Source organism: Aphelocoma coerulescens, chromosome 6, assembly GCF_041296385.1.
Source record: "Aphelocoma coerulescens isolate FSJ_1873_10779 chromosome 6, UR_Acoe_1.0, whole genome shotgun sequence".
NCBI classification, from domain to species: Eukaryota; Metazoa; Chordata; class Aves; order Passeriformes; family Corvidae; genus Aphelocoma; species Aphelocoma coerulescens.
Window position 1 is genome coordinate 20,855,408 of NC_091020.1, and position 108,133 is coordinate 20,963,540.

Here is a 108,133-nt window from a genome sequence, read left to right on the forward strand (position 1 = left end):
GTGGCGGCAGGGGTGGCTGTCCCGCGGGGGTGGCTGTCCCGCGGGGGTGGCTGTCCGGCAGGGGTGGCTGTCCGGCGGGCGTGGCTGTCCCGCAGGGGTGCTGTCCCGCGGGGGTGGCTGTCCCGCAGGGGTGGCTGTCCGGCGGGGGTGGCTGTCCCGCAGGGGTGCTGTCCCGCAGGGGTGGCTGTCCCGCAGGGGTGCTGTCCCGCAGGGGTGGCTGTCCCGCAGGGGTGGCTGTCCGGCGGGGGTGGCTGTCCGGCAGGGGTGGCTGTCCGGCGGGGGTGGCTGTCCCGCAGGGGTGGCTGTCCGGCAGGGGTACTGGCCCGCAGGGGTGGCTGGCCCGCAGGGGTGGCTGGCCCGCAGGGGTGGCTGTCCGGCGGGGGTGGCTGTCCCGCAGGGGTACTGGCCCGCAGGGGTGGCTGTCCGGCAGGGGTGCTGGCCCCTCGTGTCGCCGCCTCGTGTCGCTGCCCGGGCCGTGCCGTCCCCGCCTCCGCCGCAGGGGCTCCCAGCAGCGGGGTGCGGGAGGGTGGAGCGCTGCGCCGTGGTGCTCGGGATGAGTCTGTAGGGTCTGCTCAGTGCTGTCTCTTACGTGTCTCTAGCCTCGTTCCTCTCTGAACATGTGTGTTTTTTCTTATCCAGAAATCCTCCTCATCTACCCGAAATCGAATAGTTTTAGGAATTACAAAGCAAGCTAGGATGGTTCTGATGTGACCATGTAAAAACTAGGCTGAACTGCGCTCACTTGTGACTCATTTTGCTCCATCTTGCTGGCTTCCCCTCTTCTGTCTCCTTGGGGACACGTGCGGCAGTAGCTGTGTGAACCTCTCGGGTTTTTATATCTGTTCACAGCTGAGAAAAACTAACTCTGAGCACGGGGGAGCTCAGAGCTCTTGTGCTTGTCATGTAAGTGTTACCTAGTTCATGTTACCGGAGTGTTCGTGCACGTGTTTATGTTAAGACAGAACATTCATATATGCCTCCGAACAATACAGAGTGTCTTGTCACCTTTATTTTTTGTTTTGCACGCATTTCCTTAATACTTTTTAATTTTTAGTTATGGATACATATTTCAATAATTCCTCAAGAAATCTATATCGAGGATGTTCCATGAGAAAGCTGCAGTGTTTGCTATGGAACACATCGTTGTTCCAGAATGCAACAGGAGGGGGAGGACTCACACTAGTTTTGGGGATCATCGCCAGTTTGTGACTTGGCTGGCACGGAGACAAACCAAAAGCATTTGCAAACAATGAAGTTCTAAAAATTAGGAAGAAAAATATAAGCCATCGTGAAATTTCATACCTTGGTATACCAAGAGGCAGATGGGATTTACCTCGAATTCTAGAGTCGTGCTTAATGCTCATGTTGCTTAATGCTTATTCTTGCCTTGGTTTCTGACGAGAGATTTATCACGCAGTTTAAAAATAAAAGCAGCAACAACAAATCTGAGTTTTTGCAACGTGCCCTTTCTGTCACAGGATTTCACTAGCGAGAGCTCTTTCTGTGCAGCAAGAAAAAACCTGGTGTCAGTTTACAGGACTTTTTTTTTCCCCATGGCTTTGAGTAGCTAGTCCGTCATAGATCCACCCATAGATCTCCTTTGCTGTAAACCAGCAATTCCCTGCCTCCTCTTCCTGCTAGCATTTCAGTCCACAAGTTAAGGACTGTGAAGTTGAAGGCTTAATTCCTTCGGTAGTAGTCAGCATTTAGGCAAGACGGGAAACAATGCTTCGGGTGATTGTGGAATCTGCTACCAATATCCCTAAAACCAAGTTTGGGAAACCAGATCCTATCGTTTCTGTTATTTTTAAAGGTAAGGAAAATTGTCATAAATGTAGCCAGGGAAGAAATTTTGTAAAAAGATTGTGCCCTTTGTAAGTATTTGAAAATCTGGGAAAACATGTTTTCCTGAAATTGCTTCTGATACAGTTTTAGGGAGGACTTTTTAATTAGAGACAGGAGTTACCTGGATGAAGTTTGTACTGGCTGGAGTGCATTGGTCTGTTCCGACCAGCTGTGCTTCTGTTTCAGGATCCACATTTTACAAGCTTTTGCAAAGGATTAACCTGTTGCTTTAAAAACAAATCTAACTGCATAAATGAACCCACTTTTAATTCTGATATTGAAGGTTACCTTGTTTTCCATCTGTAAAATCATTCTTGTCTTGATTACTTTGAACAAGCACTACTCACTGTCACACGCATTGTTATATGACTGATTTATTGTTGTTACAAGTAGTTTATTGAAAAACAGCAGTACTATTTCTGAAGGTGTTTGGTTTTGTTTTAGTTTGGTTTGGGGTTTTTTGTTGGTGTTTGGTTTTGGTTATTGTTTTTTTTTTTCAAAAACAGAATTGCACATCAAAATTTTGCCTGTTGGGATTATTTAAGTAAATATTTTGGAAGGAAACTGTATTTTTCACTTTCATTGCTCATCAGTTATGTATGGGAGAAGCAGAAGACTGTGATAAAATTAGCATTTATATGAAAGGTAATTATATTTTACAGTATACTTTACCTGTTGCCATCATTACCTCACTTGGCTAGACTAGAGGAACTTGATTTCTAGTATTGATTTATCTTCAAGGTGCCAAAACCTTCAAGCAATTTTGGATCATGTAATACATCAAACCAAACTGTGATAAACAGGCAACTTAACTCCTGGTGACCTGGTTTCCTAACTGTGCACTGAAATCCAAATGCTATTTTAAAGTGTGAAAAATCATTGCAGGAGTTTGTCACCTTTAGAAACCAAATGTGAAATCATGATTGCTGTCGGCTGGAAAAGGACAAGGCACTGCACATGCAGAATCTTAACTTTCAAAGTAACAAGTTTTCAGATAAGTTTACTCAGCATCAGAAAGATGTGAAATTGTTCCATTTCCTTTAGTTTCCTCCTTTTTTTCAAGGTTTGGTGTTTTTTTTTTTACCACTCTGTGTGTTAGAACAAGTGGCAGAGCCTGATTCAGTAGCTTTTGGAACTTCATAATTCTTAAAAAATGATTTTACTTGCCCTACAAAAAGTGATGATACTGTAATTTCTCTGCTTTGTTTCACATTCTGCTGCTTCTTAGGTATCCATTTTCTCATTTCAGTTCCTTGTCTTTCTTTGCTTTCCTGCCACAGTTTTGCTTTTCTGTGTTGCCTCTGTTCCTGCAGTTTCCTACTCCAGAGCTGGTTTATGCCTTCCCTTTTTTATGCTTAAGTGTCTGTTTAATCCCTCCTTGTAACCTTTTCTTCCTACTATGTGCTCTAATGCAGTTCACTTTTACCTAGTAAATGTAAGTTACAGATATTTTTTTTTCTGCATCTCTGGATGTTTTTCAGTTCTTCAGTTATCCAAACACAGGAATTGGACAACAGATATTAAAGAAATGAATTTATATTTATCCTTTATGTACTATAATTGGCATTTTTAGTGTTCCCAAACATGCTTAACCAGTGTCAGCTTCATAATTGTGACAGGTTTTTACTAGGATATTTAATTTCTCATTATCCTGCCACTTCTATTTATGTGATTTTACTACATACCAACAGTCTGATTTCTTGCTTCCCATCCAGAGTGATTCAAGTGGGACAGAAAATACCAGGCTTTTACCAGCTATTAAGCAGCTCTGATTTAATTTGTACATGGAGTGCGTGGTTGCCAAGTGCAAGAGCATAGGGTCATATCTGAAATATGTTCAACTTCTGGCTGGTTATGTTTATAGATTTTTTTATATATACACTGCTGGTTCCCCCCTCACCCTGTTAATGTGTAGAGATAGGAAACCAGTCTTATTTTGGGAAGATTTATGTCAAAGGGCATAAATCTTTTACTTTAGTCCCTACCCAGTGTAAATCCTGGGGGACATAAAAAACACACTTGGGAGTACGTGTTCTAGGCTGGGAAAAACTCAGGCATTTGCAGGACTTTGGCCATGGCGCTGCAGCACATTTTCATGTTTTTGTTTGACTCTGGAGTGTTCTTGGTGAAGTCTTAGTGAACAGCACTCATTTGACAGAAAATTGCTGTGGAAGTTGGCATTTCATTAGAACAGTATTTTGTTCAAATTTTAATTTACAGGGCCTTTGCTGATGTCCGGTTCAGTAAATTTAAGACTCCCACGGAAACACAGTCTTTCAGTCTCAGACCTTTACAGCCATGCTGTGAAGAAAAAGCTCATGACCCTGCAACTGTTAGTATGAAAGTGACTGCAAATGTTTTATATGTTAAGACACATAAGTTAATATGGTTTAGTCTATGAATAGGATAGATTTCATCCAATTTGTTTAACTAAACTGGTTACAGACTGGGCAGCCAATTAGTTATTACAGTGATATATATTGGCTGCATATTAGGAGGAAATAGGCAGCTGTTTCTGTTCTGATATAGCAGAGGAGTTTTGTGCAAGCATTTCACTTTTTTTTTTACACGTTTATGTCCAGTCCAATGGGATGGAACTTTTATTTATTTTAAGAACAGCTCACAGTTCAAAGAGAACAACACTCTTGAGAGTAAATTAATATCACTATCTGGAACTGGGTGCTGTTCTTGCAGGATTCTGAGTTTGTCACTCAATGAGAGACAAATCATTGGTCAAATTAATATGAAAAAATGTTGCCATTTGCTAAACTGACTCTAAGTGATAACAAATCCGTATAATTGCTTTGGTTTGTTAGATTCTTGTCTCAGGGTGTAAAAACTGATTCAATTGCTTGTATGTGCAGTCAATAATAGGATATTTAGTGCTTTGATCATTCCCTTTGACTGCCTCATTCCATTTTATGCAGTAAAAACTAAGGTGAAATGGCATTTATTTTGATTGGGCCAACTTGAATAAAACTGCTTTTTCTATTTGTGGTTAATCTAAGAGCTTTTCAGCAGGCCTGCAGTAGTTCATAGCTATTTTAGTTTATATTTCAGTGTATGAAAGAAAACAGTTTTAGAGTGTAATTATTCATTAAATTTATATTTTCTGTTCTGCAGAGAGTTAAATTATCTAAATTTAATTTCCAGGGTTTTGGAGGTCTGCCCATTTGATCCTGCAATTGCTGCCACCATGCTATCTTAATTCTACTTTGACAAAAGTTTTATGGGATACCTTGTTAACTGAAATGTGATTCTCTCTTAAACCTTAGACTTAGGACTATTGTAGAAGATAATGTTTGTTTCTGCTATTCCCCACCTGCTGATGTTGATTAAAATGCTAATTACAATAGAAAAAAAAAAGATGGAAACATTGATTGGTTTGCTATACTATAATTATCTTTTTAATGATGGAACAGTTATTATGCAAACAGCTCATCTTAATTTTTTTGGACACTGAGTCAACTCATTGGCCATTAAATTCTTATAACAATCGTTTCCACTTGGGAATATTAACTAGCAAGTTATAATATAAGGTAATATAACGCCTCCATCAAGATAAATCAAACAGTGATTTCTTCTACAGTACCACAGTTACTGTAGTTGGTTTTTAAAAAAACAAGTCTATAGAGTGTCCTACCTGTATCCACTATAATTTCTTATTTCATGGTAGGGCCACACTAAAAATGGTGTCTGGCCCTGTTGTACAGCTTATCCTGATGTGGTTTAGTCTTGGTTGCTATAGCTGCAATCATTACCAGAAAAGGAAAACAGCCTGAGGACCTGAAACTTACGTGAGCTCCTGGAATAACTGAGCAATCCACCTGCTTGGCAATGGGGATTTTTGACTGGAAGAAGAAAGAGCTTTGGCAGCAGCTTAAAAACAAATACCACCACCACCCAGTACATTAAAATACAGATAAGAGTGTAATAAAAAGAAAGTCAGTAAAGAGAAGAGAATATATGCAAAATATATCCTTGAGGAATGTGAATGTCACACTCTGACTGACTAAAATTACAACTAAAACCCAGTGTAAGCTATGCTTCCCAGTGTTTTTTCATCCAACTTTCGCACAAATGCGTAACAGAAAAAGTTTTTTTTCTCAGTGTAATCTAGAATATGCATATTAGTGGAAACAAATCTTGCTTTTGTGAAAATGGATAATTCAGAGTGGAAAATTCAGCACCTTGTCAAGAATTGTTCTGACTGTTGTTCAAGCCAGGACTCTGCTTACCTTAGAGAGTTACATTTCAGCTTAGGCAGGGATCATAGGACTTCTATCCATTAGTCCCATCAGAATCAGGTCTGTAATTCACTATCTCCTTTACAAACAGCTGTAAGTGTTCTTTTTTTTCACTGGCAGTGAAAACATCTTTTCATCTCCCAGCTTCTAGGGACACTTGGGATATCAGTGCCCAACCCCAGATATTCTGGGATACTCAGTTTGAAAATGCTTTGTCTCCTATTAGATAGCATGAAGTTGATTTTCTCTCACTAGCTTGTTAATTAGTGCTTTGTTCTGAAAAATGTCAGTCCACAGTATGGTATGTTATGAAAGCTCTTTCCTTTGTCCTATAACATGAGTCAATATCCTGTATAACTTGTAGACAATTCCTGTTACATAAATGGGAGTCAGTTTTTGCAATTTGTAGCGTGGGCTGACTTTTTCAGTACATCCCACTCTCATGCGATAATAAGAGTCATCATAGTCTGCTGCCTGACTAGTAGGTACATGAACTTGCCCATTTGGCCTATCTTTACTCTGTTCCCCAGGCCTTTGCAACATTTTCCAGGCTAAGTATAGTCATAATTTCAAATAACAAAAATGCAATTATCTTTACTGGAGTCCTTAAAGATGTGGAGTGTGTCTGAAGCTTGGCCTTCTTGTGGTGGCTGAGCATTCTGGAGATCAGCAGCTGCTTTAGTGACTGTACTTAAATATGCTTGTTTGTTATGTCTAATATATGCAATCTCTGTTTAAAGAGCTGTGTGTTTGCCTGTGCTCTTTTGTGCTTCTGAGTGTCAAAAGACTCGTCCTCAATCAGAGCTATATACATATATCATAACCGAGCAGGATAAATAATGCCAGGCTATGCATAATTTGCACCACAACCCACATTCCCGTGATTTTTAGCTTGCCCAAATGCAAATTTTACCATGAAGTATGGAAGATTTTAATTTTTGTAATTTTTAGGCCACAGTAAGTTTGGTGAAGTCATATCTGCATAACCTCTGGAAACCATCTTTTCAGGAAGGATTGCATTTCCTCTTACATGCATGTGTATTTCTTCTAATATTTGCTCCTTTAAACCAGACAGTGCTGACACTGTAAGCATATCTTCTTAAGATTTCTTTCCATGTGATTTTATTCCAGAGCTAAACATTCAAAAATATTTTGTAACTCATATATGGTAAATATGTAACACATTTTGTTTACTACTTTCAAAAGTAGTACTTTACTGCTATCACTTAGAGGTTGCCATTTGGTTTGACGTCTCCAAGTCTTTTAGTCTGTCTTTTTTTCATCATTATTGAAGCTGAAGCTAAGGGTCATAAAAGGTTGAGAAACCTAAATATTTATTTTGCTTTTTGGAAATACATCTAGCTATGTTTAAACAAAACAGAATAAAGAGCCTCAACTACTAAAATTCCCCAGGGGACTTTTTCATTGTAAAACGTGCAACTTCTGGAAGAGGTAAAAAGAATTGGAACATTTGGTTTAAAGCTCAAACCTTCTTTAGAAAAGTGAAAGGAAAAAATATTACATTTTTGTAGTGCTTTAGCAAAAACAAATAATCACACTTTGTTTGTATTTGCAGATGAAAAAAAGAAAACAAAGAAAATTGAAAATGAACTCAATCCAGTTTGGAATGAGGTAATTTTTTAAAAAATAAATCCTTGGTCATTTTAAGACAGAATGCTTGTAAAGTCATTAAGTCAGTTTCAACAGTTGAGTATGTTGTTGGAAAGAGGATCTAATGCCACATGTTCTTTCAAGGTGTTAGTAAAGGCAGGTGAATGGATTCGTCTTGCACCGTGTATTACAATTCATTAAGTAATGTGCTGATGTGAAATTAGATGGATAACTGATGAGTTTGTGGCCTGGTTTTGTTCCCACTTTCTTTTGATGACAATGATACTGAGCCATTGTTTAGGCACATGTATGGGAACAAAATGGGATAATTTATTATATACCAGGAAAAATCATACAGATTTAGAAGGACTTATGTGTTGAAAATCCTCATGGCTTATTTGTAGACCTAGTCCTATTTTGCATCCTCAGTAATATTTTTCGTGGGGAAAATGTTTTCTTGGCAGTGTTTTTTTACAAAGATAAATGAAAGTTAAATATTTTTCTTATATTTTGTAATTAGAATTACAAAGAAAGGGACCCTACAACTATTTGTTTAAATTCAATAGCAACTGAGTTCAGCCAATATTGGAGGGGATTATCAGATATTATGAATAATAAGACAATAGTGTGAGGAACTGCAAAAGAAATTATGGCTCACTATTAAACAATTTAATTGTGCTCTTGTTGCTAGTAATTAGCAAATCAAATACATTTGCTATGAGCAAATGCTATGATCAATTTTTACTTTGCTTTTGCAAATGTAAGCTGGATTTGGTCTCTCGCTAAATGCAAAATTTATTTCTGAATAATTTTGTTGTATTTGCTACTCTGCTGGTAATTTTTACATAACTTGTAATTATAATTTGTGTTTGGTCCATTTTTTTTTGTTCAGATTGTTGAGTTTGACTTGAAAGGAATTCCTCTGGATAATTCATCTTCCCTAACAATTATTGTGAAGGATTTTGAAACAATTGGACAAAACAAGTATGTTCCTTCTTCCTTCTCCCTACCTCCTTCCCCCCCAATACTAAACATGACTTCCAACACAGCAGTACAGGGGGAAATGGAACTGATAGCTGCTGTTTGCTGTGCTCTCTCTTTTCTGTCAATTCCAAGTAGTGTTCGCTGTTGCTGTTTTGGAAGAGAGTATGAACACGTCATCTCCGTTCTTTTTATTCATGACAGATTTCATACGTGTTAGGCAAACATTCATGTTTACTCATAGTAGCCCAATTCCATTGTTAGCTTTTCTTTACTACTCTCTGCCTCCTCCCAGCATGTGGATTCAGGTTTTTACAATACTCCAACAGCTCTGTCGTAAAATCACTGTGAATCAAGCCAGTGCCCTCAGGTCTCTCATTCTTGAGATTCCTGCAGGTCAGTTAGGCAGGAACATATTGCATGCCTCTGACTTTATGGAAATCTCAAAACTTGAGATATGAAAGCTTGCCAGTAATCAGAATTTTGCAGTGGACTTTATAATGTATCAGAAAATAAAGGAAAGTGATTATCTGAAGCACCTAAAATGTTTCACTCTGTACATGGGTTCAAAGTTTAGCAGTCATGTGGTTGGTTTTCTTCAAATTGTATTTGTAAATATCATCTAGACTCATATTTGTAACTCTTAGCCCCCAGCTTGTGCAAATGCCTGTTTGTTTTGCTTGGGTTCATGCACAGAAAGTTGTTCATATCAAAGCCAGAGTAACACCTTCAAAGTAAAGCTCTTTGAAAACAGATCCTCAGTAACAGCCAAATATTTGCAGTGTGCGGTGTCTTTGGAAGGGATATTGGCAGGGAAACAGGATAAGGGAGTGAGAAGTGAGAAACACACGAGCAGGCATCCTGATTGTTACATGGTAATAGGAAATAGCATCTTGTAGTTTTTTTTAAGACACAAAGCATTGTAACAACTGAAGAGATTTGATACTAATGTACATTCACATTTAGATGAAAGAGTACATGAAAGGAGGGAATGTGGAATAAGTTTTTCACCTACCAATTGCATGTAGACATAACCTGTATTTCTGTGGAGTTACTGATTCTGTTTACTGAGTTGGAGAGAGATTTAGGTCTACCATATCATAGATTGGCTATTTTTTTGCAGTATCCTCTTTTAATATTTAAGAAAAAGTCTATAGTTAGATACATGTCTGAAGTGCTGCAGCATTTCAAAGCAGTGCTCAGTGGAAGAGTGTGCAAATAACACTCCCATGGTTTGTTCAGGATTGGAAAGGTGGAGCACAGTGCCTACTTGAGGTCCTTACAACTGAGGGCTATTCTATTGACAGTTTAAGAAATTCACTGTTTGCTGTGTGCTTTTGACATCCGCAATTAGACCCATTAACTTGGGAGGTGTATTAGGTGTCTAAGCTAAGTGCGATTTGAGTTGAAGTCAACAATCTTCCCTTTAGAGATTTGTGCTTTTATATATTTCATTTTTAAAACTAGATTGAATTTGGATTTAGTTTTTGAGGGTAAAGAGTATCTCTAGGAGCCTCTGTTGCCTGAGAACGAGCAATGAAAAGAACCTACACCATGTCTTTGGCTTTATTTTCTTTCTTCTGGAGGAAAATAATCAGTGAGGATTCCTTTTGTTACTTTCAAAGTAGTGCCAACTTTTGTTCAAATGTTCTGCTGCTGTCTGTGCTGCAGTGTAGGCCAGAAACAGAGCACCATGTTTGTCAGCCCAGCCTCCCTCTCTGGCTCCTCACTCACAAGGCTCCTGGCCAATACACACTCTGCTGTTCCATGCCCTTTTAGTCCTGACTGGTTCCAGGCACCTGGTCTGTTGCTATGCCCAGGAGGTGACTACAAAACCTGTACTTCCTTCTGGAACAACAGAGCAGAAGATTGCAATAAAAGATGTGATTTGTTCCAGCTCCTAGAAGCTGAAACAGCTGTTAATCCAGTCCATTCTTAAACTGATACAGGAGGAGGAGTACAGTGGATGTTTTTCTGCTTTTACACTGTGCCAAGGCACTGAACTCATTACTTTGGCATGTTTCTGTAAATTAAGCCTGAAAGAACATTTGGATATTTTTCCATTTCTTTGTTTTCCTGGAGAGAGAATTTACTGCTTCATTTACAGGATCACTACACTTTAGCAGATGGGTTAATGAGTGCTCTTCATGGTGAAAAGTCACAATACTTGGAAAAGATAAATAAAGCAAACCACTGTACGCAGACAGACCATCATAGGAATAAACCAGAGGACTTGTATGATTCATGCTTAGTTAGATTTTCCGACATAAAGATGTTTGAAAAGAGAACACATCTGTTTTTTATTACTTCTAATACTGTTAGTAGAAAGATTTCAAGTTCTCAGAACACAAATCTATGCAGTTAAAAACATCCCAAAAACCCCACAGCAATGTCAGTTGTCCCTGTGAAGTTAGGAGAAAGAGTTGGGATTATGTTTTTCCCCGTGTCCTTTGTGTAGTTAGTAACCTAGTGAGGTAGGAAAAACAGATTGGGCACACCCTTTGCTCTAACAGAAAAATGCAGCTACAAATGAGCAGTGCAGCAAACTATTTAATCATTGCTAAGTATTTGTCATAGTTAAATAATTTCCAGATTGTTTAAATCCTCCTACAGCTGTACCCTTTTGTGTGGATTCTTTTCCACATCAGTGTGACTGTACATAGTTGCAGACTTTCCTTGCATCCACTGTATGAAAGATCTAGACAGTTCAAGATTCAGCTTTGGACTTTCCTTCCTTGTTCAAAACAGTATCCATGTTTTGTTTCTTTTTGAAAGTTTGTTCTTGCAAAGAGTATTTATCAAATAAGTAAAGATAAAATAGAGGTTTTTCTTAATAAAAATAGTTAAACATAGCAGGAATAACAGAAGGTAGGTGTTGGGTCTTGTAGCATAGTCTATAATGAAATATACGCACTGAGAAAGAAAGGTTGAGTATAGTAATTGTAACTGCAGTGTGGAATCAAGTTTGCTGATGAGAATCATAAATATAAACCTCTGCCAAAATAAACCCTCAAAAATAGATGAAAATAATTTAAATATTTGACTCTTGAGTAATTTAAACCTTGAGGCTTCCAGTATAAATAGCATGTAAGCAGCTAGAGGACATGATAGGGTAAAGAATTTAATATAGATTGCTACCTTCAAAAGAAGAGGAATAATAAAATGGGTGGTACTGTGAGTTAGCACTTCCTGATCCAGACATGGGTGTGAAGTTTCACTTCACTTGGTTATTTAGGCAGCTAACAGGAAGTGCTAACCACAGCACTAACGGATTAATTAGCTTTGGCACAAATGCAACTCCATGTTTAGTAGTTGGTCATCAGTAGTTCATTGATTTCATGCTTATAAACTAAGTACTTTCCTTTGATCGCTGCAGGGAAACTGTCATAGGCCTGGTAAGGTTCAAAGTCAGCTTCTGAGTAGGAACTTTGCATTTATTTTTGGTGTCTTCTCCAGTGGTAGACCAGAATGTTTAAACTGCTTGTGGCAGGACAGGTTTTTTACTTTACTCCTGCAAAGCTGGAAAAGTTTAAGAGACCAGACTGATTGTTCATTATACCTATAGAAGTCTTAGGGATGGCCAAAAAGGTACTTAAACATTTACTCATTTGCTTTGGTCTTCTGTTAAAGCAGCTGATGAACAAAAGGTCAGAGGATGTATTAAGCTATTTCGGTAGCAGAAAGTGTCCCAATTGATGGTGTCAAGGGGCTAGTGTGATCTGGAATTAAATGGGCAAATGTCGATCTGCTCAGGCAAGAGGAAGAAAGCTGAAATAGGTCCAGCAAAGAACAGTGTCCTTTGACAACGAACAGGTAGCAGAAAGTCTTTTCAGCTGTGCTGGAAGGGAAGGATTCCTTGTCATCTTGTAAGTCATGACTTCAGATGGAGATAACATACAATCCTGCCTGAAGGTAAAGAGTCTTCAGAGTTTGGAGGAACCCAGTAATTTCACAGTAGCCATACAGCGGGTCTAGTTACCTATCGGAGGGAAGTACAGGAGCAGACCTTGCAGAAAAGCACTAAACATCAATGAGCTGGTGATGGATATGATCTCACAACAGCTCCTGAGATCTGACTTAGCTGACTTAGCCCAAAGGTTAGAGACCTGACAGAAGCATGTCAGAAAAAAGGCTTTCTCTAAGACTTGTGTATGAGTGACAAAGATGAGACCTAAGGATGACTTTGAGGCATTCCTTGTTACTTTGGAATGTATTACTTCAGTCGTTGAGTAGCTGTATGATCAAAACCAGACTGGACGTAGTCATGGGTAACCTATTCTAGCTGACTAAGCTTGAGCAGAGGCACTGGACTAGATGATCACGAGTGATTCCTTCCAGCCTCATTAGTTCTGTGGTTCTGCTAAGGGAGGGGTGAAACATCCCTCCCCAATCCAGTGAACAGGATGACTTCGGGAAAGGCAGAATAGTGCCCAAAGCTTAGAATTTGGCTAAAGCTTAGAAGCAGACTAAGTTTGTAGACTGAATATTAAATTTCTCAGTCTGGCTAGAGTGGAAAAAGACTGGAGACTATTGTGGCCAAACATGCTAAAGAAGGGGGAAATAAAGGCATATATATAGAGGCAGCTGGTTGCAAGCAAGAAGTCTCTGTAACGGATTCCCTCTTCAGTCTTCTGAACATCAGTGATCACTATTTTAAAAATGGTTACTATGCATTCAAATGCGTGCAGTTATCATTTGTACAGGACAGATGAGGATGTAGAAATGGAATGTACAGTGGAAAATTTCAAAAGCACTACAGGTGAACAGCAATTCTTGAGTTAATGTCACTAGATAGGAGGGTGTGGTTGCTGAAACATTCACCCTGATGATTTGAGATTATTTTGGGTGGCTTGTGAATTGATAATGTTTTTGAAGTTGTCACTACAGCTCATATCAAATCAAAATGTCAAGTCTATATAATTTTTCTACAAATGTGTATAGGAAAATATTTTCTTTCTCTAGAATCAGATTTGGCCTAGCTGCTTATGGGTAGTCTTGTTGGGTTTTTCCGTTCTATGGCACCTCAAAATATGTAAGTTTCTGCAGCTAAACAGAAGTTGTGATGTGTAATGCCTGGAAGGTATATTTGCAGGAAATTGATGTTTTATGCTTAGGTATCCTAATGTACTTTTCAAAAAATTTATTTATGTTCTCATGACACAGTAGGCAAGAGTAGCTATAACAGTGCTCTTGCTGCACATCAAAAAATACCCTTGCATCCTTAGCTGCTCCATGAAAAAGCTCTGTAACTTCAGGGGACCTCAGTTAGATTCTCTGTGTACAGATCTTTTTTCTGCTTTGGTAACAAAGCTGGTATTTTATTTGTAACACATGTTCTTTGAAATATTTACAGGGTTAAATTATCTTGGCTTTTTTTTTTTTTTTCATTGAAAAAAATCTCAGTTATTCCAGTAATCCACTTCAGTAGGGGAGTAAACTCTTACTACATACCATGGGAATGAAATACAGTGCCAGGTATCATGAGACCAGTACCACACTGAGCAATTATGCCTCAAAGTAGTCTCTGAGGTTAAAAGTACATGCGATTTTCATCTTTCTGGGAGATGGTGGGAGTGACAAATGCAGTCCCAAAGTAGGCAGAAGTAGTTCAGAAGAGTCTACCACATGTCAGATCCCTTTGAAACCTTCCTTTGGTAGACCCCTCTAGAACCATAAGAAATGTTCTGAGAATTTAGAAGCAAGAAGATGAACCTATTCCAAAATGCAGAGTATGAGCAAGCAGATTAACGTTGTAATTTTCTAGTAAGAACATTGGTGTTCATTTGTTTTGTTTCACTGTTTTCATTACAAAGACGTGGATGTCTCTGGCTTTGTATCTCTTTCTGTGTAGTACAACAGCTGTCATACCTCGTTTTTATTCACTACTTCTCGCCTGAGCATTTGCAAATCTGTGTAGGGAAAGAAAGTATTATATCCTTTAGTTTACCAATGAGAATTCAGTGGTGGAAATAAGTGATATGGCTGTTGAAAGTTATGCAGAAGATTATTTTCAAAAATACGCTAAAAATAATTCGGTTTTTAACCTCTTTAAAAGGTACTGTGTTTGGTTAAAGCTGTGGCTGCCATAAAGAACACCAACACATTTAAGTGTAATGAAACAGAAATTACAGATTACCGGTACGCAATCATTACATGACATTGGCAATGGTCTTTTGTTGTGCTTAGAGTTTTCAAGTAATGGCTGGAGTTACTTGGTTGACTAACAGATGCTAGCAAAAGAAAAATGGGAGCATCTGTTTGATTTATACTTGCATTCTAATAATGATTTTTATTTAATTTCAGATTAATTGGCAGTGCATCTGTAGCACTTAAGGATCTCGTAGGTAACCAAAGCAGATCTTTTCCCTTCAAACTCATACCTCTACTAAATGAAAGGGGACAAGAAACTGGAGTGAGTGACTTACATTTTCTTATTTTACGGTATTCTTCATCAAAATGCTCCAGCAACAAGGCTAATACCAATTTAATGCTTGGAAATTTCTAGCAAAAACTCCAGACAGAAGAAATTTATAACCAGAGATAATTATGTCTATTCAATTTTGTTTCCTCTGTCTATATCATGTATTTGTCTATATGTGTTACAAGTAATGTGGGCCATGCATTAGAGAATGCATGGAAATCACCCTGACGTTGAAAAAGTCCATTTTCCAAATACCAGACGGAGTTCCCATATGCACCTTTTTTGCCATATGCTTTGTAACAGCTACCTGTGTTATAGCACTGGTTCTAGAAAGCACATGATCATGTATATGTTCACTGCCAGCTCCATTCAGAAAGTTACACAAGAACTTGCTTTACTTGATTTAGCACGTTTAAATTTAAATGGTTATTAGCTTAGTTATCTATTAATTGGAACCTGGGACTTTACTGTGTTTGTGCAGTGTAGCTGTTAAGGCATTTCATACTGCATTCTAGTACACTTCAATAATGAGAGGCTCTAAGCATAATTTCAGTATCTCATCAGCTGCAGTTTAATATCATGATTAGTTGGTCACAGGGTTGGGCTTTTTTTGCTGACTCCTCATGTTACTCTGGCAACTAGGAATAATAATGGTTTGTTCAGTCATCCAAAACCACAGTCAAGCAAAAAAAAGACAATTCTATAATTCGAATGGAAAATAATGTAGTGATTTTCTTCCAGGATGGAGATGCAAACAAGCAATTGGAAAAGCCAGATAGGAAATTTTACTGACAGTTCAGACTTGTTAAGTTGTTGATGAGATAGTGTTATTTCTCTACTGCCTTTGTTTTTCTCTCTGCAAATTTAGGATGTCACCTTTCTGCCATGAATATTGTGGAACTAAAATTAACATCTGTAGAACATCTTACATGCTTGTATTGTGACAGATTTTTCTAAATATAAACATAGCAAACTCCATTTGTTAGATATCATTTTAGAACCTAGTCCATTAGCTGCAAATTGTGCAATCTTTATTGTTTGTATGTACATATAGCTTAATAATAATTCATTAATTTACTAGCTGAAACTTTTTAAAACTGTTGTGGCCGTGAATAGTTAACTATTCACGTACAGTGTTAGAACAACTTACTGCTTAAATCAACTGTTATGAATACTGTGGGCCACATAAAAAAGTGTATTTCTCTTTAGGCAACAATTGATTTGGTAGTAGGATATGAGCCACCAGCTGGACCTGCAAATCCAACTGATCCAGGAGGGACCAGTGCACAGGAAGGTATTTCAATCTTTTCTTAGAACATTATTGTTAAATCTCTTGGAGCTGTTTAAGGTAAGGCAAGAAAGTGATTCAGCAGCACTGTTCACCAGAAGCAAGCATGTCAAGACTGCCAGATAGTGATTTTTAAAGAAATTAAGGATGAGTCAGAAGCTAAGAAAAAAATTGGCATTTCCTGGCATAAAGTGGATTTTAGCATAATTTTCTCTATTTGCTTAAAAACTTTCAAAATGGCTTTTGTTTAGGAAAGAAAGGTTTTTGAATGCTCAAGGAAACTGCAGTTGTCTGCTGCAATTTTAGGGCTGACCAAAAAGCAGAGAAGTCCCATTTATTACTTTCAATGCCAGGGAGCTTTGTGAAAAAAATTCTCTTGATTAATTAAACCTCTTTTCCCTTATAGAATGATTACGTTTTGGAAGACACTGTTTTATATTAGGTTGATATTTGACTAGCCAATGAAATACTGTGATCAGTAGGGAATATTCATTGGTCTCTCTATATATCATATTTACCAGGCTTTTGCTGAGAGTGTTTTTGAGATCTTCTAGTTTTCCAGACTCTTAAAAGAACTGTGAAGTAACAAGCTTTTGCAGTTGATAGGCAAATAATAAGCCTAATATCAAGGCTGTGTTCGTTCAGAAAGAAGGAAGTTTAATAAATATTATGTGTTTGAAGAGAACTAAACCAGTTTGACCATTATTTGGTGATAGATAATAACATAAGAAGGAAAAAATTGAAATCAGGAGTCTACAGGAGAGAAATTTTGGTTCCACTGTCTTCACTTAGGTGTTCTTGGAGAGTGGAAGGATAAGTAATGTAAACACAAAAGCTGCACATTTTAGAGAAATGTGGACTTGAAGGCTAAAAATGCAAATTCACTTTTATGAGATTATTTTGATAGCTTTTTAAATGTTTTTGAACTCTAAGATAGAGATAAAAAATGACAGGTTTTTTAGCTAGTATGCAGCAACTGCATGAAAATTATTTCAGCATGAAATCAAACACACCTTAGTTAATTATTGTAAATACCTATTTCCCATGAAATGAAATCACTATCCCAACTGTGATAGCTACAGCTTCATTTCAGGAATTAAAAATTAAGTGCTAGGTTATGTAATCAGTTAGCTGCATGGATCCATCCAGGCAAGTGCATTTTGAGAGATGTTAGTGAGGGGGGGGTGGGGTCTTCTGCTTATAAAATGCGTAGTATGTCAGTCTCTCTGGTTTTACACATCTCTTACGAGGACCATGAAGGATGATCATTAGCCTGTAATTCATGAAGCTAGTATACATTCTGTTAATGCCAACCACCAGAGACACAGCTCGTTCTTCCTCTAAATTTTACCATAGTCACTGTGCAGTTAAGAAAAGCTGGAAACACAAGGGAGTGACCACTTTTGTGGTCTAGATATTTATGGATCCTATTTTGCAATACTAGACTCTCAGAGTATGATTCAGTATTGTAGTGTCATGTGGTTGTAGAACTGTCTTCCACAGAGGGATCCTGATTTCAGAACTGTCAAAGAGGCTTACTAAAAAACTTACTCTGCACTTACATGTTGTGGAGAAGGATTCAGAATTTTGTTTTGGATGGCAGACCTTAAATGTATTCATGTATTCAAGATTCTGAACTAAAAATTGATGCTGTGCTATAGCCTAGTCTTGCTGATGGGAAACAGCAAGATTCATTCAACAGCAGTATTTATTCAGCTGGAATAAAATGAATCCCTTGTGGTGTATTGTGAACTAGTCAGGGGATGATTACAGCTGAACTTTGCTTCAATCAGTTGCCTAAAAAAGTGTATGGGAATTGTATTAGACATCCTGCATTCAGAAGAAAGACTGATCTAGAGGTAGTTTGGTTAGGATATAAACTTGTTCTTAAGCAGGCTAAAACAACTAGCTTTCAGAAGGACTTGGAAGCATGTAGTTGGCAAAAAAATTGTTGATGTGAGCTAATAATAGAATTTTAGTGGAACTCTTGGATATCAGACTCCTGTAACTTTAACAGCAAGCTCTGCTATTTTTTTATTAATTGCACTTTTTTTTTGCTGTATGAGATGGAGAAGATGATGCAGGTTACGAGGAAGGGTTGGATGGTCAAGTTGGTGGTATCACACCAACAGTTCCAAGTGGCACAAAGGAAGCCCAGCTAGCTAAACGCATCACCAAGGGAAAGAAAACACGGAGAATCCTTCCTAACAAACCACAAGATTTTCAGGTAATAGATTTATTAAATATTAGACGTTCCCTTTTTCTGCTGCACATGACACTGCTCCTTTTACATAGTCTGAACCTAATTTAGTGTCAGCTTATCTAATGCACGATAATTAGCCTCTTCTTTTGAAAGCCAGTATTTCAAAGGTATTCTTCAAATGTTCCTGTTACTGAGGTGTCCAATTTTGTACAGTTCTGTCTGAAATAAGGATGAACCTTATTTACTGTATAGTTGTATAGATTTCAAACTACTACAGCAGCTTTAAAAATAAATGGTAAAGGCAAGTGGAAAAACTAGTGAAATAATTAACCCTAACTTGTCTTGTAAAATTCAAGTAAAATTACAGTTACTGTCATAATTAAGCTTGAAAAGTCTGTCTGGTTCATATCTGTCAGCTACTTCAGGTGTTGGCTAATATTTTTGGTGGTATAATAAGGAATTGTTGTCACCAGGATTATAGATAATACAGAGAATGAATTAATATAAGTATTTGATTTTTTTTTTTCAGATTCGTGTTAGAATCATTGAAGGTCGTCAGCTGCCTGGAAATAACATAAAACCAGTAGTCAAAGTTCACATTTGTGGTCAGACACACCGGACAAGGATCAAAAGAGGAAATAACCCATTTTTTGATGAAGTAAGTCGTGTAAGAACACTGTAGCTGAAATGCTGAGACTAATGTAGAAAAATAGTTAATACAGCTTCCATTATGATCAATTAATAAGAATTTACTAATATTTATGGGTAATTATGGCTAGCATGCATTTTGCCATTCCCAGTCCCTTTCTTTATGTATTCACATCACTAAACACAACTCTATCACGGACAGTCTTAGCAGATAAAACTATCTAGAGGGAAGTCATACTTCATATAAGACATATGGAACACGTTCTTTGGTACAGTTGTCATCTGGCAGAATCACTTTGAACAGTTGTGTGCAGGTCATAAAAATCACAGAAAAATTAATTAGAAATCATTGTAGACCTCCGTAGCACATTCAGATGAGTGCTCTGTGCAATGCTTTGGGTCAGTAGGACTGCCACAAAATCTGGAAATATCATTGCCTTGCTACCCATGATTTGTAAAAGCACAACTAGATTTCTCTGTCCAGACAGGGGGTCTGTACATCAAACACACTGAAATACAGGAGAGAATTCAAAACCACATAGGGGACACAAGAATGATCCCATAGCTGGCAGACTAATGTTGCAAAACTTAAATGTAATAGAGAAAATGATAATTCTCATTATCTGGGAATGTGTGGAAAATTCAGAAGATTTTGGAACTGTGTGACAAGCGTGTTTAACAAACACAGGCAAGACCAAGGAAATTTTGAAACTTTGAAACGTGAACTGAGCTGTAGGGAACAGTCAAGATTTATGAAGCTATGGAAAAAATAGGGAGGGCAGAAAGCTGGTTGCATCTTATATTGAAACAATTCCTTGGCAGTCTCAGTATCCATTGTAGTCTTAAACTGGAATAGGAGGGACAATGTTTACGTACCCTTCCATTTTGTTGTATAAAATATTGACTGGAGTATAGCTGGGATCAAAGACCAAACTTAGTGAGGCATGATCTGTTATGAAAACAAGCTAATAAATGTTATATATATATCTTCATGCTATCAAACTATCAGATTTATTACTATGGTCTTGAATTTAAAAACTTCAAATCATTGGAATCACTATCACCACTAACCCTAAACAAGGCCTCTTTGACAGCTACAACAGAGATGGTTAGACCAGGATTTACTGTCCTGGCAAATGAACTTTATAGTTTCTGAAGTTGTTCCTGTGAGAAAAGTATGAAGTGCAGAGCAAGGAGCAAAGGGCAGTGCTGGAAGTTTGCAGCACAGTTATGCTGACCTTGTTTGTTCAAATGGAAATTGTGACTATCTTGTCTGTTTTGTACTGAGGCAATTTACTAAATTCAGTTTTTCATTGTGCGCCAAATTACCACATAGCATGTCTAGCAAGGACTTTTACCCCTTGTCCAGCAAGGAGGCGGGGTAAAAGTACTGTATCTGGCATGCTTTACATGCCTCTTAAAATAATGTTTTTGCATTTTATGTTCAGGTGTTTGTTGTTTTAAGACAGGGGTTTTTTGTTTGTTTTTACCTTGACAGATATTTTTCTACAATGTCCACATGACTCCTTTAGAGTTGCTTGATGAAACAGTTAGCATTCGGGTAAGAAAAATCAGTGCATGTTCACAAGGCTGCTGGATGCCTGTAGCATCCTCTGGCCATTTCACCAGGTTGTTTAGGAACATTCCTGTTCATGCTCCTCTGTATTTTTAGGTGTATGATTCTCACTCTCTACGAGCAGACTGTTTAATGGGTGAATTTAAGGTGGGTATGAAGAAAACTCCGTATCTTGACTAAATTAAATAAAATGGGAGAAAAATTATAAGTACTAGTTTTAAATGTCTAAATTTATACTTCTTTGTCATGGAGCCAAAGAATTACCTGATGATGTCTTGCTTCTCAAGGAGAGACCATTTGCTCAAAGCACTAGTAAGCAGGTTTTTTATTTGAGTAGAAGGTTATTGTTAAAGAAATGTGTGTGGTTTATATACCAAGTTCTCTAATTTGCATCCAGGTAACTTCTTCTTCTTTTGTAGGTCAGAGGATTATTTGGCATGAGATGAGTTTGAAGAGATAATTGTATTAGGTAGTTAATAGGCAGAATAGTGATATGTATGGTGGCTTAAGGATACACATTCTCAAATGATGTGGAGAGGTGTTCCTTTGGTCAGAAGTTAAGTAAAAGAGATGTTGGAAAATTCTCTTAGTTAAAGTAGTTTCTGTGCTTCTGATGGTACTAGTGAGATGGTCTTTATTTGGATTTGTTATGATCAACACTGGAAAGTAGACATCTGCCTGTCAAGAATTCCCATGGCAATTGTAATGGCTGCTGGGATCCACTGTTACAACACTTCCAGTATCAGTGCTGGCTGTCTTTTCTGCTTGCTTATTTGGTACTGCATAAATTCACTAGGTCTCTAGACCAGCTTTTTACAAAAATATGCAAAGGGAGAAGAGTGCTCTTTTCTAAACAAAAGACTTTTTGCCACAAAGCTGGTTGCTTTTTGCTTCTCCCTGCTTATTTTCTTTGTGGTTTCTAGTGATTCAGTCAGTGGTATACTGCTCTGTGAAAGATTGATTATTCACTAAGCAGGTGACAGCATGTCACTCACCTGCTTTCTGTTCCTGCAGGCACACATTTCAAGAGGAAACCACAAGGGTAATTCTGTCTAGAAAATCGCCCTTTCAGACTTTACCTGCAAGTAATACTAGCCCCAACTGCCATGAGCAAACATACTTACATTCCTGAACATGTTTGACATCTGATACAATGAATGATGCAATCTTGTCCAGATCTGACACAGTGAGGGCAAGAAATTGCCATATTCTTATTAAAGGAAATGATTCATTTAAAAATAAACAAGTTTCACTTCTGGAACTGAAAGATGAGATGTTGAGCAGGAAGTAGGAACAAAAGTATTCTGAAAAAACTGTCTGAACATAAAATAATGGGTGAGCGTAGGGCATTCAAAAAGCAGTAAGCCATCCCCATCTTGTGTCTCTGGTAAATGAAAAAGCTGGGGATCCAAGAAAAGAAGGAAATAACTACATGTGTTAGTTCTAATACATCTTTTCTTGCATTTTCTTCTTGGCTGCTCTATCCATTAGAAATCCCTCATTTTTCAATGTAAGGCATTTTCTCTTTCTTCTCCTAGTAGAATTCTATGTAAACTGTCTTCTGTTTGTGACAAGGGAACAATGTAGTACTGCTCATGAAAAACATGGGGGGTGTTGCCCAACCATTTTTCTGTTTAGGTATTTCTTCAGAGGTAATGCCTTTGATCTTTATTTCAGATTGACATTGGTTATGTTTATGATGAACCTGGTAAGTAATAGTTACTTCAGAACTTCTTTCCTTGAAACTACAAGTTGAAACATTTCATTAAGTTTCTAAAGTAAAAGAGGAAACCTAATATGAAGTTATTTAGGTTTGTTGCTTTAAGTATTAACTTCAAAAAATCCAACAATATATAACTCTTTTCAGTGAATTCACAATGAAGTACAAGCCCCTTTTTTATCAAAGACCTAAAATTTGAAAAATAATGCAAAAATATTTGGTAACTATGTCCATGAATTATTATGCCAAAATAGTTTAACATCAGATTTCTTGTTTTGGATGGCACTATTGAGACCTGTCTAGGACAGAATAATTTTGTTAAATAATTAGGGTAATTTAGGATAAAGGATGCTTTTAAAATAGCTGACTGCTTATATGATGTCTGCCATTTTATAATGGATATTACTGGGGCCAGTGGTGATGTTTGTTTTATTTCAGGCCATGCCGTCATGAGAAAATGGCTTTTGCTGAGTGATCCTGAAGATACAAATTCAGGAGCCAAAGGCTATATGAAAGTCAGCATGTTTGTCCTGGGAACTGGAGATGAACCACCAGTAAGTTTAATTTAAATGTTTTTCTTCCCCTCTCCACCTCACAGATATTTATTTATGTCTCCCCAACATTTTTTTAATCCTGTATAATTTGCCCTGTGAGCAGTATTTATAAGAGATTTTACAAGTGGTTTCAAGGGCATCCTGTACTAAGTGGCTAACTCAAAGCCACTGTTATTCTCCTCAGTTAAGCAACCTCTAGCATTTGTGGATACTCCTTCACATACTAGAAGTAGGGGTGTGTTAGCCTGGTTTTGCATGCAAGCTAACAGGTAATTCTCCTTAGCGTAGCTAAGCAGGCAGAGTAACGCTGGTACCAGTTCCAGGACTAAGTCTGGCATGTCTCCACTACTACAAAACACAGACAAGCCAATAGAGAAACCTGAGTACCAGAAAGCTCCAGATTTTTCTTGGTGAAAATTAGACTCCTCAATAGTTACAAGTCAGGCACAAGTAATCTGATGCATATGAAAGCAGTAGGTAGTTTTAACAATCCAGGCCTTCACTGTCTGCTGTTCTGTCAAGGTGAAAACAGGCAGTTTTTTCTTGTAATGCTTTTCTTTCCTGACCATTGCCCATAGATGAAGTTCTTCCTTTCTTCCTGTCTGATGTTTTTGCATACTGGTACTCCTTAGTTAAATGTAATGTGGTCCCCAGAACCATGGCAGATTTCCTTTTAGTTCTGTATTAACTCTTTCTCTCTGCTGTCCTCATGACTCTTGAAATAACAAGGATATGTCTAGTTATTTATGTGTTTATTTATAAATGAGGAAGCAGTAAGTTCTGGTAAGTTATATCAGTCTTGTAAGCCTTTTCTAATTGTAGTAAGATGCCTTGTCTTGAGATGAGTATGATATTTGCATAAAGCTGGTATTGTACATGTGCCAAAATCATCATTGTCTGATGATGACGATTTTGAAAGTGTGATTGTAATAGACTCCTGCAACTGAGTACTTTAGAGATAAAACTGAAAGTAAAATAGTTTAGCTAGAATTAAATTTTTGTGACTGGATAATTTGATGCAGTTTCATTCTTCATAATGAAGCTGACAACAGTCTTCTACATAAAGAATGTTGTGGGCAGCAGTTTAACTAATCACCTTAATTCTGATTCTGTACATTGCCCTGTTTTGTCTACAACTGTATCCCCCAACAGGTTGAAAAAAGGGAGAGAGATAATGAAAGTGATGATGTGGAGAGCAATCTTTTATTACCTGCTGGGATTGCACTTAGATGGGTCACTTTCCTTCTCAAAATCTACAGAGCTGAGGACATTCCACAAAGTATGTAGCTTTTCCCTACTATCCCCATTGGTGTTTGGTTACCATTAGAAACAGTTATTTGTGTTAGCTGTTCAGAATAGAATATAGGTGACATTTTATCCATTACTAGCGTATTTTCTCTCCTATATCTGTGTCAAAATAAGCAATGTCTTCAAGTATCTGTGTAATGTTTTTCAAATACAGTGATGCCTTTAAATTCAGGCATCAGCACTTCTTATTATGTTTGAAAAATCTGTATCCTTAAAATTGCTCCTAAGCCAAAATTCTCAATTTTTACCTGCAACACTTCAGAATTTTGTTTTTCAGGTTAGACTTTGCCCTTCCTAGATCTGTAAGCTGGTTGATTTTGGTAAGATTGCAATGGGCAATTTATTATTTAGGATTACTACTAATAATAATAACAAGCACCTTAATTTAATCTTTGACACCTCTCCAGTGGATGATGCTTTTGCACAAACTGTCAAGGAAATATTTGGAGGAGAAGCAGACAAGAAAAACCTGGTAGATCCATTTGTAGAAGTTTCTTTTGCTGGGAAAAAGGTAATTTAGTGAATATCTGAACCTTTGTATTCTAACTGTAGTCCTGAGAACAGATTTCATATGCCAATATGATTTTTTAAGTTTACCAGAACTATGGAAATTTAAAAAAATGAAAAAATAAAGTTCACCTTGTAGAATTACAAGCTTCAAGGTACAATAGAAAGGGTGTAAAACTGATGACTAATGAAAGGAATGTGTGACTAAAGGCTAGAACTGACATGCCAGATTGCTTGCCTACCAGTTCTTCCTGATTGCTTTTAGTAATTATCAGATACAGATCTTTCTGGACAGATTAACAGCGTTTGTACATTTAAATAGTAATGTGTTCCTTAGAATGATGAATTTGATCTGGATCACAATTGCACAACTTATATTCATTACTAGTCATTTTTTTTGTAATTCATTCAATATGCTATATAGTCAGGTTGCCACACCCAGTAGTACAGAAGATCCTTAGAAGACATGACTAGCAAATAATGCAGCCTCTCCCATACGATATATTCTTCATCTACCCTAAAATCTGCATAAGAAAGCTGGAATCAAGTCATTCCTTCATCTCATTTTGCTGCTGTGATAAAAGCACGTTAAATTGTGGCTTGTGGAAATAACAAGCTTTAATAACTTCATTTAATTGTAGCTAGTGAAAATAAAAAGTAGGGTAACTCCAATCTCATGTTTAAATGCTGTTTCAATCTTTTCTTTTCCTCCTAAAGTCATTAATGCTGCATATGGAAATAATTACTCTAACAGTAATTATCAATGGAAAACTCATTGAGCATCAATGGCTCATTGCAGCATTAATCCAGGCTTCAGTGATTGCTACCCCTAATTTTTCCAAGCAGATGGTGTTATGTCCTAAATCATAGCTAGTAAATACTTTTTTGGTCTGTTTTATCTTTCATGTGTTGTATATTTGATTTCTATTTTGGCAGGTTTGTACAAATATAATTGAGAAAAATGCTAATCCAGAATGGAATCAAATTATTTATCTTCAAATCAAGGTCAGTTTTTTACCTTTGTTTCTGTAGTAAACAGCCATTCTTTTGGAACTCAGGGCATTAGCATTACAGAGGTTAAAAAAAGGAATGAGTTATTTTATTTCCATTGCTTTTTTTTATTTCAGTTTCCCTCGATGTGTGAGAAAATAAAACTTTCAGTTGTTGACTGGTGAGTTACGACTTTTAATCAAATTACTTAAGAAGCTAAATGATAATAAGTGAAGAAAAGTCTGGTTCTATAGATGCCAGGTATTTTTACAGTGCATTAGAGTATTTAAGCAACTGTTTAAGTACCTTTATGGTTTCTTTACAAGAGATCTGATTACTGTAACATGAGATTATTTTCAATTGTGTGGAGTGAGAACTGAGCACTGTCACTGTTTAATGATAGTGTAAAAGTCAGGTAACTTATTAATGGTCTACAGCCCACTTTTGTACCTAGTCTTTACTGTCTCTGTTAGTAAGCATTGAAGCATGTTAGTAAGCATATTGAAGCATTTCAAGTGATAGAAAATGTGTGTACTAGTAGCTTGTTTCTGTGTGTGATGACCAGCATTATATTTAAATAAAATATTTGTTTTTCTTTTTTGTAGGGATCGACTTACAAAAAATGATGTAGTCGGAACAACATATTTAAGTCTCTCAAAAATTGCTTCTTCTGGAGGAGAGATTGAAGGTAATTGGTTGAGCAGTGTGTAACACACTCTTCTCTTGTCTTACAAAGAATGGCAAAGATCAGTGTTCTAAGAAAGTATATTTATCTATAGTTCCTCAATTCTCTGGCAGCAGGATTATCTGTTTCTGGAGTTTTCAAAACAATGCTCCTAGAAAAAATTCTATGGGACTTTTCAAAGTAAAGTATTAAAATTTTAATGGCTAAACCACATCATCATGGAAATAGCAGTAATTCAAGATTTGGTGTTCTGTTTTATATATATAGACATATATAGATATATACACATGTATGTAACTTAGTGAACTAATTAAATTCGTGTGTACTTTCCCAAATTCAGAAAACCATGTGACATCACAATCTGCAAGGTGTAATATATGCAAATTTACTTTGATGCTTAATAAGACATTTAATTTCAAGACAGTCTGGAGTCACTGCTTCAGATCCACTTCTTTGGACAGTGGTAAACAAGAGTCCTTTTGCTACCTTTTGAGTATCTGTTCTACCTCTGAGAAAAGAGCCTAAAAGCTGTGGAATGTTCCTGAGTAGTTAGCCTAAAGGAGCTATCTAGAACCACATATTCATTTCCTGGACATTACTATGCTGCTTTCAGATGCTGAGGGAACTTGGGTCAGTCTCTGCTCTGATCAGTAGCTTACTAGAAGCAGGCACTGCATCTCATCGCATGGGTGCTCCATATTCCTGCTTTGTGAACCCTGATTTTGATTGCACTGCTATGATTGCAGACAACTGGTTTATGTGATTCAATAAGTAGAGATGGCTGGATATGTAATTTCATACAGCTAAAACCCAAAACTGAATAACTGCAAGAAAACAACAAGTTAGGCAAGATACGAGATGCCTAACATATTGTTCTCATTGGAAAATAGCTTTGTAATAAAACTCTTCTTTACAATATTATAAGAAATACTTTTTGTGCCAATATTTTGGATAATATTAGAAAAATCCTGCTACATTTATATTTAATAATTTTATAATATAATTTTGTGACTATTGATTATTTCTTTGTAAGCTATATCTATAATCCCCTCTTTTTTTAGCAAGACCTTTCATACAATTGAGCCAGCTCCCAGACTAGGAGTCTGTGTTAACTTGCCAGAAAAATTGTTTTGTCTTTTAAGGAACATAGTTTGGCATATTAGTTGTCTGTAGAGAATTGTAAAGCTCAAGGTTGAACAGGCTTAACATGTATTTATCTGACTATCCACACTAGTTTTAAGGACACTGTCTCAAAATCATTTTCACCATTATCGCAATAAGAATCTAAATTACTAATTTTTTCTGTTGTATTTATAAAATCCATATGATAGGTACTTGTCTGAGACAGACCAATTTGTCCTTAAATTGGTGGCTATATCAGATGTTTAAAAACAAAGTTAGTGGCTCCAATCTTTACTGACTTGAGGCAAGAATTGGATGGAACACATAAAAGCTCATAATGTAGTCCTCTTAGAAGGACTGCTGTTGAAGTAAGACTTCATGCAAACATTCTTTTTATGTGTCCCATGCGCAGACAGAAGCAAAAGAAAAAGGCAATGGAAAAGCCAAGACAGAAGGGTGGTTGGGCTGTTGGGGAAAATTCAGCTCTGGAGAGATCACTTGTACTCCCCATATGAGTGTGTATCTTGAACTGCAGCTGAGTCACAGTGCATTTACACTTCAAACCCTTAAATGGGGAGGTTAATTTGATTTCTCTCTCTGCTGATATACTGACATTGGAATTTCTATTATCTTCTCTTTAGTGCTGTGCCTGAAGCTGGTTCTGGCTTCTAAAGGATTGTGAAACTGAACTAGTCTATAGTCCTCAGTAAATGTAAATGTAGATACTCTAAGGGGCCCTGAAATGTAGTGGGTTTTCTAAATGTTTGTAAGATTTAAAAAGTAGTTTTAAAAATAAATCTATATTTTGTATGGAGAAGAATTGTACAAAGCTGAAAAAGAAGCATCAAAACAAGATATTTTGGCAGGTATATGCTGGATTTTTTCCTTTAGAATTTGCACAGGAAGAGTAATACCTTCATATATTAAGCATGAAGCAAAATTCTAGCACACATGAACGTAACTTTTTCCCAAGCCTTCAACTTTATTTTAAAAGGAGATTGCTTTGTGATGTGTGTTTTTTTAAAATGCTATTCTCACTTGCTAGTTATGTAACTCATGTAACTATTTCTCTTTTCATAATATAGATTTTTCATCTTCGGGAACAGGGGCTTCATCTTATGAAGGTTTATATCTTCACCTGTTACTGATTTTGTGTTCCATTGCCCAAACTGAAGAATATTGCCTAAGATACTCCATCAGCTTAAAAATATTTCTTAATAATTGTTTGTCTAAAAGATTTCACCATTGTGATTAAAGAGTATCAAACATAACTAACTATAAACCAGTTTTGGCACTGGAATTGGTTTGAAAATATTTCTGTTTGGCTGGTGCTTCAAGCTGTGTGTTAGAGATGAGCATGTAGTTGCTTTAATTACAAAGTGCTTAGTCTAACAATGCCTTGTAATTTTTAACTTAGCTATGAGATCACTGGTAAATTTGCACCTGCAGAGCCTTGCGGAAATAAATAACTGCCTAAAAAAATTAGTGGCTGTTTTGCTTATGCTTAGCAAGCTATATAAACAAAATTTGGAAAATAAAATCTGATTCTGTTACTGCCTGGAGAGGTGACTTTTTCCATAACTGTCTAGGTTGACATCCAGTTTTGAAAGACTTTATGGTAAATATTTAAATAGTGAGAAATAACAAGTGGAGTGCAGTTGGAAGGTAACCAACATTCATCCGCACAATACTTCATTTACTATCTTCCTTTCTTAATAAAGTAATATTAAGTTAAAAGCTGAAATAATTTCTCTGAGTCAGTTTCTGTTATACATGATCATTAGCCTTCTAAAAGTAAGCAATTGAATTTTCTATTTTAAAAAGTAGAAAAGAAATTATTTTTATTCCAGTTTTGGGAGGGTTTTCTTGTTGCCTATATGTTTTTAAATTTATATTCTGTTTAATTTATTATCATCAGTAAGTAGTGAATGTAGTAATTTAACACTTATCAGTACCTTAAATCTAGTCATACTGAGGTCTGATGTGAGCAGTTCAGTGTTAGAACTTTTTAAAAATAGGACATTATTCCACCAATTTCTTTTTAATTCAAAATTTGAACTGTTTCTGATTCAGATGTAAGGATGTGCAAGTATTCAAATGCAAAATAGAGAACTGGAAATCTTTGTTTTATATTGTGCAGATTATACATAATTACATTCATAAATACATAAATCATATAATTACATTCTAAGGTAATTACATCAAGACATCACATTCACTTTTACTATCCACTCAGTAGTGGCATAGTCACACAAGGCATAACCCTTTACTGTCACTGTCTTACCTCAGCCTTCTTTTCCTGTGAGAAGTAAGTGCATCCCTCTCTGTGCTTCAGATCACTCCAGGCAATTTCAGTTGCAAGGTTAAGGACCTGTTTCTCATCTCTTTTTTTTCTGCTAGAGTGTGCATCTTTTTGTGTGGCTGTTTAGTTTGATCACTGGTCTGTGCATTTAAGTGATTGCAAATGTTGTTTTACTCAGTTTCATTTTTTTTTCAGAAAATGTATTTTCTGTTAGCATAAGAGCATATGACCCTTGCACATAAACTAAAGCTATATATTTGGAGTGGGACATAAATTCTTTTTATTCTGTGGGATTTTTGCTGCATGAGGTAGTATTTAGTATAAGTGTTGTACAATGAAGAAGGAAGTTAGGTACAAGTACAGTCAGTGGTATAATTACTTTAAATTAATATGGTATATCCAGAGAATAAAGTGTTCTTATATTACTAATACCTAACTAATATCTAACATTTCTTCTAATGGATTTGATAGTAATGTTAATTGTTTTTTTCTGGCTCAGTATGGTAATTAACAAAGATACAATGGTAATATCTTCTGTTAGTAAACTCTGGAGAAAGTGAAGTTGGCTTTTTACCAACCTTTGGGCCTTGCTACCTAAACTTTTATGGAAGTCCAAGAGAATATACTGGATTCCCAGACCCCTATGATGAATTAAACTTTGGAAAGGTAAGTTTCTTTATTAATTGTTTTTCACTGAAGAATTAACCCAATTCTTTTTAATCAATGAATTAATTAATTTTAATGGTTTTTGTTTCACATTATGCTCCCCTTGCTCTTTCTTTTTGAATATTGAAGATTAGTAAGGAATTATGATAGTATTTTCCATTCCTATCTGTTTTCATTTTGAAGGTATTTTTGAAGGAGCAGCAGTGGGTTTAATGATTTTCACTAACTGCACATTTGCATGCATTTGTATTTCTTCTTTCCTTGTTTGCATAAATATGTTTTTCACTTCTAGCATTAAGTAAAGCCAACTGCTTTATTTCACTTGTTCCAATATGTACATCCACCTCTGCAGGATTTTTGAGAACACTTCAATGAAGCCAGAATCATGGACAGCTGAAGAAAAAATATGCTACTTTAGGGCAAATATATAAAACTGGATTAACTGGATTTGATATGTGTTTATGTTACAGGGAGAAGGAGTTGCTTATAGAGGGAGAATTCTGGTTGAACTATCTACAATATCTGAAAGCAAACCTCTTAATAAAAAATTAGAAATGATTCCTAATGATGACTTACTAGTTGTTGAGGTAAATCCTTGTTTTATTGTCACTGTTGGTAGTGGAGATGTGGCTCGGCTGGTTGGTTTTAAGAGAGTGATCTAACTCACTGAATCAGTACAATAAGGTTGAATCTTCAAACTAAGAGAAGTGCTTATTGGTGGCTGAGGAGTCGTGGCTACAAAAATGTTATGCCCTTGTAGCAAGAAGTGTTAATTTGAACCATTTTGTAATATCAAATACAGTAATTAATTATATATGTTATATTTTTTGCTTTCTTCTCAGAAAACAGTAAAAATATCAAAGTTATTATTTCCATTAAGAGATTGCTGTTGTTTTCTATAATTGTGGATCCTGTTTTGAAATGCAACTAAAAAGGTTGCTTTTGTAGAAATACCAGCGCCGACGGAAGTTCTGCTTGGCTGCCGTGTTTCACTCTGCCACAATGCTGCAAGACACGGGAGAGCCCATCCAGTTCGAAGTGAGCATTGGCAACTACGGCAACAAGTTCGACACCACCTGTAAACCTTTGGCATCAACAACTCAGTACAGTCGTGCTGTTTTTGATGGTAAGGAGGCTCTGGTTTAGGGATTAGATACTCTAAAATTGTCTTTTTGAGGTGCTGTTTATGGCTTTGGAATGTCAGGCCAAACTGCACTGAACGGTTCCTGAAAATGTGACAGAAAAGAGCGTGTGGCTCTTCACAGCTCTTGAGATGAAGTTGCATTTATGGAATACATGCTGCAAGGCCTACTGAGGTTATTAATGAAATTTTGAGAGAATTCAGTGAAATCTTTTGATCATGTACTAGATGTGCACAAAATTTTCAAGGAAAAGAAATCACATTATTTTAGAGGTATCAAGAATTATGTAGGAAGAACACGCTTTGAATATTCTGATTTAGAATAAAATAATAACTTGTTTTTAAACCATACATCTCACAGCCTAGGAAAAACCAAACTATGTAGATCATAGGAAAATATATTTTGGCTATAATTTTTCTAATTAACTGCAAAGAGTAGTTCTTTTTTCCTTGTGTGTTAAATGGAATTGTCAGACTTACTCTCGTAAATAATTATTTGAATATTTTATTTCAAAGAAAGACTTATATTAATGTGCCATCAGCATCAGTAAGTTATGGGAAAAAATAATCAACATTTTAACAGCTAATTTATTTTTTAAAATCTGTTGGATTTTGAAACAATTTGAAGTGAAAGTTTGCCATTCGACAGATGCTACAGTGGCTTGAAAATACAAATTCTTAGATGAATTTGGAGTAGCTTATATGTTCTTAATGATTTGTAGTACATAAGTAAAATAAATATAGCAACAGTGTACAGTATGTATTCCTGCCATGAATTCTAAATCTTACATACAAATGTTTCACACCAGGTAATTATTATTACTACTTGCCATGGGCAAACACAAAGCCAGTTGTAACGCTGACTTCTTTTTGGGAGGACATAAGTCATAGATTAGACCCTGTGAATGTAATCCTAAACATGGCTGAAAGACTGGTAAGACATTTAAAATCTCTCTTTTGCTGATAGGCTTCTCATTTTTACTCTTTTTGATTTAGAGGTGTAATCAAACAGCGATATTTTGAGCAAATTATGGAAATTTTGTGACACTTTCTCTCCTTTTTTCTTACTCAAAATTAAAAGTAGCTTAGTGTAGCAAATGGCACTGTTAATCATAGGCCTGTATTTTAGCAAGCCTCAATACAGTCCTGCTTGAATCCACAGGGAATTCCCACAGGAAAGAAGAGTCCTTGCTGTTGGTTAGGGGCATGTTAAGTCTGTGGAAATGTTATTTGCATGTTTTGTTAAATACAGTGGGGGAGAACATCAGAATAGTCCTGTTAAATATGAGTGAAGTTTAAACACCTGAGTCTTTGGACAAATAAATAAGATCAAAATCTTGAAACTCCTACTGACCATAAACTGCAATGGAAGTTTATGAGTGCAAATTCTTTTCTTTTAAATTCCTCAGCAATCCAACTTAGCCACCTTAAAATCAGGAATGCAAGCTAAAATGTCTGAAAACCAATTAGCTGAGATGTGGTTGAAGCTGATTGATGAACTTACAGAAGGTATAAGGTAAAAGAATCTTTTTTTATCTCTTACATTATCATTCTAGGCCTGCTCAGAATCTTCGCTATTGCCTCTGCTAAGTCAGAAAACAAATTCTGGGGACTATAAAACTGACTAACCCCTGAATTGACCTAAGAACTGAAATTCCAAAAGTCTCTGGAAGTAGTAAAACATCATGGATATTGCCAATGAAATAATCCAGCTAGTTGTGTAATTCTCCTTTATCTCAGGATAGTTTTATTACTGACAGTGATAAAACAAAACAGTATCTCTTGAAAAAATCTAAGGGAGGGCTGTTCTGAAAATAGATATTAGGTCTCTCTTCTGCCTTTCTTCCAACCTCCCTTCTTTAGAATTCCTCATGTACCTTTGGTTTACCCATGTTTCAATGTTATTCCTGAAACTGAAGAGAGAAGAAAGTCTAGTAATTTACTGGTAAGCCCAAAATAAACAAGTCAAAAGGTATGCAGAGATTAAGGACCATAAAGATCATACTTTTGAGTAAGCCTCTAGTCAACATGTCTGTATGTATGGGAGTGTTCAGAGAAGGCAACAGGAGTCAGCATTTAGAGTTTTGAAAGAGAAAAAAATTCTAAATAGAGAGGAAGGATTTGTACGAGAAAGAGACATTAAAAAAGGAGGTATTGAGATGGGGAGAGTAAACAAGTGGGTGATAAAACAGCACAGGAAAAGGAAAGGGAAAATGACAGAACAGCTATTATCCATAAGAGGAAATAAAGAACATGAAATGAGAGAACAAATTCATCAAGTTGTAGAGCCAATATAAAAGTAAGCAGAGGGAAAAACGAACAGTGGAGGTCAGTATATACTAGCAAAGAATTACATTATAGACAGCTTATGTAAAAATATAAACTAGTAACTCCATGGGACGCTGTGATCTGAAAGAAAGGAGAGAGAAAGAACTCACAAACTTCAGGAAAGTAAAAGGTGAAGGGCACATGGAGCCATCTAGTGAGTGTGGAAACTTCAGGTCAGTTCATCATCCTGACACATATTTGCACTGTTATTAATTCAGGCCATTATTTTATAAAATATCACTCAGCAATTATCGAGCAATAGCACTTAGACATATCCACCAAATGAACTTCCTGTTGCTCTTGGGATACAATTCTCTTTTTGATTTTTTTTTCAGCAAACTCAAAAAACCTCTGTCAAAGACCTAGTTCCCTGCATTGAATTCATAGATTGTTCCTTGCTGTGCTAAAGTTTCAATGACTTAGGAGTGTGAGAGAGTTTTCAGTGCACTGAAATGCCTTAAACCTAAAATGATGTGACTTTCTGGAGGTTCTGATCCGGTGCATTTGATTCATGTCTAAGTAGCTCCCAGGGCAGACAGCCCTTGCACTCAGATTAGTAGAACTAACTGTAGTGGAAGGCACAATAGTCAGTATCAAGGTTTTACAGAATCAAACCCCTTAGAAGTGCATCACATGTCATCAAGCATAGGTCAAAGATGAGTCAGTCTTTTCAAACTAGGCAGGGTCTTTGAAAGTTTTTTAACTTTTTCTAAAGTATCATATTAAAGATGTTTTAATGAACTCTGTTAAAGGGATACAGTCATTGGTCTTTGAAAAGCAGCCTTTTCCTCAAACCTCCTCTAACTCAAAAAAGCTCATTTTTCCTCCAGAATTGGACAGCACTGTCAGGCACATGGTGTGATTTTTTTGGGGTTGTCCTGTGCTTAGCCAGGACTCAGTGATCCTTGAGAGTCGCTTCTAACTCAGGATGTTCTATGATTTCCTGGTTGCACGGAATAGTTACTCTGCCCTCTGGTGACTCAGAAGTTCTGTGTCATGGATTTCTTTTAGACTTCTTTGATGTTTTCCTGCCAGAGGGTTAGATAAGTCTAGTCATAGACACAAGCCATATTTGTCTGTTGAGTTTCTGAGAATATACTGTTTCAGTGAAGGAAAGGAACCTAATCTTGGTCTGAAGGCACTGATTTCATTTTTGAGATTTACATGTTGAGACAATAATTTTTTACTGCGAACATATAGAGAAATGGATTTTCCTTGGTTTGATTGGCAGCAATTGCATTAAAACAAACACATCAAGGTGTTCTACCTTGATGCTTGTTGTGTAAGTCCAGCCTTTCCCTTGCTTACTATAAACACCTTGTCAGGTGGACATCTCTGCAGAAATAGATACAATAGCAGTGTTCCAGTGGTTTTCAATCACAGGAAATGATGGCACTCAATCCTTTGCCACTGTTTGCATGTCTGCATTTAGAGTGTAGCTAAATAAAATCCACTTAGATTATTAACCATTACAAATATTCTCTTTTCAGTAAACCATTTCCTCTCATAGAAGGCAAATCTAATATTACAGTCCTTGACACTCAGATAGAAAAATTGCGCCTCAAGTCTCTCAAACAGATTGGAGAAGCAGCAGCAAGGATGAGAAGTGAAGCTACTGATGTGAAAGCCACTCTGACAGAAATTGAGGATTGGTTGGATAGATTGCTGCAACTGAGTGAAGAGGTTAGTGCTGCACAGTGATTGGTTTAGCAATACTGGTTAGTTTAGCAATACCTGTCTAACACAAATGGGTGTAAAGTTCACTGCTAATCAATATCCACTCTCCATAGAATAGTAATTTTAGGTGCTGTGAAAGTAAGCATGTTCCCGTCTGTAATTGCAATTTACTTAAACAAAACTCGTGTGTTAGCTGTTCTCACTGAGAATGTGTGTTGGGTAATGGTCACGCTGGGATTGGTAGAATAGACTCTGTTCTGTTTAAGTGACTGTATTTTGTTCTTTCCTTTCTTACTTGCTTTCCAAAAATCTTAATGGTATTTTTTATGATTCTTTCAGACCTGTGTATTGTTTACTTGCAAAATAAAACTATTCCCTCTATTTATCATAAGTTTGTGGTGATTCTTGATCCTAAATGATAAATCCTTTGGCATAATCCCTTATTTATGTTTCTCTTTTCTAAGATCTAGATTAGTTTATTGTTCTATTAATTACTCTTCTTAACCCTCCTTTCCCACAAATAATCTGCAGCCACAAAACAGTATGCCTGATATAATCATATGGATGATCCGAGGGGAGAAAAGACTGGCCTATGCTCGTGTTCCTGCACACCAAGTGTTATACTCCACAACAAACCCTGAATCATCTGGTAAATATTGTGGAAAGACCCAAACAATCTTCTTAAAGGTACTTTATTTCTCCTTAAGAAATAATTAACTGCCTAAATTGAGATGCCTTCTGACATGAGTGTGAAACACGCAAACAAACTATGAACAATGAGGTGTCAAACTCAGGACAGATTAAAAGCCAACTGCTTATTGCTTCCTCAAAGTATCAGAGTTTTAAGTCCATCATAAGCCAATTAGAACCAGTATTGGCCCCTATCTTTGAGACTTTTCTAAAAGAGCTCAAAATTTTGATAGAACTTTAAAGTGTTACTTGAGTTGGTATTTTGGGGTTCTACATGAATGGATGCTTTCATAGGGAATAAAAAGTGTGAGTCAGAGAAGTTCCAAAAACCTATTCAAAGTTTTGGATGGTTTTCTGCAAGCAATAGAGCATGTCTACACCCAGAAGTTGTCTCTCTGAATTGGGTCTTACTCTTGAATGGGAATGGCTTTCTCCATTTAAGTTGATACTGTATTCAGTTGAAATAAACGTAACCAGAAAATAGCAACCTGACTGTGAAACAATAGCACTTACAGAGTTTGTCATTTTACTAGTAGTTACAGTGATGAATGCTTCAGTGCAGACAAGCCTGTATCTTCATGGTTTTATGCAAACCCCCATTGATTCTGCATTTACTGAACCATCCCTGCTAACCTCTGCATTTCCAGAGTCTCCCAACAAGAAACTCAAATATCAACACTGAAGTTTTAAGTTCTTGTCAAAACTAAAAACTCATTGCTGAATGAAACTTGGGAGAGAATATACTGGAACAGGGCTGATATTACTGCTAGTGTACTTGGGTTTTTACATGCCCTAGACAGGTATCATTTAAAGAATGTTTTCCTCCTGAACTGCTTATTACTGACTTTTGAGAAAAAGCACTACAGGAAGAGATAAATAAATATGTATTGTTACTCATATCTCTTTGTTATTGTATCTATTTTACTGAAGGCTACAATACCTGCATAACATAACAAAGAATAACATTTTTGGTTTTGTGCCAGTACCCACAGGACAGGACGAAAGATGTCAAAATGCCTGCAGAGTTGCGAATTAACATTTGGCTGGGGCTCAGTGCAGTTGAAAAGAAGTTTAATAGCTTTGCAGAGGGAACATTCAGTGTTTTTGCAGAAATGGTACGTCCATCATTGCTTTCTTACTTTAAACTTGGATGTGAGTGTTGGGAATTCAATGCAGTTGGAGCTCTTTTGAACTTCTTTGTGTGACGGACAGAAAGAGAGAGTAGTGTTTATTATAAGGAAACAAGTAGACCCCATTCAAGGCAATTAATGATCGAGTCCATTGTAGCTACCAGATGAACTTCAGCAGACCAGATTCTGACCTGGTTAGTCAGGTACAAATCTGGTTAATTCCAGTGATTTCAAATAAGTTTATTTTAGATTTTTATCAGTGTAATTAAGATTGAGATCTACACCATTATGATTTGGCATGTGAATAACCCTTTTTTTTTTTTAATTGCTTCTTCGCTTCTACAAATTATGCTTGGATACAATTGATTTTGCTTAATAATGGTTCTTCTGTAGCAGTGGAAAATTTATTGTTGCTGACAAAAGGCTATAATACAAGGACATTTCAATGAGAAGAGTTAAAAAAGTCAGAACATAAATGCTTGAGATAGTCCCACAGCATATAATAGAGGTTTTGAATGGAAATGGTAAGTAGCAGGTGTGTTTTATATGCCACATCACCTAATGGTGCATACAACCCAGTAGCAGTAAAATAGGTAATAAAAAGACATTTTTCCAGTGGTGTCAACATTGCACCTGTGCTTAAATATTTAGTAAGTCACTTAAAGCAATGGGTGTTCAAAGCCATTATTTAAGTATACAGTTTAAGAGGCTGTTGAATATCTCATCTTCAGCAATCCAACAATTTTACACGAATAAGAGCAGAAAACTCAAGACCACCATAAACTACAAATAATGCCAGGAGGGGAAATAGACTATTTAAACTGGACTGACATCAGAATCATGCCCCTGGTAGCTACTGTGATAAGATTTTAATTCAGTTATACATATTAAAAAATAAAAGATTTTAAATAGGAGCAGATTTGAGATAGAAAAGAATGACAATCATGCATTTAGGGAACAGAATGAACTTCTTTGAATAATGGAACAGAATTTTATTTAACAGAGCTGTAATTTTGAGAAAATTGTACTGTAGTTGTAGGGAGGCATTACACTGAGAAGATTGTTTACCAGGCAGCACAGAAGAAAATGAAAGAAAGAAGTTAATAATGACATTGCAGAGTAATGTGGAAAGGGAATACTTAATTTCAGAGGAAGTAAAATGTAAAATTATAGTAAAATGCTTCAGTTGTAATAGTTACATAAATATATATTCATTTTCCCCCTAAAAGCTGTTTCTTATTCCTAAGTAATAATTGTATTTTTGCTTTCTTCCTACACAGTATGAAAATCAGGCTCTGCTTTTTGGAAAGTGGGGTACCTCAGGACTTGTTGGTCGCCACAAGTTTTCTGATGTTACAGGAAAAATCAAACTGAAAAGAGAGTACTTTCTACCCCCAAAGGGCTGGGACTGGGAAGGAGAATGGATGGTTGATCCTGAAAGAAGGTCAGATTTTTTAAATTTTATGCAGGTAGGAATAAAGGCGTTTGTGGTGTTGAGTAAAAGCTCTTCTCTGTTTTGCTGGATGAGAAAGAGATTTTAAGCAGAATGTTCCAGGACAGCAAGAACCAGCCAATAGTCAAAGCTAGTTAATAGTGCTAAAATTAGCATTACCTTTTTAAAAAGTAAAACAAAACAGGCAACAGAAAGAAAGCATCCATTTCTAAGAACTAGCTTATGGTTTTGCAGTCCCCGTGTTATGATGGCTCTATTGCTTATATTTTCTGGGTCTCAGTGCTTCATCTTTTAAAAAGGGATAATAGTAGTATTTCATGCCTAGGAAGTTGCTACAAGGTTTACATGTGTCTATGTGAGATTCACAGATCCTGCTGGGATGCTTCCAGAGAAGACCCTTGGATTGGTGGATCTTCCCTAGAGAGAAACTTAACCCTGGCATCCAGTATAAATCTGCAGTTCATGCTGTAGTGACACCATTACAGCATCTGCATGGGCATTCACAAACACTGGATGGGTTTTTTGTTTATTTCATTAAATATTGAAAAGTTCCATTGCCATTGCTAAACACCTGACACAGGTTATTTCTCAAATGGACTCAAGGCAGGCATTGTTTTCAGTAGAAGGTTGTGGTGCCATGTGACAGCTCCTCCCCAGGCAGACCAAATTTGTGAAGTGTCAGTCCTTCCTGAGCTCTAACAGGTTCAGTCTTGCTCTGCCAGAGGTTTTCAGCTCTGGAGTTGTGCCAGTCTGACTGTGTTGCCACACTTTAAACCAGACTGGGTACATTTTTTGTTTCATAAACAAAAGCCAGCATGAAAAAGAGGCTCTTTTCTTTTTTCCTAAAAGAAAATATTTGGCCCATTTTAAATTCTTGTGTTCTGATGGTGAAAAAGATACAGAACTGCTGCTATAGAAAAACTGTGCAGGGAAAAATATGTGCTATTATTTGATCCATTTTAAAATTTTATCAGTTGTAGGTATGAATGGATGGTGTTTTGTTTCTATGAAATTGGTCATTTTTATGAATAATATGACATGAAGAAAATCAGTAACATGGAGATATTTTCTCAAATAATGGCAAATCCCTTCCTGTTGAAATGCCTATTTTTGCCATGCAGCTGCTTCCACTGGGAGATGATCTGTGGCTCTATTTGGCCAGCAAATGGCAGTGTGGAACACACTTTGGTGCCTTCTGAACTAGAATGAACCACCAAGGCAAAGCAAAAGGCTTTTATCTGATTTAATGTTCTTCTATTCCTTTACTTGCAAATTAGAAAAATATTAGCCAACTGATTGCTTCCCTTGTCAACAGCATAAATGGAAACAAAATTAAGTACATTGCCAAATTTTAATGCATACATAGATGCACGTGCTTTAGAGATGCATATAATTCATACACAGTGCAGGTCTCCTACACTTAAATATATGATGTTTTTTTCTTTTTCCAAGAGGACATATTGGAAGCAGACCCTGAATTAAAGAGCAGTTAAACATTCCTGCTAGTCACTCATATTTATGAGTAATGTTCCTCCTAATGCTTAATGCTTCTGGAGTTTCTTCAGTGTTTTTTTTCTGTTTCCTTCATATAGATGGACAGTCCAGAATACCACCATGTGTGCACATTCTGTACTATGTTTCTATATGTCCTCTGTAGTGAACTAATGTGGGTTTTATTTATAATTGTATTTTTTTGGATGTGCAGTTTGTTGACTGAAGCTGATGCTGGTCATACTGAGTTTACTGATGAAGTATATGAAAATGAGAGTCGCTATCCTGGAGGGGAATGGAAAGCATCTGAAGAGAGTTTCACAGATGTGGTGAGACTTAAATTTTTCACTGGATAAGTAAAGGTTTAAGGGAAGGAGTACTATGTTTTGCTACATGGTGTATTTACTCTACTAATGCACAAAACTTATATTTTCCTTATATAAAAGAATGGAGAAAAAGCCCCGCCCCCACGTGAATTCACATGTCCTTTTGGATGGGTGTGGGAAGATGATGCTTGGAAATCTGATTTAAATCGAGCAGTGGATGAACATGGTAAGATTTACTGTTTATCTGCTGATTATTAGGACAATCTGCTGTAGTTCATAATGAAGGAGGAGGACACATGTCAAAACTAGCAATATTCTGGGCATGATAGTGGTTGCCCTATGGAAAAATACCAAAGTATTTAGATAAAGGTGCTTAAGGAATCGGATAATATGACATTGAGAAAGTGTTCACTGTCTGCATCTGTTTCTACTTCCATTTTAGTGGATTAATAGCAGCAGTTGAGGGGTTTTTAGAGAAGTCAGAAGCTTGAGACCTGAAACCTCTGTAATTGCATCAAGAATATGTGGCAAAGGCAGGTTTGGATCTGTCTGGTAATTTACCTGTGAACTTTTAGCCACGGGATGAGTCACCAAATAATGCCACAGTGAATCAGGAGGTCTGGGGGACTAAAGGATGTGGGAAATCTTCTTGTGTTGGTCACACACACCACAAGTCTGGGAAGGATTCTTTTATTTCTGAGAGCAGAATAGTGGCACTGAATTTGTGGCAAGGGAGCCACGCAGGACTGATCAGGATGAAGCATTGGTTATTAGGCAATTCTGAAATGAAAAAGACTTCAAAATCTTTCTATGAAGAGTCAGGTGCTGCTAGACAGAGATTTTCAAACTATATGTACTAGTAACATGATCAGGGTAGAAAATCCTAATATGCTTATTACTGTTGTCAGCTTAGAAAGTTGGGGTATGAACAACCTCTCAAGATCATAATTTGGATTCTACAGCAATAGGAAAAAGTAATCAGTGCCTCATAACAAAGTATTTGCAGGAGATTGAGTCGATGGTTTGAAAACAAAATAAATCATTTTTTTAAAAAAGGAAGATCATGGGAGAGAATGGAAAAGCCAGAATTTTGCAAAACTATAAGGAATTTTTGTTTTGTTCTAAATCAGATGAAAACTCTCAAATAGTTACTGCTTTTAAATAAAAAAATAGCTGGCTATTAGAGTAGAAAAAGAAATATTTATCTTAGAGTACTGATATCTGTCTTAATTGGAACTTCTGGTAGAAGTCTGTGGTAAGTTTTTAATGACATGAATTAAAATTAAGTTCTGAGTCTTAGATACTTGGCGACTGAATTATACATAGACCAAAAATACAGTAACAGGTTTACCAGTTCTTTAAGTTCTGTGATCAGAGTTCATGTAGTTGGTGTTCTTTTAAATGAAAAGCTGTTGGACTCAGAAGAGTGCACAGGATTTGTAACTCTTATTTAAAATTAAGGATTACTTTTTCCTGCAGTGAAGTATGAAAATGTGATATCAACATCTGAAAAAACAAGAATACAAAGAAAAGAACTTGAAATTTATTGTATCTGTTTTAATGTTGAGATTTTTATTGTCACATATATTACAACACAGCATCACTATAAAATGTCATCAGTGGCTCCCTGGCTATTGGGCTGTAAGGGCCATGCTGAACATTCTTGTGTGATAAATCTTCATCCTCTGTAGGTACAGTCACTCTATTCCCCATGCTTTTTTACTTTATATCTTGCTTGTATTTCTGAAAATATACCAACCCATCAATTCTGTTTTAGGATGGGAATATGGAATTACTATTCCTCCAGACACTAAACCCAAGTCATGGGTTGCTGCAGAGAAAATGTACCACACGCATCGACGACGAAGACTGGTGCGGAAACGCAGGAGGGAACTGTCTGAAGGAGTTACAGCAGGAAGGGTAAGAAAAGAGAGATCCAGTCAGGACTTGCACATTGTAACAGTTTGAGGTTTGGGGTTTTTTTAAAAGAACTGCATGAGATTACTCATTACCTGAGTAAAGAAAAAATGTAATACCAACCAAAATAAATCTTGAACAACCATTTATGTTTTCATTATATTCCCTTTCTTTATCTTTTTCTATGTTGATGTTTCTAGCTTTGGTTTATGAGGGGGTTTTAGGCCTGCCAGAGCAAATGCTGCTTTTTTTCACTACAGTTGCACAACACTGTGGATAACAAGAATTTGTATCTTCTAGGGAAGGTCATCCTATGAAGATCAGGAAGGATGGGAATATGCTTCCCTGATTGGCTGGAAATTTCACTGGGAACAACGCAGTTCTGATACTTTCCGTCGAAGACGATGGAGACGAAAAATGGCTCCCTCAGAGACACATGGTGCTGCAGCTATCTTTAAACTTGAAGGTGCTTTGGTAAGGGATAGAGTGTCAAAAAGGTCTTTCAAAGGTCAATCTGTTAATTTGCAGTAAATAAACAAATATATCAACCATTTTAGCCCCTGAATTGTTAAACTAATATATAACTGAGAAGCTAATACAGTGTACATTGTTTAAATTATTTAGTCTGAAAGGGACCACTGAAGTTGGGGTAGAGATTTTTGTATTATTACTATTTTTTAATATTTTTATTACATATACAATATTGTATATCACATTATATATAATTTATGTTTTATGTTTTTTAAATCTTACTTATTGCTTTATTTTTCAAATTATTTTTGTTAGTGCATTATGTGAGATTTAGCTCAAAAGGCCAAATTACTAGATGAGCCTCCTGTAAATAAAGTGAAAAGGTAGCTCAAGCTTTTCATGTAATTTAGATGTTTTAACATCAGCACAAGAAACACCAGGTATGGAAAAAGCTGCCCCTGATGAGTATTTGCTTGTGTAAACAACCAAACACATGAAAAGATAAGAAAGTGGAGAAGCCAGAATTTCACATGACACAGATAGATGAGCAGAATGCAGTTATTCCTCTAGTTTTCAGGTTAACACAGCTTCACAAATAACCTCGATTTACCAAAATACAAACTGTAGCACATAATGTGAGAAGGCTCCTTTGTTTTTGTAAAATATATAATGATTCTGAGTGTATAGCATTAACAAAACTTTGCACTTTTTTCTTGGTTTGTTTCTCTTTTTTTCATCAAATGTTGACCAACGATTCACTGATGGAATTTTCTTTCTTCACTTAATTTGGTTGCTCTGAGTTTAATAATTCCCCTTTCAGTTTCACTTACAGCTGTAGTTCCTGCACTAGTGCTGGGATGAAGCCTTAAAGCAGTTCTCTGCTGCAGCACTGTGCAGAAGACCTGTGACCTTTCCTCCACTATGAACTGATAGGCAGCTAGTACATCTCCAGAAATAAGAAATTCTGGAAGCAAGATTAAATGATTGCATATGATTTCTGCACAGCTTCAACTGGCAACAGGAAATGACCTCTGGACATGAGTAAACATCCTGTAAAGTACTTTTGCCACAGAAGTAAATTACCCTTTGTTGTGGAGAAGAGATGGAAACCCATAAATTCCCACACATAGTCCATTTCTATCAAGTTCCTTCTATGTCTGTAAATAGTCAATAACTTTGTTCTCTATCTAACTTCAGGGAGCAGACAATAGTGTCGATGATGGAGAAGGGAAGAGTTCAGACAAAACCAAGGAGTCAGCTACAAAGGTGTTTGGTGCCAATACACCAATGGTTTCCTGCTATTTCGACAGTAGGTTCTTTAAAAATACCTTTCTCAAAAATCTTGTCTGTTTCATTTTGGTCTCAAACAGAATCATAATTCTTTGTGGTTTACATCTGGCTTTATATGCCTTCTGGAGTAATTACTATCTGACCCTTGATTGGACCCTATTTAAATTATTAAGGAAAAAATCCAGTTAGTCATTTCAGTATTTTAGTCCACTGTCACACAGATATTTTTAAAGCCTGTATGGGACAGGAATTTTTAGGGTAAATTTGATTTTTCTATTGGTTTAGGTCACTTAACCAGCTCAGTGCAGGATCAGACAATGCCTTGGCCAGAGGAAGCAGTACCATGTAGTTGAGTTGGTAAAGTGAACAAAACTGTAGCTTTGCCAACCTGGATTGGTTTTGAATACTTTGTAATCACTGTAATGTGAATCACAAAAGCAGGGATGTTGAGATGGGAGCCACCAGTGCTAGTTAACAGGAATAGAGGCCAATCCTGTGACTTAACATCCTTTTTGAGGAGCTCTGATTGGAACACTTGTCGTTCTTTGATCTCTGCAGAACTTGATCAACCTGCTGGGAATGGATGTCTGTATCTTAAAGGTTTCAGAACCCAGGGAATATTGTTGAAGTTTCTTTTTAATAATGACCACAGTTGGAGGAAAATGGCACTTTTTCTTGCCAGAGGTCAGAGGTTTCAGCTCAGTGAGGTTCTGTAGTGGCTCAGATTTTTTCATGGGCTGAAAGGGTTAGACCTGACATCTTTTCAAGCAAAGTTGTAGTAACTTAGCTAAGAGCTAAAAATGTGAAACACCCAGGACCTTGGAAGTGCTGTAGTGAATACTTAAGCACAGGAGTGCCCACAGGAGTGAATCAAGACATCCAAGTTCTTGATTGTCTTTGGATGAGCTAGATTATCACATTGTTTCAAACAAATTTTTGAATAGAAAGATTTTTAGATGATCATATGGTGAAAAAAGCCCAAATAACATTAGTGATATTTTTTTTTCATTTCTGTGTTTTGTTGGAAGAAATGTTCTCAGGTGCTAGCTGATTGGTATTAATACTCAGCACATGAAAAGGAAAAAATGTTGCTACAGTGCTTGTGTTATAATGTGTAAGGCATTAAAATATCTTCATTACAGAAAAGAAGCCTGCATAATGCAGCTGAACTGGTTTTATTTATTTGATACAGGAGTATATACTTACCACCTTCGCTGTTACATCTACCAGGCAAGAAACCTCATGGCTTTAGACAAAGACAGTTTTTCAGGTATGGAAAAATCCTGCTAAAGGTGCAGAAAACCCACTTTTGCCATGAACTAGTAGCTTGATTTATTTGGATGCAGAATATCTTGACTCTTTAAGGTCTGTGCATAGGTCCCAGATACTGAAACTACACTGTAAAGAAAGTCTCAGCTTTATTAGTATGATCTGAATTTGCTACTACTGCCTCAGAGGCTGCTGCAAACAAAGTGCTCTGTTATGTCCTGTAGCAGCTGCTGCCAGTGAATTCTCAGTGAGGGAATGGGATTTCAGATAAGGTCTGAATTTCCCATGACCAGGCCCTTCCTTTTGCCTTGGATTCTCCTTCTAACCAAAGTCTACATGCAGTTTTTTCCTGCAGGAAGCTTGCACAAAAGCAAGGATGAAGAAAGCTGGATGATTTCTTCGTTACTTATGTCACCAACTGCCTCTCAGTGTTCAGTGTGTCTTATTAACTGATTATGGCCATGAACATGTAGAAAACTACACTGTGCCTTACTGATAAGCATGTCTTTTATTTGTTTATACATGTGTGCTTCTTGCCCATGTATTTCCAGCTCTTAGTTATTCCAACAGCATTGTGTCCATCTGACATCTTTGTAGTCAGACTAATACCCGGCTTTCAAGTTTTGTTAATTCAAATCAAAATTTCACTGGAAAGTCACAGAGCAAATTGAATTTAGGTTCTGTAAGAGTATGACTTTACACTTCCTTTAAGGAAGTTCAGCAGAAGACAAAGCTGAAATGAATTTTCTTTCTCCATTATCCTCCATTTGCATTCTTTCTTTTTCTCCCTTTAATTGAGTAGGTGTAATGCCTTTGTTACAGAGGATGCAATGTTTTACAAATTTTAGTGCTATTTTCTGAAATGAGGAGGGTTTTGTAGGGCTGCCTGCATGTATTTTGTTTTATTTCAATATGCAGCACTTAAAAGCAATGCAAAGAAACAATTAAAAATGCCTCTAAATTGCATATGTATAATTCAGGACAGGCATCTCCGATGCAGTCATACATAAACTAGCTCATCTACATTTTATTTTCCTCTAAAATTTGTTTGAAGAATTAGCCAAATTTTGTAAAACTCTGATCATATACCTTGTCAGAATCTATTGAAACTGACCTAAAGATAACCTTTGAAATTGCCTTTAGTCCTTAGCAATTGCAATTTGTACAGGAAACATTAATGACCATCATCAGATACCTTCTACAGAGCTCTTGATGATTTAAAGGCCTGCCAAATACTGGGTCTAGACCACTTTAATCATTCAGCTGTTTCACAAGAAGAGGTTGCTGTAAACAAGCATGTTTGAAACCTAACCATGATCTGAGCAATATAGCCTGGGAGAATTTGTTGTTTGGCAGCTAGTCAGAACTAGAATTATTTCTTTGTATTATTTATGAGGCTGTACAGTTGTATATCAATGGAGACAACAAAAAAGTTTCTATGGACAAGATTTAAAGCAAGATTAGTATAAACAGTGTTTCATTTTAGTTTTCTGGTTATCTTTCTGCTTTGAAAGATATTTTATCATTTTCATTTATTACTCTGTTAATCAAGCCTTGTATAAAGGAAGTGATTTAGTAATTGAATGGAAATTGCTCTGTTAAATGTTAATTATGTATATGTGTTCATTTTTGTTTTACATAGAATGGTTTATAGAATTGGTAGCAACAGTAGAAAAATAACATATTACATTTGATAAAAATTGTGATTGTATACCTTATGGCTTGATGTGGTTTTGTCTGTAACTCTGTGCTTTCAATCTTTGTATGATATTTCAGATCCATATGCTCATGTTTCTTTCCTCCATCAAAGCAAAACAACTGAGGTCATTCATTCAACTCTAAATCCTACATGGGACCAAACTCTCATATTTAATGAAATTGAGATCTATGGGGACCCACAGTCAATAGCCCAAAACCCACCTAATGTTGTTATTGAACTTTTTGACAGTGACCAAGTGGTAGGTGAAATCTTTTTACCCTGATTGCTTTTTTATTTATTTATGTTAGTTGACAACACATCAATGGCTGTTACTGCTATTTTTTATTGCAGGGTAAAGATGAATTCCTTGGTAGAAGTGTTTGTTCCCCCATTGTCAAGTTAATCCCAGAAGAGGACATCACACCAAAACTACTTTGGTATCCTGTAACAAATAATGGGAAAGCTAGTGGAGACATTCTTTTTGCTGCAGAACTTATTTTGAGAGACAAGGTATTTCTCTTTTTTCTGTGTGTGTGTAATATAATAAGATACAGTGTATATTCTTCCATGATGAGACATTATGTGAAGAACTATCTTAACACTTGCAAGGTATTTCATCTAAGGAAGATGGGAGAAACTAATACTCATGTTTGTGTCTTAATAGGCTGGTACCAACCTTCCAATTCTTCCATCACAAAGGGCACCGAAGCTTTACATGGTCCCTCAAGGAATCAGACCAGTAGTTCAACTCACTGCTGTTGAGGTATGGTTACTCTTAAACTAACTGAATACAAGTACAGTCTTCTCATCCTCTGGACAGGAGGCTTGTATAAGTACTTCAAGTAAACAAAAAAATTCATGGTGAGAAATACTCTGTTCTTTAAGTGGTTTTGAATTTCACTGTTTCCAATAATTTTCCTAGAACTAGAACCTTGAAAGATTTTGCCAGACACATTTTATTATTGAATATCTTCATTTCTTCTTTCCTACTTTTTGAGTATTATATTAAGCATATTGATATCCCTTCCCACTTTTGCTTATATTGGATTTTATTTTACAGATTTTGGCCTGGGGGCTGCGAAACATGAAAAACTACCAACTGGCACCTGTTATGTCTCCAAGTCTCATTGTGGAGTGTGGGGGTGAAATGGTGGAATCTGTGGTGATCAAAAACCTCAAAAAGACACCGAATTTTCCATCTTCTGTTCTCTTCATGAAAGTTGTACGTTACAAAAACCTATATACCACCTATCTATAGCAAAATAAGTTGCTCCATAGTTTTAAAGTTCAAGGGTTTGTTCTGAGTAGAAAAGCTCACACATCCTTTTTTGATTTGCCATAAGCAATTTGTGAGCCTGAAAACTGTAATAAAGATCATGTAAACATGTTTGTACAGTCACTGGTAAGTTGCACGATTTTATATGCACAATCCAGTGCAGTATGTAATTTTTTTTTAATTTGAAAAGGCATCAATTTACCTGTAGATGTTTGGCTACTTTCTTATTGCTAGGATGGGAGCTGTGCAAGAGTAAAGAAAATTCAAGATTTGGGGCAATTAAAATTACTCTTACTGACTTTTATTGACTCATAAAATTAGAAGTTTTCATTCACTATGCAGCCATAAAACATGGTAGTTCAATATTAGGTAAATGACGTAACAGATCTGATTTAGGGAAGAAATCTTTATTCTTTTTCTTCTGTTTGCATTGTAAAAAACCTCTAACCTTGTATTTTTAGCTTTTGCCAAAAGAGGAGTTATACAGTCCATCCCTTGTTATTAAAGTAATAGACCACAGACCATTTGGACGGAAGCCCATTGTGGGACAATGTACTATTGATTTATTGGAAAGCTTTCGCTGTGACCCCTACACTACTAAACAGGACATTGCACCACAGCTGAAAGGTAGGAAACTGGAAAATGATACATTCTGCTTTCTTGTGAGATACCAGAATTACCTTCCTTCAGTGTTTACTCTGCATGTTGTACTGATGAATAGACATCTTGTGTTGTGTACTTAGTTGGAGATAACGTTATCTGAAAGGAAAAACACCTAAAAGAGAGTATTAATTAGTGTAACATTCTGTGAAACATAAGAGGGCATAATGCAAAGGCAAGTCCACTCTTGGACTTGATGTACTCATTCCCTGAAGTTCCTCTTTAGTACCAACTTGGAAGTTAACTACCTGGAGATCACCTCTGCACCAAAGTAATGATCCAGTATTCTAGCCAATATGGTCTGAATACAAGGCTGACATTTCCTCTGTATTTTTTTCAGGTTTGACTTTTAATTTGAATACTGTGTATTTGAGAAATGTTTGTATATCCTGCACAAAAATATTTTGTCTGTTTTTAGCAAAAAGTGGCAACGAATTGCTTTCTTTAGATAAACATATAGCCAATGAATTATTTTCCATCTTCTGTAACTGTCTGGATTTAAATTTGATGAAACTGTTTAGTAAGATATTTTTCCTACACCATATTGCCTTAATAAAATCTTTGGCTTACAGTTAGTCTGCTCTCTGCTGCACTTCGCCAGGATACAGTAATTGATATGGAAGACACACAGCCACTGCTAACAGCTCAGGTAATCTTTGAAATTTGATGCTTGACTTTGTTCTTAAGATCTCTGATTTCTGAGGAACAATCTAGACAGCAAAATTGTCAGAAACATATGCAACCCTGTGGAAAGCCAGATTGAAGAAAGGTACTTGGTGACAGGGAAGCGAAGGAAATATGTTAATCATTTTAATCTTTGTTTTCATATAGTAAACATCAAACTGTAGCATTTTGTGCTGGTAAAATTCACCAGTAGCTTAAGAATTAATTCACTTGTTCAATAGCTATTGAAAGCACATGATAGGACACTACCCAGTTCCCACTGATGGTGGCTAGAGCAGCTTGATTTTGCACAGACTGACCAGTTCTAGATAGAGGAGTTAGAAGTAGGTGTATGCTCTGGTCCTTCAGCCCTTCGTTTTATCACAGTCATGGCTTTGCCTCTCTTACCTTGAAGCCATCCAAGCCCAATACCACTGAAACAATGTCTTTCTGCACTAACACTTCACTTTCTTTCCTTTTCTGTTGTGCCTTGTCTCTTTACTGCTCTGATTCTTTCGAGACCACCACAATACAGTTTTGCTTTCCAGAGAAAAAATAATTCTGCTTGCAGAATTTTACTCTTGTGTTGAAACATGACTGAAGACAGATTCCAAACAGTACATTTTCAAGGAAGAAATGTCAATTCTTTTAGGACTGTAAAATGTTTCCTTTGCCTAGAAGGTGTGTTCATAGATTTCTGATGGCCTGCTATGTTAAAGGAAGCAGAGAAGTTATGCCCTTTAATATATAGCAGTTTTGCAGACTCTTAATCCACAATTTTAACTTTTGAAAATGCAGAATATTTGACATTGTTACAGCAGTCCCAGAGTAAATACTACTGAATGTAAACTTTTGAACTGTTACTGCTACTTGAGTATATTAATGATTGCATTGTTCTTCCTTCATCTCTTCTTCTTATCATCATCATATTCAGAATCTAATTTAAATACATCATGGACCATGATCTTGTGATTACTGCCATCATACATGTAAATTGTCATTAATATTTAATTTAGAGCAGTCTCACTTTTATCTGAAATAGGTTTTCTCTTCTAACATATTTGGTATATATTCTAATACAAGCTAGAACAGAGAACTATTATTCCCTTTTAAAAATATAAGGAAAAATATTTAGAAAATAAAGAAGACTTAGCACTTCAAAGTCACTGGTAAAATTGGTTATATTTGTGTAGTTTATTTTGACTACAAAGGGAAAATTTTAAATGCCACATAAATAGAAACAGAATTTCTTTTAGTTTGGCATCACCCAAGCCAAATATAACCCTAGATACAGTGAAAGCAGCCATATTAGAAGAATGAAAACTCAAAACAATCCAAATGGAAATAAGTAAAACTGTGGAAGGTGTAAGTGCTATGCAGACAACACCCTGAGGACACAAAATGCCAAAATTTCATCAATTACATTCCAATTTCCAGTGTTTAAGCAGTATGTCAACAGCACTCAGCAAAATGGCTTCTCCAACAACAGTGCATGTATGTACCAAACTAATGCATGCAGGTGACCAGGATGGGGTTGGATGGGGAGGAATGTTAATGTATGGAATCTTGAGGGGGTACTTCTCTTGGCAGTTCGGCCACAGAGAGATTTTGGAGGAGATGATGTTCACAAGTCCAGTATGATTAGTTATATTAAGGTATTCTTCTCCTGAAAATCTTACTATGCATATAGAATATGTATGAACTACTAAAAACTTCATTTTTGTGTCAACTTACTTAGAATCTCTGTGATAAAAGCACAAAATGAACAGGAATTATTTCGCCGCACTATTAATATTTAAACTTTGTTTGGAAGTCTACTTCCTGGAAAATAAAATTACAATTTAAAAATTTCTAACTCTGAATTTTCTAGGGATCCACTGCATCTCTTCGATTTTTTTTCCATAATTCCAAATTGTTCAAAAAGCTAATAGTTGATGTCTTGACAACTTCATGTATAACAACCTACAGTGGAGTCACTGGGTAGATTTTAAAAGGACAGTAATATTATGTTGATTTTACCATGTGAATATTTCACTCCAAAATCTCCAATTTATCATACAGCATTTTATTCTGTATTTTGGCATTCTGTGAGCATATCCTGATTACAACTTCTAGTAACAATAATATTTAAATATTGAAGACTATTATTTGCTCTGGGAATTTTTAAAGAAGATCTTACGGTTTTGATTTTTTTTCCTCCTTAACTACTTCTTCCCAAAACTACCAAGTGCATTATTTGAAGAGACATTTGAAGGTATATCAAGGGGAAAAAATACAAACCCAAAAGATAACCCCTGACTTAAACTCTTCCAACATTATTCTTTGATGAAAGATTCAAAGTTCTACACTACAGTGTATTTTGTGTAGAGACTTCAAATTGGGTGTTTAGATTATGATTGCATAATTACGCAAGTTAACCTTTGCATTGTCAACATTGTATTTAAAGAGTTTTTTTTAAAAGTGAAATTTAACTATGGCAAACTATTCAAAATTACCTCATGAATTCTGCCCATGATTTGCTGGTAATGATGTTGTTTCCACAAAAAATTCACTCCAACTGTCTTTAGAAAATGACAGTCCCATGCTAATCTGATAAAAATATGCTGTACTTACATGATTTGAAGGTAGACAAGACTAGTAAATCAAATAGACCTGAACATCCCAGCAAAATAATTACTTAAGAGAACAGAAATGGGAATAAATGAGAATGATGTACCAGAGTGATGTCCTGACTTGATGCATTTGGCTTATATTCATAAAATGTTTTGCATATTTCCTCGGCTTTGCACAAAAATTCCTTGCTAATGCTTTTAAATGAAAACACAAGGTATAATGTATAAAAAGTAGCACAAATGACACTTGCTAATCATGGCTTCCAGATGGGATGCATGATGCTTGCTCTTAATGGACTGTGGGGTTGTAATTAGGGTATCTGTGATTTAACAGGTGAAGCATTTTGGAATGTGCACATTGTTTTTACACTTATATGGATAAATCTATAGATGTACATAGAGTGGTTGCTACTGTACTTTATAATCCTTCATCTTTTTTTCAGACTCCTGAAAATCCACAGCCTGTAAAAAATTGTTAAATGATAGTAGAAGGAAACGGGAAAAAGATGTTGAGCATTAGCAAATTATTTTATAGAGAAGTAAATAGTCATAAAGCGGAAAAAACCCACTTGAATCTTACATATGTGAAATTTGTTTGGAAATGTCTGGAATAGGTTCCGTTTTGTAACTGCTCTTAGAAATATTTTTCATCTGAAATAAATCAGATCCAGTGCTCTGTGCAGCCACAGATGAAAGTGGGGAACGATGATACTGTGGAAACCAGTAAATAGAATCCAGACTGTAACACCACAACGATACAATTAAAATCTAGGCTTCTCTCAGTTTTGCTTTGCTATGTGAAGAAGCACAGGGTAGTAATGTCTTACAGTCCTGCAAACATGTTTTTAAAATGTGTGTATGTATGTATGTGTGTATATATATGTATCTCTATATATACTCCAGTTCAATATCTAGAACGTTCTGCTTTTCTGACAGCAGAAAAAAAAAAAATCAAGTTAAACACATGGTGTCTGAATATTCTTCAAAAGTATTTCTAAATTATTGATGTTAGTAACTTACTTTGCACACTTACTATATACAAACCCCTAACCATTTAAAGCCTATTTAACTGTATAAAATTCTTCAAATCATATCCTTAACATTGTTTTTATTTTGCTCTTTTTTTATGACTTGATCCTCATGAGCAGCTCACAGAAAAGGTAATGTATACTACTTAAAAAAATCTACACATTGCTTTCTCCAATTGAAAACCACTATATCAATACTGCCTACAAATTAGAATTATAAGCATGTGGGTGAGAACAGTAATCTCTGAAAGTGTTTGATATAAAACCTACAGTGAACTTGTAAAATGGTAAATTTAGGAAAAATATGCAAGACTGAAATAGGAAGCCCTATATATAAAAAAAATCAAAACAACCAATCCAAAAGAGCCCAAACAAACCCTCACCTTTAATGATCTGCATAATACTTTAAGATTCTCTGTAAGTCCAAACAATCTTAAAAAAAAATCAGATTTACACAGTGGATGAATACTATTCATTCTGTTCATTCATAGCAAATGAATGTTATTCATTACCATTGAGAGTCTGTTACATTATGCAGTCCATGTGAATACAGAAACAATCACTTTCTTAAACAGTGATTATCAGACTTAAAAATAGAAAAAAACCCCACAGAAATACTGTATTAATAGAATGCATAGATTGCTAGTATCTTGGTGTCATGAGGCTTATTGAAGTACTGTTTCTAACAGGGCAAGACTCGATTACTCCTTCTCAACTGCATTGGTTTAGCAGTGAGGTAGATCTGCAACTGCCTTAATTATTATTATTATATAATATTAATATTATATAATATAATTATATTATTATATAATTTTCTTTCAGGTAAAGTTCTAATATTACCTAACTGATAATTAGAGTATATTATTTATTACTGTGCTTAATTTTTCATTATTTTTTGCTGTTAAATATGATATGAGAGAGACTTTATCTCCCAATAAAATCTTTTTTTCTTTTCTTTAAGGAGGAAGAAATTGTGGATTGGTGGAGCAAATTTTATGCTTCAATAGGAGAATATGAAAAATGTGGACAGTACATTAAAAAAGGATATGACACTTTAAAGGTATTGCCCAGGATAAAATAGGTTAACATATTCAGAGCTTATGGGCCCAAGACCTGTCCCACTTTTTTTTTTTAAATGCTCTTCAAATTTCAGCTATACATGATTTTCTATAAAGGTTCTTTACTAATTCATGTGATGAAATTAAGCTTTTAAGAAGATATCCTGGCTTCTCTTCTACTTAACTACACTTACTAAGAGATGTATTAAAAGTTTAATCTTGCCTTGGGTGAAAGGGAATTTTAGTCTTGACTTCACTGGGCACCAGGCAGATCCTAAATAAACATACACATTAAGAAAGTATGGGCACAGAGAATCAATACATTTACTGTTTGTTGGCTAAAATTTGAAGTGAGACTGCTTTCATTTCTTATCTAATACAGCTAACAAAGAAAGTAAAGATAAGCTTATGACATGCTACTTACTCTGGTTTTAACCAAGCCTAAATGAAGCTTTATCACATGTTCTCCAAACATTGCATTTGCTCCCTCTTTGATATAAAATAGTTCCAAAAGCTTTGGTTCCCTGAGATAGTCCATCAAACATAAAATACTTTGCAGTGGCACCATTGTGGAGCTGATATGTGATAATTTCTAAACTTCCCTTTTTTATTTTTTTAAGGTGTATGACTGTGAATTGGAAAAAGTACCTGAATTCAATAATTTAACAGACTTCTGTGATACATTTAAACTATACAGAGGCAAATCTGAGGACAGTGATGATCCATCAGTGGTTGGGGAATTCAAGGTAAATTTCAGATGGGCAACAAACAAATGCTAGTTGCAGTCTTCTGTATATAAGTGGTTATTTAAGTAGATCTACATGCAAGTGTTTCAGCTTAAATACGGATGTGTGCATTAGTAGGTACAACAGATGTTTGTAACTACTTAGGTACAGGCCCATCTTTTTCAAGGAAAGTACAGCTACATGTTGCCCACACTAAAAGTGCTACATGTTAATCTAAAATAAATGTAATTCCTGCTAATGTAACCTTTCCTGGTAACCATGGGACAGAACCTTCCCAGATAACCTTTTGAACAGGACTAAAGTTCCACAAAGTACATTTTTAGAATGAATTTGGAAAAGGTATTTTGTACTATTTCTGTGACTTTTATAGATTAAAATAATGCTAATGTAGATAAAACCAACCAACCAAAAAAACCCCAAACCTTAAGTGATGCTTTTGGAGAGAAAAACAAAGTATTTGTTACATATTCTCAGCTGGAGCAAAATAGAGTAATTTTGTTGACATCAAAACAGCTGACTTAAGGATATAACCTTGCCTTTTAGTAAGTCTTAATATCCAAAATCCACTAAAATAAAACAAAATACTTCCAAGTCACTGTGGATCAGGCTAGAATTCTGCTACTCCTGTATAAACCAGAACGTATACGTGCAGGATAAATAAGAAGAAACAGACTTAGCAGTGTGACTTTTCTCCATTTATCTTGATGGTGTCTTTATACTATTTTTTAGGGATCCTTTAAAATCTATGCGTTGCCTGACGATCCCGCTGTTCCCGCCCCTCCCCGGCAGTTCCGGGAGCTGCCGGACAGCGGGCCCCAGGAGTGCATTGTGCGAATCTACATCGTCCGAGCCCTGCAGCTCCAGCCCCAGGACAACAACGGGCTGGTGAGAACGTTTGCTGTCGCAGTGTCTGTCACCTAACTGCCCTCCTATACTTTAAGTAAAGTTAGTTTTGGTAGCTATTTCTTACCAATATTTTTGTTTCTTTTCTTTTAAATAGTGTGATCCTTATATAAAAATATCTCTAAGTAAAAAAGTAATTGAGGACAGAGATCATTATGTGCCTAATACCCTCAACCCAATCTTTGGCAGGTAACATATTTTTTTTTTTTGTATTTTCAGTTTACTGTGTTTTAGACCGTTTTCCTATTTTTTAAGGTAAATCGTTACTTGAACTATTCAGTGCTCTATTCATAGTTATATACGGACAGTTAATTGTGAGTAAAATTGCATAAGGCATTTCCCTTTGAAATCATTGGAAAACACAGATGTTTGGCTAATCCCTAGATTTTCTTTGTTATGTGGGTAAATTGCACAAAGTAAAACAATGTATAGATCTTAAAACCAGCCTGTGTTAGTCATATAAGACTAACAAAATGTGCTATAGAACATGGAAAAAGTTTTAACTCTGAAAACTAGATGGATCTCACAAATAATCAGCATAACATGTATTCCCAGTACACTGGTCTTTCCATCAAAGCTTAATGATATCATTGAAATATATGAATAAAAAATACTAGATAGGAATGAAAAGTTACATCATCTGCATGATTACTATGAAATTCTGGGTCTGGTTTAGACTTGTAGGAGGATTTTGATAAATTAGAAAGTTCAGAGAGGAGGAATAGAAGGATTATGAAGGGTTTGAAAAGCACACTTTGCAATGATGCACTACAGGTTTTCAATTGTTCAGATTATGCAAAGAAATAGACAGCAAATATAATTGATTTCAGACAGAAAGTAACTTTCTTCCTCAGTCCCAATTCAAGCTACTGCACAGAAAACATCCAAGTAATACATTGTGCAGAAAGGAAGGAGGTAATATCCAGAGGAGTACAAATAAAACTATTTATAAATGCAAATAGAAATTGGAGCATGAATGATAACTGCTTCTAGATTTATCAGCTCTGGAAGCATCCTTTTAATACCTTCTAAAGGCTATTGCTAAAAAATAAACTAATAAGTGCTTTGTTTACTTTGGTTTTTTTGAGTTTAAAAATAAGAAGCATTGCTCAAAAGAGCAATAGCCTTAACGAGGAATTTTTATGTTTAGAATGTATGAACTCAGCTGCTTCTTGCCTCAAGAAAAGGATCTGAAAATTTCAGTCTATGACTATGACACATTGACTCGTGATGAAAAAGTGGGTGAAACCATAATTGATCTTGAAAATAGATTCCTTTCTCGTTATGGATCTCACTGTGGCATCCCACAGCAGTACTGGATGTAAGTAATTTTGTCTGAAAACCTAGTACCCAGTCTCCAAAAAAAGCCTTAACTCTATGGTTAAAAAACAATGCTGTGGCTTCTCAAGGGTATTTGTTGTGCTTATTCTATCATCTAAATTCCAAGTGAAACTGTAAATCTTCAGAATAGCCTTCACTGAAAACCATGGCATGAACTATTTTAATATTTTCTTAATACTGTAATGTATGTTATTTCTGTCCAGAGAACTCACACTTAACAGAATTTTCTGACCTACTGATGGAAGTAAATATGAAAGCATCTATCAGTGTAAATTATTTTGATACACAAAGAAAAAACTACTGTGTCTTGGAAGGTAATTGAGCTGCTACAAAATTATGTCACTATATCAAACTCCAGAGGCCTCAATCTAGGCAGTTACAGTGCTGCTCTTTCTGAGCTAGTTTAATAAATACGTTTTACATGATGTGTAAATGCCCTGAATAGTGAATAATTTTAGAATGTGTTTCTTTTGCTTTCATAAAAGTTCAGGTGTGAATACCTGGCGTGATCAACTAAAACCCACCCAGTTATTGCAAAATGTAGCCAGGTTTAAAGGCTATGCTCCTCCTGTCCTCTCTGAGAATGGTAGAAAGATTAACTACGGGGGACAAGACTATACTTTGGAAGAAGCTGGTGAGCTTGTTCACTTATTTTATATGTATGTCTTAAATTCATATTGATAAAATATAAAAATTTCCATTTATTTATGGAATACTAGAAAAATATCTTTGATTTTTCTCCAAGTTGAGCACACTTTTCTGCTCAATTTTAAATACCTAGGTTTAATTTTTTGTTTTAAATTTCAAATGCAAATTCTAGTTCATAAGCCCCTGTTCTTTTCCCATTTCTTTTATTTCAGAAGCTAACAAAATCTTGCATCAGCATCTTGGTCCGGGTGAAGAGCGGTTAGCCCTTCATATCCTCAGAACCCAGGGTTTGGTACCTGAACATGTGGAAACGAGGACCTTATATAGCACCTTCCAGCCCAACATCTCCCAGGTACTGTGAACTGGCTTGGTTATGGTTTCTTGAAAGCAGAAATGGAGCATTCCAGAGTTTATGTCATGGTGTTAATGGCATGGTATCACTCAGGGGAAAAGAGGGCTACAAATCATTGTTGCTTGGCTGAAAATGTGAAGCAGGTTAGTCTAGAAACATAATAAAATGCAGTTATGCTTTGCCACTGAGACCTCCAAATGACATCCTAAACACTGGCAGAGGGGAAATTAGGAAAGATTTATTTCTTTCTTTGTTACTGAAGTAAACTGGAATATATGTTTATGCCTCACCAGCAGTAAAGGAGACAGGCTAGCTCAAGAGCTTCCCAGCAGCATCCAACAAATGAGACCCAGCTTGTCAATTCTCTACAAGGTTCAGAGGTGCAAGTTTAAACATGAAGCCTTACATTGGACCTCACTGCTAGAGAGGAACAAAGGCTAATGTTACTTTTCTGGCATTATCTGACTCACCAGTGGTTGGAGTTTTTTAAGAAAGTTTCTGTAGAAACAGAAAACTTGTCTGAAAAATAAAGGGGCCATGACAAACCCATATACAACAAACAATCCCTCATCCATCTTCTTCACTGCTACAGGGAAAGCTGCAGATGTGGGTGGATGTTTTCCCCAAAAGCTTAGGACCGCCAGGCCCTCCGTTCAACATCACTCCCCGAAAAGCCAAGAAGTGAGTATCCCCACATACTACATACCCTCTGGCAGCCTTGACAAAGCAATTCAACCCTCTTGCCCCAAACATCTCTCTTAGGTATATCTTGCGTGTGATTGTCTGGAACACCAAAGATGTCCTTCTGGATGAAAAGAGCATCACAGGAGAAGAAATGAGTGACATTTATGTGAAGGGGTAGGAGCATTCTCTCATGTAACACTTAACTTACAAATGAATAACATTCAGAATGTCCTGGGAATATCTTGACCATGGGTTTCAAATATTTTTTTCATTCAGCCAAGTCAAATGCTAACCTCAGAGGAGCACAGAAGTCTTATGAGATAAAGCATGACCAGTTAATGTGAGGTGAAAGTTCCCAGAATTTCACCTCTTGAGATGGATAGCAACTGAAAAGATAGAGAGTTATCTTTGGTGTTGCATGACTTGGATCGTTAATTTTTACATTCCCTAGTCTTAATATAAAAAAAGTCAATAGAAATCAGAGAAATATACTACTAGGCTGATTTAATTTCTCCCTAAAAAAGAATTCAGCAACTCACCGCTGATATGGCGCTGGTCTTAGATCAGAAATCCAGTTCAGATGTTCCTATTTATAGTGCCAAATTGGAACCAAACTACAAAAGGGCATGGAAGACTCCCCTGCCCTCTGTGAGCAACACTTACAGCTTGTCTGCATCCCCTTAATGACACTGTTCCAGTACAAACAGGCACCGGTGTAGTCCCACTGCAAACACCAGACACGTCTCTCCATATTTTCAGATGGATGCCTGGTAATGAAGAGAATAAGCAGAAAACTGATGTTCACTACCGATCATTAGATGGTGAAGGGAACTTTAACTGGAGATTTGTTTTTCCTTTTGACTACCTCCCAGCAGAGCAACTCTGTTTAGTTTCCAAAAAGGTAAGTATTGCTAAAGATTTCAATGCTTAGAATACAGATTCTAGCTAGCTTGGTAATTTGTACCTACATATTGAAAGAAACAGTTTGGCTCAGTTCTGCATACTTTTCTCACACTGCTGTTGTGAACAGATTCCTTGCCTTTGGGCCAGGAACAATACACTGGCAACAACAGCAGTCTCCTTTTTGCAGGGGCAATATTAGATCTTTTAATACTTCCACCATCCCCAGAATTCACAAGTACTAGCAGACCCCAGCTTTGAATTTTCATAAGTAATTTTTAAAGGTGCTTGGTATTCCTTTTTTAAAATTTTAGGAACATTTTTGGAGTCTTGACAAGACAGAATTCAGAATCCCACCCAAACTGATCATTCAAATATGGGATAATGACAAGTTCTCCTTGGATGACTATCTGGGTAAGACTTTGAATAAAAATAGTTACTGTTGTCTCAAAGAAGGATATCAAAGTGAACAATTGTAAATTATCACATGAGGATTGCATCTACAGTGAGACACTGAGCATGGAAATGCACTCCAGCTTTCCTTCTGAATGAATGAGTATTCACTCAGTAAAGGCCTACTTGCAGGTAAACCAAGATACTTTTCATTCAGGTGAGCCGTCTCCCAAGGCACGTAAAATGAGAATGTGCGTGAAAATTTACTTTGCTTCTTTCTTTAAGTAAAATTAATTAAACAAGGGTACTTCATTTCTAAATAAGAGTATTGACAAAACGCTGTAATTTAGGTTTAAGCAATCTACTTTATGCTGTTATTAATCCCTACCTTTTCTAGCAATACTGCTCTGCACAGGATTCTCTGCCCTGTATTATGACAGCTCCAAAGTCTTCAGTTTACACACAAACTATATAGGCCTCAAAATCTGAAAACAAATAGTTGATTTATAACCATCATTAAAGTTTGCTATATTATGCATTTAGCTGTCATAAATTACTTATTACATTGCTGTATTTGAGTATCTTCTGTTTAGATGTGTGTGGGGGAAAAATCTTCTATTAAAAAAATCAAATGATTTTGCATTAGAGAAGGTGGAGGTGGAGTCGAGCTTGCTAAATCAAATTTATCAACACCAGCAGCAGGGGCTTAAACACAATGTGTCCCAGTTCCCTGCCTCACAACATCCTTAGACAAGTAAGAATGTAACGTGTCTGTTGATTGCCTTTCCTGTATAACGTGTTTGGAGATAGCAGAGGTTGATGTTGAACTGCTGGGCTTTACGGTTGGTTGTGTTATGCAGTGTTTATTTTTGTATCCACCTCCTAGGCTTTGTGGAACTTGATTTACATAAAACAATCATTCCAGCAAAAGTTCCTGAGAAGTGTAATATAGACATGATCCCAGAATACAAGGCAGATGGTTCTCAGAAGGCTCCCAGGACGGCCTCTCTCTTTGAACAGAAATCCATGAAAGGATGGTGGCCGTGTTATGTTGAAAAGGATGGCACCCGTATTTTAGCGGTATGGTTATTACTTCTTTTAAAAGTACTTCAGACATGCTCACCTTACTTTTCAAATTACAAAGAAAGACTGTAAAGAGTCTCCCACTTAGCTGTTAGCTTTTAGTGGATAGATGGAGGAGGAGTAAATAGGACATTCCATGGACAAGTTCAGGAATTTGTTCCAGCAATAATTTTTTGTTTTAAAATGTGAGTTTAATACTTCCTTCATTGAGTTTGTTGCTGACCTTGTTTAACTTGAAAGACTCTGGTTGCCAGGTTGAATCATGCTAACTTGCCAAAGCAGCTGATGAAGCCATGTGAATGAATGCATAGCCTCAAGCTGTGCCAGGGGCGGTTCAGCTTGAACATCAGGAAAAATTTCTTCATAGGAGGGGTTGTTAAGCATTGGAATGGCTGCTCAGGGAGGTGGTGGAGTCACCATCCCTGGAGGTGTTCAAGAAAGGACTGGACGTGGCACTTAGTGCCATGCTCTAGTTGACAAGGTGGACCTGGTGATCTTAGAAGTCTTTTCCAACCTAAATGATTGTGTAATTCTTTAATTTATCACATTATTTCTCAGAAGAGCATCAGAGACATCCCAAATGTGTTGAATACTAAAGGAAAAAGTTTAAATCCAAAGGATTTTTGTACACAGCAAAAAAAATTCTCTGTACTGAGAATCCAGACTAGCTTTGTGATTATGTATGCAATCAGAAGACCCAAAGCATTCTAACTTGTTCTACAGAGAATATAAATGCATATTTATAATTTTCAGAATATTAAGCCTTTCAAATGTGTCTTCTTCTTCTTTCTAATGTTTTTGCCTTTAAACTTTATCACTGGAATTTAATAAATGAGGAAAAATATTCAGAAACATTTATAAGCCACAGCAATATGAAAAATTAGATGCTTGGTCATTTGGAAAATATGCGGTCCTTGGGTTGCTCTTGAAAAAAGAGAAGAACTGGTTTTGTTTTGCTAAACTGGAAAAAAAAATTATAGCTTAAAACAGAACTATAGATGAATTAGCAGAACAAATTTGTCCAGTGATTTGTTTTTTTCTGTGTGTCTTTTCCTGATACTGTGTTGTGACGCTGTCATAGTACAGAGATCAGTGTATTTTGAGAAGGAAATGGGAAACCCAGATGTACACCATGACCTGATGCTGGTTCTTCTGTAGAAGTACCAAGCAAGTCCTATTAGTGCAATTTCAATAAGATGCTTGTCTCATACCACTTTTTTCTGAAGGGTAAAGTTGAAATGACATTGGAAGTTGTCAATGAAAAGGAAGCTGAGGAAAGGCCAGCTGGTAAAGGAAGAGATGAACCCAACATGAACCCCAAACTAGATCTACCAAAGTAAGATATTTTTATCCCATTAGATTTAGAAGTATTCAATATCTAGCTACTCTGATGCATGCAGTAATACATTAGTCATCAGTTACCCTTTGCAAAACTTCATTTATAAAAGCCCATCTTGTTTCCTCCTGCAAGCATTAGGATAAAATGCAAGGTGGTTTCAGTACTAATGGCACATGTTTACTGCAGCTGCTATCTTGCATTTCAAAACTGTCTGTTCTCTTCAACCTCCAGACCAGCATGTTTTAATGTGTTACAACCTTACTGTGTTATAAACCTAAGTATCCCCTGGTTTTAGAGTATAAATAATACTTGTTTCTTCCAAAATGCAGCCGGCCAGATACTTCCTTCCTTTGGTTTACAAATCCCTGCAAGACCATGAAATTTATTGTGTGGCGCAGGTTTAAATGGCTCTTCATAGGCCTTATCATCCTGCTGATTCTCCTCCTGTTTGCAGCAGTGCTGCTCTATTCCCTGCCGGTAAGAATTCCTGAATGTTACTGTTCCTCAGCTGTGGGATGAGCTTAGACAGGAGTCATCAACAAGATACACTCCTTACTCAGGAGTCCATCAGCTCCGTTTTAGCAGGAGATAGGGATTATATCCTTATAGATATAAAAAAATTCAACTGATTTTTACTGAGAAACAATTAAAATTTAGGTTAAAATTAACCTATTAACTAAAGATGGAACAAAGAACTGCTTTAGAAGAGTTAATAATTTACACAATTAAAATAGCTAATGGCTGGCCTAGAGTCTACATTAGTCTGAAAAAACATTACCTATTTTCCCTGTATTTTAACTGAAATTACTGCACCCTAAATACATTTTGATCCATTCTCATATTTTAAATGTCTTTTTCGAAGCTACACCGAAGTATTTTGTGTACATCGTTTTACCTCTCTTGTTCCTTCTTCCTCCCCCAACAGAATTATTTGTCAATGAAGATCGTGAAACCAATTTAAAGAAGATTTTTTTTTACCTCATCTTTTTAAATAGTACTGAAATTTTGCCCCAGGCTGTGGACCAAAATCAGCAAGGCTCTCCATCCTTTGGATCTGCTTGTATTTAGAACAGCAAAATAGATAATTAAGACTTTCAATAAGGTTAGCCAAGGTTCAAGAGGTCATGGAAGGTGTGTTTTAAAAACAAGAAATAACCCATACCCCCCATTTTTTTTACTTCAGTGGTATCTATGCATGGTAAATTTCTGACATTGCTTTTAAAGTGGATTTTTCATAAAAAAATCACTCAGAGGAGCTGCCTGCTTTTGCTATCTGTGGTTTTTAATGGATACTTCCTTGTGAGAATCCTTTTCATTGGGCACACTTTGAAACTCTGCATTTTAAGTTAAAGGAAAACAATCACTACTTACAATTATGTCTACCAAAGAAATATCACAGTGCAACCAATGGGTCATACACTGTTTCTAGTTCCAAAGTTTTCATCCTCATGCTTCTTAACATTCTTATTTGCCATGCTGTAGACTTGCAAACACTATACACATATCTTGACAAGTGCATAAACATAGAAATTAATTATACATTTTTTTTAGTATAATTAAAAAATTTTAAATAAACTTATCCACAAGTAAAATGCAAGTTTCTGGTTTTCTTCAACTGTAACAAAACTACAATGTATTAGGACTTATGTAGTGTCTATCAGAGCATGTAATATCACAGACCTGGAGTTTAAGGTTGAAGAATAAGGAAATACTTCTGCACAAAATTCTCATTAATTTATTAATTAATTATGAAATGAATAAAGAAATCTGTTGACTAGTTTCACTATACTCCTTGTATTTAGAGATGACCATGAATCAAAACACGCGGGTACATGACCTAGAATCAACCCTTGTTTGAAATCTGATCTGCATATGGGAAGCATCTCATTTTGCCTCAGTCTCTTCTCCCAAGGCAGAGTAAAATATAATCTGCACAAAAAATCAGGTTATTGTCTGTGATTCTATCTCACTTTTATGGAGGGCTGAAGCAGAAGTAACTTTGAACATCCTCTGGTCCTTGAAATGAAAGAAATCTGCAGCAGAACCTGAAATCAGCATTTGATATGATTGTCACACTTTTGACTGGATAAAGACTTCAGCTGTCTTTAAAAAGATGTCAGAAGTAACTACAGAAATTAATTAGTCTTTAAAAACTTCTGTCATTGTATTTAGTGACATACTTAACATTTTCTTATGACACAGTACTGTAAAACAATAAGCATGTACTTGTCAGGCAAAATAAGTAACCTTATTCTGTTGGAGGAGTTAGGGTAAAGGTCTTACATTAAATAACTTCCATCATGTGAAGTCCCAGTGCCTAGAGTGGAGCAAGCAGCAGTCATCCTGTCGAAAACATAACACCACCCTTAGTTTTTTGTTGTCAAGAAACTCTCAAGCATCTTGACCCTTGAATGAGAGCTCAGAGCTGGAACTAATCACTACCCAGATGGATTGTCCCTCCACTAATGATGAAATAGCACTCCAGAAATAACCAGCAATTTGCATGAGTTAATGTTTGATCATGCACTATTAAAATCTGTCTCAATCAATGCCATAAATCTGACAAATGATGAAAATCACAGCAACCTTATTTTCATGCAAGACAAGAAAGTGTGTTGCTTCTAAGGGTTGTAATTAGAAAGCATTTAACTTCAAAGAGTGTGGAGCAGAGATCCAAGGAAGCCTGTTCACAGAGCATTTGAAGAGTGGCAGGTACTGCCCTTCTGAGTGGAGTTCACCCTATTCCAGATGCCTTTTTGTCCAAGCATGCATAGGCTTGATCATTTCACTTCAATTAGGCAGTGCTATTAAAAACATAACTGAAAAGTCTGAGAAGCCATTCCGTCTGCCAGCCTGCTCCAGTAACAAACAAAAGACAACACATGATCACAAGAAAGAAAAGGTGATCATCTCTATTTACATTCAGTGCTAGTCAAATCTGTAATGCCTGGTGCAGCTGCTGTGCATGACTCCAGTGTGCAATAAGTTTTTGTCTAGTTAGGACAGTTACCAAAGATTTAGCCATGTGCAGGGAACAATGGTGCTGCTCTCACTGTGCACTGATGACTGGGATGTTCACTTTGGCCAGTCCAGCTCTGAACCACTCCAGTTACCAGCTACTGAGGCAAATGGCCTGTGAGGCCACAGAAAAGAGGGCAGAATGTAGATGTGCCTGATGCCACTCCTCCTGATTACAGGAAATTACTTAATCCTGGGGATTCCTCCTCCTGTGAGTTTGTTTTGCCAGCCAGCTGTAACAGCCAGGGAAAGGCTAAAGCTAAACTGAAAGTGCTTATAACAAAAAATGGGTAAGTAGCAGCAGTATGTCAGAGTCCTCCTGCCTCTGCCATCACATAGGTTCAAACACCAAAGACACCAAGAGCTGCACTCTTTGATGCTCTCAGGTATCCAAGCAGCATATGACTTCCTCTCACTGCTTGCTGTAGTCGCCCCAGACCCTGACTACTGGCATGGGGCTGTAAGGAAGTTAACAGCTACTATCATGTACTTAACAAAGAAAGAGCCAATATGTAATTCAAGATGAAAAATTTAGAGAAACTTGCACTTATACCAGCTCAGTGTAAAGAGGCAGTAAATTCAGGTACACTTACAAGCCGTTCTTGCACTTCTTTGAACAACCACAAGATGACATCCCAAGTCTCATGTGTTCACAAAGGCCTTCCAGTACTTCTGTTTCATTCGTACCCTAAATATATCTCACATACGGAGATGAACAACAAGATACATTTGATAGTCAAGGGAAAACAGTCCCATCAAGTCCATTGCTTCTAAGTGTGTTTGAAAAACACAGCTGTAAGCACCTTTGGGACCTACCTATTATATCCAAAGTGATTCCAAGCCTGGTTCTTACTGACCTCTATGCTTTGTATCCACTCCCTGCCCCTACATGCTTAAGTATCTATTTAGCAACTTGAAAGCAGTCCTAAAGTGTGAAATGGCAGCATTCAGTGCTGCATCTTGTGTCAATGCTAGCTCAGCTAGTAAATACCATGCAGCTTTTTACACAGTACTTGCCATTGTTCAGAGCTGCCATGTCATGTATACAGACAGGGACCTGAATTAGAAAGACAGTTCTTTAATGGAAAACTATCAACTCCTTTAAAAATTCATGTGCAAAAAAATAAAAAAAGGAAATACACATTTTATCTGTCGAGTCTGACCATCCTCTGACCACAAAATTACCCTTTGAAAAATTTATTTCCCTTGTAACCTTTACTGTGGCTGAGAGATTACATCACTGACAAGTACAATATGAGGAACACAGTAGGGAAAAAACACTTTCCTGAAGCCTGCAAAAACCTTGAATGCATTGTAGGTGCTGATAAAAGACTCCAAGACAGTTCTGTTGCTTTCCCAGACCTACAAGGTGTCAGGACTTGCAGCAAAAAGCACCGGAGCATTGAGAGCACAGCAGGAGGTACACAGACACCCTGAATGAGCGGTGGGACTGCCAGCCACCTCACAGGAATCCTGAACTGCCAGCACAGAAGACAGTGGTGCTCACTGCGTTTAGGAAAGCTACCCAGACGTGGTTAGTGAGAGACAATGAGCCTCCAGCATGTCTTACACCTCACAGCACCAGGCAGCTGCAGGGTGCCAGCATCCACCTGGGGTCTGCAGACCAAGCTACTTCTTCTCCATTCCTTTCTGCAACGGTGGTGCTACCCCAGCACACTGCACCAGGAACGGCCCGGCACGCTCAGCCAGGCAGCAGATTTAGGTTTAAACCGTTCAAGCAGAGAAGTGAACTGAACCTTTGCTTCCAGTCTCCTGTGTAGTTCTTGTCACTGTTAAGCAAACATGGTAAAACAAAAGAAGACACACTTGCCACCGCCTTCTAAGAGAGATTGTGAACATTCTGTACCCCAGAGCATTGTATGAGAGAACCTGTCAGCCCGGGCCTTTGGAGATACTGAAGCTTTTGGTCATCATGCAGGTTCAGTGCCAAGCTGGTTAGCTGTAAAAACATACACATACTTCCAGAAAGGAAAAGATGCAGAACCAGGAGTGACTGGAGAGTTTATATAAACCTTAAGTGCTGTTAGGCAGTAATGGAACAGTTACAGATTTGCACCTAATCACCTGAACTCCCAGCAGTGCCTCTTCACACAGCTGTGTGTCTGTTGGGTCGTGTCACTGCTCTCTATAAAACAGCAGTTAGGAAAATTAATAGAGTTAGATGCATCATCAAACAGGAAGCAATTAGTAAACCCAGGATATGTTAGCAGTGTTCTATTAATCATAATCCTGTTATATTCAAGCGCTGTATTTTGTTTTGCTACAGGTCCCAAAAAAGGCACATTATAAACGAATAAAGATTCAAATGTAGATAATGAAAAGAATCAAGAGCAAGCAAGTAGGATAAGGCTTCCTATACAAGAAAAGCTTGAGACATCAGCACTAGCCTGAAAAGCGGCAGAGCAACAAGAAAATAAGTGTCTAAAGTAGGCTACAGAGAGGTAGAGAATGTAAATCAGATGCATTTCTTCAGGGACTATATTAAAAACATGCACGTGCACACATGAAGACTCCTTCTCCCCTCTCAAAATCTTCAAACTAAAAGCCAAAAATTTTACAAAAGATTAAAGGAGACATTTTAGTGCAGATTTTAGGTGACTGTTGGAACACACTGGCAGAGAATATTATTTGGTTTAATAAGAACAGAGAAAGCCTGTAGTGCCTCCCTGCATTTACATAGTAGGACAACATTACAAAATTAACTAGCTCTGATGCTTCACTGCATCCCATGTTCACTGGAATCCCCAGAACAGTATTCCACTCCAAGATACACTCTGTGCTACTGAGAGGAGGATTATGCACTCACAGCTGTGAAAGATGCCCTTCCCTGTTGAATTCCCAAGTTTTCTAGCCTTAACTGCATACTGCTTACGACTCAGGTTATCAAATAAAATACCACGAAGAGCTGATCATGGACCAGCCTCAGAGTGATCATTCCAATTGGGCCATGGCTTCACAATGCATTGGCACTGGTGGCATGACTGACTTTAGATACTTACTCCTATTCACTACCATGCTCTTGACTAACAAAACCAAAACAAAAAGAAACACTACCAACCTTCCTACACCCTGAGTTTTTGTTTAGTGTGGGAACAATCCTCTTATTTGCTTCCAGCCATAGTACTATGGTGTGTTGAAAGAAATCATGGGTTATGGCCTTGAGAAGAATATGTTAAACTCACGTAGTCATCAAACAAAATATTCTCAAACTGAGTCGTCAGCAAGTTCCTTTGCCCCAAGACTTCATTTCAGGACTGCAGGAAAATTCAGGGAGAGAAGAATACATCAGCAGCACAGGAGAGACCCTCAGGAGAATTTATTTGCTCACAGGAGGACAAATATAATAAAAATTAAACTAAATTAAATATAAAATTAAGGTAACAAAAAAGTACTTAGCCACCAGCTCACATATGTACCAAAAATGAGGATGCAAAGAGGACAACTTATCAGTTGAGATAAAGAATGCATAAGAAGGCAAAGACTTGCTCTAAATGTAAAAGACACATTAACATGTGCTAAAATAATGAAGGCTCCAGTTAGCTGCAAAACGTTAAGACATCATCTATCTTGGAGAAAAGTGCAAGGCTTCTACAGCAAAGTACAGATTTCTTAACACTCCTTTCCATGTTTTCAAGAGGAGATTTACCTCGCAGGGGTATTTTGTATATGATCCTGCTCTGCTTTTACTCCCAGAAACATGAAGCCTTTGTTTTCACTAAGATAACTCCCTGGCTGAGAACTGATAGCAGAGTTATGAGCACCTTCACTGCAGCCCGTACACCCCCTGTGCAGTCACACACCAGCCTCCAAAGGCAACCTCAGCACCTCTGGGACTCCAGCCATGAGCTCCTGCCCAGGAGCCCTGACGCTCCCTGGCCTGGCAAAGGAGATCGATTTCAGTGGGCTGCTTACAAAGCTGAAGAGTTCCTGTTCTGGAGTAAGAGGCAGTCAATTAAACTTTTAAAACTAAACCTGCCCACATCAGAGCAGTCTAGCCCCAAATCTACACATTCTTCCACATAATCCACTTGCCCTCATGCAAAAACTTGCACCGTATATGTGCTATATGTGAGTAACTGCTACTGTTAGAACAATAAAAAAGTTTTAAAAAGAAAAAACAAAACCCAGAGACAATTATTTAGAAAGACAGGAACCAGAACACCAAAATCTTCTGGTGTTGCCATACAGGGGCTTTGTTACTGAGGATTTATTCCAAGTTTTTGTTGTTTCTTGCCTTGAAATATCCTGAAACAAAATGGGATAGTCCCACTGTACTGTGAGCTTAAACACACACACACACACACACAACGTAGACAGGTAAAAACACTAAAAGCAATCAGCTCTGAGAAAGGATTTAATTCAGTTGCACAAGTATATGTGGGTGTGTTTTTAAATAGAAATGTCTCCACTCATCTTGCTCTGATCCATGCTGTGCCAACTTAAACCCGGCCAATGCATCTGAATAGTCAAACAAACGTCTGTCCCTCCCCAAACATCCACCATTCACATTAAATAAAACACATAACAATGGAGGGAAAATAGACCTGAAAAGAGCTTATTTCGAAATGCAGAGGTCTAACCTGAGGATAGCTATTTTCATGCAAATTTGAATTCTTCTTGCTCATGTACATGAACCCAGAATTATCTGTTAACATTCTCAGCTTCTCTTATGCGATTAACAGGTAGGAGAAAATTAAAGGAAAAGGGAATGGAATGCCCCAAAGCAATGAAAGAGAACTTTAGCTCTGTTGCTCCCAACTAGCAAAAGACCCTGAAAACAAACTACTGCACTCAGGGCAATAAGGAAGGGAGAAAATGGATTGAAACCCCAAATCCCTCTTACACAGCAAAAGCCAGGCCAGCCTTCCACATCAAGGGAGGGTCCTGCTGTCAGCACCAGGTTAGTGACTGATCTGCTCCTAGTCCCTTTTGGAGCATGAGGGAAATGCCTTCAATTCAGCCAGCCTCCAAATCAGTCTTACCTTAGCAAAGGTCAGGCAGTATGGATGCTGATGCACCACTGAAACACCTTCCCACAGCAATTGTTCAGCATGTGGCCACCTGCTCTGTGAAACTTCCACTCTATTATACATATTCACTGCAGCATGCCACTACTGGCTCAAAAGCTGAGTTTCCAGTTTGGAAACTGGAAATACAAATTTCACCTCTGATTTTTTTTTTTTCATCTGAATGCAGCAGAATTTTTTTTTCAATCCTGTGAAAATTTGCCATGAAAGCAATTAAAAAGGGGTAAAGAAGAAAACCCATTGCCAATCTGTAAAAACAAGCATTTCTTGGTTTTGCCTTGAACAGCAGTTCCAATGAAAAGGAGGAGAAAGCTACCAGAATTGCCTGTGGTAACAGCAGTGACATCTAAACATGCTCAGGGCAATGCTGGAGCTGTAACAAGCTCTCAGGGATACAGGCCAGGCTGTAACAGACCCTGTATCTGTAAAATGAACAACACCTCAACTGAAATGTCAAGATCAATGAACTTTTGTTTTCTTTTTATGCATAACAGAGTTATTAAATTTTACCCCACTTGTGGTTTTTAGTTCCTTGAGGTAAGTACATGCCTCTGGAAGATATACTTCCGACAAAGATGACACTTTTTAATCAATTTTAAATCAAAACGGTATATTTCAAACAAAACAATTCTAAACTCATTTGTCTTACCTCATAACTCAGAATTACCCCATTAAAATAAATTATTTGGCATAGGACAGAATCACTAAGTGGCTGAAGGAAGAATGTACAGTTTAGGGAGGATTTGAGGGGAAGGAAGAGTTTGAGTAACAAGCATTCATAAGAAGAACATTCATAAACAATAGTGCCCTTATGCTACCAGAGAAAATAAAATGAAATTAGCATTTGTAAAAAGCATTATTAATTTTCTCCTTTTTTTCCCCCCGTTTATTTCATAGAAAAAAATTTCTATCTACACATAAAGCTAGGCCAGGAAAGATCTAAGGGGGACATCATTACTCCTAAGGACGTTAAGGGAGGGCACAGTCAGGGCAAGAGGAGTACAAGGTCCCCCACCCTGCTGTTAAAACACCTGAGTGGAAGAATGACCTGACTAGGTCTCCTCATGACCAGGCTTGTCTCAGCAGCCTCAGCTCCCAGGCAGCTCTGATAATCTGCAGAGCCTCCACTTCCCTACACAGTCTTTGAACAACAATTCTCCTGCATTAAATGCAGAGAATAACAGTGATAGCATGATGTATACTTGCTGAGTACCAAGAGCTGTGTGGCTAAATTTAATCACCATTTCCCCCAAATGTGTCAAACAATCCTGTGCTTTCATTGTGTAAACCATCTACAGAAAGCAGTGCCACACCAGGTAAGGAATTTCTTAAACATGTGTCAAAGTTTTTAGTAGAAATTACCTTTACTGTGCTACCTGATGTTTCCCACATATAACAAGCAAGGTTACTTCAAACTGTATGTGCTTCAGTTCACTTACAGGAATTCTTCTTTCACTTCTCTGTCCTCTGACATCAAGACTGGACGGGTCACCTTCATAGTAAAGGACAGCATATGCTAAATCCACATTCCTGTGTAATATCTCTCAAAAGTTATAAACACCTGAACTGTGAACTTAACTCAAATTTTTCAGAAAATAATTTTGTCCAACACGACCCAAAGCTAGTGAAATTTTAGGAGACCTTCTTTTACAATAGATTATCTTACCTCTTGAGAAATATTTGCAACAGAAGAGCTAAACCATGTTCATTAGTTCTCCTAGTTAGGCATCTGTTGAGTTTGGAAAGGGACATTTTATCAATTCAGAATTCTGCCTGGGAAAAGGCCCGAAGGTCTCTCAGGATCCTTTCAGTTTTGTCCTGAGCTCAAACCCACAGGAAGACTGTCCCAGTACCAAACTGATACTCAAATATTTTAGCATTTTATCCCCAGCACTCCATCTGCGAGCCCAGTTCCTTTGCTCTGGAAGAATGGATCACTGGACCCATTATTATCAGTCAGGTGTTCTCTTATCACCCAGCTACCTCAAGATAAAAGCCTTGTTGTTTAAAATGTAGCCAGCATCCTTGTTTGAGCCCAGCCTGCATGCACTAAAAAGGGCTGGAACTCTAATTAGTGCCAAAAGCAGTTTTATACTTACAAGTACTTATTATGGCACATAAGCAAGTGCTCATCTCTGAGATGGAACATTCAGACTGGATTCATCACCTCCTACCTCTCCTCAGTAAAATTAGTCTGCAGCCTCACCCCAAGCATGTCAGGCACAGCTCATGATGCTTCACTAAGCATCCTGGGAAATTCTCATCAACAGTTGCCTGTGGCAAGCAAAGGCTCATCTGCTAATTTTGTTCCTTCTATACAAACATTATCTATTATTTCTGTCCCGTGGGATCCACCCTGCACTCTCTGGATTTTAGAAAGCTAACAGTCATTCCATTTTGCCATGAAAGAAAAGCATCATAGTTAGACTATGCTAAGGGCTTTGCTAACAGGTAACTGCAGGCTTGATCTCACTGTCAGCAGAAATGGGTAAGACCCTCCTAGACAGCATCAACAAATAGTTTGATACGTGTATTTTAAATACACATTTTAAATACATTTCGTGTATTTCCAGACACTAAGAGCACTTTTTGTCAAATGAAATATATTATGCTTTAAAATTCCATTATATGCATTTCAAGGGAAAGAAATTTCACTGCAGCAAATATACTACTAAAATGTTTCTGAGGTACAAATAACTCATTCCCGGTTCTTTCAGAAACTGCAAACAAGTAATTAGCCCTTCTGAACTCCAGAGTCTGTAGCCTGTAGCTAATGTGATGTTACTAATGCATTTATAAACATCAGGCTCCAAAGCCAATGCTGAGATATTCCATCATAATTTAGATCTCTCATTAACTTCACCACCCTGACCAACATGCTGTCACTGGCAGAGCGTTTGACAGTTTACATTACCTGCAGACATGAGTTCATGTCAATTCAATTAAGAAAGATTAATTCCAGAACTGACAATGCATAAATATTTTTAAATTACACCTGGCCTTGTTGGCACTGCTTACTCTAAGACTGACTTTAGAAGAGAGAACATGTCTTTAGCCTCCTGGGCAGAAAGGAAAACGCGAAGGAAGGTGAAAGAAAGAATTTATTATGAATTCAGTATTCCATCATACTGTCCAATCTATCTTTTGTAATTCCCCCTCCTTCTCTCCCCCCAATAATTAAACAAGGTTATCTCTCACTGTCTGTTACAGAATGAAACAGGAAAGATTCGGTGCAAACAGGCACTGCCAGAAAATTGTCAGCAACATCTTTATGATGGTTATTTGCTGATTAGTTTAGGTCTGATTTGTGTACATCGCTGCTTTGGAAGGCATTCAGATACCATGGTGATAGACACCATATGAGAATGTAGATAGATAATATTTGACATTTATCTTCATGAACAAAAATCTGGGTAACTCCCCACTGATTGCACTTCTGATGAGTGAAGATAAATGTCACATCAGACTAAGCCATCTAGCATTCTAGTGAAACACTCTTACTCTTGGCTCTGATGTGCAAAAATATCCAGCTTCCATGCATGTGAACAGGCTTAATTAGGTAAGCATCAAGCACACGGTGATAAAATGATCTGCTCACTGTTATCAAACAGTTCAGGATCCAGAGTAGTGAGATTTATTAAATTCTGTTCCAAGGTTTAATCTACTAGAAGCTTTCTCTGAGATTTCAATGTAAAAATTGCACAGCCATTGCCTGGAAAGAGCATTTTAGGAAGAAAAACTCTCCTGGTCTAGTCAAATATGTGCCACAGCCAAATAAACAAACCATTGAGGAAGCGAGCAGTCCCACGGGAGTATCGCAGCAATCCTGCTTTAGGGACCAGAGCCTTGTCTTTGTCCTAAATTATGCTGAACTATGCAGATCCACCAACTCCAGTGCTATTAACATTGGCTGATGCTAAACAAGGCAGATGTCCTTAGTGCAGCAGGAGTGGGAATCTCTACTAAAACATAAACTGGGAGCACAATGGGCAACATTCAGACAGCAGTGGGAAAGGCAGGGAGAGGTAACTCACTTTTACTATTTATAAGCTGATGGCTCATCCCATGGACTATTTTCTCTGTCCTATTGAGTGAGCTTGGTATTAGGGTTAAATGAGACAGAAATAGTAATGGAATCCAGAGTTACCTGACATGAACATTCAAGATTTTAATGTTTTGACATGACTTTTCCAATTTTTCTGCACCCACAAGTTGAAAAGCTGTATTGAGTGGCTTGCAAGGTACCTTAAACTCGTCAAATTTGAGTACTTCTGCACTAGCCAACATGAGGCAGCATAAAAAAGAGGAAAATGCAACAGGAAGAAACAAATTCAGGAAGTAATAATGTTTTCAAACCCCTTCTAAGGTTTGCATAGATGTTAAAAGACTGAACCGAGTGTGTAAAAGTGGTGCTCTCATGTTTTGTTTTGTTTGGGGTTTTGTTTAGAATTTTGTTTAATTTTCAAATCCTGGATTGTATTTATGAGAGTATTAATTGTTCACCACTTCTGTTATCATAAGGTATAAAATCAATGGCTTTCCAGATTCTGTCATCATCTGATGGGGGAACTCTTAAGTTTTAGTTAGAATTCTTGTTTTTTCAAAGGCTGATGATTTTTAGAATGTGCTAGGAGAAACAAAATGTTTCAGAGGCTAGACCTTTTTAAAATCCCTTCAAAAATAAAAAAGAGAATTTCCAAAAACAAAACAAATTTTAAAATCCCGAAGTCTTTTCATGTATTCAACTTACCCCCACCTCCCCAAAACCTAACACAACTGGGGGGGGAAGGGGGAAAGAGCAGTTCATACAGGGAGTCTTTGTATAAACCAGAGATGCTTCAGGGTGTCTGGAAAACAACATATATACACACATAGTACAGTTCTCACTTATCCAATCAAGCTTTACTATTACACACTACATCTGACCTGGTCACTGCACACATCAAAGCTATTTTCACCAGACTCTGTTATCCTGTCTGACAAAGGCACCCACCTGTGGGCTTCCTGTTTGTGAGGAACATAGATCCGGCCTTTCGAGCACTAAAATTCATTAATCTTAACGAAGCAGAGACAACTACAGCTGAATACGATTTCTTTAGAGGTCCTTAATTTGAGCAAGATTTAATTAATTTGTGTTCTTAATTCCAGAAATGCACTGAAGAAACCTGAGCTTACTAAAATTCTGTGAAAATAAATTTGAAAACAAAGCTACCCAAGCCAAAAGGTGTGCCAAGTTATTAGAAATATGTAGCTGTATTAGGGAAGAAAAACAGAATTAAAACCATCACTGATCCTAGGAACTGCTGCCCTTCCATGGAAATAACATTTCTGTGTGGACTGGGAAAAGACAGCCATAAACTGCACTGAAGCCATAGAGGGCAATGTTTCAGCTGCATGGAAGTTATGAGCCCAGGAGTCAGGGTCCAGCAAAAACAAGTGACAACTTCTGTGAGAATTTATTGTTCAGACACAGATAAATTTGTATTCTTTCATCTAATCTCCTAGGTTAATAGAACAATTACTTCAAAATCAGCACTAAATTAAGTTGAATTTCAAATCTCTCTAAATAACCAATTTGTAAACTAACTGTTGCTATTTTCTCCCATATCAGCTTTGGAGGAAATGGGTTTCAGATTGAATAAAACTTTGATGATATGCTGATTAAATCTTTTGCCTTGGATTTTTTTCTTTTTTTAATTTTAACTAGAGCACCTTATTTTTCTTTCTGTCTCTCTTTTTTTTTTAAACCACCTTTGTTTAAAAAAAAACACCTCTAGTGGAAGGACAGTCACTTTGGGAGCCAATGCACAAACTGTTGAGGCCATTTTTAGAAGGAAGTCAGAAGAACTAATAAAATAACACTTTTTTGTGTTTTTTAAATTTGAGAAGACATTATCTATTCTCACTCTTTCTTCCTTTCTAACACAGCCATTTTTAGACAGCTGACTTGCTCAGCTATGCTGTCTTTCCCTGGAATATTGCCTTTGCTGGAGCAGAGCCAATATCACTTGATGTCTCAAACTGAAGAGTGCTTACACTTGATTTCTGTCAAGGATCAACAACAAGGCAAAACTTGCACCTTTATATAGTTGAAAACCTGCTATTCTGAGCTTTGGGCCAGAATTCTTGACTCATACCAAATTATTCCTCCTGGTACTTAAGTAAGATGGCTGATAAATCTCTTCTTTGATTCAAAATCTTAGGAAGTGGGGTTTTTTAAGGACTTCTGAGTTCTAAGCCCTTTTGCATGTAATTTCCACTCACACTGCTCCCTCCACTGCACAGTCTATGCAGGTCACACTGTTGCTGTTCTTGCAGCCAAGTGAAAGATGTTCCAGGCTGCAATACCCTGGCACAAGCAAGCCCAGAGTAGACCAGAAGGAATAAAGACAGCATGGTTTTCATTCTTGCTTTAGGCTTGTCTTTCATGATTGCAACAGAGATGCCCAGTGGCCCTGGGACAGCAGGATCACCAGCAGTCTAATCAGAATTTTTAGCAGGAGCCTAAGAGTTAGGAAGAGGTTCCTCCAAATGCCTGTGACAAGCAGTTTGAAGCAGAATACAGACTAATTATATTTTACAGCTGAAAGAAATATATATATACAAGTGCAGAAAACAGAAGAAAGCTCAAACAAAATGGAAAAACTGGTAAAAGTTGCATGACAGGTTAAGAAAGAGTTACACAAGAAACAACAAAGCATGTGTGAGCAGTTAAATAGCCAGTAATAACAGAAAGCAACTAGAAAATAAGAGTAGCTACAGAAAACAACAGAATGGGCAAAACAAAATAGTTCTTTTAAAAAGGGCAAAATATCCTCCCTCCCACTTGTTTAACTTTTAAGATCTTTGGGCAGATTACTACCTCCCTATGTGCTTTTAACACCTATACTACAGCACAAACTTTCAGACACTACAGAAATAAACACTTCATGAGAATCCCAGTGTAGCATGTGGTAGATGGTGCAGCACCAGAACAAAGAAGGCTCTGAAAGGCCAATACACTTAAGGTGTCTTATAGTTTGGTTTCAGTCACGGAGGGGTGGTTTTGTTCTGACTCTCTTTGAAAAGAACATAACCTGCACTACTACATGAGCAGCCTCAGCATCAGGCAACAGAAGACCTCCCTCTGAGATGTTTAGACCCCTCTGTGTTTCCTGAGTCAATTCAATATGACCACAGGGAAGTCTAAGTTCCCTAAAAAGAGGCCATGAATGATACCAAGCACCATACTTCGCTGCTAGCTTTAAAAGCAACTGTTTAAATTCTGTATAGGCTTTATCCTAATAGTTTGGTTTGGTACACATATTTTTTTTCTTTTTTGCTATTAAGAGATGACTGGGGATAATTTCTTGCATTTATGTTTTTAAAATCTCAAATATGAAGAAGTTCCTCAAATTAATACTGTCCCTCACATCTTAAACTATTTCTCATCTGCATGAGCAGATGCTATCTAAATAGCATCTTCCAAACACAGACTACTTCTATCATCTTTTCTAAAAGTCCTTTCTAGGCTGTGTTAAGATAACCAGTTTTTTTAAAAAATAAGAAAAGTAAGTATTTTGTTACTTGTACTTTTCAGTTTTTAACAATTTTCTTTCTATACTGCAGGCATTTTGTGTGTTTCTAAACATGCCAGAGCAAGAGTCAAATGTAAACAGCTGCATTAAAATATCACACTGATTAAATAACACCAAAAGACCTGGATTAAACAATGCCAGAAGACCTGGCCTAAAACAAAATAGGCAGGAAATTAAAAGCAGCATCTGACACTTCATCTCTAACTCAAACCACTGAAAGAAGATTTAAAGGACAAAGGTTCTTTTATCTGTGAAATTAATCTGAGACACTGAAGAGTGAGACAGAAGGTAATAGACTGTCTGCAGGTGGTACCATCACAGTTACCTCAATAGTTTACTGTCAACCTGGACAGGCAAGAGAACACACAGGGCAATCCAGGATGCTGTAAGCAATGACAACGGGTTCAGAAGGTGACACTACACCCACCAGGTGCTCCCTCTGGCTTTGGAGCATTTGGAACCCTACACTTAGCTACAACGGGCACAGCAATATTCCTGATCACTTAGGCCATTAAATGTTTCAGGGCATTTATAGGGGTAAATATATCTATTCCACTGCACAATTCTATTCATTCTTCTACTCTCCTTACAGCTCCACTGAGTGCATATCCTTCATGCCCTTTTTTTGGAAATGGTGTGGCTCTGTTTTAAGAGCAAATGAAGTCATTTCAAATGAATTGAAAATTCCAATCGAAAAGCATTGTCTTACTCAATCTCCAGCAATTTCTGTCTGATGTATTTTGATGTTGAATGGTTGTTGAATGGTATCTCCAAAACCCAGTAAATTTTAATTGCTCTTAGAGAAGCAAAAAAAAAAGGAAATTACAAGACAATTGACTGATCTAAGACCTGCTCTTTTTAGAGCAGTCCAAGAGAGATTCTGAAATTAGCTGGAGCTTTCTGAAACGTCACCAAGGTATCCTTGGTTTCAGTGAACTAGAGGTTTGGAAAGCACTGATGACCAATGAGCTGGTTCTCCATGAACATCAAAAAGTCTGGTAATCATCCAATCACACCAGTCCAAGATAAATGATCACTTATCAAAGGCAACTAAAAAAATTAGGTCTTTATGTTAACAGTAAGATTTCTTAGGCACTTCTAGCTGAGCAGATAACCAAACAAGAAACCAGTCTCCTCAGTGGAAAGGTGATACATTCCACTGACTCATTTCATAGTGAGTGACAAGAGGATATAGTAAACCACAAGATTTGTAATAAAAAACAAGATGTTTCCTTGAACCATAAAAGCTTTGTTAAGTGGAAGTGTTGCCCTAACAGTTAATGGACTATAAAGAAATATCCAAAAGGTTATGGGTGAGCTCAGCTTTCTCCTTATGTGGAGGACAGAAATCACTGTTCATCTGCCTTTGCACTTTTCTTCTGTAGGAGCTCCTCATCCAGAAGTTGGGAAGTTTACAGACACATTGGTGACATTAACATTTCTGTGGGGATGAACAAGGAGGCACAGGGCTGAAATTGGAGTATCCATAGGTGCTTTTACGTTGGTGTCCAGAGAAACCCAATGATTGCTGGATATGTTCAGTACTGAGAGGTGTCCTGTCTAACAGGGTAAAGGATCGTGATGTGGTGCTCCTGAGAAGCAGAAAGTGCTGTTCTGGGATAGAACAAAATTTTGCATCTACCCCAAAAGCAGAGCACTTGGACTTAACTTCACTAAAAATTATCTGAGAAGACTTGAACAGCTGACTGTTGCAAGAGGAGATTGACAACCAAAGCTTTTAACAGAATTTTCTCCAGGGTTTGTGTTTGGGGATTTTTCCCCAGCAGGCATTTACATGAGCTGAAGACTGATGATAAAACAGCAGTAAACAGTAGTAGGACCAAAATCTTAGTGATTTCCCTATATGAGACTTAGTCAGCAGAATGTTTTATCTTGCAGGCAGCTGAGAGGAAGTGGAATTGTGATAGATATAGTCCTCCTGCATAAGAATGTGAGTGATAGCAGAGCATGAAAAAGACAGCTTTCATGTGAAGGCAAAAAACTGGTCAGTCTCAGGAACAACAGCACTGCACACTTGCAGTGTAAATGTACCTACAGACTACCACTTTGAAAAAATCACAGTTGGGCCCAAGTATCAGATGTGATAATGGAAGATCCTGTATTACATAGACATGACTTAGCTGTGATCCCAGTGCCACCTACTAATACTTTAAAAGATTAAATCTAAAATATTATCACTCTTACAGAAAATATGGAATGAGTAATTAGTAGCACTGGGACAGACAGGAAACAAAACCAGAAATTCAGTCTTGAAAACAGAGAAGTCAGAAGTTCAAAAGCAGAGAAGAGCAAAGGCTTGTTAAGAGTGAAGACCTATAACACAAGCAAGAAAAGAAGGCACAACTGTCAAAAGTGAGAGGCCAGCAGCTAAATGAAAACAGGCTGAGCAAAGACCAACTGAAAACAGGATATGTGAAACATTTGAAAGGGATTCATCCCCAAGAGTCCAGACAGAGCGAAGAGCAAGAGAGAGCTATGGTCTGTGTTAAGCCTGACTACATGTCATACAGTAGAGTCACAGCTAAGCAGCTGCCCAGTGTCTCTCCCTGCTTTCCTCTTTCTTCTCTGCTATGACTGAATTTGCACCACCTGGGCAGTAGCTCAAGAAAAGAAAGTTAAAAAAAAAGAGGTAGTCTAGTTTGCTGGGATTCTGACCTCTATCACATAAGGGTCCTTGATCCCCTGGCAAGCAGGCATGAGTAATCTAACAGAGTGATGGGATCAAACCAAACAGCGGAACTAGGAGAACTGAGATGTCAAGCTGGGTGGCCTCCTGAGGGCTTCTTTACAGGAAGGGCAGGGGATAGACCTGGATAAAGATGACATGAAATTCTGTGGAGTATGGAAGAAGACACTGAATGTAATGCACACGTCATGAGCAAAGAAAATACAACAAATTTAAGAAAATATATTTCAGAAATGTAAAGTTTGGCTTTTGAATTATCTTCCCTCAAAATGATACTTTGACACAAGTACTTTTTGCTTTCCTAACATTCAAAGACTAGACAGTTGAAACAAACCTCATCTTCAGTAAAGACACCTCAAAAATCTGTGGGTAAAGGTAACCAACATTTTATGCAGATTGAAAGTCAAACCCCAAGAATGCTTCAATGAATGAATGAGGCATAAGGAAAACTATCAATGGAAGATAGTATAAGTTTATCCCAAAACATTATTACACATCTCCAGCCAGCAGATTGCTAAACATAGGAGAAGAGCTTTTTCTTTCTTTTCCCCCCAGCAGTTTCTTAAGAGACTTCCATAATGCATTTTGAGAGCCCAGAGACACATTCCCATCACTAAGTTTTTAACAACCCCACAAGAAATTTAGGTCAGAAAGCAAAAAAAAGTCTGAACATACTTGTAATATGAGGCAGATTTCTGTTTTACTGAAAAAGTATCATTAATATTGCTACCACTTGATGCTTATTATATTCCACTCAGACTCAAAAAGTTTTTTGCCCCAAATCTCTGTAATTAAATGTATCATGTCAAACATGCACACATTCATAAGCTCCTTTTTGTACTTGATCATGAAATCTTAGGGATTCTGTATAGCCCCCCCAATAAATAGTAAAAGATCTTATCTCTGGGTCTTGTTATATGGGTCATGATTAATACTAGAAAGAAGTGCTGTGTCTCAAAATTGGACAACAACAAACAAGGGAGCTACAGAAGAGGGATAACAAACACAATAGACCAAAAGAGAGAAACATACATCCAAGGCACTATGTCACTGTCCTACTTCATTTATAAAAGAGTTGGCTAGTAATGAGCATTAATTTAGTTTACATTTTTTAATGGTATGACATTATTCTAGACATACATCTTCAAAACAGAGTAGTGGCACATTGGCTACTTTTGCTACATTTACATCCAGTCCTAATTCTAAAATTAGCTAAAAAAGCAAAACCATTTAGGAAAGATATGAAACTCAAATAAGACACACAAAATGAAAAACTTTTTGTCATATGGCTTACCCAAAAAGAAGTGGGAAATCATCATAAACAGGTCCATTTTCATCTTGACTCTCTGTAAATGTTTAATGTGAAAAAATGTGATAATTAACGTTTCTATACTCTTATGCTTAAGGAGTCATTACAATCAGCCTTTGTTTGCTACAGAGTTGGCAGCGCAGACCTGCTGCATTTGAGAAGGGAATGTTTTAGGGTCATTTAACATTATGTCACTCTTGGTGATCCAAAAGCTGCTATAATTCTGCCAAAGAGTATAGAGGGTTTCCCAGTCAAGTTTCATCCTGATTTTGATTATTGTTTATCTCTAGTCCATGTCTGAATAGTTGTAGTAAAATAGAGGAAGTTTTACTCCTGAATTTGAGGTCAGCTTGTAATGAACCATGGTTTCAATCGCATGAACAGCTGCTTCTTTTATAAGCAAAAAGGGTTCACTTACAGTTCAGGGTAACACAGTAATAATTTAAGGAACAAGGAAGCTTCTATTCATTTCTTTATTTTTTATATGGTTTTGAAACATTTTGACATCTGAGTGCCTATAGTGGACTTGTCTGAATAGAATGGAATATTGACACTATTCTGCTTTACAAAAAAATTAACAAAGTGAATTTTAAAACCAGAAATACAGTAGACCTATCAATCACCATATAAAAGCCTTTTTCACTGAGAACTTCATTTTTCATAGCAAGAAAAACTATTATTGATCTTCTAAAACTTTGTAACTCAAGTTAAAAGGGACATAGTAAATCAGATATGCTCTCTGAAAACCAGACCAAAAATATCTGAAAATTACAAGAAACCAAAAGGGGAAAACATCCCAAAACCAAGACATAATTAAAGCCAGTGGGACATAAAATTTCTTACGATTAACCAAGATCTCTCATCAGAAATAAAGAGGCTGGTGGTTTCTTTCCTTATCTAATTTGTAAATGTCCTTCTGGATGAGCAGGAATAATTTTTACAAATTACAGAAACTAAATAGAAGAAGATTAACAATAAATTTTTCATTTGTTGTCTACTGCTCACTTCTCCAATAAAACGCACTGTCAGGCAGACACTGGAGTAAGCCATTGTCCCAGCTCACAGCTGTTCTGAAGAGAACTTTACTAGTTCTTCTTTCTAACCTTACAAAAGATTTGACCCTCTCTGCTCCAGCCACTATGACTTCAATTCAGCTTGTACTTTTTCAAGTTATTCCCTACCTGTGCAATGCTGTTCAATGAATCTTTTCCTTACCTACAGCAACCAAAAAGGTGAAGAAAATCTGGTGCTCTTACTTTACCTGATGCATTTCATCACTCAGCCATGGATCCTTTTTACCAGTGTTATTTTATTGATATAGCAAATGCCTTGATTTCCACCTGTCCTTTTAAACAAGATTTAACTTGCCAATACCAGCACACTCACTCACACCAGGCTTGCCCACTTAGGGGCATTTGTTTAAATGTATCCAATTGTTTTGCAATGCACTTCGATTTATGTTCTCTTCTCTCTTTAGCAAGCAGTCATCATCAAGTTAGGAATATGATCTCACAATTTACTAAAGGTTTACTAGAATTTAGTGGTGGTGGGATTGGCTTCTTTGTAATGCATTTTAGCATGGTGTTAGCAAGGTGAATCCAAATCCAAGACTCAAACTTTTATTTACCTAGGAGAAAAAGCTGTGCCAAATATCAACTCACCTGAAGGATGACTATCAGAAGGAATTGTAAAACCTAAACTCAATCCTAAGTGGTTCTGTGTCCTGAATTTAGAAGTAAATTGCTTCCTTAGCACTCAGCAAATACTCAGCTGTTCACAGCAGAACTAGCTGATAGAGAGAGAATCCCAGGAGCAAAACTATGAGAACATTGAATGTAAAAAAGGGTACCTGACTATTACACTGTGCCTTTAGTCCTCTCTCATGGTTACTTCTCTGATAACTCAAACAGGCTCTTGGCTCCTTTCTGAAGTGGCTGAGGTAGGGATGAGCTAATTCAGGATTTTATGTGACCTAATTCAGAAAACACGCAACTATTTCACTTCAGTGTACACTGCTCTGCGGGAATTTTTATTCATGTCTGTGTATCTCTAGGGCTTTGGAACTTGGAAACTTACATTTCTGAAACCTGCTGCTCTCCACATGTCCTCCTTCCTCCCTAACATTTGCTGTAATTCACCTGTTTACCAGATGAAATAGTAACTGATTGGTCAGGGTACACTAACCTCAGATTCCTTGTTGGGCTGGCCATTTTTAAAATGTCACAGCAGAACAGCAGGACACAGTTCCTGCCTTACACTCAATGGCACTACACACCACAAGGAATAAATAGCATGATGAAAGCAATCTTTCCACATCCCCTATCTGAGCAACAATTCTTGCCAATTCTTGGAGCACACGTGTGGTCACTGGCACACTGGATTTATGCAAGTTCCATATTTGAAATCTTATTTTTTAATTCATTTTTGATGGAGAATGAGTCTTATGGCATCTTGATGTTTCTAACTCACACCATTGCTTCTTTTCATGCCCAATTAGATTTGTTCCCATTATTCTTCTTCCTAGCCTCACATTTTTCTATTTTTGACACTTCCTAAAGTAAGGATGACTTCCTGAAGCAGAAGCATGACCAACAAAGCAATGCTGCTCATCATGCTCTTTCACCAGTTCATACTATGCGTTACCTTTTTTTTCTTCCTTTCTCACTATGCCAAACTAAAATTTCTTGGTAAGGTAGATGTTCCAACCCACTGGTCTGTATATGCCCTGTTATTTAAAATTTAGCTTTGGGATTCTTGGCTTGAACTTAAAGCAATATGTACTTACATAGATTTGCCCTCCTTAAACTACAAGGCATACTAATAATCATTTATGTAGCAAGTTTTTAACCTGTTAATCTCTTTTGGTAGTTAAAGTGATATTTTACTTTGTCAGCCTTGAACACACAAAACCTAAATCTGAACCTAGGGTCAACCCCTAAAGAAGTGATTAATAAACAATTATAAACCAAACAAGAGGGAAGAAAGTAGTAGAAAAATTTATTATTGAAATGGGCCTACTTTGTAGTGTGAAACACAATAGCCTGCATTTGTGAGGTTGCTAAACAAAATAAGATGAAATTTTATCTCTGGTAAAGCCACATTAGGTGAAGACTCCTTGAAAGACTTGATAAGATTTAGGCACATGTTTTTCTTAAGTCTTTCAAAGTCTTCCTCAGAACTTTATTTAAAAACTATTCTGCCACATCTCCCAGCAGTAATACAAACCTTTCTACCTCTGTGTTCCCATCAAGAGATAAATTCAAGATAAATTAGGGGGTGTACCAGGGCCCAAGCCTGAATTCTGGGGAAAAAAAAATTCACATTTTATGTGATTCTGCTTGCTTTTTAAGTATATTACCTGTACTTCAGGAGGTCATTGCTTTTAGGCACCAAGACCAGGCCCTCTAAAATGTTCAGTTCTCATATATGCCAATTTCTAATATTCTGAAAAGGAGAAATATAGAAAAGACATTTTAGATGAGATCTGTTAAGTACATCTAACATTTTAATTCATAAAACAGCTGTTTATTTCTCAATTATAAACAGCATACTATAAGCAGGCAAAAAAAAAATCCTTGTGATCCAAATCACAGTTTAGTGACTTTTTAAATTTCCATTTGTATCATTCTGCATTTTTGTACTAGGCTGAATACTCATGAGCCTGTAACAATTCCTGCTAATACAGCTCAACTGGCAAACCAAAACACCTTTGCAAGTAGTTCCCTAATTAACTAATTGTAGCTGTTTTAAAAAAAGAAACAGGGAATCTACCACTTTACTAGGTACTTTATTTCATTGAGGTGTTTGTAATGGCAAGTCATTTGCTTAAATCATTGCATTCACACTTAAAACAGTATTAAGACTCATCACTCTTTCTTCTTTTCCTCTCTTAGCTAGTAAGTTTACTACTGTCTTCAGTTCTTCTACTTTCATTACCATTTACTTTTCATATTAACAGTACTTGGATTTAGCATTTCTCTGAAGGTCTGCTCTTGCTAAGATTGCACTGAGGTAGTTACCTGTTGTTTTGAGGCTGCAATTTGCAATCAGGATAAGGAGTCATGCAATGGGACAAAGCAAGTAATCCCAAAGAACCAGAATGCAAGCTGATCAAAGCATGGGATACTGTTGGTGGGTTAGTCATACAAAGCAGCATGACAGATTGCTGTTACAAGTAACCAGAATAAAACACACGTGAAATTTCAGGTTCAAAAATGGAGAAAAGGGACACTGTACTGTGAGCCCTGCTGCTGGAATTTAGAAAGCTTCACTGTGTCCTGCTCTCAAAGCACAAAGCACATGACAGGGTTTCAAGCAGAAGATGCACTTATGTGTCAGAGCAGGGAGAGATTTTTTACTAATCATAGCACTTTAAACAATATTTAAAGACAGAATACAATCCCAGAGGAAAGACAGCAGTGCTGAGATGTAAGGGTGAAAAGGAAACTTTAACAGTGTTCTGTGTGTATAATAAGAAAGAGTGTCAAGCATGGCACTTCCACATCATGCCAAACATGGATTCCTCCGGATTTTTAAAAAATGGACAACAAATATATACCCACATAAAAGAATGAGTGTTTTAATCATTTACAAAGGCGTATGCTTAAAAAAGGTGCTGAAGTCTCAAACTCACTGCAGCGAGTGAAATAATAACTGTTGTGCACAGGGTTTGCTTTCTAACATCAGAGGTTTCCATCCTAGTTACAGCTACCGTTTGTGTTAAACCAAGGAAACAGCAGCTCCCTGACTTTCTGAGTTTAAATCCGTAGAAGAGTTAACAAAAGTTACATCAGCCTAGCTTGTGGTACCTTCAGTGACACTGGCTAGTTCTATAGAAAACTATTTAAAACCAAGCAAACAAAAACAACAAACAAACAATCAGGCAACAAAACTTCCAAGTATTACAGAGGTTAGTTTTCTTACTGGACCAGTGTGAACATGCAGACCACTCTTGGCCCAGTATAAACATTTTTTCAGTCAGAAGGTGTTTTATTTATATGCCTCCACTAAAGAAGAGTTTCCTTTATACAGATAGGACTGCAGCATGCACACGTATGGATGTTTGCATATGCACAAAGGAATGTGACTCATCCATGGAAATCCCATCAAACTGTAAAGGTTTATGAATGAAATCCAAAGGCTACACAGAATACCATCAATGATGAGCTATTTTATAAACTGGGAAATAACAACAAGACTTAAAAAACCCTGTAATCTGTAGCCAGAGACGCACTAATGTAAAACAGATTGCTTCTTGAATTGTATGCTTGATAGAACTGCTTTGAAACGTTCTCTTCATAAATCTATTCACAAACTATGCTCAAAGTATTACAGCAACTGCCAGTATGCCATTATGCAGCTATTACATTTAAAACAAACAAACAAAAGCTCCCAAAACAAACAAACAACCTTCCCTCCCCCCCCCACCCCTACTTCATCCCCCCAAACTAACAGCAACAAAACACCAACACTGTACCAGAGGTACTGGTATTGCCATACTTCGCCCTCCCAACATGTCTAATACCACAAAACTGTAAACTATGAGCAAAAGATGACAGTTTAGCTTCTGTGGATATGCTCAGGTTATCCAGACCCAGTTTTCTGCCAACATACTTGAGTCAGTATTGTGTAAATTCAAGTATTGTCCCATCACTCTGATCTGTTTTAGAAATACAAAATTACTAAAGCAGGACTCAGCTACAACCATCTTTAGGGTTGTAAAGTTACATAAGGAGGAATAGAGACACTTGATGTAACTGAATACTAGCTAAAATAAATGGCAAGCTGCTTTGTTTAAACAGGTCAAATCCCATGGTCAGCACTCAGAAAAAAAATCAGAGTGAAGTTAATGGGATTCCTCCCTAGACAATTGTAGCAAATTGGCCCTGTGATAATGAGAAGAAATTAATTCTGTAATTTCAAAGATTTCAAGCAGATTACAACAACCAAGACATGGTTTTCCACTTCCATCTTAATATATGTCTGACTGCATTATATTTAGAGGATAACTGTTTCTTCAAAGTCATGGGAAAACATGACAACATTCATGCCTGTTTCAGTCACTAGTAAAATTACTTCATTCTACATTGTTTACTGGATCACAATGATCATATCCTTCTTTTGACCCTAAACCTTGAAAAAATACCACAGACTGCTAAAATACTTACAGTAAAAACATCAATCTAATCTTTCTACTCGAGCAAAACAGTATGCTCTATCAGGAATGAAAAACTGGTTTCACTGAGGCTCACTTGACATAGGAATGAACCCACTGAGTATGTAAGGTAAAGACAAAGGGTGTTAAAATAGGAGTGAAATGTTGCAAGGAACGTTTCCCCTTAATGAATTACTGGGAGATTTGTAGCAGGCCAGCCAGGGTAAGTCTTTCAGCATGTGTATCCAGAAGTGTCATGGACTTGCTGCACTATATCGTTGCTGCCCTTTCCATGAACTGGGCAGTTTCCTTTCACCAGTTTATTTTCACTTCTATTCTGGCAGCTGTCTACAGCAGTAGGCATTTATCTTAAATAATTTGCTACTTGTTGAAGAATTCATGGAAGGTGGGAGGAGAGGGAAATAGCCATTCTTGGTGCACCATGTCATAACTGATTAATAAAAAAAAAAATCAATATAGATTAAACAGATTTCCCCCCTCACTTCAGAGGAAATCTTACACATATAGGTACCTTCCCCCTCCCCCAAACAAAACACTACTAGAACTTGCTGAATTTAACTTGCCAATTATTCAAAGCAGCAAAATTTGTAGCAGCTGTGCTTTCACTTAAATAATTCAACATATGTTTGACCAATTAAAAAAAAAAAAGACTCAGTGATAAGTGCAATAAAAATTAAACTTGGTAATAAAAAAAAAAAGTGAGTGTTTTCATATTATTAACCTTTTTCAATAACAGGGCAGACCCTTTGATGCAAACTACCTCTTCCTATGTTTGACAACTAACCTCAAGAGCAGAGTTTCTGGAAAAAAAGATTGGGCAGTGGAAATCCAAAAGGTGAAAGCATCATTTAATGGGGAATGTTACTAAAATGTACTTTGCATTATCTTAATCTCTGTGTCATGAGCAAAATTATCATTTGCTCAGTTAGTAGTGTACTGTGGAAGAAAGAAAAAAATGTCATTGTTAAGTGCCACTGGTAATATAAAGGGCTAATCCAAAAACTAAAATTAAAAAAGAGAAAAGTAAACATTTTCATTCTCCTTATTGGATACAGTTATGGGAGACTGGCAAAGTACATTGCAATGTATTTCCAAAGAGTTTGGTAATTTTTATTAAACAGGAGCAAAAGCAAAATGGGAAAGAGTGAAAGTCAAATCATATTCTTGCATTGCATATATGAAACCCAAGGGAGCAACTGGTATTTCAAGCACTGGTTGCTACCAATGATTTGATGAAAGACCAGTAGCTGTAAAACTTTAATGCTTTTCTAGGCTTTACACAAATTCTGTGAAGTCAGAAGTTCACTGCAGCAGGTGAAAAACCAAGCAAGCCTCCCTAGTCCTCATTTTCTCTCATTTGAATGCAACAGTTTACACTGCAACTTTGCATGCTGTAGCCCCACAACAAAGCAAGCAAACTGTAATTTGCTATTTAGAGTAACCCATCTTTTCAGACAAGCTAGCACTAAACCAAAACATTTTTCAGTCACAGAGACAACAAAAATTCATTTGCATAACACATTCATTATATTTCTATTATATTTCCATTCCACTATCCCAGAAAAGTTTCAAAGGCAGAAAAACAACAGACAATGTTGAAAAACAATATATTTTCTTTTCACCATAAAGTCTGAGTAACAACTAAATGGCATTCTTCAAACAGAGATTAACAATATTGAACCAGATGTTCTCCGTTTCACAAGTGTTTATGCCTCAAAAGTACCCAAGACAGATATCCTTTGGAAAATCCTACATCCAGAGTTCAAATTCAAGCTTAAACAAAACAAAATCAAGTGGAACCAACACCCTCTCCCCTCTGCATTATGTGACACTTCCTCACTCTGAATGTATCAGTTTAAACTGATAGACAAAATGAGCTTAAAAAGTTATGTGTGCACATGATTACACGAAGTTGGTTAGAGAGGCATTATAATCAGAACCTTGACCATAATGCCCTGATTCATCTAACATTTCAGCAAAGAATTAGCTTCAGCTATGAGAGTCTGTCTCCTTGAAGTTGTCCAATACTGAATGAACAGCTTTGACTCAAGTTAAAATCAAAACCAGACAGATTTTCTTCACTTCTAGTCTGTTAGGAGTTGGTTGAAATTTTCATGAGAATATGAATTTCCATAAGGTTTGAATTTCAAAGAGCAGACATCTTATAAGAATTGCTAACCTTGAAATATTTCCCTTGGAATCTTATGGCATGTGGATGCCCTTTCATCTGTGCCCATTTTTTTCAATGTAACCTTAAATTACACTGGGCCTAAACCTCTTTACTCAGTACTTTCAGGAAGCATCAATGAGAGTGCCATTTGTATTTCCCCCTGTATAGGGACTTACAAAACTATTCAAATTTTTACAAAACTATTCAAATTTTTAATTCAAATTTAAATTAAAACCTAGCTGTTTAATTTGTATGCATGGAGGAAGAGTCTCAGATCTGCTACAGTGATGTTTACATAGGAGAGGTAATCTGAAGGGGAATGGATATCAGTACTGTGTTACAAACTCCGATTGTCAAAAAAAAATTGACATAGGAACCAGTCATGTCCAGAATCTGCGTAGCTGACCAGAAGCATAGAATCATAGAATCATTTTGCACTACAAAAATCTCTTTTCAACTGCCCATAATTTCATGACTCTCCTTTATCTGAACATTCATGTTCCTCTTGCTGGATGTGGGACTGTCTTCTGGAGAGCTGCTGTGTGACTGTACCACTGCTCCCTGGAACAAGAATGCCTTTGCCCCATCAATACATTCAGATGATAATGGCCAGCACTAGAATGCTTAAGAACAAGGGCTTAAGACTTGGCTTGGGAGACCACTATGTCACACTTGCATAAAGTCATCTCGGACACTAGGGTGAGGAGCAGTGGATAGGGAAAGAAAACAAAAAGGTTTGATCAGACCTCAGCAAAAGATTTCTTGTCTGCAGACGATTTCATGTCTTCTTCAAGGAGTTAGACAGCAAGCTATAGGGGCTTGGCAGTCCAAAAGCTGTGATGTCAGTTCCTGTGGGATCAGATGTACGAAATGGCATCTTGTGGAAACACACAGATCTTGTTCACAAGCAAGCAATTTTTGTATTCAGTTTTTTACTGAATACAAACAGCCAATAACAGCCAAAATCTTCTAAATCATAAGCAACAACTTTTCTTTTCCCTGATGAATCAGGCCTAAACACCTCAGAATGGAGTCACAAACTTAGCAGAAACCCTTGCACCAACTTCCCTGCACTTTTGTCATGATTCACAAGATGAGGGAGTATCCTCTTCACACTGTAGAGCTGCTGTGAAAACAAAATGTCTTAATTAAGACATTAGCTAAGCATTCCAGAAGGTACCGTTGGGAAAACTCTCTATATATATCACAAATAAAGAAGAAGATTTAACTGCAAATTATAAACAGCAGCGTACTCTAATTAAATGGAGGAGGAGCTCAACTGCAAGCAGCTACAAAAAGAGTCAGTCTGTCCAAAATATCTGCTCAATCATGGCCACTGTTAGGCCAAACATTTATAGATTTCTTCCCTTTCATGTTTTGCTTCCTGTATTAGCTGATGATAAAAAACATTTTGCCACTACTTAGCTGGGCAGAGAAAGAGACAAAGCAAAAACCCAAAAAGCTGTTGCATGGTTTATTTACTTAAAAAAACATGTTTTCATTGTAATATGAACAAGGCTCAATAACTACATTCTGGGAATTAAAGATTCAAACTCAGTGTTCCTAATTTGTATTTTTCCATAGAGCAAATCCTTTCAGAGATGCTGCATGGTCTAGTGATGGTCAGAGGAGAAGACTGGGAGCCTTTAGGATACTGGGTACTAATCCAAATTCACAGCACTGACTCATAGTCTGGGACAAGTCACTTGACCTCCTATGCCTCAAACAGTCCAGTTGGAAAAGACAGAAAGAAAAGCAGCAGCCCTGAATGAGAAACAGTTATTATGACTAAGATCAACTCCTGGATAAATCCAACATCAAATAAAATGTGTTTTCCATATGGAAGCTGCTTTCCTAAAGTGGAATAAAAGGTAAATGCCTGTCAATTATAATGATCTGAGAGGCAAGTGGGGAGAAAAGCAGCTCTGCGACACATCAACAGGAAAGACTCAGCTAGGAATGAAGGACACTTCTGGAGGTGCAGAGACAGAGGAGGTGGAAAGCAGTCAGGCATCTGGCAGCAGCAAAGGTGAAGCCATGATTTGAGGAGGTCAGAGACAACAATGTGTCTGAGTCGGAAAAGGTCACTTATCCAATATTGCAGCTGTAAGATGAAAGAATGCAAGTGGAGATTTTTCAGAGCAGAGATCACAGATGCAAGAACATCTAAAAGGTGGACTGTTTGAAAGTGCCACTGACAGATATGATGAATCCATCTTCTCAGGCCAATTTCTCAGCTCTTGATTCTACCTTTTCCTTGTTCTCTCTTGCACTTCTCTAAGCAGCCATCCCTGTTTCCCAGTTTCCATCCCATTTGCATTCGAGTAAGCCTGCTCCAAGCACTCCAAGTCTGTTTGAGGAGATAACCAGCTCCCAAAGTAAGGGTAGAAGATGGCATTTCCTCTGTTCTACTTTGCCTGAGCTGTGCTTTCTATGCATTTTTGTGACAGCCATTCCATTAAAATACAGTGTTACTGAAAAAGCTTATTTCCTATATTAACAGAACAGCTGAGGTTCATTCCCTAGTGGTATTTACATGAGGCTCATGTGAGAAGGAATAAAAGAGAATGCTAATAAAGCAGATGAATTTTAAGGAATTAATACCTTATAGAAGCACATGGAATCCAAACTGCAAAAGAAGCAAGTACAGCATCATTTGACCTTGGAATAGATACTGATCTCCAGCATGTCCACAAAGTTTCAGATTCACCAGGTGAGATCTCATTATTTCAGAGAAAACAAAAAAACTACAAAAAGTTCAGATGTCCCTGATGTAGGCTGAACAGACAGTCAGTGACAGTAGGAAATTGTGAACCAAGGGAAAGACATAGTCTGAGAGGCAGCCATCTATAGATTGCACAGTGAACAGCTTGCAGAAAGACATTTATTTCCTTGGACTGACTTTACAAAGCCAAAACAAATTATGGCAGCATTGTATGAACAGTACTCTCCAGTTCAAGCTGGAAACATGCCATCAGAAAGTCCACTACTTCCACAACTCCTGTGGAAATTGGTAAAGCTTGTTCAAAGCATTAAAAACCAAACACATGCAGAACTTGAGTTTAAAGAACTGGCCATGTCAGAAACTGCAGCAGTGGATGTTTCACCAGCATTGTCATTACAATGAAGTAGTGAATCCTCTTGAGTTTTTACTGGAGTGGGATAACATCCTTGGGCCCAGGACAAGCCAGCGGCAGTTCTGGCATACCAATGTGGAGACAAACAAACCAGCAAGGAGGTCTCTGTACTGTGTGGCCTTGGGCAGGTCCACAGGGTACAGAAATGCACCCTGAAAGTTTCCTACAATAGAACATTTTCCAAAATACTGTGGTGAAAACTATCAATAGCACTGAGTCTTTTATGGGCTGTGAAGCCGGTACTGACAGTTTCTCACTTCTATCTAGCCAGGAGAATATCTAAGCTTAAAAAAATGCTTTTAGCAGTTATAGTAAAAGCAATTTGAAGAAGAATGGGGAAAGAGAGGGTAACAGCTGAGCAACTGTCTGAGAGGAGGCAGCCCTGAAGGCTTAGGCAACCTATAGTCTCGCAGTCAGCAAACAATACAAAAAATTAGACCTGCTAAGCACAACTTTGCCAGGTACCTGATCTGATGATGATGAGGATATGAAACGTATGTTAATGTATGTCTAGCCTGCTGTCAGTAACTCTCCTTTGACAGGAAAAAGTGAAAATAGTTCAAAACAAAGATCTCTCTTGACAGTATCCTTAGCAGGATGTCAAAGTACTTGAGAATCCCAGTGCAGACAAAAACCAAGACAAAATTCTTGTTGGAATTCTTACAACTAACATTCTCATTTATTCCCTGTTTTTTTCATAATCTACTTCTTTGCCATTCACAAGTATGCTGCTGTGTATTTCAACACTCCTGTTAAGGCAATTAAAGACAAACACTTGGGCAAGTCATAGAAGTAATATCTCACCGCTCCAGCAGACCAATGGTAAAACTGGAATTCTTGAAGCCACAGTCTCTTTGCCCAAACTAGTGCAAGGCTTAACCACACTGACTTAGAGTTGGGACTGCAGTTTACCACTTCCTTCTTCCCTTCTGGGAAGGTACCTTACTACCAAATTAATTTCAGACTTCTGAGCAGTCAGAGGATCAGGTTCCAGCACCTTTGATGTGATTTCTGTTAACACGGTAAAGACATACACTAGTGCACAGGCCAGGTCTCTGTGCTGTCAGTGCCAGTCTCAGATTTTGTTGTTCAGCTCTTAATTTAAGCGACTTCACTTTAAACTCCATGTCAGCCCCCAGAAGACCAGTAAATCTAGCAATTAGCCAAAGTAACCATGCATTTATGAAGTAAAAAGGTAACACTAATATTTAGTCTTAAAGGGTACTATTTGAAAAAGAAGTTCAAAGCGCCTACTGCATTGTATAGATAAGACCAGAACCACTGAATTAGTAATTGTTCAACCACTCTGGGAAAAAAAGTACAAATTTTCCACCACTGTCATCCAAAAATATTTTAAATGTTTTTATGTCAAGTTTAAACAGAACGTTTCTGAAATCACCTTAATGGTTTTTCAGTATTACTTAACTTGCAAGCAGAGCCAAAAGGATAAAATACCACTGAAAATTCTCTTTCCCAAATATGTGCAGAAGAGGCTAGTATCTGAAACCAGCTTTTTATTTCAGGTTTTCAAGTCAACATTTAAAGTCTCCAGAATCTTGATAAAAACTGACACCATATTAGGTGCTTAAATCAACAAACCCCAGAATTTCATCATTCTCAAAGCAGGCAACATGCTTTCTTTGTGTGCTGATTATGAGTAACCTAAATAAAGTTATTGACACAATTACAATTCATAGCAAATCTTAGTAAATGTCATATCTGTAAAAACAAACAACAAATTATAATGAACTAGAAAACCGAGTAATTTAAGCTTTAATGAGCAATACAATTCTTATGCCTGCCTTTCTCCCATCCTGGACTTATTTCCATTCACTAAATAATCTGATCTCTCCAATTAAGAGCCATCTGAATAGAAAAATGTACTGCATTTATCACCACTATTATTCTACTTCAGTCAAAACAACATGAGATGAATTCAGTCTAATTTATGAATGGTACTAGACGAGTCTGACCTTTTTCACATAGCTTTAGTAATTTATCTCAGTGACTATCATTTTTTTGCTATTCATACCCACACAGAACTGAGATGACCTAGAGGAAGGAACATCTAATAAAGAAGTGAGTTGCACTTTTTTTAGGATTTTGATTTCCTCAATCTAACTCTAAAATACATTAAATGCACTGTATTGCAATTACTACACATTTAGAAGAAGTGATTATGAAAGCAGGAGACCTATTTAGCTCTCACCTGTTAGAACCCACCACAGTGAATTAGATCCTGAGCATCTATTTGTAGAAGAGATATCTATAAGTAGATAAATACTGTTCCATTACCTCACTAAAGTTGAATAAAAGAAATGATACAATGAATAGTATAGTGCTGCATTAACATTATTAGTGTTGCAGCCTGGTTTCAGGAGAATATTTTTCAGTAAAACTCATGTTCCTAAATGGAAAAAGAAAACTGTGTTTAAAATCACTGCCATATTCAGAATAGAAGAAAAGTAGCCTATCCTTCCTAGCTATTCAGCTGCTATACCAGCCCCAACAACTGGAATCAGCGAAGGGCCACCTCATCTTTAGTTGACTCTATCTTCAGGTGGAAACTTACACAGGACTCTGGTCTAAACTGCACCTTGGAAAAACAAACCAACCAACCAAATAACCACCATCCCCCCTGAAACTCTCCTCAGCTCACAATTTATACAGCAGTTTAGGAAGGCCGTCCATATGTTGTACCTCCTCTAGACAGAGCTCTCACAGAAATGACAGAATGCTCGGTTGGTGTAAAGCCATCTCTGAAGCCAGTCTGTATCACAGTTTCTGAGGTCACTTGCTGACCATGTTATAGAAGGCTGCCCAGATGTGATGAAGCGACTTCCCTACCACCAGCTCACCTCCAGAAATGCTGGAAGACAGGGCAGGAGAGCTCTCAGAGGATGGTCTTCCTCACCTAGATCTAAAATCCTGAAAGCTTGTTGTACTGCTCTCTGATTTTTACCCAGCATAAGGGGACTGAGGAAAGACTTATATGCATATATATAAATTAGGTTATAATCAAAACTTCCGAGTAGGTTTGTGGCTCATGCTGAAAACCACTGATGCATTACATAAAGATTCCTGCCAGCACTAGCAGGAAGCTATTGCCACAGAAATATGTGGCTTATATTCTGGCTTGTATGCTGGAAATTCTACTTTTGTTTCCCTGGCTTTTTCCATGACAGCTTGCAAGCAGGAAGAGAGCTCATGCCTGCTGCATCAGAGTTACCCACGAGTTAAGTGTCACCAATCCCCAGAACTGGTGCCCTTGGTCAAGATGCTGCCGTAGAACTGCCCAAGACAACCAACATTTGCAACTATCAGACAAGATATGCAATGCACTCTCTTACAATGTGTATTTTTTCCATTTAGCAGACACAAACCTGCAAAAAAAGGAAGGAGATAGGGTAGTGATCCTAGTAGTAATCACAGCTTGCATCACAAGCTCAATCACAATCTCAACTGCAAGTATGGGCTTAGCAGCACAGCTGGTGAACTCTTGCAGATCTCCACTAAGTGTGACATTTCCTCACTCTCCTCTCTTTGCTGTTCACATGATTGCTAATTTCTTCTCTATGTTCATATCTGTTCTGTGCTCAGTAATGCAAGGATACTAATGAATTATTTCAAGCAATTAAGTTACTCCCTCTGCCAAAAGAATGTGCATCATACAGAGACTAAGTTTTATCAAGAATCTGTAATTATTTTCCTTTTCTTAAATGAGAAGTTCCTAGAGTGTTATAGTCAAATGATAAGCCCCCATATGAGGTCTCAGGTCTTATACAGCATCCATAAAAGTGCAAAAATTCAAAATTATTGTAATGTAAAAATCAGAAAATATACGTGATACTGAAAAATATATTTCAGATAATGTCCTATTGTGTTTGGAGGTTTCTTGTTTGTTTTTTACAGATGGAGAGCCTTGAATTATAACTTATGAACTGTCAGGGACAACAGCCTAAAGTTACTTATTATTCCAAATTGAAGTCTGGGGAAAAAAAAAAAAGCTGCTTCTTCCTGATAGATTGAGACTCCAGACCTACTAGGAGGAAGAAGAGAGTATGCATAAGGAATTCCTTTTCATGGAAAAGAAGCTGAATTTATTACAGGCTCTTCAGTTTCTGGTAAGTTTCCACATTTAAAAAATAGTTTTGCACAAACTGGTTTTGTCCACACATTTTTATACTGTAGCAAGTAGGTGAAAATTGCATTGACTGATTTTTAATTCCTACCAGTCTTATACTTCACATAGGCTTGTAAAACCTTCTCAACTCAAGACTATATCATGAGATGACATAGATTCAAACTTTAAACAAATACATAAAGCCATGACCCATTTGTTTTGATATTCTGCAATGTTCCAGACAGGGAGAAAAGCCATCACTGAAACCATGAGACATACAAGACTTCACAATTTATTAAGAAGATTAGCTGGGTTTAGTTCGTGCAGTAATGATTAGTCACTGAATATGTGTTGGTTTGAAAGCCTAAAAGGTCAGGGATCAAGGAATTATTTGGCTTAATTGTGTTTAGGGTTTTTTGTCTTTTAAATAGTTAAAAGGTTTTTTTAAGTCGAGCAGAACTTTGCAAATGTGGAACTCCAAGTATATTCCACACAGAACAACAAATGCACCTTAAATATACCATGTTTTTTCACTTTTGGATTATATTTGTGGAACTGCCTGCTGTGAAATGACAAAGTTCATGGTTCATCTGAACTTTTGAACTCAAGTGAGTATTTGACACAGCAAAACAATCTAAATGAACCTAACACAAAGTTTTCATAGTTTAAACCTAGCTTTCAGGCCTTTGTCTGGGGCAATTGGGTAGGAAAGTTCTTTATTGATGTTGTAAAAACTACCAGTTTAATAACAGGCAGAGAGAGTGGAGCGATCAGTGGAAAGAGCACCTTAGCATTTCTGAAATAGTGCTGGTTTGGTAGTTCATTGAACTTTACCTGACCCCATTACGAAGGCTTCCCCAGGACAAGTTGTAGCTGCATTTGTGACAAGACTGAAGCTTCCTATCTTATTTGAAATAGGCTCCAGGGCTGGGAGTTCACAGATAAAGTTAGTTAAAAAAAAAAAAAAAACAAACTCTGCACACATGAGTTCACTTGGCTCCTTGCACTGCTATTTCATTTTAATGTTTAGGCTGTTTCTTTTTATTTATATTCTATTTTATTATATTCTTTTTATTATGGAGAAGCAGAGATACTTTTTCCAAAAGGAAAAGGCTTGTTACCTTCATTCCTGATACATTCCAGCAAAAGCCTTTTAAAAACTGGGAAAATACAGTGCATTTAAGATTCCTATGCTGATACTCCTCCTAAATCTCGGCCTGCATGCTTGTGACTACTACCATTGCTTCTTAATGTTATTAGAAATTCTACAGCAGTCTCAATTCATGCTTTATCAGTTTTAGACCTATCAACCAACAAAACCTGGAAAATATTTTGAGGCTTTTAAAATTATTAAGACCCTACAAGATTTTCTGTACTTCAAGTTCACAAGCAGTTTCATAACACACTGGTGCATATAAATGACAAAGATTTCTGACCGCATAAGAAATGCATACTACGTACTACATAGGGTTCAAATGAGCCTTACAATATCCAAAGAGTGATAAATTCCTGCAACTGTTCAGTCCTGTATAAATTCCCTGTGAAAATAATTATACCACACAAAGCCCTGTAAGGCTGGAGTCACTCATTACTTCCATCCAAAAGAATGAGGAAAAGCAGCCCAGAGATTACTTACAAAGAGCAGCTGTAGCAATCACTAACCATCTTACTGTTAATATCACCTCTCTGTTGCAGCTCACTAATACAGTTGCATGTTTTTATTCAGCTGAACTATGACAGGAAGAGAGATTCAAGATTTAGAAAATTCTGAAGCAATTTCATGACAGTTTGCATTACTAACTTTCTTTTCTAACTAAGTCTTCCAAATTTACCATTTAACTCCAAAGCCTGCTTGTGTGTACAGCTCCGTTTCTAGCCCTTCCACTGCATTTGCGGGCAAGTCTTAGGTCCAAGATATCTGCTCTTTTTTTTCTATTCACCCAAGAGCTGAGCATTCAGCAGGAATGAGGAAAGGAAATACCTATCTCGCTGCATATTAAAAAAAAGAGGGGAAAAAAAGTGAGAGAAGGGTGGGGAAGCCGGGCTGGCTCTGCCGGGGCGGGCAGGCGCGGCGGGTCCCACCCGGACGGCGGGGAAGGCGCAGCCCCAGCCGGGCGCTCCCGTTCCCGGCTCCAGCGTGTGGCCCCGCCGGGGGCTTCCCTTTCCCCGTAAATCCCCCACGCGTTACCCTCCGCGGTCCCGCTCCGCTCCTGGCCAGGCAATCAGCAGGTTACACAGATGCAGATAACCATAAGGAAGCGCCGCAGCTGCCTCCCAAAGCCGACTGCGGCCCCGCTTCGTCCCAAGCAGCCGAACGCAGGGATGCCCTGATGTACCTGCGAGTCACGGTCCCGGCATCCTCTCACGGCACTCGCAAAGGCTCCAAATCCGCCGGGCTTTGGCAAGAGCCGGCCCGCGGGGCACCGGCTGAGCAGCAGCGGGGGGAAGGCAGCGCCGGAACGAGCCCGTCGGCGGGGACGGGACGGGACGGGACGGGACGGGACGGGACGGGACGGGACGGGACCGCCAGCCCCGGGACCCGCTCCGGCCGCCCCTGCACGCCCCGAGCCCGGCCCTGGAGAGGCCTGAGCAGAGTCACCTGGAAAGGATTGTGCCACCTGCGCCTTGAAACCAGCCCTCCCTCCTAACCAGGGTGATGGCTGAGGATCCTTTTAATCATTATTTACTTATTTTCTTTTTCAGAACACGCCTGTGCTCCTAAAATATGTGAAGTAGCTGACAGTGAGTCACTGATGAAGGGCAACACTGAGCTGAAATTCCATACAGGGATGTGATCTAAAGCAATAACATTTTGTACACACCACTAATTATATTCTTACCAGAGATCAGAAAAATAATCACCTAAATCATCACTTGATCAATTCTATATATTCTCCATGAACTATCTAAATTGACCCCCCAGATGCTCTATGAATTAAACTTCTGAACTTTCCAAGAGATAAAGTTGAGTTTCTCCATTGCCCTGCCCAATTGTTGAACACCCCAAGCATTCCGTGCCAAGAACCACAAACCCTCCCAAGCCTGGACCCCAGGTGCAGCATGCACACCCTGCAATTGCACCATCACGGATTTACCCCACGGTTTTCAAGCTGCTGCCAGAGGCTCTGCTAAGTGAGCCTTGCTGGGCATAGCTTTCCAGTCAAGCATTTTGGCATGCAAAAAGGAGAATTTCTTTTCATCTCAAATATATGGGAGTGATTGTGCTGCTTCCTGCCCCTCTCTGAACTGGGGGAGTGGCTGTTGGCATCCATTTTGTGACCCAGAGAGAAAGTTAGCTCCGGTGTCTGGAATGATAACAGATAGGAAAGATTTTGTTGCCAGCACCCCTGAGGCTGCTGTTACCTTCACAATGACAGGTGTGGATGACCAATATGTGTTTAATCCCTCAGATCCCCATGCCTTTCTTCTGGGAAGTTCAGAACAGTATATCAAACCTATTCCCCCACCCAAGCACTGAATCCTCTGTGAGACTTAGGAAGTTGACCCTTGCTCTGTAGACCCTGTGAGTGCCCCTGCTCTCCCATTTCTTTCTAATTTGTTGTAGGACTTGTACTGGCAACCTATTACAGAAGCATCAATCAAATCAGCTCCTAAAATGGTTTGTCAGACTGCTGCGTTGATTCATGCATTTTTAAGAGATTTGGAGGGAGAAAGTTAGAAGCAAACAGTGCCACTGAAATTGGATGGGACCGATTTTATTAATTCTGGACTAAGCAGAAGCAAATAGCTAATGAGTGCAGAGTACAGTGCTTGGAACTATGCAGCGAATGCCACAGGCTTTTTAAAAGTCTGTTTAGACATGACATCTTTAATCAAACAGAATCTCCCTGTTTGATGCTGAAGAAAGTTGGGTAGCAAGGCAATTCAAGATAGCCAGTAGATCACGCAGAAGGTAATATTTCTATTTATGTTGTGTGTACAAGTTTTGTAGTAGTGTTATTAATTGTTCTTCTACAGGCAACTCTGCAGGCCCTAGCAATGAGACATGATAAATGCAAAGCAGAAAGAGTTCCCGAGTCTATGCCCCAAAGAGCTATACCACTAAATAAAAGAGCACAAATTATAACAGAGCTTTACAAAAGAACACCAGAACAATACTCATGAGCTTGAGGAGCAGGCGTCTCAGGACCCCAGCAGTCTGTTGTTGGCAATTTTTTTGTAGGCATTGTATCTAAGGGCAATGAAGATAAATAGGTTGCATTTCTTTAGTTCTCAATGGAGCTTCTGCCAAATATATCGATGAAAGCACTCCAGTGCTCTTCTGAAAATGTAACAAGTGGAAAATAGACACTGGCATCATTAACAGGTTAAAAATAGGAGTCAACCTTTAGATGCTGAATGAGAAGATTATATAAACTATGAAACTCCTAAAAGAAGAATCACTTCTGCTGACTTAGACTGTGGAGAGAACAATTGTGAGACAGATGAATGAAATAACAGTCTAGGAAAACAATATTTTAGCTATCTTTCTGAGCAGAAATTCATGGGGAAGAACTGAATTTGTGAACACCAGAAAAAAAAGACATGTTAGAAGCTGATATGAGTGGGTGAGAGTTTCAAAGGTTTTATCTGTGTAGGCATCTGGAGGTCACAGATCAGGAAAAATCTGTAAGTTAAATATAGCCCCATGGTCAACACTGGTACTAATTTGAGCATGTGGTGGTGTGCAGACAAATGGGTGAGGGTTTATTACATGGGACTCAGCTGGTGCATGTGGTCTGTAGACCAGTTCCTTGGACCAGACTCCAGCTGTGATCATCTTTTTGGCAGCTAATCCCAATGATTTTTTCTTCAGACTGTATGTTGCCCTGGGCATTTATTTCTTCTCTACCAGTTTTGAACTATTTCAGGCAGTAGTAGAAGTTAAAATGTTAACACAGGTAGAAATACAGACTTGGCACTGAAATAGTTCAAGTCTATAAACTCCAGGGCAAAGATTATTATGTTTTATAACCATAACGATGTTTTATGGCTAGGATTTGAAAGAATGTGTGTTAGGTCTGTGCTCAGATTTGTCTGAAATACAAAACTCTGAAAAATATTGTGTGGAAGCTAATTATTTGGTTCCTCCCACTGATGTCATTGCACTTCTCTAATCACCAATTACACCTTTTATTCAGTTAGGTTTGATGTAAGTGAATCATGCTCTAAGTCAATCATTCTAAAGCACAGGATCAATACATTAAGAGAGATGTAAAGAAATGCACTAAAACCATCCACAGTTACCACTATAACTACAAAGATGTATTTTTCATACATTTAAACCGAAGTAAATCTACTGTTTCTGGTATTTCCTGTGGTGCTTTTATGTAATCAGTACCAGCTGTATTGTTAATACAGTTCACAGCAATGTAGATTTCCAGCTCAAATAATTGACAGCTTTCTCCACTGACCTCACCCTCTATAGAGGCACCATCTCTAAAACACTTTCCACAGACACAATCCTACTGTTTGCATACTCTTAGCTCCTGCCTCTTGTTACTGTACTGTCAAGTTACAATTGGCTCTCTGTTCATCCATTGTTCTTCTGAAGTTTTAGAAAATTAATGAGGTGATGTTGCTAAAGTATTATGAAATATTTTCTTAGTCATCCTGACATCCACTGTAAGACTGTGATTTTTGCAGAGCATTCTTTTTATTTAATATTCATGCTTTTTTGGTCACTAACTGTCCTTCCTCTGTCAGTACCTAACACTGCTCTTGCATAACAATCTTGATAAAAAGTCAGGGATCTTTACGGGTCACTAAGTTTCTGGTGAGATGACCATTGACTTTAGCCAATTTGTGGTCTCCTTTACTGATTTTGTTCTGTTTTCCACTTTCTTAATTCTCTCAGGAGTATGGTTACTCTCTTAAGGACATATTCTGTAGGCCAGGGTCTGCCCTCCAAATGAGTTTTCAACGGAAAAGGTACCACTGGAGTCTCTTCAAACCCTGTATTTCTGGTGTCAGCCCTGCCCTTGCTGTGGCCATACTCCTCTGATGTGCTCTCAGATAGAACTCTTAAGAATAGATGAGGTAGCACAAATAGTTTCTCTGCCTGATCATTTGGCAAAGATTTCGCACAAGATGATCTTGCATCTTTTATCTGTACTGGTACAACTGCCTACCCTAACTTATTTGTAGCAGTAGCTTTTCTTTTAGGGCCTTTGGCTTACACATTTTGTCAGTTTCACATTTCTCTATCTTACCATGTTTGTTTTCAAATCTGTGTGCAATCTTCAGAAGCTGTCATTAAAAGCAGCTAGTACCAAACACTGTTAACTGCTGCCTCCTTTTGCAATGAGCCATGCTGTGCTGTCTCTGGATCTATTGCCCCAATAAACATCACATCTGTGACCTCAGCTCATTCTCTTCTATGGACTTCTGTGTTTCTCTCTTGGGAAGCACATTTTTTGCAGAGGGGTTTTCTTTACCTTTTGAACACAGTTTTTCATAGTTTACACTGTGCTGGCAGTTTTGCTTTTAATGGCATGATTACTTTCACCTTTCGTATTCATACTCCTATCAAATTAATTTAGGGGTTACTGTTTAGCATAATCATCCACCTGGCCTTTCTATCAGATATCACCCAAACCCTTCTTTAATTGATGAAAACACCTTATCTGACCCGGGATTGGACCTCTTAGTATTTAGTATTTAACCTGATCAAATTAGATTGTACCTTATAGAGTAGTTGATGACACAGAGTTTTCAATGTTCTTTTTCTATATAGTGGAAAAATAAGTTCTGTTTTAAGAGGTCTATTTCAAAAGATTGTCACAAAATCAAGCTTTATCCTACATCTCTCAAAAAGGAAAAAAACCAGAAAAAACCTCCAAATCTTTCTGTGAACTGACCTGTGAAAGCTATACTGTTCATAGGTATCATTGCTTTTCATGTAACAGAATCCACTTTGATCCATGGATTCTAAGCTGTCTTGGCACAACTGAAGAAGGACTTTGTTGTGAAATTAGTGCCTGAAATACAGATTACATTATGCAGTTGGATGAACATCTTGCCTTACAACCTATGCAGTGTTGCTTAAAGATAGCAGGAGCACATTATGGCATTATCTAGGAACTACTACTTGAACTTTTGCAAACTTCCACTGAAGCAAGTGGAAGTAATGTAATCACTTGAGTAATGTAAGCAGAATTCATTACCAAATGAATGTTTTCAACAGATCTGTATGCAGACCTCACAAAAGACTGACTATTGTAACACTTTTCAATAAACATCCATCGAAAACTTTACATCTTTTGCTGCTGAATTTGCTGCTTAATTTCTGAAATTTTCTGTTTAGTGTTTTAACATTTTTAGTCTATCCAAAAAGTAAACAAAGGAAGAGGTGAAGGTGTTTCACAGACACAATTGCTTCAGGCAACTGTCAAATGTAAAATTCAGTGGAAAACTTCAACATGTCTCTAGTTTAACTCAGTTGAGGAATGCTGCAAAAACAGGTGTTGTCTGACACAAGCAATAATTATCTTTCACCTTGATGGATGTTAGTTTAATCTGTTTTTTACATGGTAGCTAGGTCTCAGCTGGGTTAATGCCAGAGAGCAGATGAGATGTTTTGCGTAGTTTGTGTATGGCAATTTCCCAGACTCTTTTTACTCCCCTTTTTTATTTATTATATGGAACAGTTTTAATAGTCTCAGTGGTTTATCCATTAGATTTAGCTCTAGATTTATTTTATTTTACACTATCAATGTATTTTAAGTGAGCTTACAATTAAACTGCTGGCTATTGAATACTTCACTGAAAGAAAAGAGACTAATGAACAGAATAGGCTTCTAAAATATAGATGGTTACCTATGCGATATTAACAAAGCATAATGGCTTAAAGAACAAGATTAAGGGAACAAACTTAAGAAAAACTAGCAAAAACCCCCTGACTTCTTGTCATTCCGTTGCATGCATTCAAACTGGAAAATAAAAACCTGTAAGTTCTACCTTTAATCTAAAATACTTTATTACTTTCTAGTATCCAGCACTTATATCACATCCTTCCTCATATTAAGTCACTCCAAACTAGATTACACCCTTCCTATAGCCTTGGGCAGAATTTCTAGCCCTGTGGGCATGGAAATAGACTGTAAACCATGCTAACATTGAACTTGGCACACAAATGTCAGGGATTCTCTTTGCATTAGCAGTGTTTTAACAGTTTCTTAAAGGTGTTAGGCAATATATGCAGCAAGTTAAGCAAAAGGCATGTGGGGCCTCCTGATTTGGCAATGTTTTCTACAAAGCTTAAATTAACAGATATGTGGTACACTACCCCCGTGTAAGATTCTTTGTAGTATTTCTCACTTGTATACACACATGGTGTTGAAATCATTGCAAACTAATGTACATACTAGTCACTGGTGACTTCTGTCAGAACATATACAAGTAAACTTCCACCAGTTCCTGTTGCTAAGTTTGCTCTTAATAGCTCTTGTCTGACACAGAACTTCAGCATGACAGGAACCTTATGCACTGAAAATGGTGGGTTAATACTAACAGCATTGGTTTCCTCTGAGCACACCCCACTGTGCAGAACAGCCAATGGTTTAAGTACATTCCTTGGCCTATGTATGCTTCTCTCCACAGTCTGCACCTAAGAGTCTCATTTATTTCATCTTATGACAACAACCATTACTCTTACGTTATGGTATTAGGCTAAAACAATAGGAAAATACTGTTTCAAAGGGACAACTCATAGCAGGATTAAAAGACATGACTGCCTGAAGACCTGTGTTGAAAGCAGATTGTGTTCTGCAGAGCTTTCAGATACACAGGGGGAAATTGCCTCAAAGTCGTATTTCTGAAAGAGACTGTTAAAAAGGATTTCTTAGCCCCCGTGAAAGCAAAGCATTAAAGGAACATGGAGACTTTCTATTAAGAGTTACCAGTAAATCTGAATGCTCCAGGCTGGTGGTAAATTTTGTAACTGTGCAGTTTGCTTCAGGAAAAACAAAAGTCAGGTAGTACAGAATAAAAGATGACAAAGTGCAGAGAACATTACAAGAAAAACCTATGCAGTAAGGCAGAAGCCTATCCATTCACCATAGAATAGAAAACCAGAAAAATAACAAAGCAACCTTCAATGTTGATGAATTTTATTTCATTTGGGTACCTATATGCAAAAAATATGGAAGTACCATTGAGTTATTTAAAAATCCTATCCCATGTATGTTTTCATTCCTTATTATTAAAACATTGGTAATACTTATTCTCTAACATACTCGTGCTTCTCCAGCAGGAAATTATTCTATTATTATGTTTCCATTTCTAGAGAGCAGCACAAGACAAATAAAAGAGAAGTACCTGCATTTTCTGTACTGGATATACAAACATAGTTTCATAGTTGTACACCCATTTTTTTTATCTTTCTGGTTCCCCATTTCAACATGACCCTCAAACCACAAACTTTGCACAGAGTACAATGCTTGGCAGATGATTTTACACTGTATGGAAAAGAAACAAAAGATAAAAAGAGATGACCATATGTGCTTAGGTATTTAATAAAAATACTTCTGGATATCTTTTAATTAAAAGTGAAGAGTAAGTCTTATAACAGGTGCCCAGGAATTTCTGCGAAAGACATTCATATGAAAGATTGGCCAGCTTTCAATA

General features: G+C 37.3%; 1 protein-coding gene and 1 long non-coding RNA gene across 6 annotated transcripts; one reads left to right on the top strand and one right to left on the bottom strand.

Annotated features, from left to right (window-relative positions):
- The first annotated feature begins 1,604 nt into the window (after positions 1-1,604).
- Positions 1,605-64,834, top strand: MYOF (myoferlin). Of its 5 annotated transcripts, XM_069019696.1 has the most exons (55): positions 1,618-1,813; positions 7,669-7,724; positions 8,596-8,687; positions 14,988-15,096; positions 16,315-16,399; positions 18,460-18,620; positions 19,126-19,254; positions 20,743-20,805; positions 20,917-20,967; positions 22,498-22,528; positions 22,979-23,094; positions 24,247-24,373; positions 24,810-24,913; positions 25,846-25,914; positions 26,037-26,080; positions 26,505-26,587; positions 28,792-28,830; positions 30,550-30,674; positions 31,145-31,261; positions 31,623-31,800; positions 32,625-32,749; positions 33,225-33,331; positions 35,634-35,826; positions 36,352-36,507; positions 37,494-37,625; positions 38,921-39,084; positions 40,799-40,913; positions 41,031-41,136; positions 42,688-42,830; positions 43,128-43,301; positions 44,496-44,607; positions 45,781-45,858; positions 47,634-47,815; positions 47,908-48,066; positions 48,221-48,319; positions 48,617-48,778; positions 49,294-49,459; positions 50,065-50,141; positions 51,593-51,649; positions 53,916-53,927; positions 54,757-54,855; positions 55,474-55,599; positions 56,329-56,484; positions 56,600-56,691; positions 57,653-57,823; positions 58,329-58,477; positions 58,704-58,843; positions 59,436-59,524; positions 59,606-59,701; positions 60,287-60,428; positions 60,742-60,841; positions 61,707-61,900; positions 63,130-63,239; positions 63,572-63,719; positions 64,168-64,834. In XM_069019696.1, exons 1-55 carry the CDS (start codon positions 1,726-1,728, stop codon positions 64,201-64,203), a joined length of 6,234 nt encoding a protein of 2,077 aa, XP_068875797.1. In that variant the 5' UTR covers positions 1,618-1,725; the 3' UTR covers positions 64,204-64,834. The 5 variants fall into 5 exon arrangements, with proteins under 5 accessions (XP_068875801.1, XP_068875797.1, XP_068875799.1 ...); XM_069019698.1 differs by lacking the exon at positions 51,593-51,649; XM_069019697.1 differs by lacking the exon at positions 28,792-28,830.
- LOC138112493 (uncharacterized) lies at positions 58,855-101,135 on the bottom strand. Its single transcript, XR_011151755.1, has 8 exons — positions 100,843-101,135; positions 86,260-86,345; positions 82,887-82,938; positions 61,209-61,305; positions 60,191-60,294; positions 60,067-60,113; positions 59,550-59,648; positions 58,855-59,263 (listed from the first exon to the last, which is right to left on the bottom strand). It is a non-coding gene; the product is annotated as an uncharacterized lncRNA (long non-coding RNA).
- Between the last annotated feature and the right edge of the window lie 6,998 nt (positions 101,136-108,133).

Coding starts and splice junctions, on each gene's coding strand:
- MYOF (XM_069019696.1), top strand. CDS start 1,726: ATGCTTCGGGTGATTGTGGAATCTGCTACCAATATCCCTAAAACCAAG. Junction 44,608..45,780: donor GGTTTCCTGCTATTTCGACA/GTAGGTTCTTTA, acceptor TATTTGATACAG/GAGTATATACTTACCACCTT. Junction 63,240..63,571: donor CCCAAACTAGATCTACCAAA/GTAAGATATTTT, acceptor TCCAAAATGCAG/CCGGCCAGATACTTCCTTCC.